The sequence below is a fragment of the Saimiri boliviensis genome, chromosome 2, assembly GCF_048565385.1.
Source record: "Saimiri boliviensis isolate mSaiBol1 chromosome 2, mSaiBol1.pri, whole genome shotgun sequence".
Taxonomy (NCBI): Eukaryota; Metazoa; Chordata; class Mammalia; order Primates; family Cebidae; genus Saimiri; species Saimiri boliviensis.
In genome coordinates, this window is record NC_133450.1 from 220,503,719 (window position 1) to 220,641,765 (window position 138,047).

Below are 138,047 nucleotides of genomic sequence, written 5' to 3' on the forward strand. Positions count from 1 at the left end.
GTGCCGCCGCGCCCCCTGGCGGCCGTCGGTTGCCACGTCAACGGCGGGTGGCGGGGACCGGGGGAGGCGGCGGCGGGGGCCGTTCTCTCCTCCCAGGGCCAGAGGACGCTCCCTCCGCACCTCCCGCCTTCGCCTCTCGGGGGCACTCCGAGCCGAGGAGGAAGGGGCTCTCCGCGGCTGCGGGCATGTAGGGGTAAACTGAGGCACGCGGCGGGGCGCCCGCAGCCAGGTGCCGAGCGCGGGGCCCCACCTCCGAAGGCGGAGGAGGGGCCGCGGGCGGTGACGCGCCTAGGGCGGCCGGCGGACAGCGAGCGGGCGGGCGGGCGGTGGCGGCGGCGGCAGGTGCGGCCGCGGAGGGTGGGAGGGAGGAGGGAGGGGGCGGGCGGAGGAGGAGAGGAGGGCGAGGCCGGGCACCTCCCCCTTTATAACGCGCCCCCTCCCGGGCTCTCGGGCCGCCTCCTAGTCGGCTCTTCCCGTCTCGCCCCCTCGCCCGGCTGCCCCGGGCCCGGGCCCGGCCAGGGAGCCCCCCAGGCTGCGGCTCGGGGGCCGCCCCCCCGCCCGCCGCCCCGCGCAGCCCGGCGGAGGCGGCGCCGTCGGAGGAGGAGGAGCAGGGCACTGCGGCTGGCCCCGGATCGGGCGCCAGAGCGGCAGCAGCTTCGGCAGCAGCGGCGGCCCGGGCCAATGCAGCGGGACGCGCCGCCCCGAGCCCCAGCCCCGGCGCCCCGGCTCCCCGCGCCCCCGATCGGGGCCGCCGCCAGTAGTGGCGGCGGCGGAGGCGGGGGCAGCGGCGGCGGCGGAGGCGCCTCTGCAGCTCCGGCTCCCCCTGGCCTCTCGGGAACTACAAGTCCCAGGGGGCCTGGCGGCGGGCGGCGGGCGGAAGAGGCGGGGTCGGCGCCGCGGGGCCGGAAGTGGCCGTGGAGGCGGAAGTGGCGCGGCCGCGGAGGGGCCTGGAGCGCGGCGGCGGGACCTGGAGCGGGAGCAGCAGCAGCAGCGGCGGCTGGGGGCGGCGGCGGCGGCGCGCTGGAGGTGGCCATGGCAAAGCAGTACGACTCGGTTGAGTGCCCCTTTTGTGATGAAGTTACCAAATACGAGAAGCTTGCCAAGATCGGCCAAGGCACCTTTGGGTAAGGCTGTGCCCCTCGGGGATGGGAGTCTTGGGCTTGCACCCTGTCGGGACGCCGGGGACCCGGCCCTAGGTGGTAGAAAAGCCGCCTGTCTCTGGGCTTGCCCACAAGTCTCTAGGCCGTGCCGCACCCCGCCCGGGCCTGACGGAGCCGGCTGGTGGGGAGGAGCCTGAGGCCCGTGGTGGGGGGCGGGGAGGGGCTGCAGAGAAGTCCCCGTGAGGGGAGCGGGACCTCTCCAAGAGACGGCCGAGTGAGGAGAAGTGACTGAGGGGAGGAAACAGAGGCTCCGAACGAGACCGGGTGCCGGGTGCCGCGTAGGGTAGCCGCGTGTTCTGGGTACTGGGCCCAGCCCCGCCCGGGAGTCTTTCGCTGCTGCCCCTCCTCCTGTGGTGGGGGAGGGGCGGGCCCTGCGGAAACGGCCTGATGAGCTCTCTTGGGTCTCCCTTTCCGCCTGCAGGGAGGTGTTTAAGGCCAAGCACCGCAAGACCGGCCAGAAGGTGGCTCTGAAGAAGGTCCTGATGGAAAATGAGAAGGAGGGGGTGAGTACGGATCGCGCGTGCGGGCGGGCCGGCTAACTGCCCAGGACCCCGGGTTGGCTTTCCACCCTGCTGCTTCTATGAGTCTCGGGTTGAGATTCATTTTCTTTGTAGCAGTTTAGAAATTTCCAAGGAATTTGGCCTCCACCCTAAAACCGAAATGCTTCATTCTTCGGCAGTTATAGTTGAGGCCAGGAGGGGGAGTTAATGTTTGCATTGTTTGCACGCGAAGTTAGGAAGCCTTTAAACACCTTTTTCTTAGTGTTGAATTTTGCTTAATGTTAAAGAGATACATATGCATCATTTTTGGAAGGTGACTAATAGTTATTTAATATATTTAAAAGGAGTGGTTCCTTCTCCACCGCGTCTTAGCTCTAGTATAGTTTCCCATAACCTTTCATTCTCCTGCTCTAGCAAGGACGTTTTTAAGTCATGGTGTTTGTTGTCAACAAAACAGCCGTAGAGCTCAAGCTAAAGGCTGAAACCGCGGAGCATTTAGTGGCTAGTAGCAAAGTACTGCTGTTTCAGTTTGTTGTCTGAAACCATCGTTTTGAGGGGTGTGTGCCCCTGCTATACCTGTTTTACAGATAAGGCTTCTGAGGCAGCTGGTTTCAGAGCACGTGTTCTTGCCTTGTCTCACAGCTTGTCTCTGAGTATAGAACCCAGGGCTGGGCTCTGTACTGCGCTCTCTCCTGACCACTTCCCCCTCTCCCACTCAGTTCCCCATTACAGCCTTGCGGGAGATCAAGATTCTTCAGCTTCTAAAACACGAGAATGTGGTCAACTTGATTGAGATTTGTCGAACCAAAGGTAAGTTGTTTGGCTCTTGTGAGAAGATGACGCTTATAGCCTAAGGTTTTGTTTGCAGAGTTGGAACTGGACACACCTAAACTGAGTCTTCTTAACCCAGATGGACCCATGGTGACTGCTTTCTCTGGTCCTCTTTCATCATAGCTGGTGCTTCCCAGGGCCTGCCACAGCACCTGGCCCAGAGGAGGCATTCAGAAAATATTTGGCCAGTGAAGGAAGGAACAGACGGATGCTCTGGAGGGCATGGGTGTCCGTGGGTTGGGGCAGGAAGAAAGAAGCTGGTTGTGGGAAAGTGAGTTGGGTGTGGTTTTCTTGACTTTTCCTTCTGCTCTTCCTGCCTCAGCTTCCCCCTATAACCGCTGCAAGGGCAGTATATACCTGGTGTTCGACTTCTGTGAGCATGACCTTGCTGGGCTGTTGAGCAATGTTTTGGTCAAGTTCACGCTGTCTGAGATCAAGAGGGTGATGCAGATGCTGCTTAACGGCCTCTACTACATCCATAGGAACAAGGTGGGGGCCAGACCTGGGAGAAGAACCCGGGCTGGGGCGGGCCTGGGTTCCCACTCCTGGGTGGATGTGACTGAAGAAGCTACTCTTGTCCTTCCTGCAGATCCTGCACAGGGACATGAAGGCTGCTAATGTGCTTATCACTCGTGATGGAGTCCTGAAGCTGGCAGACTTTGGGCTGGCCCGGGCCTTCAGCCTGGCCAAGAACAGCCAGCCCAACCGCTACACCAACCGTGTGGTGACACTCTGGTACCGGCCCCCGGAGCTGTTGCTCGGTGAGGACTCCCGAGCAGGCCGCGGGGGGTGAGGGCCAGGCATCCACCTGGCCCCCGCCCCCCACTGCCAGGGCTTCTTGAGCTGCCGGCCCTGGGGCATCGAGCCTCAGGAGGCCCTCGGGCTCAAGGGGCCCTCCTGGTGCGCTCTTCTTCCCAGGGGAGCGGGACTACGGCCCCCCCATTGACCTTTGGGGTGCTGGGTGCATCATGGCAGAGATGTGGACCCGCAGCCCCATCATGCAGGGCAACACGGAGCAGCACCAGCTCGCCCTCATCAGTCAGCTCTGCGGCTCCATCACTCCTGAGGTACGGGGTCCTGGTCTCCACGGGGTGCAGAGATCCAGGTCCCCCTGGCAGAGGGAGAGTGGGGAGTGGAATGGAAGGAGCGCTCCTTTCTGGAGGGGAGGCTGGTTTGGGGACAGGGCCTGCCCTTGAGAGCCACACAGGCTGTGTGCCAGTCTCGGTTCTCTCACCTGTTCTGTGGCCTTGGCAGAGCATCTGAGCCAGCGCTGCATTTCTCTTTTGTGAAACAGAAATGTAACATGTATCAGGGTTGGAGTCCATATTCCAGGTGATGTGGGTAAAAGGGCCTGGCACGTGGTATATGCCAGTCTGTGGTGGGCACTGATTCTCCTGGGAGGGGTCGAGTTCTCCCTCCAGTTGCAGTCTTGGAGCCTCCGAGTGGAGCAGGTATTTTAGTCCTTTTAGGCCTTGACCAAGGGACAAGCCACACACTCCTAACCAAACTCCACCTCTCTCAACACGCCTTCCAGGTGTGGCCAAACGTGGACAAGTATGAGCTATATGATAAGCTGGAGCTGGTCAAGGGCCAGAAGCGGAAGGTGAAGGACAGGCTGAAGGCCTACGTGCGCGACCCGTATGCACTGGACCTCATCGACAAGCTGCTGGTGCTGGACCCTGCCCAGCGCATCGACAGCGACGATGCCCTCAACCACGACTTCTTCTGGTCTGACCCCATGCCGTCCGACCTCAAGGGCATGCTCTCCACCCACCTGACGTCCATGTTTGAGTACCTGGCACCGCCGCGCCGGAAGGGCAGCCAGATCACTCAGCAGTCTACCAACCAGAGCCGCAATCCCGCCACCACCAACCAGACGGAGTTTGAGCGTGTCTTCTGAGGGCTGGTGCTTGCCACTAGGGTGGTTGTATTCTGCTATGTGACTTGCATCGTGGAGACGGTGGGGCATTTGAGTTTCTGTCTCTCATGCATAGTTTATTTAATCCCCACCCTGGGCTCTGGGAGCAGCCTGTTGAGTGGACTGGAGTGGAGCATTGGCTGAGAGGCCCGGAGGGCACCAGGGCTCTCCCATCTTGCTCCCTGGCTTTCTGGAAGGTGCCCAGAGGATCTCCATGGGGTGGGAGGAAGGGCTCACCCACCAGTGACTTAGTTTCTAAGAGCTCCCAGCATGATGGAAGAGGGGACAGGTCCTTCACCCATCCCCAGTCCTATTCTCGGGCTATGAACTGTGTGTGGGGGCAGGGCTGGCCTCAGGAGTGGGCTCTTTTTGGCCTTGCTCTCAGAAGCTGGGGCTGGCATAAACTCTTGGTTTCTTCAGCAGGAGAATTTATCATTTTTCTTTTGGTTCCGTTGTTCGGAGACATTCTTGGACACAGTTTGTTGAGTTAGAATTAAAAGTGAGGTTTTTTTTTCCCCAAGAGTTGCTGTGTGTTCTGTTTCTGTGCTCACGCCACCCGCTCTTCCCCTGTGGTCTGCAGGTTGGGCCTGACCATTGGGACATGATTGTCAAGTCACTGGAGGTCTTGACTCTTTGTCTCTCAGTTCATGTTCCTGTACACAATTGCAAAGGACCTTTGTCCGTTTTTCCTCTTGGGTGCCTTTCAGAACACATCTCAGGTCCCTGGTGAGGGAATTTTTGGCAAGGGCCCGCTGTGAGCTGTGACTCTGGTGGTGACCCAGGAGGGAAAATCACTAGAGTGACAATACGACCTGTCACCTGAGAAGGATGGTCCCTCGGACTGCTGGGTAGAGGGGACTGGGGAAGTGGGCAGAGGGTGGAGGGATTGCAAGTGTTTTGGGAAGGTGGGAGTAGTTTTGTACCAGGATGGAGTGGGTGGGAGAAACAGACTGAAGGTAGGATCCCTGGGACCCTTTGAGGAGCAGTACATTCTGGCGGGCACATTTTCTGTGAGCCTGAAGTTGGGGAGAGGCATTCTGGAGATGAATTTCCTATACTCTGTTACAGGTAGAGACCTTGAATAGGGGCCAAGAAGGAAGGTGGACAAAACCTTTGACCAGAACTGTCTTTAACTTACAGAAAATGACCCAGACCATAACAGAAAAGACCAATGAAAGTAAGAAAAATTCTTTTTTTGAGACAGAATCTTACTCTGTTGCCCAGGCTGGAATGCAATAGTGCAATCTTGGCTCACTGCATTCTCCGCCTGCAAGTGATTCTCCTGCCTCAGCCTCCTGAGTAGCTGGGATTACAGGCAACCGCCACCACAGCTGGCTAATTTTTGTATTTTTAGTAGAGACAGTTTCGCTGTCTTGGCCAGACTGGTCTCAAACTCCTGACCTCAGATGATCCACCTCAGTCCCCCAAAGTGCTGGGATTACATGTATGACCTACTGTGTCCAGCCAAGGGAAAAAGTTTTTGACTTGGTGTGTTTTCCTGAGACTTGTATAACAAACTGCTAGAAGTATGCTAATTTAAAGTAACACATGTATTCTTTTAAGTTCTCAGCGTCGGTGGTGTCAGGGTTGGTTCCTTCTGGAGGCTCTGAGGGAGACGGTATCCTTTCCGTGACTCCTGGCTGCGGGCAGTCCTCCCATCCCTTAGGCTTGTGGATGCGTCACTCCTGTCTCTGCCTGTGTTCACATGGCATTCTTCCATGTGTCTTTTTTTTTTTTTTTTTTTAAGATGGAGTTTTGCTCTTGTTGCCCAGGCTGGAGTACAATAGCATGATCTTGGCTCACTGCAGCCTCTGCCTCCTGGGTTCAGGTGATTCTCCTGCTTCAACCTCCTGAGTAACTGAGATTATAGGTACCTGCTACCACGCCCAGCTAATTTCTCTATTTTTAGTGGAGATGGGGTTTCACCATCTTTGCCAGGCTGGTCTCAAACTCTTGACCTCAGGTGATCCCTTGGCCTCCCAAAGTGCTGGGATTATGGGTGTTAGCCACCATGCCCAGCCTATGTGTCTGTTATGTGGACACCAGTCTGGATTTAGGGGCCACCCTGACCCAGTGTGACTTCATCTTAATTACCTCTGACCTTATTTGGAAAGATCCTCTTTCCAAATAAGGTCACATTCTGAGGTTTGGAGAGGACATGAATTCAAGGGGACACATTTCAACCCAGTATAACTAGTAGTTAAAGAAATCCAAATTGGCCAGGCGCAGTGGTTCACTCCTGCAATCCCAGTACTTTGTGAGGCCAAGGCAGACGGATCATGAGGTCAGGAGTTCAAGACCAGCCTGGGCAACATAGTGAAACCCCGTCTCTACTAAAAATACAAAAATTAGCCAGGTATGGTGGCGGGCACCTGTAGTCCCAGCTACATGGGAGGCTAAGGCAAGAGAATCGCTTGAACCCAGGAAGTGGAGGTTGCAGTGAGCTGAGATTGCGCCACTGCACTCCAGCCTGGGTGACACAGTGAGACTGTCAAAAAAAAAAAAAAAAAAAAATCCAAGTATGGGTCAAAGTGGGTGGATCACCTGAAGACAGAAGTTTGAGACCAGCCTGGCCAATACGGCGAAACCCCATCTCGACTAAAAAATACAAAAATTAACCAGGCATGGTGGTGAATGCCTGTAATTCCAGCTACTCAGGAGGCTGAGGTGGGAGAATTGCTTGAACCCAGGAGGCAGAGTTGCAGTGAGCTGAGATGGTACCACTGTATTTCAGCCTGGGCGACAGCAAGAGACTTTTTATTTAAAAAAAAAAAAAAATCCAAATTAAAGCTCTTGTGAGATGTCCAGACAGCAGTCAGTAGGATTTGAATGTGGGAAAACTCAGGGCTGGCCTAAATGTATTTTCTTTGAAGGATAAAAAACTCTGAAAGGTTTGTATCCTTTGACTCAGCAATTCCTTTTTTACCAGCAGTTATACAATAGTAATCTCATTGAACCCTCAGTGCAATTTTGATGGTCTCATTTGTTCATTGGGCATATTTGTTAGGTGTGTCTTCCAAGCGTCTGTTCGGGACTTAATATAGGTGGAAACTGGTGGCCCTGGTGGCCCACCCCCACCTCAGCGGAGCTCACCTTCCGGTAGATCCAAACTGGTTTGATTGAGTTCCATGGAAAACAACGAAGCGGAATAAAAGGGAAAAGTAGGGGGCAGCTGAGGGAGTCGGCATGTTACAGAAGCAGAAATCGAGAGAAACGGCTTTGTGGGGCGTGGGTATGTGCACACGTGCCAAGGGCTGGGCAGCCTTCGGGGAGCTAGAGTGTGTGGTTCTTTCCTTTATGTTTCTTGGTATTTCCTCATAGCTAATACATTTGCTCATGCAATTAAGCCAATCTTTACCTTTTTTTTTTTTTTTTTTTTTTTAATTAAAAATATAGCCGGGCATGGTGGCTCACTTTGGAAGGCTGAGGCAGGTGGATCACGGGGTTAGGAGTTTGAGACCAGCCTGACCAACATGGTAAAACCCCGTCTCTACTAAAAATACAAAAAAAAAAAAAATCAGCTGGGTGTGGTGGCACGTGCCTGTAGTCCCAGCTACTCAGGAGGCTGAGACAGGACAATTGCTTGAACCCAGGAGGCGGAGGTTGCAGTGAGCCTCGATTGTTTCACTGCACTCAAGGGATTCTTCCATGTTGGCCTCCCAAAGTGCTGGGATTACAGGTGTGAGCCGCTACACTCACCCAATTAAGCTGCATTTTAAAACAACCAAGACAGGCCCTAAACCCTGGAGCTGCTGACCCAAGCTCACCCCCACCTCCCTCTTCCCCAGAGTCTACTCCAGGGAGGAATGGGGACTTGCCAGTCAGGTGTGGGTTCTCTAGCTTTGGCCTCAAACTCTGGTGTGACATGGATGCTGTTTCCACCTGTAGAGGGAGGTATGTGGCCTGGAATAAAGGTTCCAAGAGGGCAGGGCCTTGTGGGGCTTTTACCATGTTCCCAGCACCTAGATAGTGCCTGGCACCTGTGAGTCTCAGATACAGGAGTGAGTACGGTGAACAGATGGCCGAGGAGGCTGTGCAGACGGGAAAGGAAAGGCCTTTGCCAGCTCATGGGTATGAGCTTAGGATGTCACCCTGCAGTCCAGGGACGGTTCTGTGTCCTGGCTTTTTTTTTTTTTTTTTTTTTTTAAAGCGCCTGGAGTTAGGCTGGGTGCGGGGGCTCACGCCTGTAATTTCAGCACTTTGGGAGGCCGAGGTGGGTGGATCACGAGGTCAGGAGTTGGAGACCAGCCTGGCCAAGATGATGAAACCCCATCTCTACTAAAAATATAAAAATTAGCCAGGCGCAGTAGTGGGTACCTGTAATCCCAGCTACTCGGGAGGCCGAGGCAGGAGAATCGCTTGAACCCAGACAGAGGTTACAGTGAGCCGAGATCATGCCACTGTACTCGAGCCTGGGCAACAAGAGTGAAACCCTGTCTCAAAAAAAGAACCTAGAGTCACATCCTGGTTTCCTTTTTTTCTCTCTCCCTCTCTCTTTTTTTTTTTTTTTTTTTTTGTTAAAATGGTTGTTTTATATTCACTTAAACCAGCCAAAGTAGTACTGATGTCATTATAATGCAGCCAGTACAAGACCTCTTTCCACAAATAGCATAACCATCAAAATATGGACTTTAGTAAAACAGACAAAAAGGGCTGAGGAAATCAATTAAATATGTTACAGATTAACCCTTCACTTCAATAGAGTTTTAATTTAATTAAATTTATTATTTTTTGAGACAGAGTCTGGCTGTCTCCCAGGGTGGGTTGCAGTGATGAGATCTTGGGTCACTGCAACCTCCACCTCGTGGGGTCAAGCAATTCTCCTGCCTCAGCCTCCAGAATAGCTGGGATTACAGACGCACGCTGCCACGCCCAGCTCCCTGGCTTTTTTTTTTTTTTTTTTTTTTTTTGAGACAGAGTTTCGCTCTTGTTACCCAGACTGGAGTGCAATGGCACGATCTCGGCTCACCGCAACCTCCGCCTCCTGGGTTCAGGCAATTCTCCTGCCTCAGCCTCCTGAGTAGCTGGGATTATAGGCACGCGCCACCATGCCCAGCTAATTTTTTGTATTTTTTAATAGAGACGGGGTTTCACCATGTTGACCAGGATGGTCTTGATCTCTTGACCTCATGATCCACCCGCCTCGGCCTCCCAAAGTGCTGGGATTACAGGCTTGAGCCACCGCGGCCGGCCCCTTGGCTTCTTTTTGACCAAGTGATTTGGTGAAACGCCTCTTCCTCCATAAGTCAAGGGTGTCCCATGTCCATGCTGTTCTTTGTGTACCCCTCTCCCAGCTAGGATCTCACCCTGGCAGGGCAAAGGCAAAATGGGCCCTAACTGTAAAGGGGGTGAGCTGGGATAAGGAGACCTGGAGGAGGCCAGATAAAGCCAGCCCCAAGGTCTGGAAGCTTCGCAAGCATAGCCCCCTCCCAAGCTTTAGTCCCCTCCCCTTCCACCTGCCTGCCCGCCTGCGCCTGCGTGCTTACCTTTCACCTGCACCCAGTTGTTATTTAACTCTCGGTGAAGTTCTGACCAGTCCCACGCTCCCCTCCAGAAACCTGCCACAGAGGCTGAGAAATCCCTGGGGTGATCCTAGCATGAAGGCAGGAACCTATCAGGTAAAACGTTTCTCCCTGCACACGGAGAGGCCAGAGCTGCTGCCCCCAGTCCCGTCAGGGGAGGGGAGGCCTTGGCGTCTCCACAAGTCACGTTCTCTGATTCAGCAAGCCTCACGGCTCCAGCTAAATCCTGGCCAGAGCTGGCTTGGCAGAGGTGACTTGTGCGTTACTTCACGTCCTACCCAGAAGGGGAGCGGGAAACCGAGGATGAAAGGTGCCAGGTTCCTGGCTGCCTCCCTGCCAATGGCTGAGAAGTTCTGGTGGGAAGGAACCATGGAGGGCCCATCCGGACATTCTTCCACAGCAAAAACTGCCTCCTTTCAGGTAGGAGAACCGGGTGACCTCGGGCAGGTGGCCTTGACTCTCTAAGCCTCAGTTTCTTGGGGGTAATGCTGCGAGCCCCTCCCTCACAGGGCTCAGCACCCAGTATGCTTGAAAGGTGAGAATAAATCGAAAAAACATTCCACATTTTTTTTTCTCTGAAAATTGCTAAGAAGGCCGGACCTGGTGGCTCGCACCTGTAATCCCAGCACTTTGGGAGGCTGAGGCGGGTGGATCAAAAGATCAGGAGTTTGAGAATAGCCTGCAAGATGGCAAAACCCCATCTCTACTAAAAATAAAAAATTAGCTGGGCTCGATGACGGACATCTGTAGTTGTTGAGAAACGTTAAGTTTACCCTGCCCTCGTGGCTCCTCAGTGGAGGATATCTTTTAGTTTGTAATTAGGGGTAGGCGGGTAACAGCTGTCTACTTGGTATATCCTTGAGTTATATGTAAATATAGCCCACCTGTGTATTAATAAGAATCACCTGTCTAAGTTAAGCAAATAAAAGAGTGGATGAGAATCTGCTCCGGGCCTTCAGCCTGGAGAGCTGTCAGCCCCAGGGGATTCCAGGCTGTTGTGCTATCTGGGTGTCTGCCTCTCAAATACCTTCGGCGCCGCCTCGGTGGGGGTCTCTCGACCGAGCTCATTCTTGATATGTAATCCCAGCTACTAGGGAGGCTGAGGCAGGAGAATTGCTTGAACTTGGGAGGCAAAAGTTGCAGAGCCGAGATTGCACCACTGCACTCCAGCATGGGTGACAAAGCAAGACTACGTCTCAAAAAAAGAAAAAAAAATTAGACAGGCCTGGTGGCACATGTCTATAATCCCAGCTACTCTGGAGGATGAGGAAGGAAAATCTCCTGAACCTGGGATGTGGAGGTTGCAGTGAACCAAGATCAGGCCCCTGCCCTCCAGCCTGGGCAACAGAGTGAGACTACATCTCAAAAAAAAAAAAAAAAAAAAAAAAAAAAAAAAAATCCTCCTCCTAAAGGGGAGACTGAGGGCCAGATAGGATCAGAGAGGGGAGGTGACTTACCCATGGTCACGCAGCACTTCGACAGTGGAGATGGCCAGACAAGTGGTGGTGAGGTGCAAGGACCAACATTAAAGTCAGTAATCGGGGTTTGAGTTGTCTGTGCCGCATCCACGTGCCGGCTGTATCACCCTGGGTGAGTTGAGCCTCTGTTTTTCCACCTGTAAAATAGAGATCATCTCTATTTCACAGAATTTCCATGAGATTTCAGGTGCCAAACACGGGGATAAGTGCTTAATAAATGTTTGTTTGTTTTTGAGACAGCATCTTAACTGTTGCTCTGTCACCCAGGCTGGAGTGCAGTGGTGCGATCTCAGCTAACTACAACCTCTGCCTCCCTGGTTCAAGGGATTCTCCTGCCTCAGTCTCCTACGTAGTGGGACCACAGGAGTGTGCCACCACACCTAGCTAATTGTTTCACCATGTTGGCCAGGCTGGTCTCAAACTCCTGGCCTCAAGCAATCCACCCACTTTGGATTCCCAAAGTGCTGGGATTACAGGCATGAGCCACTGCTCCCAGCCAAGTGCTTAATAAATGTTAACAAAAAACAACCCACCCAAAAAGAAGGAACAAGGACAAACAGAGGGCAAGGGTGTTTCAGCAGAGGCAAACATTGTGAGCAAAAGCTTGCAGGTGGGAGAGGCCAAGGCCAATTGCTGAAGTCCTTGCCAGCTGGCAGGGACTGTATCTTTGCGTGAGGGATGAGTCTGGAGGCAGGCAGGGACAGCCGAAGTGAACTTGTGGTCTTTTAATCCCAAATGCATGACGGGGCAGGAGTGTAGCAACCCAGGCAGATCTGAGTTTAGAAAGACCTGATCCGCTGTGAGGCCCCAGCTGTCTCTGCCCTCTCTGAACCTCAGCCTGCCATTCCACGGTGGGTTTCCTCTGTGACCTGACCAGGGTTTGTAAATTCGTATATGCCTTTTTGAATTTCTTTCTTTGCTGCCCTCTCACCCCTAGGACGGGTGAGCAGTACCTTGTCTTCTGTTCCCCACTGTAACCCCAGCATCTAGCCCAGAGTCTGGCAGAGATAATTTCTCCCCAGAGAATAAATGAATGAATGGCATCCTTTCCCTGTGGGAAGGTGGGGTTGTGGCAGAGTTCCTCAGCCAGCTCCTATCCCAGCCCCTCCTTCCCTCCACCGGCACCTGCAGATCTTCCTGCGTGAGTGGGCGCCGGCCCATTTACTGGTTCCCCTTCTCCTTTTGTTTTCTCTTCTCTCCGACAATGGCTGTGTTTCTCGTTCTTGGAGAAAGAGAACGCAACGCCATCTCGGACACCAAAAGGCCAGGCGCAGTTCCCTCTCCAGGTGCATGATGAAGATGCCTTGGACTTTTCCCTTTACACTTTCCTCTAGTTGCTTCTATAAATATTTGTGGCTTTTAAAATAAAAAGCCACAAAGGAGATGAGTGGGCTATAAAGGAAACACAACAGCTCTTTTTTGGAGACAGTCTTGCTCTGTTGCCCAGGCTGAAGTGCAGTGGCTCGATCTCGGCTCACTGCAAACTCCACCTTCCGGGTTCAAGTGATTCTCCTGCCTTGCCCTTCTGAGCAGCTGGGATTACTGTAGGGCTGAGTGCCCCACAGAGTCGTGGGGTGTGCTGAGGCACAGGATCCGAGAAATAAAGAGACAGGACACAGAAGTACAAAGAAAACGCAGCTGGGCTCAGGGGGCCATGCCACCTATAAGCGGAGTCAGGCAAGGCCCCAAATGTCCAGAAGCATGAGTATTTATTGTGTATAGGTTAGGGGGCAGGGCAGTGAGTGAAATCATCTTTAAGGATAGTGATAGGGTCGTGAGCAATAAAACATAGGGTTCACCCCCATTAGGTCACCTAGGCCAGGAGGTGGACAGTGCACAGCAAGGGACCTGTTCCCATGAAGGCAAGGGCCGTGTGCAGTAAGGGGTCCACCCCTATTAGGTCACCAAGGCTTGAAGGTGGGCCGTGCACAGTGAAGAGGGTGCAGTGTGCAATACTTCTATCTATGGGCAAACTACTTCTAAGAAGATTTATAGGAGGATGCTTTAAGTCACATAGCAGTGACAGAGCTGTCAAGGTTACTGCCACCTTCTGGCAGCTTCCAATGGATTCTATGGGAAGATGCTTTTCAAGCAGCACAGTAGCAAGAGCTGATAAAGTTCCCAATCACCAAGGTGGATTGCTATTCTGAGGGCAGCCTTCCACAAGAACTGGAGCAAGGTCCTACAACTCCTTTATCAGGAGGAGTGGTTCTCGCCCCAAGCCTGCTATACAGCGGGTATCTTTACGATACTGAACGCTGCTGCCTGGGCCATGGATTCTTGTCCTGGTATAACTTTTCCCTTAAATCATGCTCTGTACTGTGTCTGCTCTAGGCATTTCTCTGATTATAAGCTGCTTATCCCTTGATTCATGCTCTGTACTGTGTCCACTCTAGGCATTCCTCCGATTATAAACTAAGATATAAGTATATATGTAGGGAAATACTCTTTAGGCACTCATATTATCAACTATTAATGATTATATATAGAGGATTATATAAAGGAATTCTTCAAGCCCTATTTCTATAAACTAATAAATGATTATGTAAAGGATTATATATAAGGAAATAGCTGAGTAGTAACACTATAAAGTGAGATATTCTTCAAGCCCTAACTGTGCCAGGGTTCTGCTTAGTTCTCATTCCTCGGTGCCTATATGGGGGGGTTACCCACGGATTACAGGCATGGGCCACCATGCCCAGCTGATTTTTGTATTCTTAGTAGAGACGGGGGCTTCACCATGTTGGTCAGGCTGGTCTCGAACTCCTGACCTCGTGATCCGCCCACCTTGGCCTCCCAAAGAGCTGGGTTACAGGCATGAGCCACTCTGTCTGGCCACCTTTTTTTTTTTTTTTTTTTTTTTTTGAGATGGAGTCTTGCTCTGTCCCCCATGCTGGAGTGCAGTGGCATGATCTTGGCTCTCTGCAGCCTCCACCTCCCAGGTTCAAACAATTCTCGTGCCTCAGCTTCCCAAGTAACTGGAATTACAGGCAGGTGCCACCACACCCACACCCAGTTAACTTTTGTATTTTTAGTAGAGACAGGGTTTCACCACGTTGGCTGATCTTTAACATTTTCCACCCACCTTGGCCTCCCAAAGTGCTGAGATTACAGGCATGAGCCACCATGCCCAGCCACAAACAGCTGTTAAACACACAATAAAGTGCTCAGCCTCCTTAATAATAAAATAAATGCAAATGTAACTACTCAGAGAATCCACCATACTATTGGCAGAGATCAAAGCTGGCTGTGTTGCTGAAGATGTGAGGAAATGCTGGCTTGCTGGCTCATGCACTGCTGAAGTGGGGGAAACTGGTACCACCCCTCTGGGGGACAATGTGACCATATGTATAAAAATGTCAGCCAGGTGTGGTGGCTCACGCCTGTAATCCCAACATTTTGGGAGGCCGAGGTGGGTGGATCCTGAGGTCAGGAGTTTGAGACCAGCCTGGCCAACATAGTGAAACCCCATCTCTACTAAAAATACAAAAATTAGCTGGGCATGGTGGCGTGCACCTGTAATCTCAGCTACTTGAGAGGCTGAGGCAGGAGAATTGCTTGAGCCTGGAAGGCAGAGGTTGCAGTGAGCTGAGATCGTACCACTGGACTCTGCCTGGGCGACAGAATGAGACTCCGTCTTGGAAAAAAATGTCAAGTGCAGATCACCTTTGACCCAGCAATTGCATTTCTTGGAATTTATCCATGGGATGTGCCACACAAGGAGGAAATGATGAAGGTAAAATATTATCCACTGCTTGTGATAGCAAAATATTGGAAACCACCCAAATGTCCATCAGTAGGCAACTGGCCAAATACACAGTAATACTTCCACACCATGGAGTACTATGCAGCTTCAAAACAAGTTAGCCAATGGAGTGGCCCTTATATACTGACACAGCCCAGAATCGGCTCTGGATAAAAAGGGGCACAGAGAAAGTACGAGGCGGGCTTGCCTCACAGTCTGCTGCTATCTGTGGGTACAAAAGGGAAAGCAATGTATATTTGTATTTGCTTGTAAATGTATAACCTATCTCTGGAAAGATAAGAAACTGATAACATTGACTGCTTTGAGGAAGGAGGATTAGGGTACTGGAATCTGGGCTCCCGGGGAGGGAGACATTTTGCTGTATACTGTTTTGACCCGTTAACTGTTTGTTGGTTTTTGTTTGTTTCTTTGTTTGGAGATAATCTTGCTTTCAAGTGATTCTTGTGCCTCAGCCTCCCAAGTAGCTGGGATTACAGGCGCACATCACCAAGCTTGGCTAATTTTTGTATTTTTAGGAGACACAGGGTTTCACCATGTTGGCCAGGCTGGCCTTGAACTCCTTACCTCAAGTGATCCACCCACCTCAGCCTCCCAAAGTGCTGTGATTACAGGTGTGAGCCACTGTGCCCAGCCAATCTTTTAACCATTTTAATGATCTGATATCAAATAAAATGTCAGAATTTAAAATGAAAACATAAGAAAAAGTGTTCCCCCACTTTTTCTCCTTCTCCTTCTCCTTCTTCTTCCTTCCTTTTTTTTTTTTTTAAATGAGGTTTCACCATGATGGCCAGGCTGGTTTTGAACTCCTGACCTCAGGTGATCTACCTACCTTGGCCTCCCAAAGTGCTAGGATTACAGGCATGAGCCACCACGCCCGGCCTGATTGATTTATTTTAAAAAGGGGGTGGGGAGGGTCTCGCTGTGTCTCCCAGGCTGGAGCATAGTGGCGCTATTGTAGCTCACTTCAGCCTCAAACTCCTGGATTCAAATGATCCTCCTTGGCCAGGTGCAGTAGCTCACGCCTGTAATCCCAGCACTTTGGGAGGCCGAGGCAGGTGGATCACCTGAGGTCAGGAGTTCAAGACCAGCCTGCCCAAAATGGTGAAACCCTGTCTCTACTAAAAATATAAAAATTAGCTGGGCATGGTGGTGGGTGCCTGTAATCTCAGCTACTCCAGAGGCTGAGGCAGGAGAATTGCTTGAACCCAGGAGGTAGATGCTGCAGTGAGCCGAGATTGCACCACTGCACTTCGGCCTGGGCAACAGAGTGAGACCAAAAAAAAAAAGGTCCTCCTGCCTCACCTTCCTAGTAGCTGGGACTACAGATGTGCACCAGCATGCCCAGCAATTTTTGTTTTTTGTAGAGATGGGAATTTCATCATGTTGCCCAGACTGATCTAGAACTCCAGGCTTCAAGCGATCTTCCCGCTTCAGTCTCCCAACATGCTAGGATTACAGCGGTAAGCCACTGCACCCAGCCCACAAAGGGCTATTATAACTGACATGAAAAAGCTGATCAAACATTAGAAAAATGGTCCAAAGATGGGTGAGGCAGCTCACTGAAATAAGTGCATGGGAAGATGCCCAAGGTCACTGCAGCAGGGGAATGAAAGAAACACTGAGATGGCTCTCCACATCCGGTGGTCTGGGGGCATCCTGGGAAAGGGGTGCTTCATCACACAGAGCTGCTGGGATGCCAAGGTGACAGGAGCATTGGGGAAAAGGATTGCAAACATCCCTGGATCCAACCTGACCCCTCCATGCAATCCAACTCACAGAAATCAAGTCCTTTGATGTATACACATAACCGTAGCAGCAAAACACTGAAGGCAGAATGAATGCCATTCCACAGGCTAATGCAGGATGCTCCCGGGAAGGCCACACAGCCATTAAAGACGCTGAATTAGCAGTGTCCTTGGGGAGACAGGGAAGGAGGCGCAGAGGCTAGGAATAAGGACTCTGGCCAGGTGCGGCAGCTCACGCCTGTAATTCCAGCACTTTGGGAGGCTGAGGCAGGTGGATCACAAGGTCAGGAGTCCACAGGCTAATGCAGGATGCTCCCGGGAAGGCCACACAGCCATTAAAGACGCTGAATTAGCAGTGTCCTTGGGGAGACAGGGAAGGAGGCGCAGAGGCTAGGAATAAGGACTCTGGCCAGGTGCGGCAGCTCACGCCTGTAATTCCAGCACTTTGGGAGGCTGAGGCAGGTGGATCACAAGGTCAGGAGTCCACAGGTGAATGCAGGATGCTCCTGGGAAGGCCACACAGCCATTAAAGATGCTGAATTAGCAGTGTCCCTGGGGAGACAGGAAAGGAGGCGCAGAGGCTAGGAATAAGGACTCTGGCCGGGCGCAGTGGCTCATGCCTGTAATCCCAGCACTTTGGAAGGCAGAGGTAGGTGGATCACCTGAGGTCAGGACTTCAAGTCCAGCCTGCTCAACATGGCAAAACCCAATTTCTACTAAAAATACAAAAATTAGCCAAGGGTGGTGGCACGTACCTGTAGTCCCAGCTACTTGGGAGGTGGAGGTTGCAGTGAGCCAAGATGGCGCCACTGCACTCCAGCCTGAGCAACAGAGAGAGACCCCATCTCACACACACAAAAAAGTGTTTGCTAAGTAAATGTCTTAGAAAATAATAAGCTTGTTATTGAATAAGAAAGTTCAGTTGCAGCCAGGCTTGGTGACTCATGCCTGTGATCCCAGCACTCCAGTAGGCCCGAGTGCGAGCATTGCTTGAGGGCAAGAGTTTAAGGCTGCATGCAGTGAGCTCAGATTGTGCCACTGCACTCCAGTTTGAGTTATAGATTGGAACCCTGTCTCTAAAAACAAAAATTTTTGGCCAGGGCACAGATGGCTCACGCCTGTAATCCCAGCACTTTGGGAGGCGGAGGTGGGCGGATCAAAAGATCAGAAGTTGAGACCATCCTGGCCAACATGGTGAAACCCTGTTTCTACTAAAAATACAAAAATTAGCTGGGCGTGGTGGCAGGCCCCTGTAATCCCAACTAATCCGAAGGCTGAGGCAGGAGAATCTCTTAAATCCGTGAGGCAGAGGTTGCAGTGAGCCAAGATGGTGCCACTGTACTCCAGCCTGGGCGACAGAGAGATCCCATCTCAAAAAAAAAAAAAAAAAAAAAAAGAAAGTGTTTGCTAAGTAAATGTCTTAGAAAATAATAAGCTTGTTATTGAGTAAGAAAGTTAAGTTGCAGCCAGGCATGGTAACTCATGCCTGTGATCCCAGGACTTTAGCAGGCCCAGGTGAGAGGATTGCTTGAGGGCAGAAGTTTAAGGCTGCAGTAAGCTCTGATTGTGCCGCTGCACTCCAGCCTGAAAGACAGAGTGAGACTCTGTCTTAAAAAAAAAAATTGTTTTGAAAAGCCAAGATCCGAAAACTGTTGTCACCTGCATTGGCAAGACCCTATAGATGTCTACATGTGTCTGGTTTCATAAGCATAGAAACTATGGGACACATAGTTAGCTGTCAATAGGACTGCCAGAGGAGGAAGGGTTTGTGTATGGGGGGAGGGGGGAGGGAAGTAAGCAAAATAAAAATACTTAAAGCTTCATTATTATTTTTTTTCAAGACGGGTCTTGCTCTGTCACCTAGGCTGGAGTGCAGTTGAGTGATCTTAGCTCACTGCAACCTCCACCTCCTGGGTTCAAGTGATTCTCCTGCCTTAGCCTCCCAAGTAGTTGAGATTACAGGCTCCCGCCACCACACCTGCCTAATTTTTGTATCTTTAGTAGAGACGAGGTTTCATCATATTGGCCATCCTGGTCTCGAACTCCTGACCACGTGATCCGCCCGCCTTGGCCTCCCAAATTGCTGGGATTACAGGCGTGAGCCACTGTGCCTGGCTTCATGATTATTTTTATGCAGTCATTAAACTATATATATGCATATGCATAGAGAAAGTTTCCCTGACTAAAAAACAAGGAACCAAGAGAGGAAAGAACTTCTCTATCTCCCATGGGGTCAGGGGCGGGGCACCCCAGCAGTGTGTGAAGAGCAGAAGTCCAGCCAATGATGGACTCTTCCCAAAACATCACTTGCTTATTTCAAAATCAGACACTTTCTCATAAATATTTACTCCCAATGCTGGGAAGAGGAGAGGGGAAGGAGGTACTAAAACTCCATCAATCATCTGAAGGACTGCCTTTTATCAGAGTGATGTTCCCTAGTGAGTTGTTTGCAGTTTCCTCCTCCCCAGTTCTGGGCCTCAGCTGTCAAAAGGATTTCACATGCAACTTTTTCATGCTAGCAGTTGGGGCCAAGAAGATAATAGATGGGGAAAAGCTCTGAAAACTCCAGGACAACAAATAGGTACCCTCCTCACTCACAGAAAGGAAGGATTACTGCCCCACCATTCCCAGGTGGCCCTCAAATCCATTGTCTACACAGTACTAGCTGGTGGGAGTTTCCAAAGTGTAAATGGAATCATGTCATCTGTCCTTAAAACCATTTATTGTCAAGGCCAGTCGGTAGTTCACATCTCTAATCCCAGTACTTCGGCAGGTAGAGGCAGGAAGATTGCTTGAGCCCAGGAGTTCAAGACCAGCCTGGAAGCCATAGTGAGAACTTGTCTCTACAAAAAGTTTAAAAATTACCCGGTCAGCCGGGCGCGGTGGCTCAAGCCTGTAATCCCAGCACTTTGGGAGGCCGAGGTGGGTGGATCACGAGGTCAAGAGATCGAGACCATCCTGGTCAACATGGTGAAACCCCGTCTCTACTAAAAAATCCAAAAAAATTAGCTGGGCATGGTGGCACGTGCCTGCAATCCCAGCTGCTCAGTAGGCTGAGGCAGGAGAATTGCCTGAACCCAGGAGGCGGAGGTTGCGGTGAGCCGAGATCGTGCCATTGCACTCCAGCCTGGGTAACAAGAGCGAAACTCCGTCTCAAAAAAAAAAATTACCTGATGCATGCCTGTAGTCCTAGCTAACTGGGAGGCTGAAGACCCAGGAGATTGAGGTCGTGCTACTGCACTCTAGCCTGGGCGACAGAGCAAGATCTTGTCTCAAACAAAAACTAAACAAAACAAAAACCCATTTATTGTCATCCAAATTCCTTATCTGCTTACAAGACCGGGTGGATCTGGCCTCCTGCACTCTGGAAGCCACAGACGCCTCATTCTCTCTCCAATGTCTTGCTTTTCACACATGGTTCCCTCCATTGGCCTGGAAACCTCTCTCCCCACCCTGCCACCTCCCGGACTACCCCATCTCACAGGCCTCAGCCGGGATGTCGCTTTTCCAGGAAGCCTTCCCAGTCTCCTCAGGGCCGGTTAGGGGCCCCAGGAGTGTCGATGCCTGGGCTTTGGCTGTCAGATTCGTAAAGGCAGAGGCCAAATCCCCGCTGCCTGCCGTCTCCTGGGACTTTTTGGGGCCGGGATGCGATGGCCTCCACCAGGTGTCTGCACCTCTGTCATCCTATCCCTGCTCGGAGCAGAGACTGAGGGCTGCTAACTGGGACTGGCTAGTTTGGGACACGCTGTGGGGAGCCTTGGGAGGACGCTGACGAAAGGAGTGAGTGCCCACTAAGGGAGGGGACGTCCTGGAGCCTGCCACTCACAAACAGCGTCCTGCGCCTGCCCTTCACCAGGATGGTGCACATGAGGGGCGTGGCTTTTTATTGGTGCAAAGGGACGAGGAGGGAGGGAGCTTGGGGCGGCGCTGATTGGTGGCGGGCGGGGCGGGGCGGGGCGGGGCGGTGCTGATTGGCGGGCGGAGCGGGGTGAGGCAGCGCTGCGCTGATTGGCCGGGGGCGGGGCGGGGCGTCTCCAGGCTGGGCCTAGCGCGCTGCCAGGTGGGCCGCCGGGACTATGTCGCCGGCGCGGAGCCACCTGCGCGCTACTCTGCTTCTGACAGCGGCTTCTGCGCGCGGCGTAACGACCCAAGTCGCGGCGCGGCGGGGCTTGAGCGTGTGGCCGGTGCCACAGGAGCCTAGCATGGAGTACCAGGTATCAGGCAGGCCAGCGGGTCGGAGCGCGACAACACGTGGGCCTGCGCTGAGCCACAGAACATCCGGGCTCCGCTAACGGAGAGCGTACCGGGAGCCCCGGACTGGGGAACTCGGCGGGGCGGAACATCCTGGAGTCTGGGGGTGGGGACAGGGACCAGGAAGTTGGGCCCGGGCGCCTGATCTGGGAATTCGGAGACTGTAGCGTCCCCGCCCGGGGTTGGAGAGCGGGAAGGGGCACTGGAGCTAGGATCCAGAAGCCCAGAGGCTCAGCGGTGGTTCTGGAGTTCGGTGATCCCGGAGTCCGAACCTGCAGTGGGAGTGGGGAAAGAAGGGAGAGAAGAGACTCAGAAATTAAAGCTTGAAAGATCCAGGAGTATAGGTGGAGTGTGGGGTCTCAAGAATTCAGAAGATTGGGGATCTAATTGCCTGGAATTGGGGGACAGGCAGGAATCAGGGGTAGTGGAGGGCCCCAGAACCCGGGAAACAGAAAATTTCTGTGGGCGCTATGCCAAGAGCCAGTTGCCCTAGACCAGAATCTGATGCCACTCAGGGGTGGCACTGGTTTGATGATAGTGGGGCCTCCAACCAGCCGGGAGGTCTTGAGGGCAGGAGACACGGAATATGAGGCCTGAGGGGAAGGAAATAGCACCCCACCTCCCACCTCCGTTGTGAGCCCTCCTGAAGCTGTACCTACCTGCCTTCCTGGCGGAGTGACCCCTGGCACATCTCTCCTCCCTCTGAGCCCCCTCTTCCTCATCTGGTTGCTCTTCTGTGGGTTGGAATGTGGAACCTGAGTCCTGAGGGTTCGGTTGAAGCCTCAGGGAATTCCAGAATTTGAATACCCCAACCTTCTGTAGTTCTGGCCCTACCCTGGCAGAGAGCAATGGACCCCATTGGAGGGAATGAGGGCAAAAGCCTAGGAGTGAAGCCGAGGGAGTTTGGACAGGAATCAAAGCTAGCCCGTTAGTCATGCCACGTTCTTTGTGTGGCACTCCCTGGGTGGGGCTGAACTGCCCCAGGCTCCATCCCTTTTTGCCAGAGCTGGAATGTTGCCATGCTCTCTTTCTGTTGCTTAACCTATGGGCTAGGGTAACAGGGCTGGCAGGGCAGGCTTGGTACTGCCCCTGTTGCCCTGGCTCAGCCACTGGCCTGCTGGCTGTTTCTGTGTCTTTGGACCCTGAGTGAACCTTAACCTGCTACCTGGGCACTGTGGTTGCCAGGATGCCGTGCGCATGCTCAATACCCTGCAGACCAATGCCAGCTATCTGGAGCAGGCGAAGCGCCAGCGGGGTGACCCCCAGACACAGCTGGAAGCCATGGAACTGTATCTGGCACGAAGCGGGCTGCAGGTAAGGTAGAGAGGGCCCGTGACCACCTCCCACCCCCATCTGTGATTTCCATAGCTGAGGTGGGGACCTCATTTGTCTGTCCCAGGTGGAGGACCTGGATCGGCTGAACATCATCCACGTCACTGGGACGAAGGGGAAGGTGAGGGGCAGGACCCAGGGGTAGTGGGTCCACTTAGTGGGCTGGCAGGGTAGAGCCTGCCCAGACAATCCCTTTTCTTTCAAGGGCTCCACCTGTGCCTTCACTGAATGTATCCTCCGAAGCTATGGCCTGAAGACAGGATTCTTTAGGTACTGGGTTATGGAGGGATGTGGTGTCTCTGTCCCAATGGACCCTGGGGGGCTATCGAACCAGCCAGTGCTTCAGGACCAGAGTCACCCCCAGGAGGTCAGCTCAGCTACATGTCTCTCTGCCCAATGTTTATTCATTCAATAAACATTCAGTTAGCACTTACCACATTGGCCCACATTTATGGCAACCTTTAATTTTCTTTTTATTTTTTTCAAGATTGAGTCTTGCTGTATCACCCAGGCTGGAGTACAGTGGCACAATTTTGGCTCACTGCAACCTCTGCCTCCTGGGTTCAAGCGATTCTCATGCCTCAGCCTCCCGAGTAGCTGGGATTACAGGCGCCTGCCACCACACCTGGCTAATTTTTTAAATTTTAGTAGAGACGGGGTTTTACCATATGGGCCAGGCTGGTCTCAAACTCCTGACCTCAAGTGATCCGCCCACCTTGGCCTCCCAAAGTGCTGGTATTACAGGTGTGAGCCACTGTCCTTGGCCTTAATTTTCTTTTTTTTTTTTTTGAGACGGAGTTTCGCTCTTGTTGCCCAGGCTGGAGTGCAATGGCGCGATCTCGGCTCACCGCAACCTCCGCCTCCTGGGCTCAGGCAATTCTCCTGCCTCAGCCTCCTGAGTAGCTGGGATTACAGGCACGCGCCACCACGCCCAGCTAGTTTTTTGTATTTTTAGTAGAGACGGGGTTTCACCATGTTGACCAGAATGGTCTCGATCTCTCGACCTCGTGATCTACCCGCCTCGGCCTCCCAAAGTGCTGGGATTACAGGCTTGAGCCACCGCGCCCGGCCAGGCCTTAATTTTCATAATGAAAAACACTGGGGAAGGGGCAGCAACTTGAATGTATAAACTAAAAATGTAGCAGGAGGCCAGGTGTGGTGGCTCATGCCTATAATCCCAGCACTTTGGGTGGCTGACATGGGAGGATCACCTGAGCCGGGGAAGGTCAAGACTGCAGTTAGCCGTGATCACGCCATTGCACTTCAGCCTGGGCAACAGAGCAAATCACTGTCTCAAAAAACTAAACAAAAAGCAAAATTACATAGCTGGAATAGTCAGATGTGTCTTTAATAACTTAAAGTCCAGGTTGAGTGTGGTGGCTGACAACTGTAATCCTAGCACTTTGGGAAGCCGAGGTGGGAGGATCACTGGAGCTTAGGAGTTTGAAACCAGCCTGGGCAACGTCGTGAGACTTCATCTCTATAAAAAACATTAAATGAAAAAGAAAATTTTAAAGCCTATATATAAGTTTAAAGTCACATAGAGATATTTATCAGTTACTATGTCTCTGGGGTAAGGAGCAGAAAACTGCCTTGCAAGGGCTTAAACGATAAGGGCGGCTTGTGCCATCTGGGTTAGGGCCTCCCAGGTTGGTTGCAGATAGGAGCCCTTCTCTGCTGTGGTTTTGCTCTGGAGGCAGCACCCCATTTGATCTCACTTATCTAGACTCACACAAGAGGATGGCCTGGTAGAACCGGGATCACTCAGGCCGGGCACAGTGGCTCATGCCTGTAATCCCAGCACTTTGGGAAGCCAAGTTGGGCAGATCATGAGGTCAAGAGATTGAGACCATCCTGGCCAATATGGTGAAACCCCATCTCTACTAAAAATACAAAAAAAAAAAAAAAAAAAAAAATTAGCCAGGTGTGGTGGTGTGTGCCTGCAGTCCCAGCTACTCGGGAGGCAGCGGCAGAATTGCTTGAAACCGGAAAACAGAAGTTGCAGTGAGCCAAGATCTCATCACTGCACTCCAGCCTAGTGACAGAGTGAGACTCTGTCTCAAAAAAACAAAAACAAAAACTGGGATCACTCTTCCTGTGCCTCACATGTCTCTCTGAGGATTGAAACATCTGAGGATTGAAACATAAGGCACCAACCTGTCTTCTAAAATCATTTTTTGGGCCGGGCTCAGTGCTGTAATCCCAGCACTTTGGGAGGCTGAGTTGGGCAGATCACCTGAGGTCAGGAGTTCAAGACCAGCCTGCCTAGCATGGTATAACCCTGTCTCTACTACAAATACAAAAATAACCAGCCAGGCATGGTGGCTCACACCTGTAATCCCAGCTACTTGGAAGGCCAAGGCGCAAGAATTGCTTGAACCCAGGAGGCAGGGGTTGCAGTGAGCTGAGATCTCATGACTACAGTCCAGCCTGGGTGACAGAGCAAGACCCTGTCTCAAAAATAAATAAATGTGCTGGGCGCGGTGGCTCAAGCCTGTAATCCCAGCACTTTGGGAGGCCGAGGCGGGTGGATCACGAGGTCAAGAGATCGAGACCATCCTGGTCAACATGGTGAAACCCCGTCTCTACTAAAAATACAAAAAATTAGCTGGGCATGGTGGCGCGTGCCTGTAATCCCAGCTACTCAGGAGGCTGAGGCAGGAGAATTGCCTGAACCCAGGAGGCGGAGGTTGCAGTGAGCCGAGATCGTGCCATTGCACTCCAGCCTGGGTAACAAGAGCGAAACTCCGTCTCAAAAAAAAATAAAAATAAAAAAAATAAATAAATAAATAAATAAATGTTAGATGTTACTAGTGACTAGTGGTTACAAAAATAAAATAAAAATAAATAAAATTAAAAATACAATCATTTTTGGGGTGAAAACCCTAACCTTTATCTTGGGCCCATGTGGCCCTGAGGGCCAGCCCAGGGCTGCAGCTTGAACATTGCTGGCGGGCTTTGTCTCTGAGAGCTATAAGACGGATGGCATTGTGGGGCAGATGTCAGTAGAGTGACTGATTGGTATGGGACTGTTGAAGCCCATAGAATGTGCGAGACCAGCCTGGGTGATGAGGGGCTGTCTTAGTTGAGACCTGTGTGGTGAGCAGGGTGAGCCAGATGCAGAGGCCTGGAGATAGGAGAGGGCGAGGACTGGGGGGCTACAGATAGTCCAGGGGGGATGGGACACCAGGAACAGACCAAGGGACACAGAGGCCGGTGGCATCAGCTCCTGCAGGGTGGGGAAAGACAGGACACTCGGGAAGGGAGTCCTGACGACCCCAGCTGTCCCGGCAGCTCTCCCCACCTGGTGCAGGTTCGGGAGCGGATCCGCATCAATGGGCAGCCCATCAGTCCTGACCTCTTCACCAAGTACTTCTGGCGCCTCTACCACCAGCTGGAGAAGACCAAGGTGCCCCGTGCAGGAGGGCTGGCGGGTGGGCAGGGTTGGGGGTGCTACCTGTTCCAGCACCCCGTCTCCCCAGAGGAGGGGCTGCAGGGGCTCTGGGCTCTGACATGTCCCTGTGCCACAGGATGGCAGCTGTGTCTCCATGCCCCCCTACTTTCGCTTCCTGACACTCATGGCCTTCCACGTCTTCCTCCAAGAGAAGGTGTGTGCCCTCTCCCTAGAACCCTGCATCTGAGGTCTTGGGAACAGGAACCTCAGCAGGCCTGGGGGCTCCCTGCTTCCATTTGGCCTCTGATCTTTGGCAGGTGGACCTGGCAGTGGTGGAGGTGGGCATTGGTGGGGCTTATGACTGCACCAACATCATCAGGTGAGCGTAGTTGCTCGGGGCAAGGGGTGGCAGCCAGGACAGCCTCACCTGCCACCTGGTGGCTCAGGGCAGGGCCCTCATGGCTTTTTCCTCTTCCACAGGAAGCCTGTCGTGTGCGGAGTCTCCTCTCTTGGCATCGACCACACCAGCCTCCTGGGGGACACGGTGGAGAAGATTGCATGGCAGAAAGGGGGCATCTTTAAGGTGACCAGGCAGACTGAGGGAAGGAAGAGGCTTGGCAAGCTTGGGCCTCACTAAGCCCAAAGAGGCAAGGCTGGGGCACGGCCATTCAGGACAAGGTCCTGGGCGTCAGTGGGGTCTGCTTTCTCATACTGGCTTCGCTGTGTGACTGGAACGAGTTGAGCCTCCTCTCCAGCCTGTTTCCCCATTGAAACATGGGGGATAGCTGGGCATGGTGGCTTATGCTTGTAATCCCAGTACTTCGGGAGGCCGAGGCAGGAGGATCACATGAGGTCAGGAATTTGAGATCAGCCTGGCCAACACGGTGAAACTCCATCTCTACTAAAAATACAAAAATTAGCCAGAAGTAGTGGTGTGTGCCTGTAGTTTCAGCTACTGGGAAGACTGAGGCAGGAGAATTGCTTGAACCCAGGAGGCAGACGTTGCAGTGAGCCGAGATCGCGCCACTGCACTCTAGCCTGGTGACAGAGTGAGACTCTGTCTCAAAAAACAAAATAACAAAAAAAACCCCAGAAACATGAGGGATGAGAGGCAGTAGTAACCCAGACAGAGGGATGTGGGGCTGGATAGGAGTGTGAAAGATGCCCAGCAGCCCTTTCTCTCTCCTCGTTCCCTCCACAGCAAGGTGTCCCTGCCTTCACTGTGCTGCAGCCTGAAGGTCCCCTGGCAGTGCTGAGGGACCGAGCCCAGCAGATCTCAGTGAGTCTGATTGGAATGGGGCAGCGGCAGTGGCGGGGACGTGTGTCCCTCCTGTTTGAGGAGGCACTCCGTCCTTTGGGGCCTCAGTTTGCTCATCTGTGCAGTGAGGAAGCTGGGCCAGCTGGAACACATCTCAGTTCTGGGAGCAGGGCTGGGTGGCTGGGGGAGGGGAGGGCCTCTGCTGACCTGCTCCTGCCTGTCTCCCCCAGTGTCCTCTCTACCTGTGTCCGCCACTGGAGGCCCTGGAGGAAGGGGGGCTGCCGCTGACCTTGGGCCTGGAGGGGGAGCACCAGCGGTCCAATGCCGCCTTGGCCTTGCAGCTGGCCCACTGCTGGCTGCAGAGGCAGAACCACCATGGTGAGTGGGCAGGCAGGTGGGCGGGACCTGTGGAGCCTGCCTAGGAGAGTCCTGGACACACTCGGTCACACACACCCTGCAGATGCTGGGGAGCTGAAGGCATCCAGGCCAGGCCTCCTGTGGCAGCTGCCCCTGGCACCCGTGTTCCAGCCCACATCCCACATGCGGCTTGGTGAGTCGGCCCTTCCTGCCCAGCGCCCTTTCAGATTTTTGTTTGTTTTCTGTTTGGGAGATGGAGACGGTTTGAAGTGGTACCTAAGAGAAAGGACTCTGAAGTCAGCAAACCCCCCAGGCCTTGAGTTCATCATGATCTCTTTCTGAGCCTGTCTTCTCATCTGCCAAATGGGATGATGATGGGAGCCATTGCCAAGGGCTGTGGTGGGGATTTGTTGAGGTGACATCACTAATGTGCTAAGTCCAGAGCCTGGCCAATGTGGGATAAAGTGCTAGCCAGTGGTAGCTGCTGTCACTGTCACTGTCATCATCATCAGACCCTGAGGTCCTGGATGGAGGACGGTGATCCAGTCATCTCCCCCAAAGCTTTCAGCACCCAGCAGGTGCTCATGCTGTTAAACCCTACAGCAAATGGTGGACCCACTGTGTGCCGTGCCTGGTGCCAGGGGCAAGTGACAAGGTCCTGGAGACAGGCAGACCTCAGATCACGTCCTGGCTCCAGCTAAGGGCTCTCGGGCTGTCAAACGGGAATCATACATGATAGCAGTCCCTCTCAGGGTTGCCTGGAAGATTCCACCAGATGAGGCAGCCGAAAAGCCCAAGCCAGTGTGACTGGTGCTAATAAGAAGCTCCCGGGGTGCCGGGGTCCTCAGAGGGCGGGCGCAGAGTGTGTGCGGAGTTGAGGACTGGGGTGGGAGAGGGCCTGAAGGACTGCCTTGCTGCCCTCCCTCAGGGCTTCGAAACACGGAGTGGCTGGGCCGGACGCAGGTGCTGCGGCGCGGGCCCCTCACCTGGTACCTGGACGGCGCACACACCCCCAGCAGCGTGCAGGCCTGCGTCCGCTGGTTCCGCCAGGCGCTGCAGAGCCGCGAGAGGCTGAGCGGGTGAGGGGTGGGGCCGGAGGCGGGGCCTGGGCCGGCCCATGGGGAGGGGAGGGGTGAGCCCACGTGGAGGGGCGGGGTTGTGGGCGGGGATGGGGTGGGCCGGTGGGAGGACCGGGGCGGGGCAGTGGGGGGGGTGTTCCCTGACCCAGCTCCTCACCTCTGGCTCAGTGGGACCGAGGTTCGAGTCTTGCTCTTCAACACCACTGGGGACCGGGACTCGGCGGTCCTACTGAAGCTGCTGCAGGTAAGGAGCCGACTTGGGGGTTGGGCGGCAGGCAGTCCTGAAGCCCTGGGTCTGGCGTTGTGACCCTGGAGGGTGTCAACTCCTTTCTTTTCAGTTGTATTGAGGATTAGATGTGACAAGGTACATGTGCTGCTTCTGCCAGGCTCTGCAGGGCCACGGGGAGTCCAGTCCCAGGCCATTACTCATTCTCCCGTGTGTCCAGACTCAAGTCCAGGCTTAAGAGGAGGGCCACCTCGTGCTAAAGGTGCAGGCTCTGGGCTCACTTATCATTGCCCCTTTAGGCACTAGCATATCACCCTGGATGAGAGGTGGCATTTCCCTGAGCCTCGGTTTGCCTTTCCGTAAAATGAGGTGGCCGCTAAGAGGACCTGCTTCTCAAGTTTGGTTGAAGGAGTCACTGGGCCTTTCTCTGCTTGGGGAAACTGAGGCTGCCCCAAGCTATCAGGGCTGAAGTGGCCCCTAGGTATCATCTCCCATCTCACAGACCAGGAGGCTGAGGCTGTATCCAGAACCTCTCCTATGTACTCACAGCCTTTTCCCAGCCTGGATTTCGGGCCCCCTCACTATCTGAGTGACCTTAAGCAAGTCCCCTTGACCTGTGGCCTCTGTTCCTCCATCTGTATAGTAGGCTGGGGCTTCACTGCCCAGCCCACAGGCCAGGCTGGGTATGCTGAGGCAGATGGAGGCAGGGCACTGAAGTACCTTGGTTGGGTTTATACAAAATGATTCTAGTTGTGAGGGAGGCTGCATCTCCAGAGATGTGGGCTCAGGGGCCATGTGGAAGTCGGGAGACATCCTTCCAGGGGTCTGACACCAAGTCTTCCTCTCGGCCTTCTAGCCCTGCCAGTTCGACTATGCTGTCTTCTGCCCTAACCTGACAGAGGTGTCATCCACAGGCAACGCAGGTGAGAGGTGATAGGCATGGGCCCTGGGGAGGGGTTGGGGGCCCTGAGGTAGCTTCCAAACTGGAGTTTTGGGGTAGGAGATGAATTCGTTTGATTGTATAAGCATGCTTTAGTGTACTTATACACTTATACACCAAAGTATTCTTGGTTTAATTTTTTTTTTGAGACAGTCTCGCTTTATCGCCAGGCTGGAGTGCAGTAGTGCGATCCCAGCTCACTGCAACTTCCATTTTCTGGGTTCAAGCAATTCCTCCTGCCTCAGCCTCCCGAGCAGCTGGGACTACAGGCACACAGCACCACGCCTGGCTAATTTTTTTGTATTTTTATTAGAGACAGGGTTTCACCATGTTGGCCAGGATATTCTCGATCTCGTGATCTGCCTACCTTGGCCTCCCAAAGTACTGGGGTTACAGGTGTGAGCCACCGCGCCTGGCTACTTAATTTTTGAGACAGAGTCTTACTCTGTCACCTAGGCTGAAGTGTAATGGCATGATCTTGGCTCACTGCAACCCCTGCCTCCTGGGTTCAAATGATTCTCATGTCTCAGCCTCCCAAATAGCTGGGATTACAGGCATGTGCCAACATACTCAGCTAAATTTTATATTTTTAAGTAGAGACGGGGTTTTGCCATGTTGGCCAGGCTGGTGTGAAACTCCTGTGGCTCAGGTGATCCTCCTGCCTCAGCCTCCCAAAGTGCTGGGATTACAGATGTGAGCCACTGTGCCCAGCCAGCATTTTTTATTTTATATGAAATAGAGTAGAATAGAAAATACCAGTGTGCATTGCATGAAGTAAGGGTAGGTCCTGTTTGGTGAAGATTGTTCTGTTCCAGGCATATGTATAAGTGAGTGAGTACTGAGTTGCAGTGTAAAATGTGCTTTTTACTATGTATCGTGTTAAAAAAGTTTGAAATCGTGCAAAAAATGCAGATCCCAGGCTGGCCATGGTGCCTCATACCTGTAATCCCAGCACTTTGGCAGGAGGATTATTTGAGCCCAGGAGTTAAAAGCCAGACCTCATCTCTACAAAAAATAGAATTAGCCAGGTGTGGTTGTGCGTACCTGTGGTCCTAGCTACTCAGGAGGCTAAAGTGGAAGGACCACTTGATCCTGGAAGGTGAAGGCTGCAGTGGTGATTGCTCCACTGCACGCAGCCTGGGTGACAGAGCAAGACCCTGGACCCTGTCTTAAAAAAAAAAAAAAAAGATCTCCAGTCCCCACATCAGTCTAGCTGGGGAGACTTCTGGAATCTGCATTTTTTTTTTCCCATATATGTAATTTTTTAAAATTGTACTTTAGGTTCTGGGGTAGGAATCTGCATTTTTAACTAGCATCCCCAGAAATACCTGTGCCCACTTGGTGATGGGGTCCAGTTGGATGTCCATTTTATAGATGGAGACAGTGAGACCAGGGTGGGGAAATCGTGCCTAGTGGGCAAAAGCTCCGCCTCGTGACCTTGGGCAAATCACTGAACCTTTCTGAGCCTCTGTTTCTTCATTGTGTCCACAGAGAAGACCCCTAGCAGACCGCTGGCCTGACACATGTAAAGGGCCGGGCACTAAGCAGATGCTTATGGTGCACCCGCCCCTTCTCCAGCCCTGTCCCCTACTACTCCTCTTCAGTGACATGCCTGTCTCTGCCCCACAGACCAACAGAACTTCACAGTGACACTGGACCAGGTGTTGCTCCGCTGCCTGGAACACCAGCAGCACTGGAACTGCCTGGACGAGGAGCAGGCCAGCACGGCCCTCTGGAGCGCCCCCAGCCCGGAGCTTGCTGGGCCTGCACCCCTGCTGCTGGCGCCCCACCCACCCCACAGCAGCGCCAGCTCCCTTGTCTTCAGCTGCATTTCACATGCCTTGCAATGGATCAGCCAAGGTCGAGACCCCGTCTTCCAGACACCCAGTTCCCCAAAGAGCCTCCTCACCCACCCTGTGGCACGCAGTGGGGCTAGTGTACTCCATGAGGCTGCTGCCGTCCACGTGCTGGTCACTGGCAGCCTGCACCTGGTGGGTGGTGTCCTGAAGCTGCTAGAGCCTGCACTGTCCCAGTAGTCAAGGCCCAGGGTTGGAGGCGGGAGCCCCCCCCAGAGCTGCCTGCATTCTCCCCATGAACTCACATACTAGGTGCCTTTTGTTAACTGCTTTCCTGGTTCTGTCTAGACTGGCCTAGGGACCAGGGTTCTGGGATGGGAGGCCAGGAGAGGACGTCCTCCGTGTTGAAGCTCTGTGCCTTGGCCTCTCCTCCTTCCCCTTCCTCCCGGCTGAGATGGCGGATGGCTGAGTTGGGGGCTCCCCAGCTCTCTCACTGTTCTAGTGGCCTGGCCACTCAGCCTGTCTTCCCCCACACCCTTCTGGCTCAGGCCCAGCTTATTGTGTGTGCTGCTGGCCAGGCCCCGGGTCCTGCTGGGTGCTGGGTGGTAGATTTCCTCCTCCCAGTGCCTTCTGGGAAGGGAGAGGGCCTCTGCCTGGGACAGCCTGGGACAGAGAGTGGCTGGAGTGAATTAAAGCCTTTGTTTTTTTTAAAAATGGCAAAGCCTTCGACTGACCCTTGACCCCCTTCTCCCTCAGCAGAGGCAGGGAGGGAGGGGCTACAGGTAGGTAGGGACCTGCGCTGTGTAGAGGGAGCGTGGCTGGGTGGCCGGGAACAAGTCCCTCCCTCCCTGTGCACCTCAGGCGGCCCGTCTGTGACAGCAGAAGACTGGACTGATGCCTGTTGACTGCCAGGCAGTGCTTTCTGCAGACCCATCTTATGATGTGAATTATATCCACTTGACAGGCGAGGAATCTGTGACTGGCCTCAGGAAGCATGTGCCTACTGTCACAAGCCAACAAGTGGCAGGCTCAGGATTTGAACTCACAGCAGTCAAGGGCCTATGTTCAGAACCCCAGACTGAGTGTGGCTGGGGCTTCCTGGGGTTTGCTTTCTTGAAGCCTTAGTCCTGTGGTGTGCTGCCGAGGGGTGATAGGCCGAGGGCAACTGACTGAATCAAAACCTGCTGTGCCTTGGCTGCTGATACTGTTCAGGATGCCACCCCTGCCACCAGGCCAAGCCCAGTGGGGCCAAGGACAAGAGCAACCCTGTCCTCTGCCCTCAGCCCAGCCCTGTTTTGAATGTCACTGTCCTCCTCCCAGCTCAACCCAGCACTGGTTTCATGGTCTGATTTATTGATGGTGAATACATAGGGGCGGGCCCAGGACAAGCAGCGTGGATTCTCCCCCTCTGCTGGCTGCCTGCTCGGCAGAGGGGGGGCTCTGTGTAGCAGAGGAGCTAGGCTCCCAGTGCCCACTGTTCTTGCCACCCTCTGGGCTCCGCTGGGCTCCTGTCTCCCCTGCCAGTTAGGCAAGTCCAGGTGTGGAGGCTACAGAGATAGATCCAGGTGGCTCTGGGCTGGACCCGCTTCTGTTCCCAGCAGAGAGGCGCTGTCGGCCTGGCTGGGCTGGTCTGGATCTGTTTCGAGTTCTCCCCTCCTGCCCAGCTCGGTTCACCAGTGCCGGATCCAGGTTCAAAGGACAGGGACTTGGGTTTTTACAACTGTGTGGCAAGTGGTCTCCATGGTCCTGGGCAGCCGTATCCCAGGCTGGGTTAAAGGTTCTGTGGAGTGGGGTGGAGAGACCCCAAGATGTTCCAAGCCAGTGGCCCTGCTGGCAGCAGGCCTCTGAGAGGGAGGCAGGAAGGGCAGGCGCAGAGAGCAGGCTCCATCCTGGGTCCAGTGGAAGACTGGCTCCCAGGGTGAGTTCATGCCTGCGCTCCTGGCTGGCGGCTGCTCAGTCTCCTGCTGGGCGAGTGCGGGGGACCCGGGGCTATGCCATGCTGCTGGTGGAGCAGGGGGTGCTCTGGGTGCTCCCGATGCTGTGGTTGGTGCTGCTGCTCTCTGAGGAGGCCGGGGCAGCCACCGCCACCACGGGCTCCCGCTTGCGGGGGGGACCTGGGAGCAGGGGCAGGGGCGGAGGTCAGGGTCCTGGCCAGGGCTCCCCAATCTCTCAGAGGTTTCACTGGGCTCCCCCGGGTGGGTGGATGGGTCCGGCATGCTCACTGCGGGGGCCTGGGGTACTCACGCGTGTGCGAGTAGATGTACCAGAGCGCGGCGGTGAGCAGGGCCCCGATGAGGAAGGCACCAAAGGTGATGCCCAGCACAGCGGGCAGGAGGAGGCCTTTGCTTGTGCAACCTAGAGAGGGCCGCGCCATCAGCACTGCTGCCTCTGCCCCCGCCCCATCCCCTACCCTGTTATACTGGCCCGTGTGGGCTTTGGTGCCAGCCCTGCTCAGCCATGGACCCTCAACTTCTCTGAACCTCAGTCTCCTTTTGTGGCAAATGGGCTCATCACAGCCAGGCCTGGCATTGAGCCACGGTTGCTATGACCGTCCACCTAGAGGGTCCAGCCAGGCCTTGTGGGTCGTGCCTCTGCCCCTTTAGGCCGACAGAGATACGTTTTTGGGGCGAATGGATGCGGTAATGTGAAGAAACGGAGGCTCAGGAGCGCAGAGCCTTCCTCATCTGCTGTGTGACCTTAAGCCAGCCCTGCTCCTCTCTGAGGTCTTTAGGCAGAGCGAGGGCTAGAGTGGCTCCCAGCGCCCTACGGCTCTGCTGTTGGACTGTTCCAGACCTCATTCCCGCCACGTTCCTGACTCCCGTGTGACTGCAGGCCAGGTGGCCTTCCCTTCAGCCTCCGAGGTCCCATCTGTGTCATGGGGTTATTAGCCCTGCCTTCTTGGTCCTGGGCTGGGACTGGAGGCTCCATCCTGGCCTGGATGGGGTGGCAAACGGGTAGATGCCCCCATCCCTCACCCCTGCCTTTGCCACCGGTGTCAGGGACTCTTCTCCCTGGTGTGGGCCTGGGCCTGCGGGGAACTGATGGGGAAGCTAGAGCGGGCGTCCCGCAGGGAGGGGCCTCAAGGAAGGCAAGGCCGGCACCCCCACCCCAGAGGGCCTCTGTCCCACCCAGGAGGCTGCAATCTCCCAGCAAGGTCAGCCAGTAACCGTGGGGATGGAGTGGAGCCGTGAGTGGGGGCAGAAGCCTAGACTCCCACCCCACAGGGCGGTCCTGGGCAAGGGCTCTCCAGCTGTGAAGTGCAGCTCTGGCCCCTGCTCTAGGCTGCTAGGGTGCTGGGAAGCCCTCCTCCTTCCCCTCCTGGGCCGCTTTCTCTGGGGTCCCCCCTGCCATGTGCTATGTGCCCAGGCCGTTTCTCGGGGCTGCCCGCTGTGCCTTACTTTGACCTCAGCCGCTAGGACAAACTTGAGATACCCGGAGGAAGCTCACCAGACAAGTCAGGGCTGATGTTTAAGCGCGTGAAGACAGTGCTGCGGAATTCCTGGAGTCGGGAGAGAGCGGCATGGGGCACAGCCTTCGGGAGGCAGCTTCCAGCTTACTCCCTGGCTCTGCGCCCCCCGCCCACCCTAGAGCCTCAGCTTTGAATCCCATCTCCACCGCTTCCTAGCTGGATGCCTTGGGGCGAGTCCTGGAAGATCTGTGCTGTGAGAGGGGGCCTAGCGGATGATCCTTGGCTGCTGCCAGAATGTTTCCTGTGCGTCCCTGGAGGCCCTACGGGAGCACTACGAATCCCTCACCCTTGTGAATGCTTTGGAGCTACGAGCCAGGTCAGCCCAGGGAGGAGCCTCTCCCTCACTGTGGCTGGAGGGAGAGGCCCACTTGGAGGCTTGAAGGCCTCCCTAGCTTCCTGTGACCAGGTAAGTTTGTAATCCTGGAGGCCTGTCTGTGCAAGGGCCTGGGGGTGACTCGGGGGGCACCCAGGACAGACTGCCTGAGAGTGGGGCACAACAGATGGTGAAGTGTTGTGACTGGCAAATACAGAAAGCCAGGAGTGTGTGTCCTTTGTCCCGCTTCTCTTCCCTAAGGTCTCCTGTTCTCTGAAATGATGCTGGTGATCATAGCACATGGATGTGAGGGTGGCTGAATTCCTAGGTGGGATGGTGGGATGGTGGCAAGATGTGTGGATGCCCGGGTGGGATGGTGGCAAGATGCGTGGATCCATGGATAGGATGGCAGGTGGTTGGGAGGGTGGATGGATGGACAGATGGAAGAATAAGTGGAAGGATAGATGGACGGTTGCAGCTGCACAGCAATCCCACCAGAAAGCTCTAAGGTGGCAGAAAGTGCCACTGGCAGCCAGACTGCCAGGCCACGTGCCTGACTAAGGCTCTGCCCCTCACCAGCTGGCCCCACATCCCCATGGGCTGCCATGTCCCTGCCTGCAAACCACAGTCCTGGCAGCTCCCACTTGAAGCTGGGCCCAGCCCAGGCCCCACTCACCTGGGACCCAGTCTTGGGACGCAGGGCTACAGTGCAGTGGAGGGTGCCGGCTTTGGGTATGGGTGCTGTGTAGACGTGGAAGAGGAAGCTGAAGCGTGGGTCACCCTCAGGGCTTGGGGACAGCAGGTTTACACAGCTGCTCTTGGCCACCCGGCCCTGGATGAGTTCCATGGTTCCTCCCTCAGGCCCCAAGTCCAGGTGGCAGCTGTCTAGCTCGAGTAGGAGCTCAGGGATCGGTGGGGACATTTTCACCTGCACGGATAGGTAGGGCCATGTGCTATGGGCAGTTGCTCTTAACGCCACCCCACCTGCTGCCTTGAAATCTCGGCTAGAAGGAAGAGTTCCCACTCGAGTCCTCACAGCGGAAGGAAAGGCATGGGCCTTCCTGGACAGAGGAGGACAGGACGACGTCCTTGCTAGTGTCCCTTAGCAATACCTTCCCTGTCTCTCCCTTTCCCATGCACCCAGGATGTCTCCCTCCTGACTATGGGCTTCTCATCTCCTCTGGAATCATGGGGGAAGAAAGGCAGAGAGGAAGTACCAGAGCTGGGAGGCCTGAGGGGTGACAGGCTTGCCAGGTACCTGCACAAAGCCCTGCTGCCCCAGCTCGATGGTGCTGGAGGCCTGGAGGAAGCGTGAGCTGAGGTAGAGGCCCAACTGGAAAGAGAGGCTGTCCATGTCGAGGCAGTACACCTTTTTCTGGGGGACGACAGGAGGGAGATTCCATCAGTCCAGCAACACCAGCCAGGAGGGCGAGGGGTGTCAGGAGGAATGGAGGTCATGGCCCCGTGGAGTTGCCTGACTCTCTCCTCATATTTTTTTTTAAACAAAACAAAACTAATATTTAGCTGGGCATGCTGGCTCACACCTATAATCCCAGCACTTTTGGAGGCCGAGGTGGGCAGATCACAAGGTCAAGAGATCGAGACCATCCTGGCCAACATAGTGAAACCCCATCTCTACTAAAAATACGAAAATTAGCTGGACTTGGTGGCGCGTGCCTGTAGTCCCAGCTACTCAGGAGAATCAGTTGAACCGGGGAGGCGGAGATTACAGTGAGCCAAGATCATGCCACTGCACTCCAGCCTGGCGACAGAGCAAGACTCCACCTCAAAAACATTTTTTTAAAATCTAATATTTATCAAGGAGGCATCGGGTGCCAGGCTGTTTGAAGAGCTTCCACATGGCATCCCACTGGCTGCCCAGAAGCACCCTGTGGCGCAGAGTCCTTTGTTAGGCCACCTTTGGGCCCACAGAACTAAAGTGACTTGCCCAAGGCCACACAGCCAATATGTGCTAAGCCCTCTGACTTGAGAAGCTGAGAGCGTCACCCTCCACAGTCCTGCTCCCCTCATATAGAAGGGAAGACCCAGGCATGCCGGAGACATGGCTTGGGCCAGGAGTATCCCAAGGCCTGCTCCCTCCCAAGCCAGGAAAAGGCCCCCTGCCCAGCAGCAGCCCCAGGCGGATTAGCATGTGACCATCCATCTCACCCGCTGTGGTGATGAGCTCGACAGGATATTGACCACCACCTGTGAGGACAGAGCCAAGGAGCTGGTCAGAGCCAGAAGGGACCCCAGAGGGCATCCCACCCGACATGCCCATTTTGTGGATGGGGAGACTGAGCCAACCAATGGCCCAACTTGTCTTGCGTGCTGAGCCCCTGCACCCTGCTCTCCCAAACACCCCTCAGCCTGGGCAATCAAGGAGGCACCTGAGGCGGGCACCAACCAGCCTGGTCTTGATACCTTTCTGGCCCCAGCTCTTACCTCATTGCTGATCATATTTGCTGTCACTACCATGCCACAGCTGGAGTAAGCACTGCGCAGGACAAACTGGTCACCGCTGTCCTTGGCCTGACAGCTGGAGTCCCCTAAGGTCAGGCCCGTGATGGTGCATCTCAAAGCCTGGGTTGGGAGAGGGGGCACGATCAGAAGGCACTGGGGTCTCTGTGGCCTGTCCGCCACTCTCCAGCACCAAGGACTAACCGCAACCCAGGGGTCCCAGGCCACAGCCATTCCCCAGCCCTGCTCCCTCTTCACTTTTGTTAGATGTTATCATCCTACACCACTTAAGACTTTTTTTTTTTTTTTTTTTTTGAGATGGAGTCTGACTCTTGTTGCCCAGGCTGGAGTGCAGTGGCTCCATCTTGGCTCACTGCAACCTCTGCCTCAGCCTCCCAAATAGCTGGGATTACAGGCACCAGCCACCACGCCTGGCTAATTCTATTTTTAATAGAGATGGGGTTTCACCATGCTGGCTGGGCTGATCTCGAATTCCTGACCTCAGATGACCCATCTGCCTTGGCCTCCGAAAGTGCTAGGATTACAGGCATAAGCCACCATGCCCAGCCCACTTAAGACTTCTTGAACTTGCTCACTTTTGCACTAAGCCTTGTCCTAAGCAATAATAGCTGTGGGATCATGAATTTTCTTCTTATATCCAACAAAATAAACACAGAACTATTAAAATATTCCTTCAAGTTGCACATATAATCATCACTCACATTCCCAGGGGCATGAAAATCCTACAAGCATAATCCAGTCTCATGCCTGGGGTGGGCAAAGCGTTCCTATCAAGATTCAGATAGTAAATACTGTCCTGCACTGCAGAACAAGTTTTGGTCAGCAACAGACTGCATATACAATGGTGGTCTCTGGTTCCATAAAATTATAACACAGCTGAAAAATTTCTATTGCCTGGTGTTTGTAGTGATGCTGGTGTAAGCGAACTTTTTTTATTTTTTATTTTTTTTTTTGAGACGGAGTTTCGCTCTTGTTACCCAGGCTGGAGTGCAATGGCACGATCTCGGCTCACCGCAACCTCCGCCTCCCGGGTTCAGGCAATTCTCCTGCCTCAGCCTCCTGAGTAGCTGGGATTACAGGCACGTGCCACCATGCCCAGCTAATTTTTTGTATTTTTAGTAGAGACGGGGTTTCACCATGTTGACCAGGATGGTCTCGATCTATCAACCTCGTGATCCACCCGCCTCGGCCTCCCAAAGTGCTGGGATTACACGCTTGAGCCACCGCGCCCGGCCTGGTGTAAGCGAACTTATTGCACTGCTGGTCATGTAAAAGTCTAGCACAGGCTGGGCGCAGTGGCTCATGCCTGTAAACCCAGCACTTTGGGGGGCAAAGGCGGGTGGATCACATGAGGTCAGAAGTTCGAGACCTGCCTGGTCAACAAAGTGAAACCCCGATTCTACTAAAATTATAAAAATTAGCCAGTTGTGGTGGCACATACCTGTGTTCCCAGCTATTTGGGAGGCTGAGGCACAAGAATTGCTTGAACCCAGGAGGCGGAGGCTGCAGAGAGCTGAGATTGCATCACTGCACTCCAGCCTGGGTGACAGAGCGAGACTGTCTCTAAAAACGAAAAAGAAGGCCGGACACAGTGGCTTATGCTTGTAATCCCAGTACTTTGGGAGGCTGAGGTAGGCAGATCACCTGAGGTTAGGAGTTCGAGACCAGCCTGGCAAATATGGTGAAACCACCTTTCTACTAAAAATTCAAAAAAGTAGTTGGGCATGATGGTGACGCCTGTAGTCCCAACTACTCAGGAGGCTGAGGCAGGAGAATCACTTAAACCTGGGAGGTGGAGGTTGCAGTGAGCCAAGATTGTGCCACTGTACTCCAGCCTGGGTGATGACAGAGTGAGACTCCATCTCAAAAAAAAAAAAAAAAAAAGGAACCACTGTAGCCAAATTGAAAGAACTACAGCAAATTAGGGGACATGGCAGCCAAAGAACCAACCTTTTTTTATTAATACTTAAAAAATCATCAAGAAAAACACCAAGCCTCAATGGTAAAGAGACTGAGGTTCTCATTCACTCACATGGAGCCATGCCCACACTCACTACTACCCAGAGAATTATAACTAAAACAAGGATGGAACGCCATGTGCCACCTCCCACACTGGCAAAGGTTTTTCTTTTTTAAAATTCCGGAGAGAGAGAAGAGGTTGAGGTGCTCTCATAAATCAGCAGTGAAAATTCAAATCATCTTTGGAAAAGTGGGTTGGCAACACATATCGAAACTTCATTCATTCTGATCTAGTAATTCTGCTAATGTGGAAATCTATCCTAAGAAAATAATTCTATATAAAGAAATGTTTCATACACAATGACATTTTTTTGCATATTTATAATATCGAATTGGAAACAACCTAAATGTGTAATAAGGGAAGAGGAGTTAATTATAGCATGTCAATATGATGGAATAATACGTGCTCATTAAACATGATATTAGGTACAGGTGTCAAAGCTCTAAAAATACATTAAATGAAATAGCAAGAGACAAGTGAACAGGTCCCTTATGATTACATCAATAGAAGAAATACACAGATAAAACATTCCAGAAAAAAGTACACCAAAATGTTGGCATTGTCTTTGGGTTAAGCCATTGTCATTGTCTTTGGGAAGGTTAAGATTTTCTTTTCTAGCTGGGCGCGGTGGCTCAAGCCTATAATCCCAGCACTTTGGGAGGCGGAGGCGGGTGGATCACGAGGTCAAGAGATCGAGACCATCCTGGTCAACATGGTGAAACCCCGTCTCTACTAAAAATACAAAAAATCAGCTGGGCATGGTGGCTCGTGCCTGTAATCCCAGCTACTCAGGAGGCTGAGGCAGGAGAATTGCCTGAACCCAGGAGGCGGAGGTTGCGGTGAGCCGAGATCGCGCCATTGAACTCCAGCCTGGGTAACAAGAGCGAAACTCCGTCTCAAAAAAAAAAAAAAAGATTTTCTTTTCTAATTTTCACATATTTTAAAAAGCATATGGTTTTTGTTTGTTTGATTTGAGATGGAGTCTCGCTCTGTTACCCAGGTTGGAGTGCAGTGGCATGATCTCGGCCCACTGCAAACTCCCTCTTCCAGGTTCAGGGGATTCTCCTGCCTCAGCCTCCCAAGTAGCCAGGACTTTAGGCACGAACCATCATGCCCGGCTAATTTTTTCTGTTTTAGTAGAGACAGGGTTTTGCCATGTTGCCCAGGATGGTCTCGAACTCCTGAGCTCTGGCAATCTGCCTGCCTTGGCCTCCCAAAGTGCTGGGATTACAGGTGTGAGCCACCTTACCCAGCCAGCATGTGTTATTTTTATAACAAATACATTTGTTTGTTAATCAGCCATGATCACATTGTGTAGGTTTTTTTGGTTTGTTTGTTTGTTTTTTGAAACAGAGTCTCACTCTGTTGCTCAGACTGGAGTATGGTGGTGCAATCTCGGCTCACTGCAGCCTCTGCCTCTTGGGTTCAAGCGATTCTTGTGCCTCAGCCTCCCGAATAGCTACATACAGGCACGTTCCAGTACGCCCGGCAAATTTTTGTATTTTAGTAAAGATAGGGTTTCATCATGTTGGCCAAGCTGGTCTCGAACTCCTGACCTCGGGTGATCTGCCCATCTCAGCCTCCTAAAGTGCTGGGATTACATGCGTGAGCCACTACACCTGGCCTGTGTAGGTATTCTGCTAAGTGACTACCCAGCTCAGGGAGCATTTGGGATTAACAACGACTACCTAGTGCTGGTATTATTTACTGAGCACTTACTATGCACCTTATCTAACTGTGCCTCATGATCGGCCTGCCAGACCTCCTCTAATTCTTACCACGTGGTAGGTACCATCATCAATCCCATTATACAAGTTGGGAAACTAAGGCTTGCAGAGGGACGTGACTTGTCCCCCTACCTGGGTAAGGACCCCAAGAGTCCTGGGCCAGGGGAGGAACCAGATGTCCACATCATCCCAAGCCAGAGGGCCAGGAGTTCCCTTACCGCAACAAGCTGTTTCTTTAGTACCAGGGTCATGGTGTCATTGGCACATGTTGTCTGGATCAGGGTCATGAGCAGCTCCGGGCTGCAAGTGTCCATGGGAGGAGTGGTCTGGATTGGTGCGGGTGAGGTCTGCAGCCTACCACCTGTGGGGTAACAGAGGCAGGTCAGGCAGATGGTCACTATGTGTGCATGCTCACTGTGCGCTGGTACCAGGCGCTTCCTTTTCTCTTTTTTTTTTTTTGGAGATGGAATTTCGCTCTGTTACCCAGGCTGGAGTACAGTGGCATGATCTTGGCTCACTGCAACCTCCGCCTCCCAGTTTCAAGTGATTCTCAGGCTCTTCTAGGGTTAGCTACTCCCATTGTTGCCATGTGCAGATGAGAAAAATGAGGCTCAGAGAGGCTGATGTCCCTTGCCCAGGCTCACACAGAGGTGCTTCACCAACGGTGTGGCCACTAACCCAAAGGAAGGAAGGGAAGGGAAGGGAGGGGCCGGGGGAAGATGCTCACCGCAGCTGGGGGCCCGAAGTGAGACAACGCTGGCCAGCGGCAGCTCCACGAAGGATGCCACAACGCTGGCATTGAGCAGCCTGGCCTCCTCCAGCAGGCCTTGGGGTGTGTCTGGGAGGTCGAAGCCACGAATATTCTTCTCTGGAAAGATCTTGAAGGAGTATTCTCCAGTGGTCTAATGGTGGGGAGAGAGGCTGAGCAGGGGGCCATGGACACAGTCTATGCCACAGCAGGCCAGCCAGGGTTATGCCAGGCCTTGGTCCTACTGTGCCCCGACTCCTGCTGTGTCCTTTGCCTGACCCCTTCCCTCACCTACGGGCATGGGAGGTTTGCCCTTCAACTCAGCTCGGGGGTTCACCTCCCCAGGAAATTTCCCTGATCCAGAGGTTGGGAGTTTGGGTTTTGTATCCCGAGAGCTGCGCGAAACTCACCCAGATCTGCATGTTGTGGTTGGCGTCGATGAGCCAGGACACGTAGGGGGGACCCTGCAGGATGAGGATGGCGTCAGGGTCCCCAGACGCGCAGCTCAGTTCCACCTTCACCGTCACCGTCCGGGGCCTGTGGGGAGACAGACGTGGATGGAACGCTGACATGAACAGGCCAGGCGGGGAGTGAGGTCTGGCGTCGGGTGGGCGGGGGCTACACTCTCACCTGGTCAGATGTGGGTCCATGGGATGGGGATGGGAGTGGGGCCAGGCTTGCGCCGAAAGGGGAGGGGCCCGTAGGGGGCGGAGCCTAGAGTAGGAGAGGGCGGGGCAGGGGGTGGGGCCGGGGGCGGGGCTTCATAAGGGATGGGGCCTCTCAGTGGTAGGGCCTAGTGTCAGGGGCGGGGCGGGACGAGGCGAGACCCTTACCCAGAGGAGTGGCTCGGCAGGATCCTCAGGATGTACGCCTCCTTGTAGCCGGCCACGCCTTCCAAGCGGCAGCCCTGGACCAAGTGGGTGCGCGGCTGCCACTCGAGCCTGCGGCCCATGTCCTGGCTGGCTTCCGGTAGGCAGAAGGACAGGGACCTCTGGGCTGCGGAGACACAGGCACCTCAGTCCCTTCCCCGAGCAGCCCTGCACCTAACAGAGCCTCACTCTTACCCACAGCCAAAGGTTGTGGTGGCGGGCAGGCAGGAGGGTGCCCCAGTGGTGGAGAGGCATCGGCGGACCTAGGTTCTAACTTCTCTTCGACCACTTACCTGCCAAGTGATTCTGTGCAAGTCCCCGGGCCTCCGTTTCCTCATCTGTCAACACAGGGTTAATATAAGGGATGAGTCCATGACACGTGTTAGGGTGCAGTCCCAAAGCAACCCCGCACATCACCCCATTTTAGTATTTCTTCTAGCATTTAGCAAGACCTGAAAGTATAGATTTATCTGTGTACATGTTTATTGTCACCTCCCTCGTCACGGTATCGGCTCCGGGAGGGCAGGACCTGAGTCTGTCCCCACAGTGTCCCCAAGTGCCTAGCATAATAGGGCTTTGGCACGTAATAAATGCACAACAAATAATATGAAAATGCTGGTTTTTTAGGTCAAGAAACTGGTATTTCACGTTTCAGTCTGATATTTGCTGGAGGAGCCATCGCTGTCTTAAGGTAGCACTGTCTTGCTGTACGTGGCCTGCACCTTATCATGTCCCCTCTTGCACTCTTGATGCCCAAGTTTGAGGTGTGGGCCAGAGGAGCTCAGGTTCCTCCTGAGGAGTGTCATGAGCCCAGAGAGGTTGTTGGAGAAACTGACCTTGGCCCAGTCGGAGGAGGATGCTCTGGGGGTCATTCAGCTTGGCAGCAGAGGTGACGGGGCTCCTTGCAGCTGCCCAGTCGAGGATCTGGGTCATGGTCGGGAGGGATGGCAGCTCTGTGGTGTTGACTCCTGGGGGCCCTTGGAAGGTGACCAATTTGGGATTCTGGGGAGACATATGGGAGGCTCAGAATGCTGTTCCTGGCTCTGCATCCCCTCTATCCCATGTAGGAGATCAGAGAGTAATTTGTGGAGTCAGCCACTAGCTGAGAGAAAGAGGCCAGAGCTGAGAATGCTGTCTGATGGATCTGCGGTCAGCCCAGAGCCCCCTAGCGGTCAGGTTGGCCCCTTCTCCCTTCCACACTTTGGGGGACGGATGAACCCACAGCCTTGTTCATCCACCTGTCCAAACATCCCCCCGCTCAGGAGCTGTTCTCATTCAACCCACATCTATGCCATCACGTAGTTCTGGCTCTCCCTATGCTCTGAGGGTCTGTGGGGGACAAAGTCTACCTTGCCCATCCTCACAGTACTTGACACATAGGAGGCACTGAGAAATCCTTGTCCAATTTTGTGCTGGGCCCTGGGCCCATCACAGGATCCTGACATGCCAGCCTCACCCTGACACCTAGTATGTGGTGGGTGCTCCCTGCCTATGGGAAGAAAGGGAGAAAGGGAGGAAAGAAGAATGGGGTCGATGAATGAATAAATGAATTAAAGACAGACAGCAGTGGTCCCTGCCCTGGGGGATATTACCACTCAGAAACTAGACATGCATCAAGTCATTTGAAGAAATAGAAGACAAATTTTTATTTAATAAGAAACAAAGGAGCCAGACAAATCTACTGGTTGGATAGGGATGGGGAAACTGGGTGGCTCTGGCATCTCACTGCCTACCCTGCCAGTGCCTCAAAAGAGATGGGGGTCAGGGATGAGGAGGAAGGCAGACAGGGAAGACTTCCTGGAGGAGTCACTCTGGAGAGCTGAAGGAGCCAGAGGAAGCTGTTGGGGCCACTGACTGAGCTCCTTTGTGTACAGTCTCCAAAGCCAAGGGCCTTGAGCCGAATGAAGCAGCAGCAGCAGAAGGGCAGAGGGCTTCAGGCTGGATTTTTAAACTTTTTTTTTTTTTTTTTTTTTTTTTTTAGAAAAAGTCTTGCTCTGTCATCCAGGCTGGAGTACAATGGTGCAAACTTGGCTCACTGTAACCTCTGCCTCCTGGGTTCAAGCAACTCTCTGCCTCAGCTTCCCAAGTAGCTGGGATTACAGATACCCACCACCACATCTGGCTAAGTTTTGTATTTTTTATTTTATTTTTTGTTTGAGATGGAGTCTTGCTCTGTCACCCAGGCTGGAGTGCAGTGGCGTGATTTCAGCTCACTGCAACCTACACCTCCTGGGTTCAAATGATTCTCCTGCCTCGGCCTCTTGAGTAGCTGGGATTACAGGTGCACACCACCACGCCTGGCTAATTTTTGTATTTTTAGTAGAGATGGGGGGTTTCATCATCTTGGCCAGGCTGGTCTTGAACTCCTGACCTCGTGATCTGCCTGCCTCAGCCTCCCAAAGTTCTGGGATTACAGGCATGAGCTACTGCATCTGGCCTTTAAACTTTTTTTTTTTTTTTTTTTGAGACAGAGTTTTGCTCATTACCCAGGCTGGAGTGCAATGGCACATTCTCAGCTCACCACAACCTCCGCCTCCTGGGTTCGATGATTCTCCTGTCTCAGCCTCCCAAGTAGCTGGGATTACAGGCATGTGCCACCACGTCCGGCTAATTTTTTGTATTTTTAGTAGAGACGGGGTTCATGTTGGCCAGGATGGTCTCGATCTCTTGACCTCATGATCCACCCACCTTGGCCTCCCAAAGTGCTGGGATTATAGGCATGAGCCACTGCGACCCGCAAACATTTTTTATTGTTATTTTTTAGAGATGAGGGTTTCACTATGTTGCCCAGGCTGGTCTCTAACTCTTGGCTTTAAAGGAACCTCCTGGCCCGGAGTGGTAGCTCATGCCTGTAATCCTGGCACTTTGGGAGGCCGATTCGGGTGGATCCCCTGAGGTCAGAAGCTGCGTGGCCCGAAGAGGAAGGCGACACAGCCAGGCCAGAGCCCGCGGCTGCTGCCACGACCTTCCCACTGGCTAGCCGTTTCATCTTTCCACGCCACCCTGGGCTGCACAGGCTCAGATCCCGGCCCGGCGTGGAAAAGGGGTGGAGCTATGGTTAGGCCACGCCCCCTCTGGGGCCTCAATTTCCCCTTCTGGGCACTGAGAGATGGACCTCAAGGAGTCAAACCCTCTTGTCCCTGGTGGTTGGATTTGGCCCCCTCCCTCCTAGGACCTTCGTATGCTGTCTTGGTCGTGTCTGTCTCTGTGCTGTCCCTGTTGCCAGTCTGGAAGCCTCTCCCCTGTCCCCTACACCCAACTTCGCTCAAGCCTGCCTCCTTCCCCCAATGGGCACGTTTCTTTCTCTGCCTCTCTCCCCTTTGCTATCTTTGCTCTCTCCCAGGCTCTCCCCATCCTGCCCTTTGTTTTCTGCTGTAAACAACAGCTGCTCACATCTGGGGGCCACCTCCCAGACCTTCCTCGTGGAGGAGGCAGTGCTGGCAGGCCACCCTACCTCCTCCAGCCCTGAACCTCTGGCGGTGGGTCCCAGCTCACTGACCTCCTCTCTCTGGTAGATGTAGCTAACACTTTTAAAATTTGAGGGTTTTTTAGTTGTTGTTGTTTTTAAAATTTTTCCCAAATCCACAGCTAAACTGAAAACTTGAGTTTTTAAAAATTATTTTTCTCCAAAGTAAGCTAAGTCCGTTTAGAGCAACTCTTGCAAACTCAACAAAGTGTAAAGAGACAAATAAATCTGTCTCCTAATTCCACTTCCCAGCCCTAACGACTGTTAACACATTATTAGGTTTTCTCCTGACCTTTTTCCTCTGTCTTTAAAATATTTTCAAATCTATATCATGTAACTTTTTCAAAGACAATGAAAAGCTTATCACATGAAATATTGAGTTTAGTGGTCCCACTGGACAGAGAGGTAAACTGAGGCTATGCAGAAGATCAGAGTTGGCCAGGGCTGTACATCAGCCTGACCTCCACCTCTGGGTCCTGTCAGAGACCATTGGATTCACCAGGCAGGACCCTGGTGAATAATGTCAGGATGAAAGGGAGAAGCAGGGCCAGGCTGCTGGGGTGGGAGAACCCGGCCCACAGAGATGGACAGCAGGGACCTCTCATGGCCACAGCCTCAGGCCGGGGTTGGAGGGAATACTCACATAGGCCAAGTGCAGTGGGATTTCCGAGGCCTGGAGCTGCAGGAAGACATTGCTGTTTACACTGAGGACCAGAAACACCTCTCGAGGCTGGGTCCCATTTTGCTTGGATGCCTGGAGAGTCAGCTCCAGCTGTGACAGGTCCTGGGGACACAGAGGAGAGGCACACACAGACCATTCAGATTTGCATGGCTTGTGCCACCCGGATAGGCAGTGATGACTTTTGGGCTTCTATTCCACTCTCCTTGCCTGCTCTGTCCACCCTCGCCTCCCAGTGCCCAGGGGAGTGCCCAGCCCTCAGGCCATCCTCAGGGAATTGACACTAAATGAATGAAAGAGGTAAGCCCAGCAAATCTGAAGAGAGAAAAAAATTAGGCCAGGCATGTTGGCTCACGCCTATAATCCCAGCACACTGGGAGGCTGAGGCGGGCTGATCACTTGAGGTCAGGAGTTCCAGACCAGCCTGGACAGCATGATGAAACCTCATCTCTACTAAAAATACAAAAATTAGCCACGTGTGACAGCAGGCACCTGTAATCCCAGCTACTCAGGGGGCTAAGACACAAGAATTACTTGGACCCAGAGGGCAAATGTTGCACTCAGCTGCGATGGTGCCACTGCATTCTAGGCTGAGTGACAGAGTAAGACTCCATCTCAAAAAAAAAAAAAAAAAAAAAAAAAAATTGGGATGAGTCCAAAATTCAAGGATCAAGATTTATTATTATTATTTTTAATTTATTTTTTTTTTTTGAGATGGAGTCTCACTCTGTCACCCAGGCTAAAATGCAGTGGCATGATCTTGGCTCACTGCAACCTCTACCTCTAGGTTCAAATGATTCTCCTGCCTCAGCTTCCTGAGTAGCTAGGATTATAGGCACGTGCTACCATGCCCAGCCAATTTTTGTATTTTTAGTAGGCATGGGGTTTCACCATGTTGGTCAGGCTGGTCTTGAACTCCTGACATCGTGATCCACCTGCCTCAGCCTCCCAAAGTGCTGGGATTACAGGCATGAGCCACTATGCCTGGCCAAGGTTTATTTTTTATTTATTTATTTATTTATTTTTTTGAGACGGGGTTTCGCTCTTGTTACCCAGGCTGGAGTGCAATGGCACGATCTCGGCTCACCGCAACCTCCGCCCCCTGGGTTCAAGCAATTCTCCTGCCTCAGCCTCCCTAGTAGCTGGGACTACAGGCGTGCGCCACCATGCCCAGCTAATTTTTGTATTTTTAGTAGAGATGGGGTTTCACCATGTTGACCAGGATGGTCTCGATCTCTTGACCTCGTGATCCACCCGCCTCGGCCTCCCAAAGTGCTGGGATTACAGGCTTGAGCCACCGCGCCCGGCCTATTTTTTTTTACTGAGTACCTGCTGTGTACTGGGCCTTAGGGAATGTCCTATGGGTGGAGGCAGTGATCCCCACATTGTCCCCACCACCTTTCCTGCTGTCCCTGAGTGACAGCTCTGCTTCTAGGCTACATGAGACAGTCACAAGTGCTCTCCCAGTTTGCAGTATCCTGCTTGCCTTACCATTTGAAAGTATTAAAATGCTGGGGTGTTGTTTTTGGTATAATGCCATTATTTTGATAAAAGAATGTGAAGTTGAAATCATTTGTCTTGAGATGTACCCGTGCATTAATTTTTTTGTTTGTTTTTTTAAGACGGAGTCTCGCTGTGTTACCCAGGCTGGAGTGCAGTGGTACCATCTTGGCTCACGGCAACCTCTGCCTCCTGGGTTCAAACGATTCCCTTGTCTCAGCCTCCCAAGTAGCTGGGATTACAAGCATGTACCACCATGCCTAGCTACATTAAAATTTTTACTTGCTTAATGGTATATACATTTAGAATATTTTTATAACAATTCCTACCTACCATGTAAATAGGGCCTATTAAGTCCTGGACTGTTCTAAGTGCTTTACACATTAACTCATTTAATCCTTGTAAAAACCTGTAGGCCGGGCGCGGTGGCTCAAGCCTGTAATCCCAGCACTTTGGGAGGCCGAGGCGGGTGGATCACGAGGTCAAGAGATCGAGACCATCCTGGTCAACATGGTGAAACCCCGTCTCTACTAAAAATACAAAAAATTAGCTGGGCATGGTGGCGTGTGCCTGTAATCCCAGCTACTCAGGAGGCTGAGGCAGGAGAATTGCCTGAACCCAGGAGACGGAGGTTGCGGTGAGCCGAGATCGCACCATTGCACTCCAGCCTGGGTAACAAGAGCAAAAAACTCCGTCTCAAAAAAAAACAAAAACAAACAAAAAAAAAACCTTAAGAGGTAAATACTCTTTTTTTTTTTTTTTTTTTTTTGAGACAGAGTCTCACTCTGTGGCCAGGTTGGAGTGCAGTGGTGCCATCTTAGCTCACTGCAACCTCTGCCTCCCAGGTTTAAGCAATTCTCCTGCCTCACCCTCTCCAGTACCTGGGACTACAGGTGCCCGCTACCACACCCAGCTAATTTTTGTATTTTTAGTAGAGAAGAAGTTTCTCCGGAACCTCAGACCAGGCTGGTCTGCAGCTCCTGACCTTGTGATCTGCCTGCCTCGGCCTCCCAAAGTGCCGGGATTACAGGCATGAGCCACCACACCTAGCCCTTTTTTTTTTTTTTTTTTTTTTTTTTTGAGACAGGGTCTTGCTCTGTTGTCCAGGCTGGTGTACAGTGGTACAATCATGGCTCACTGCAGCCTCAACCTCCTGCGCTCAAGCAATCCTCCCACCTCAGCTTCCCAAAGTGCTGGAATTACAGGCATGAGCCATCATACCCAGCCACCATTCTCTTTTTGAGACAGAGTCTTGCTCTGTCTCCCAAGCTGGAGTGCAGTGGTGCAATCTCGGCTCACTGCAACCTCTGCGTCCCAGATTCAAGCAATTCTCCTGCCTCAGCCTCCCGAGAAGCTGGAACTACGGGCATCTGCTACCATGCCTGGTTAATTTTATATTTTAGTAGAGGTGGGGTTTCACCATATTGGCTAGGCTAGTCTCTAACTCCTGACCTGGTGACCTGCCCACCTTGGCCTCCCAAAGTGCTGAGATTACAGGTGTAAGCCACCACGCCCAGCCTTCTTTGCTGGAGTACAGTGGTGCAATCATGGCTCACTGCAGCCTCAACCTCCTTCCTCAGCTTCCCAAAGTGCTGGAATTACAGGCATGTGCCACCATGCCTGGCTGATTTTTGTATTTTTAGTAGAGATGGGGCTTCATCATATTGGCCACTCTGGTCTCGAACTCCTAACCTCAAATGATCTTCCCGTCTCTGCTTCCCAAAGTGCTGGAATTACAGGCATGAGCCACTGTGCCCAGCCATCCATTGTTCTTATTGTGACTTACAGATGAAGGAACCGAGGCCCTGAGGTGAAGTCATTTGCCCACGATGACACAGAAAGTCAGTCAGGGGCTGGGATTCCTATCCGGGCGGACCTGTGCTCTCACATTTTTCTGCACATTTTTGTGTAGCATATCCACCCCAAGCACATTTTTCTACACCTTTTTCCCAAGAAGAAAAAGAACACAGCAATCCAGCAATCCACAAGGCAGTGTCTATTCAAAGAGTGACCTCAAGGACCTTCTGAACTAGTGGTGTGTGAACAGGTGAGCGCTGAGAATAAGGCAAGGAAATGCCTCAGAAGCCCTGCCACCAACTCACGAGGACGAAGACAGAGTCTGCTGAAACACACTCTCACTGCTCTCATACAAAAGCTGCCAGTCTAAAAGATGACCCAAACATGCTCTTCAAAGCTATGAAGAAGGGGAAGGATATTTCAAGACGAAGACACCAGTGGAAAGTTTTGAGGGTTAACTTCTAATCATCTTGCCATTTCCTCAACTGACATAACAAAGCCAGGGACAGCGTTTCAACTGCTGGAAAAATCTGCCCAGAAATATTTCTATTACTCAGCAATGTTACCATAATCACTCTTTGCTTTTAAGTTTGCTCTTTAAAACACAAAACGAGTAACGGTTTTGTTTTTGTTTTTTCTTTTTGAGACAGAGATTTACTCTCGTTGCCCAGGCTGGAGTGCAGTGGCGGGATATCCGCTCACTGCAACCTCTGCCTCCCTGGTTCAAGCGATTCTCCTCCCTCAGGCTCCCTAGTAGCTGGGATTACAGGTGCCCACCACCACGCCTGGCTAATTTTTTGTATTTTTAGTAGAGGTAGGGTTTCAGCATGTTGGCCACGCTGGTCTCAAACTCCTGACCTCAGGTGATCCACCCACCTTGGCCTCCAAAAATGCTAGGATTACAGGGGTGAGCCACTGTGCCCAGCCAACAGTATTTCTTTTTTTTTTTTTTTTTTCCGAGACGGAGTTTCGCTCTTGTTACCCAGGCTGGAGTGCAATGGCGCCATCTCGGCTCACCGCAACCTCCGCCTCCTGGGTTCAAGCAATTCTCCTGCCTCAGCCTCCTGAGTAGCTGGGATTACAGGCACGCGCCACCATGCCCAGCTAATTTTTAGTATTTTTAGTAGAGACGGGGTTTCACCATGTTGACCAGGATGGTCTCGATCTCTCGACCTCGTGATCCACCCGCCTCGGCCTCCCAAAGTGCTGGGATTACAGGCTTGAGCCACCGCGCCCGGCCTTCAGTATTTCATTTTTAATGTGTCACAAATATTTTGGTTTTTTTTAGGCTAGTCAAGTGAAGCAGGAGAGTGAGAATGGGGACGGAACAAAGCAATCTGTAACTAGTTGGGATCAGTTACTTGTAAACACCCATAAGTTTTTTTCATTTTAGTGTGCTATTTAGGTTGGTTATTTTAAAATAATTATTTTATGCTAATTTATGAGATATGTTTCAAAAAAAGATTTTTTTTTTTTTTTTGAGATGGAGTCTCACTCTGTCACCCAGGTTAAAGTGCAGTGGTGCGATCTCAGTTCACTACGACTTCTGCCTCCCGGGTTCAAGCGAATCTCCTGCCTCAGCCTATCGAGTAGCTAGGACTACAGGAGCCTGCTACCAGGCCCAGCTAATTTTTCGTATTTTTAGTAGAGAACGGGTTTCACCATATTAGCCAGGATGGTCTCTATCTCCTGACCTCATGATGTCCCGCCTTGGCCTCCTAAAGTGCTGGGATTACAGGCATGAGCCACCGCACCTGGCCCAAGATATGTTTCCAATTTATATTAGTGTAAGTTCACATTTTGATTAATGTTTTCTAATGGGTTTATAACTTTTGGTTTTCCAACTGTATTGTTTCATTAGCTTTGCGTGTGTGTGTGTGTGTGTGTGTGTGTGTGTGTGTCTGTGTGTGTTTCTTTTGAGACAGGGTCTCCCTCTGTTGCCCAGGCTGGAGTGCAGTGGTGTGATTGCTCTCTGCAACCTCCACCTCCAAGGCTCAAGTGATCTTCCTGCCTCAGCCTCCCAAGTAGCTGGGACTACAGGCATGCACCAGCATGCCTGGCTAATTTTTGTATTTTTTGTAGAGACAGGGTTTCGCCATGTTGCCCAGGCTGGTGTTGAACTCCTGGACTCAGACGATCCACTCATCTTGGCCTTCCAAAGTGCTGGGATTACAGGCATGAACCACCATGCCTGGCAGTTTAAAAAAATATTATGCTTTCTAAAGACTTTAAAAGTTGAGCCGGGCGCGGTGGCTCAAGCCTGTAATCCCAGCACTTTGGGAGGCCCAGGCGGGTGGATCACGAGGTCGAGAGTTCGAGACCATCCTGGTCGACATGGTGAAACCCCGTCTCTACTAAAAATACAAAAAATCAGCTGGGCATGGTGGCGTGTGCCTGTAATCCCAGCTACTCAGGAGGCTGAGGCAGGAGAATTGCCTGAACCTAGGAGGCGGAGGTTGCGGTGAGCCAAGATTGCGCCATTGCACTCCAGCCTGGGTAACAAGAGCGAAACTCCGTCTCAAAAAAATAAAAAAATAAATAAAGTTGAATAGTGGATTTAATACCATATTTTAATAAAATATGACATACATATTCAGAAGTGACATTTTGTTACAGGATTGTGGTCACACACACACACACGAGAAGAGAAGAAATAAGAACCAAAGTCAGGCTAGGTGGCTCATGCAAGCAATCCCAGCACTTTGGGAGGCAGAAAGATCACTTGAAGCCATGAGTGCGAGACCAGCCTAGGCAACATCGTGAGACCTTATCTCTAAAAATAAAAATAGAAATAAAGTAGGATTGTGAGCATTCCTGGAAATTCATGGGAGTAACGCGATACCCACCTTTGTGGTGTTGGGATAGGGCCTGGCACAGTGGAGCTGCCAGTGTTGCTGAGAACAAACCCACTCTGGCCTCTTTACCCTGATGGGGTGTGTACTTGAACAATCGAATATGGTTGTACATGTGTATATATTAAAACAGCTCGCCGGGCGCGGTGGCTCAAGCCTGTAATCCCAGCACTTTGGGAGGCCGAGGCGGGTGGATCACGAGGTCAAGAGATCGAGACCATCCTGGTCAACATGGTGAAACCCCGTCTCTACTAAAAATACAAAAAAAATTAGCTGGGCATGGTGGCGCGTGTCTGTAATCCCAGCTACTCAGGAGGCTGAGGCAGGAGAATTGCCTGAACCCAGGAGGCGGAGGTTGCGGTGAGCCGAGATCGCGCCATTGCACTCCAGCCTGGGTAACAAGAGTGAAACTCTGTCTCAAAAAAAAAAAAAAAAAAAAAAAACAGCTCAGCTATACACTTTAAATGCCTGAATGTTATCTTAATAAAGCTGTTTTTTTATAAAAGCAGCTGCATATCATTGAATTATTGATACAGAATTCCTATAATTTCTCATGGTTCCAGCTCCAGGGTGCCCAGGCCTGTGCTGAGCACGGGCATGTGCTAGGAGAGAATTGGCATGGATAGTCTCCCATTTTAAAGATGCAGCATAGAAGCTGCTGAGGGCCGGACGTGGTGGCTCACACCTGTCATTCCAGCACTTTGGGAGGCTGAGGCAGGTGGATCACTTGAGGTCGGGAGATGGAGACCAGTCAGGCCAACATGGTGAAATCTCATCTCTACTAACAATACAAAAATTAGCCGGGTATGGCGGCACACACCTGCAGTCCCAGCTACTTAGGAGGCTGAGGCAGGAGAATCACTTGAACCCAGGAAGTGGAGGTTGCTGTGAGCCGAGATCATGCTACTGTGCTCTAGCCTGGGTGACAGAGCAAGACTCTGTTCCACCCCCACAAAAAAACAAACAAACAAACAAACAAAAAAAACAGAAAGAAGCTGCTGGGAGTGGCCAAGTTAGAAGCCCAGCACACATCATCCTGGTGCCAGAGCAGGGCCTGCAGTCCTTGGACTGTGTCCTTCCTCTCAACTGTACCCAGATTGCCCCACAGTCCATCACTGTCCAGCCCCATCTGCTTGTCCCCACTTGGAGGATACAACTTCGAGGCCCACACAACAAAGAGATGTGCCCCTGGACAGGCAGATCATAGCCAGAAGACAGCACAGCCTGCAGTGGATGAGGACATCCGCCCTCTGTCCCATGGTGACGCCCACAGGCCAAGTGTGCTGTCGGAGCCAGAGTACAGTCTGGTGGCCAACTCCTGAGTGGAAAGGAAGGAGCCCCGTGACCATCCTGTCCTGCTGTGCTGCTCTGCCACTGTCCCTGTTCCTCTATGCCTCAGTTTCTTCATCTGTGAAATGGGGGCAGGACAGGGTTGGGAACCAATACCAGGTAGGGCTCTGGATAAAGGAAGTGAAAACAAAGGGAAGGGCAGGTCACAGCCCGGTCACGCTGGGGGTGAGGGGTGACAGGGAGGCTGGAACTTTGGGATGTTTGTCGGGACATCCAGCTCTTGTCCCAGAGCTCACGAACCAAAACTACCACTCAGTTGTCACCAAGTCCTTCGCTGCAGGGTTGTGGGCTGGTAGGAGGTGCAGGGCTTGAGTCATATGGCAAGTGAGTAGTTTGGAAACTCAGGGGTGCGAGAAAGCTGGGTGCTCGGGTTCTCTGAGCTGCGAGGCCAAGCTGAAAGCCAGCTGGTTACCAGAAAAACCCGGTCAGGGTTTCCACAGCAAACATTTCCCTCCCCACGGCCCTGACTCACTGCCGTGGCCACTCACACGAACACCGACTTCCCCCTTCTCTCCTGCCGGGGGCCCCGGAGGCAAAGAACTACGGCGCCAGCCTGGCCCCCAACCCCAAACTCCCAGCCTTCCTCGTGAGACCCTGGGAATTCTGCAGTCTGGCCAGCCCCTCACCACCAGCCCAGCCAGCCTGCGCCTGCCTGGCCTCCTCCCTGAGCGGGTGGGCGGGAGACCGTGTTTCTATTTTTGTGCCAATGTCCCACAGATGCCATTGTTGCCCAGCAGTTGGTGGCGGGAAGGGGGGATTTCAGTGAGGAGGCCGTGAGTACTAGTAGCCACTTATAGAAAGTCGCTTCCAGCAATTATTCTAGGATTGGAGCCTCGGGGCTGCCTGCAGCCCCCACCCGCCCAGGGCCTGACCGGAGGCGGTCAGATCGGAACCAGCCGTCCCTCTGTCTACCCCAGAAAACTCAGATCGTCCTACAGGCAGGGTGGCAGGGGAAGGGATCAAAGCCAGACAGACCTGAATTCAGATGGGGGCTCAGTCATTAGCCTATGACCCCGGACAGTCGCATTGCCTTTCTGGGCCTTCCAAATCAGTTTCCTGATTTGGAAATGATATTCCCACTTCATAGACTTATGAGGATTCAGTGCAATTCTGCCTGCAAAGTGGGTTGTCCAGTGCCCAGCTAAACATGTGGGAGTAGCCTGGCTTTTTTTTTTTTTTTTTTTTTTTTTTTTTTTTTAAGACAGTCGGCCGGGCGTGGTGGCTCACGCCTGTAATCCAAGCACTTTGGAGGCCAAGGTGGGCGGATCACCTGAGGTTGGGAGTTCAAGACCAGCCTGACCAACATGGTGAAACCCCATCTTAAAAATATAAATAAAATATAAAAAAAGAAAAAAAGAAAAAAAAATAAATTAACATAAATTAAAAAAAAAAAAAAAAGACAGTCTTGCAGTGTCAACCAGGCTGGAGTGTAGTGACTGATCTTGGCTCACTGCAACCTCCACCTCCTGGGTTCAAATAATTCTCCTGCCTCAGCCTCCTGAGTAGCTGGGACTATAGGCACCTGCCACCACTCCTGGGTAATTTTTGTATTTTTAGTAGAGGTGAGGTTTCACCATGTCGGCCAGGCTGGTCTTGAACTCCTGGCCTCAAGTGATCCACCGCCTCAGACTCCCAAAGTGCTGGGATTACAGGCGTGAGCCACCACACTTGGCTCGCTTGGCTTTTAATCCCTCCGATTCTCCCCTTGCACGTCATCCAAGGAGAGCCATCCCTGGTTTAGGGGCTGGGAAACACGGGCCCAGTTAGAGGTGGGCTGTAGCTAGTGAGAACTATGAATCTCTCAGCCATGCCTGGCTGTGGCATCCTATCTCTGAGCCTCAGCCTCCCGCTCAGTGCAGGGAGGAGTTGAGCTCAGTGATGTTCTAGAATTGTGTGGTCCCTCAATCCCAGGCTGCCTCTCAGGGGTCCCAGCTCTAGGAGTCCTGGTTTCCAGCCAGATGGCCACAGAGTGGGTTTCCAGAATTCCCTGGAGAGATACGCTCCTTCCTCAGCTGAGGGGGCCCCTAGTCCCTCCAGCCCTTCTGGTGATCAGCCCAGGCATACTCACCTCTCAAACTCATGTGCCTTTCTGAAAGGTCGGCACCCGGCCCAGCATGGGGCTTCTGTGTTCTCAAAGCAGGACAGAAAAGGCGTAACTCTGTCCTCAGGAGCTTGGCAGAGAACAAGACAACACCTCCGAATGACCAGACATAAACAGCAACCGACACCATCAGCCCCCTCGTGAATAGCCAATCAGCAAATGCTTATAAGAATGTACGGGTTTTCCTTCCTTCCTTTCAATCTCTCTCCCTTCCTCCCTTCCTTCTCTTATCTATCCATCTATCCATCCATCCTGTCACTCATCCAACCATCTGTCTAGCCATCCTCCCATCCATGCATCCTCTCATCTATCCGTCCACCCAGCCACCCACCCACCCATCCATCCATTCATCAGATACTGATTCCCAGGCTGATTCTGAGCTGAACACCAATGATGCAGCAGTGAGAGGGCAGGCACAATCCCTTCTCAGCCCATCTGATGCCCCCAAACCCCAATCCTGCCCCTTCACCAAGCCTGCCTCTAATATTTGCAAAGCCTGAGACAAGAATACAAATGGCACCCACTGGCCCCAGCCCTTCCTCCTTCTCATCACTGTGGTTCTGACAGCTGAGCAAGGGTGCTCATGTGTCCACATGTGGACAGCTCAGCCCAGATGCCCAAACTCCACCATGACTGCCTCCCCAAGTAGCCAACTCGACCATCCTTCAGGTCTGGGGGAGCCCACATAGCCATGCAATGCTCCCCTGGAGGATGGCACAAGAAGGATCCCTGCATCCCTGAGAGGAGGCTCAGAGCCATTTGGGCAAGGGATTCTGGGGTTGTGGATGTCCAGACCATCATCCAGAAGGGAGGGGTGCAGGTTTCAGGGGGGTGTTCATCCCTTTGGCCCTGCAGATTCCCCACTCTGGCAGAGGGCTGGAGGGAGACCACTTCCCTCAAGGCCCAGGCAGGTGTCCCCTTTGCCCAAGCCTGAGGGCTGCACTGCCCTCCATGGTCTCCCACAGCCTCCCAGGACAGTCCGGGGGTGCTGGGGTCCCTCTGGCTCTCTCTCTCTCTGCCTGAGTGACCTTCCCTGACCCTCTGGCCAAGAATGAGTCAGTGCTAGGGCCTGACAGGCTCTGTCTGTTCAGGAGTGGGTGGGGTCTCAGCTGCCCCACGTTTGCCCAGGATGGGGTGAATCACTGCTGACCCAGCTCTGCCCTGGCCTGGCTGCCTGTGCGTTTGTTAGGAGGATAGCAGATCGGCCCAGTCAGCCTGACGGGAATCGCTGAGACACGAGGCTGGTTTCCTGTCTCTGAGGGTCAGGATGTGACCCTGGGCCCCCTCCCGGAATCCAGGCTCCGGCCTGCCCTTCAGGGACCCAGCGAGATCCAGCCTCTGCCCAGCGGGTCTGTCTGCAGACCTGCCCAGCACACGCATGGAGCTGCACTTCCCCAGGCTCTCGGCTGCCTCCGCCCATCTACCACCCACCCACAGGAAATCTAAGGATTCTGAGGGATGGACGGGAAAGCCGCTTCTCTGTGCCAGGGATCGAAGGAGCCGGCATAGGTCAGGAAGGATCGGGCCGACTGCTGAGAGCCACCACCCCCGCTACCGCGGCCAGCTCCTACGCCTCTAGGCCTTTGCTGTGCAGCAGCTTCTGGCTGGAATGCCCTCTACCCTGCTCCTGAGCTAGACACCAGGAGCCTTTTCCCTAACGTCCCTCCCTCCTCTACCTTCAGTGCTCATCCCCCTATGCCCTGCGGCCCCCTGAACCCCCACTTGCCGATCCCACTAAGGACCAGGGCTGCTGATGCCACCTCTGCCCTCCTGGCTCTACCTTCTCTCGGCATCATCAACATAGGCTGGGCACCTGGTGAGGGCTGTGTGAGGGGCACTGTGGGCTCTGGACCCCACTCTTAGGGACTGCCTGGGGACGAAGGTACCTCCCAGGGAAACCACAGGTTCCTCAGTGGTCACAGCAGTAGTGGCTGGAGGGATCATGGGCTCAACCCTCGGGCCAGGGAGACCAGGAGCACTGGGAGGAGGGAGGCCAGCTTGGTGAGGCTGGACCTCAGCCTGCCCTGCTGAAAATGAATTCACAGCCCTGCCCCATTGATCTTTTTTTTTTTTTTTTTTTTTTTTTTGAGAGAAGGTCTCATTCTGTTGCCCAGGCTGGAATGCAGTGGTGTGATCTCAGCTCACTTTAACCTCCGCTTCCCGGGTTCAAGTGAGTCTCCTACCTCAGTCTCCTGAGTAGCTGGGGTTACAGGCATGTGCCACGATGCCTGGCTAATTTTTGTATTTTTAATAGAGATGGGGTTTCACCATGTGGGCCAGGATGGTCTCGAACTTCCGACCTCAAGCGAACCACTGGCCTTGGCCTCAAAGTGTTGGGATTACAGGCATGAGTCACGACGCCTGGCCTCCCCCACTGATCTTGTAGCAATAATCGTTGAGATTCAAATTATTCAACTGATGTGAAGATGTTCTGTAAACAGTAACAACCCTGGCAAAATGAGGATGTTCACAGGTGAGGGATGGAATCCAGAGAGAAATAATAACAACAATAACCGTAGCCACCGTCCGTTGAGCAGCTGCTCTGGACGGGTCCTGCGCTTGGTGTTTTGCCTGCACCATTCCGCTGGATTCTTACAACAGCCCGTGAGGCAGGTGCTGGCAGTGGCTCTTTGTTTCCCATGGGAAAATCAAAGGTCAGAGGTGGCCCAAGGAGATGTGGCTGTCAGAGGTGGAGCCACAGTTCAATTGGAGGGCTGTCTGGCTCCAGAACCTTCGTTCTCCACCCCCGCATCAAGGTCAAACAGCGGTGCACACATTTGTGCACACATGCATGTATTCACTCATATGTTCAAGAGTTATTGGGGCCAGGCGCAGTGGCTCACACCTGTAATCCCAGCACTTTGGGAGGCTGAGGTGGGTGGATCATTTTAGGTCAGGAGTTCAAAACCAGCCTGCCCAGCATGGTGAAACCCTGTCTCCGCCGGGCGCGGTGGCTCAAGCCTGTAATCCCAGCACTTTGGGAGGCCGAGGCGGGTGGATCACGAGGTCGAGAGATCGAGACCAACCTGGTCAACATGGTGAAACCCCGTCTCTACTAAAAATACAAAAAATTAGCTGGGCATGGTGGCGTGTGCCTGTAATCCCAGCTACTCAGGAGGCTGAGGCAGGAGAATTGCCTGAACCCAGGAGGCAGAGGTTGCAGTGAGCCGAGATCGCGCCATTGCACTCCAGCCTGGGTAACAAGAGTGAAACTCCGTCTCAAAAAAAAAAAAAAAAAAGGAAAAAAAAAAAGAAACCCTGTCTCCACTAAAAATACAAAAATTCGGCTGGGTACAGTGGCTCACACCTGTAATCCCAGCACTTTGGGAGGCCGAGGCAGGCGGATCACCCGAAGACAAGAGTTCTAGACCAGCCTGGCCAATGTGATGAAACCCCGTCTCTACTAAAAATACAAAAATTAGCCGGGTGTGGTGGTACACACTTAACGATCCCAGCTACTCGGGAGGCTGAGGCAGGAGAAGCCCTCGAAAACGGAAGGCAGAAGTTGCAGTGAGCCAAAATTGCGCCACTATACTCCAGCCTGGGTGACAAGAATGAAACTCTGTCTCAAAAAAAATAAACAAAACAAAACAAAAACAACTCTACTTTAAAATCCAAAAACTAGCAGATTAGCTGGACATGGTGGCAAGCACCTGTCATCCCAGGTACTTGCGAGTCTGAGGCAAAAAACAAAAAACAAACAAAAAGAGTGATGTGGTGTAATCCAGGCCCTGGGTCAGCTTCTGCGACTCTGTGTGTTCAGTTGAGCTCCTGTGCCCAAGAAAGGTATGTCTACGGGGGAGTGGGGAGGACCACCCTCTGCCCTCCAGGGTGCTGTGCAAGCCAGGACTGAACCCTGGGTTTCCTGGACCCCAGATGTCTCCACCACATCCTCAAATGAACATCCTGGCAGGCCTGTCGCCTGGCTCTTTGAATTAAATGTTGGAAGCTCCATGGACTGAGTTCTCTAGAAGAGGCAGAGGCTGACAGGAATATTTTGTTGTCATGAACTCAAGGATTCTTGGAATATGACATGACTTACAGTGGCACTCTGCCATGCCCCTAAAATCCCTCCAAGAACAGTCATTGCCCACAGGATAATGATCAAACTTTTTTTTTTTTTTTTTTTTTTTGAGACGGAGTCTGCTCTGTGGCCCAGGCTGAAGTGCAGTGGCATGATCTCGGCTCACTGCAACCTCCACCTCCAGGGTTCAAGCAATTCTCCTGCCTCAACCTCCTGAGTAGCTGGGCTAATATTTTGTATTTTTAGTAGAGATGGGGTTTTACCATATTGGCTGGGCTGGTCTCAAACTCCTGACCTTGTGATTAGCCCACCTCAGCCTCCCAAAGTGCTGGGATTATAGGCGTGAGCCACCGTTTCCAGCTCAAACCTTTTTTTTTTTTTTTTTTTTTGAGATGGAGTCTCGCACTGTCGCCTAGAATGGCATGCAGTGGCGCCATCTCAGCTTACTACAACCTCTGCCTCCCAGGTTCAAGCGATTCTCCTGCCTCAGCCTCCCAAGTAGCTAGGACTACATGCTCGGCTAATTTTTTGTATTTTCAGTAGAGACAGGTTTCACTATGTGAGCCAGGCTGGTCTTGAACTCCTGACCTCATGATCCACTCACCTCGGCCTCCCAAAGTGTTGGGATTACAGGTGTGCGCCATCACACACAGCCTCAAACTTCTTAATATGGTGAAGTATGTTTTGCCATCTCCCCAGTCCTGCAGGGGAACCTCCAGCTCCTGCCACATGATGACCCCAGGCAGAGACTGCTGCCTCTGCCTCTGCATTCTCTATTCTGTGGTTTCCACACCACCTCCTTCCCTTGGTGAGCTCCTGGACATGCATGATGTACCTTCCTCCAAGCCTGTCTCCTTAGCTTCCAAGATCAGACGAGATCAGGTGTGTTCAGGATGGTGTGGCCATCACCACAAGCCCTGCCTAATCTGTAGCAGCTGGGGTGCCCTGGCCCTGTGCTCCCTGAGAATGTACCAGTCCCCTGGATCCTGGCTGTCTACACACCTGTCTCCTGTAGACCTGGACACCTGCCAAGAGCCCCTCCTCTCACCCTGGCCTGGTATTGAGCCGTTAGGGTTGGGGGATCGCAGGCACCCAGAGGAGACACCGGGACCTGAATACTGACACAAACAACGTGAACTTACAGCGGCAGTCGCATTTTGAGTATCATTCCCAAATGTGAAGAAAAATGACAATGCCTATGAAAACCACACAAAGTATGTTTGGGGCTATCTATGATTTGGAAATTATCAAAGCCCACAGTCCTCGTGGAAGGCAGGGCGGTGGGGAGCAGGGCCCCCTGATATTGATGGTCCGAGCACTCTCTTATCACTGCACAAACGCCGGGCAACTTAACAGTTTTGAGGGCAGATTGGCCATAAGTTTACCCAGAGCTGACACCACCAAGTCATTATCAGGCAGGTGTAACCTCCAGGCCAACCAGGCCAGAAGCCACCTGAATGCCGAGATCCACGTGGGGAACCAAGTGACAGGCTGGCTCTGGCATCCCCAGGGATCTGGTGTAAACATTGGCCCTGAGCATGTCACTCCATCACTCACGACCAGCTTCAGTTTCCTCCGCCAAGAAGTAGGGATAATAACAGACCCTAGCAGATAAGCCTCGGAGGCTTAATACATGTGAGATGCTTCATTTCTGGCATAGAGTCGGCCCTAGCACAGTCTCTAGCACACAGCACTTAACAAAGGTGTTATTATTTTTGAGACAAAATAATAACGCTCTGTTGTCCAGGCTGGAGTGCAGTGGCGTGATCTTGGCTCACTGTAACCTCCACCTCCTGGGTTCAAGCGATTCTCCTGCCTCAGCGTCCTGAGTAACCGGGATTATAGGCAAGTGCCACCATGCCTGACTCATTTTTGTACTTTTAGTAGAGACAGGGTTTCACCATGTTGGTCAGGCTGGTCTCGAACTCCTGACCTTGTGACCCTCCTGCCTCAGCCTCCCTAAGTGCTGGGATTATAGGCATGAGCCACTATGCCCAGCCTTGTTATTATTAAGAAGGACAAAAGGGCCAGGCGTGGTGGCTCACGCCTCTAATCCAAGCACTTTGGAGGCCAAGGCGGGTGGGTCACCTGAGGTCGGGAGTTCAAGACCAGCCTGACCAACATTGTGAAACCCTATCTTTTTTTTAAAAAAAAAAAAGAAGAAGAAGAAGAAGGACAAAAGTATCAGACAAACTGATGGTGGGCTGGGGTCTCCTGGGGAGAATCGTCTCCAGGCTGTCAGTAGCCTTTGGATCTCTGAGGGTCACAGATGTTCAGCAGGGGACATTCCAGAGAGAAAGATCTGGGCTCAACTGAGAAGCACGTTTTTCTTTTTTTGAGACAAGGTCTCACTCTGTTGCCCAGATTGGAGTCGAGTGGTGCAATGTTGGCTCACTGCAAACTCCCCCTCCTGGGTTCGAGTAATTCTCCTGCCTCAGCTTCCCAAGTAGCTGGGATTACAGGCACATGCCACATGCCCAGCTAATTTTTGTATTTTTAGTAGATTCAGGGTTTCACCTCGTTGGCCAGGCTGGTCTCGAACTCCTGACCTCAGAGATCCACCTGCCTAGGCCTCCCAAGTGCTGGTATTACAGGTGTGAGCCACCACGCCCGGCCCGAGAAGCACTTTTCAAAGTCCAAGCTGCCCAGAGTGGAGCTGCGTCCTCTGAGGTCTCATGAGGTCTCCACATTGGAAGTGTATAAGCAACACTCACCTGGTCCCCTGACCCGCCTGGCTCTTCTCTACTCAGCTCTTCCCACTTAAGTCTGGTGGTGGCACCCATGAGATTGCCCTGATCCAGACTCTGCCCCTTGAAATGCCACCTCTTACAGACCCTGTGATATGTCCACATCACCCTCTTGGCAGGGGATCTGATGACGACTCAGCCACTGACAGCCATGAGGAAGGCACCCCTCACCCCATATCTGCCCTGGAGCTTCCTCTGAGCCCCCACCTGACCCTCCCATGGGACACTCACCCTTGGGAACTCCAGGAAGAGGACGTGGACTTCGAGGATGGCGTTGGGGACCTGAGCCACACAGCCCTCCAGGACCTGGCTGGTGGTGTATGTCACCTCGCCCTTCTCAGGGTCCAGGGGCTGAAGGTCACAATGGACTGTTTCTTCAAGATCTGTTGGAGAAACATCCAGAAAGAGGCCAGGTGAGAATAAGGTGATGACACGGACTCTACTTTCCAAATGTCTCCTGGGGACTCGACACGCGCTAAGGGCTTTACTGCACTGTCACAGCCACCTTACGGCATGGATATCATTACAGCTATTCCATGGATAAATAAACCCAGGCCTGGAGAGGAAACATCTCCTACTCAGGGTCACAGTGCTACTAGGTATAGGACTGACGAATAAAAGGACACCCAGCTAAACTCAAATTTTAAATAAACAATGAGTATTTTTAAGTATTAGTATATTACAAATACTGCATAGAATATATTAATCCTAGATAAATTTTCACTGTTTATCTGAAATTCAGATTTCACTGGGCCTCCTAGATTATTTATTCTTTTAGATAGAGTTTTGCTCTTATTTCCCAGACTAGAGTGCAATGGCGTGATCTCAGCTCACCGCAACCTTCGCCTCCTGGGTTCAAGTAATTCTCCTGTCTCGGCCTCCCGAGTAGCTGGGATTACAGGCATGCGCCACCACGCTTGGCTAATTTTTTGTATTTTTAGTAGAGAGGGGGTTTCTCCATGTTGGTCAGGCCGGTCTTGAACTCCCGACCTCAGGTGATCTCCCCACCTTGGTTTCCCAAAGTGCTGGGATTACAGGTGTGAGCCACCATGCTGATCTTTTTTTTTTTTTCTTTTAAATTTAGTTAACTAATTAATTAAAATGGGATTTTACCGTGTTGCCAGGCTGGTCTCGAACCCGAGCTCAGGCAATCTGCCCACTTCGGCCTCCCAAAATGGTAGGATTACAGGCGTGAGCCACTGTGCCTGGCCCTATTTTTTATTTTATTATTTTTTTTTTAAGGCAGACTCTGCTCTGCTGCTCAGGCTGGAGTACAGTGGCAAAATCATAGCTCACTGCAGCCTCAACCTCCCAGGCTCAAGTGGTCCTCCCATCTCAGCCTCCTGAGTAGCTGAAACTACAGGCATGCACCACCACACCCTGTTAATTTTTGCATTTTTGTAGATATGGGGTTTCACCATGTTGCTCAGGCTGGTATTGAACTCCTGGACTAAAGGGGTCCTCCCACTTCGGGCTCCCAAAGTATGGTGATTACATGCATGAGCCACCATGCCTGGCCTATTTTTATTTGATGTATCTGGCAACCCTAACTTCACGGCAGGGCCCAGGTGTGAACTGACATCTCCTTCCAGTAAGGCAGGAGCTGAGATCAGGAGACAAAGCTTCGCCTCTCATACCGCAAGGCAGTGGGAGGAATGGTCTGAAGGGGTTGAGACTTCCCTGGCCCCAAGGGACAGGGTGAGCCGACCGGGCGGCCCAGGTTCGGAGGGAGGCTGCGGGAGCCCGCAGAGCCCAGAAACACAGGTCCTGAGGGAAAGGAATGGAATTTCACCCTGACCTAGCAGGAGAGGAAGAGGAAATGAGGCTCCACACCTCGTCCTGAGGAATGTGCCAGGGAGGAAGGGGGGCTCCGGAGGAGGGAAGGAGGACAGAGAAGGGGAGACTGTTTGGAAGTTTGTGTCTCCATCTTGTCGCGCTTACTTCCTGTTTTCTTGGAGATCAAAGATGGGCGCGGAGAGACTGGCCTCATGTCCAGCCAAGGCCAGCTCGGAGGAGGGGGCGGGGAGGCTTCCTCCGAATCCCGGGCTGTCGGGAGCCCCACCGGCCTCCTTCGGCATCTTTCCACTGCACGCTGGGCTCTGGGCCCCAGAAGTCAGCAAAGGACACGGGACAGCCGCCCCTTGCCATGGCAACGCCGTTCCCAGCTCTATCTTGTGAAGGAGAAGATCTGGAAGAGGACCCTTGGCTGCCGGGGGCCCAAGCCTTGTATGTCCTCTCTCTGGCCCTATCCGGCACGTCCCAGGGACTCTGGAGTGCCTGGGCATAGTGGCATTTTGGTTCAAAGCAAGCTCCCTAGAGCCAGGCCGACCTAGCTTGCCTCTCAGGCCCAATGCTTACAAGCTATGTGGCTTTGGTGAACGATTTCACCCCTCGAGTCTTCAATTTCCTGGTCTGTAAAATGACAGCAAATGAGCCCACATGATCCATAGAGGTGGTTGGGAGGACTCCATGAGACTGGGCACATGGCAATTCTTTCTTACATTTCCATTTATTTATTTTTCAGGTAAGGTCGCACTCTGTTTCCTAGACTGGCGTGCAGTGGTGTGATCATGGCTCACTGCAGCCTTGAGCTCCTGGGTTCAAGCGATCCTCCTGCCTCAGCCTCCTTAGTAGCTGGGACTATAGGTGTGTGCCACCACGCATGGCTAATTTCTTTTATTTTTAGTAGAGACTGGGTCTCGCTATGTTGCTCAGGCTGCTCTCAAACTCCTAAGCTCAAGCAATTCTCCCGCCAGACCCTCCCAAAGTACTGGGATTACAGGTGTGAGCCACCGTGCCTGGCTGGCAGTTTACTGCAGGCCAGTCACGTAGATGTCGGGAGATGTGGGTCCGAGGCCCGGCTGGGCAGTCCAGGTGATGGTTTTGAGAGGCCACGTGCCCCGGGGCCCCTCCAGGCCTGCCACCTCAGTCTCCCCATCTGAGTAGGAGAGGCTTCAACTAGATAACAGCCAAGGAACCTGTGCTCACTGATGAGGAAAGGAGAGGGTGGGGAGAACGCGGGCGCCCTTTCCTCATCAGTGAGCACAGGTTCCTTGGCTGTTATCTAGTTGAAGCCTCTCCTACTCAGATGGGGAGACTGAGGCCTGGAGGGGCGGGGCACGTCAAAGTTTCACAGCACATGGCTGACCAGGCCGGGCCTCGGACCCACATCTCCCGACATGACCTAGTGTCTGGCCTGCAGATTGTCACAGCACCTCCCTCTTTCCCTTTGGGGCTTTCCCTGCCCCCTCCCCAGACTTCCAGGAACCCCAGTTCCTCCCGATGGCTGAGGCCGCCTGGGGCCGCCTCCTCCATGCCGTCAGCTGGCGGGAGAGGCCACAGGCCTGGCCATTATGTAATGATCAGATAACGGGCCTGGCGGGGAGATCAGATAAGAGGTCCATTTATTTTGGGGACTTTTCGAATCCTGGCCACCCCCACCCCTCAGACGAGAATGGGGAGACAGGAGGGAGTGTGACGCCTGGGCCTGTCTCCCGGAGCCTGAGGCGGGCCCAGACCAAGCTGAAAACAATCCCCTGGCACCAAGGGAAACTCCAGGACCTCCGGGGACTGGGTCAGAGGAGGAGCCACTGGGGGCCTGGGTGACTGGAGCCCAAAGTGAGAGACTCAGGAGCCACCTCCCACCACTGTGCCCTCTCCAGCCACGTGCACACAGCACCTCCCAGACCTCCCAAATGGCTACCTCCAGGACCCTGGAGGACGATCAAGAAAAACAGCTCTGGAGCCAGATGGCCTAGGTCAAATCCCAGCTCTGCCTCTCAAAATGCTGGTCACCTTGAACAGAAGCCTGACCGCTCTGAGCCTCAGTTTCCCCATTTGCAGACCAGCAATAATTGCTGCAGCTGCTCCCATCATGCTTACTGGGAGCCTAGGTAACATTTCAAGGCTTTACACCAGTGCACTCATTTGATCCTCACAGCAGCCTCATGAGGCAGCTGCTATCACACCCATGCACACTCGAGGAAACTGAAGACCAGGGCGGTTAAGTAATGTGTCCAAGGTCACCTGACTACTCAGTGCCGGGGCCTGGATTTAACCCAGGTGTCAGGCTCCAGCAAGCTGTGGGCACTCGCTGGCTGACTGTCAGCTTGATGGGGCGACCCCTGCCAAGTGCCTGGTACGGAGTAGGTGCCCCAGACACGGAAGCTGTGAATATTATTTCATCATACCAGAGCACAGATACTTTTCTTCCCTGACCACCTTCTTCTTTTTTTCTTTGAGATAGAGTCTTGTTCTGTCACCCAGACCAGAGTACAGTGCCTCAAGCTCGGCTCACTACAACCTCCTCGTCCTGGGTTCAAGCGATTCTCATGCCCTCAGCCTCCTGAGGAGCTGGGACTACAGGTGCACCACCACACCCCACTAATTTTTGTATTTTTTGTAGACTGGGTTTCGCCCTATTGCCCAGGCTGGTCTCAAACACCTGGGCTCAAGCAATCTGTCCGTCTCAGCCTCCCAAGGCAGACACTTTTCAACAAGAGTCTTTTTTGCTGCCAAGCCTGCCCCGCCTTGTTCAGCACCACACACCTCCTAGCCACCTTTTACTCTTTTCAGGTTCAATTACAGCCTCACAGGTTTCCCAGCATCCAGCCCAGTCACTGTGCCCAGCCACAGCAAGGTCTCAGCGCACCTTGGCCCCGGGTGCCCCCATGGTTCTGCAATGCCTGCAGCGTCAAGTTCCCATGCTGCAGCCTGAAGTAGAGGTGAAAGGCACAGCGATCAGCCCGACGTGGTGGCTCATACCTGTAATCCCAGCATTTTAGGAGGCCAAGGCGGGTGAATCGCCTGAGCTCCGGAGTTCGAGACCAGCCTGGCCAACATGGCAAAACCCCATCTCTACCAAAAATACAAAAACTAGCCAGGTGTGATGGCGTGCGCCTGTAATCCCAGCTACTTGGGAGGCTGAGGCAAGAGAATTGCTTGAACCTGGGAGGTGGAGGTTGAAGTGAGCTAAGATTATGCCACTGCACTCTAGCCAGGATAACAGAGCAAGACTCTGTCTCAAAAGCAAAGCAAAGCAAAGCACAGCAATCGGACAGATATCAAAGATGCCGACGGTTCAGGTCCTGATTCTGCCACCCGCCAGCTGCCTTTCCATCCTCGGGGTTCCCATCTGTAACTGGGGATGAGGGTCATCACAGCTCCCTATGGAGGCGGTGAGCCAGCTGGTAAATGACACCAGCCACGGCACTAGGCCAGGTCCTGATAAGTTGGGCTTGCTCAGGAACCAGTGACTACTGTCACAATTACTTATGCCTCGTCAGTGGGGAGATGTGGGCTCTTCCCTCAAACACGCCTCGCTCATGCCCCTACCACGTCCTTTCCTAGACCAGCATTCATCCTTTGACCACCTGGTCTGTTTTTGAGAGTCGGGGTCTTGCTCTGTTGCCCAGGCTGGAGTGCAGTGGCGAAATCATAGCCCACTGTAGCCTCTACCTCCTGGCCTCAAGCAGTCCTCTGCCTCAGCCTCCCAAGCAGCCACAGGTGTGAGTCACTATGCCCGACTAATTTTTCATAATGTTTATGGAGAAAGGTCTCGCTATGTTGCCCAGGCTGGTCTTGAATGCCTGGCCTCAAGTAATCCTCCCGCCTCAGCCTCCCAAAATGTTGGGATTACAGGCATAAGCCACTGTGCCCAGCCCCTGGCCAACTTCTATTGATCCTTCAAAATCCTGTCCTGGAAATCTCATTGAAGTCAGTCCCTCCTTTCGCATCTGCACCCGTCCTTGGATGTCCTTGGAGAACCCCACATGCCCAGGTGTGCTGTTCTCTCAGTGTGTCTGCACTCCTAGCAGTGACTTTCTCCCCACACCCGTCCATGTCCCATCACTTAGCCCAGGGCTCAGAGCAAACATCCATTTGTGGAATTGGCGGCTCAGAGCTGCCTCTGATCTGCTGGATGACCCGCATCAAGTCCCTTCACCCTTCTGGGACTCTGTTTCCCCATGGCTAGTGGGTGGGGAAGAGGGAGGGATGGTTAGGACATATTCTAATTCTACTGGGGTTCTGATGGTCTGTTTCACCTAAGAATGAAGGCAAGAAGAGAGGGCAGGGCATAGATGGGGCTTCTGAAAGTAAAGGTGGGGTCCCAGGGGTTGTGCCCCAGATGGGAGGGCCATTATGGGGACTAGAGAAAAGGCTGAGTGCCTTCGGGGAGAAGAGCAGGCAACAGGAGGATCCTCATCCCCTCCCCTGCGGCAGCACGGTGCAGAGCTTGGGGCCAGGGCTCAAGCCCCAGTGGCCCATTTCAGGGCAGTGTTACTGGGCAAATCCCTTTATCTAACTGAGTTACACAAGTGCCTCAGTCTCCCCATCTGTCAAATGGGGGCAGCAGGAGTGTCTCCTCCGTAGGGCTTTTGTGAGCCTTAAATCTGACAGTACACATACCATGCCTAGAGCAGTGTCTAGCATGCAGTAAGTGCTGAATAAATGCCAGCTGTTATATCATCTTTTTATTCCACCACTACCCCTGCCACAGGGATTGAAGCCAGCTAAACCCTGGATGAGGGTCCCCTTCGGCCTCCAAGGCTGGTACCCCAAAGCCTGGGCTGAAACTAGGCACGGGGCCTCAGAGCCAGGATAAACAGCTGTCCAAGTCTCCAGCATCTGGGCCACAAAAGTCAGGGAGGGAAAATAAGCTGAATTTGGAAGCAGACAGCCTGGAGTGGAAATCTGGACCTGTCATTTGACCCAACCTTCCATTTTTTCATCTGTAAACTGGGGATAGAGGCAAGGAGGAGTTGGTGCTATGCCTGACATGCCGGGGACAGAGGACAGGAGGCTGCTTTGCTCTTGTCCAGATCCCTCTCCAGCACTGGGGCAAACAGATAGGTCTGTCGCCAGAGGACCCAGCACCAACCCATCTGTGACCATGAGCAAGTCCCTCTGTCCCTCTGGGTCACATCTGTCTGGATGAGGCGAGGGAGAATGCTAGTGGTCACATTCCCCGTGTCCCGGAGAACCCATGCTCTCCTGGCACATGGCCCCTGCTCCAGCCTCTTTGTCCTCCTGGCAAATGGGAACACAGCCTCTAAGAGGTGGGTGTTTGTGGTCTTCGTCCTGCACCACTGACCCTTCTCCTGCTAGTTCCAGACCCCCCGCCCCCACCCCCGCCCTGCGGGCGGCCAGCTGCATGGGGGCCTCAAGTCCTCCAGCAAAGGATCCTCCACACTCAGGAAACACTCTTCAACCCCAGCCGCCCAGCACGGGCAGAGAGCCCCCACAACCCTGCTGCCAGGATGAAATCCACATGAAATAATCCAAAATACAGGAAAAGGTGCATGTACCAGAACTGTGCATCATGGTGGTATTTATAACTAGAACAAAGGGATCTGCCAGGCAAACGGTGACAGGTTGACGGGACAGAATTTTCCAGAACTGCAAGAGGATGGTCATAGAGTCCACAGGACAGCACAGAGACCTGGTTCGAAAGAAGTAGACAAAAGACTCCTAAAATGTGGAGCCACCTGGATTAAAAGGAGCTTAAAAAGTCAAAAAAAAAAAAAAAAAAACCACAGTAAGCCACCTACCACCATGCTAACAGTACCTGTATCAATAAAGGAATTCTGAGGTGACTTTTTCTCCCTTTTTTTTTTGGATGGAGTCTCACTCTGTCCCCCAGGCTGGAGTGCGGTGGCACAATCTCGGCTCACTGCAACCTTCACCTCCCGGGTTCAAGCAATTCTGCCTCAGCCTCCCAAGTAGCTGGGACTACAGGTGTGTGCCACCACGCCCAGCTAATTTTTGTATTTTTAGTAGAGACGGGATTTCACCATGTCAGCTAGGATGGTCTCGATCTCTTGACCTCGTGATCTGCCCACCTCGGCCTCCCGAAGTGCTGGGATTACAGGCGTGAGCCACCGTGCCTGGCCTTGGTAATTTATTAACAGTCTTTGCTCATGGACATTTAGATCATTTCCAGTTAGTTATCGGGTTTTTGTTACACGTACCCATAGATCACACATCTTTACAGAGTTGGACAAGTCACTGTGGAAGGCTGACTTCTGAAGGTTGAGTTGTGAGGGTAGCAAGTTACATACATGAATTCCAGACCCATTTCTAGGATGTCAGGGTCACTCCTACCCCTACCCCCAGCAGGGACCTCTGGGTTCCAGGCCCTGGCCCCAGGTTCCCCTCTGCCCTCCATGGGCCTCAGCTTCCCAGACCACAAATGAGTTGGGTTGATGACCTATTGTACCTTGGAGCCTGTGACCCCTGGTGCACCAGTTCCAGCTCCTACCCACTCACGGGACCAGACTGATAGATTTCCAGGAGTTTTTCCAACTGGCTGTTACATGGCTATTACTATCTATTTATTAAAAAATCATGAATGTCCAAATTTTTTTTTTTTTTTTTTTTGAGACGGAGTTTCGCTCTTGTTACCCAGGCTGGAGTGCAATGGCGCGATCTTGGCTCACCGCAACCTCCGCCTCCTGGGTTCAGGCAATTCTCCTGCCTCAGCCTCCTGAGTAGCTGGGATTACAGGCACACGCCACCATGCCCAGCTAATTTTTTTTTGTATTTTTAGTAGAGACGGGGTTTCACCATGTTGACCAGGATGGTCTCGATTTCTTGACCTCATGATCCACCTGCCTCAGCCACCCAAAGCGCTGGGATTACAGGCTTGAGCCACCGCGCCCGGCGTGAATGTCCAAATTTATTTATTCTTGTTTTACGCCCCTGACTGTCACCTCTGCTCCCAATGTGATCTGCCCCTGCAGAGACCCTGTAGAACCAACCACCGGGTGCTACTGGGCATTGATTCCCAGCTCTGAGCTTGGGGAGATAGTGGCTTGAAGTCAGCCGAGTGGGAGTACATACGCTATGGAAATCCACAAACGCTATCCACAAACTGAGCCCTCCACCCTGTTGTTAATTATTTACCAGCACACCACTGCCTTTGATCCTTTAAAACCAGGCCCTAAACATCTGCAAGGACCTTTCTCTAGAGTCCAGGAGGAAGACAGTGTGACCACAGCGAGAAATGCGGGAGCGGGAGAGGGAAGCCTGGACAGCCAAGGAGGCAGATCCTAGAGCGGAGGCAGGGCTCTGTCTTAGCCGTGTGAACTTGGCAAGTCAGAACCTCCCTTTGCTCTTCTGTAAAATGGGGATGATGGCAGCAGCCATCTTGCAGGGTCCTTGTGAGCCGTATTAAGAGGGGTTGCCCTATCACACCTTGCTAGCAGCAAACATTTGGGGACCTGCGGGCCAGGAGTCAAATCCCTGCTAAGTCACTTACTGTGTCTGAAACTCAGGTTCCGATCAGTCAGGTGGTGGGAAGAGCTTCAGAGACCCAGGCTCAGGGACTCTAAAATGCTGTGGGGTGGGCAGGTGGGGAGAAGGTGGCTGCTCCACTGCCGTTTTCCTTCCCCGTTCTCCCCACACTGTTAGCTCACTTTTGCCCCTTTTCCCCCAGATCCCTCAGGAAGCCCCTGTATGCGCAGGTGGGTCAAGGGATGTCCACAGGACCGGCCAGCAGCTTGAGATGCCCGAGGGGTCGGGAGTGGGACATGGGGCTGGGGGGGTCCCTCATTCCTCGCCGCCCCTCCTCTGGTCAGTTTCAGAAAGTAGCAGAGGCCACGACCCCTTGGAAGAGTCCCCAGGCCGAGGAGTCCCACAGAACCCCTAACCTGGCCAGCAGCCCCTCCTGAACCCTTCCTGGGGATCAGGGAGCGGGGAGGGAGGAAGGGCAGGGCCCTGCAGCCTTGGCCTGTTCAAAGGGTTCTGGGAGCTGCTCAAAGGCCCTGCGAGGTAAGCTGGAGGAACTTAAAGTTAAAAATAACCCAGAAGTGACCAGCCTGCCAGAGCCCTCTCTGCAATGATCCTTTACCACCAGCCTTCTCAGCAGCTCGGAGAGGGAAGGAAGTCTGTTATCCCCACTTTGCTCAGAGGCCCGAAGGCAGTTCCCTCACACCACGAGGAAGACCCTGTGTGAGATTTGAACCCAGAGCCAGCACTCAGAGCCCAGGCTGTGGGCCCTCCTTCCCACCCATTCCTCCTTGGAAAACGCAAGGCCCAGAGAGGGCAGGAAACTCTCCGGGGGCTGCACAGCATTCTGGGACCTGGGCTTCCAGTAATGGAACACAGCTGGGAGAACAGACGCCAGAGGCGAGGGTTAAAGTGAATGAGTCAGCCTAGTTTGCCCAAGGCTTTCAACACCCAAAGTCCTGCATAACCATTTAGTTTCACCAAACTGGGAGGGTCGGTGACCCTCCAAAGCCCCAAGGGTGGCCCTGCTGGACAGGAGCTCAGCATATAGGAAGGAGGCAGGGTACACTTGGGGCCTGGTCTGGGCACCAGAGGCCGAGTCTCCCCACCCTGGGTCCCTGGACACCTACTTGCAAGGCTGAGGCTGCAGCTGGCCAGCAGCAGGACGACGGCCAGAGGGAGTGCGCCACGGTCCATGCTGTCCACGCGGGGGCCTGCGCGCTGGGCCTTATCCGGTGTCCAGGGGCAGGGCTGCAGGTGGGTGCCGGGGCCGGCGTGGGCTCGCACGGGGACCCGAGGGGAGCAGGCAGCTGGAGCGACGGCGTCCCTGCTCCAGCCTTCTGAGGTGGCGGCCAAGGGGTCAGGAGAAGTAGACACAGGGACGTGGGGCTGGGCCGGGGTCGCTGTCTGACGAATGGGCGGGGAGGGGGTGCCGGGCTCCAGTGGACGGCAGTGACGGCAGCAGTCCTGGCTGGGCGCAGATGGAAGCTGGGGTATGACCAGCAGCAGGGAGCTCCCAGCTCATCCAGCCCGGCCCAGGGAGGCAGGAAATGCGCTTCCTTAGAGAAGGGGCTGGGCCAGGCCGCCTGCCAGGCGGGTAGAGGAAGTGCCACGGGCTTTGTCGCTGGGTGGGGGGCCCTGGGATGGGGGGAGGCAGTTGGATGGGGGGGTAGGCAGTAGGGTGGGAGGGAGGGCCCAGGCTCTAGGCTTGTCTCCCTAAGCACCCCATGCTCCCATCCCCCCCTCTCCAAGGCGGGTGGGTGGGGATGCATCAGGCAGCCCCACAGAAGAAAACAATCACCCTAACAGCCCACCGAGGAGCCCTTTCCTGGGGCTGGGCTTGGCTAAAGTAGTTTCTGTGGAATTCATGACCCTATGTGCTCAGTGATCCCATTTTGCAGATGAGGAAACAAGAGACCCGACGTGTTGAGATCACTGGTCCAAGAAGATGGTAGTGCTGGGAACCTGCCTACCTCTACCACCTCACATCTCTTTGGGCGCCAAGCCCAGCCTGCTAAGTGCAATTGACACAGGGCTGCCCAGCAGGCAGGAAAACTGAGGCTCAGACTAGGGAGGGAAGTCCCAAAGTGGCATAGCAAGGTGGCTAGGGCCAGGGTCTCTGGACTCAGAGAAGCTGCCCAGGGCCACACACTTCATGTCTGATGCCTTCCTGGGTAGAAAGCCCTTCATGGACAAAAGACAGCTCCAGGCCGGGTGCAGTGGCTCATGCCTGTAATCCCAGCACTTTGGGAGGCCAAGGCAGACGGTTCACTTGAGGTCAGAAGTTCGAGACCAGCCTGGCCAACATGGTGAAAGCCTGTCTCTACTAAAAATAACAAAAATTAGTTGGGCATGCGGGCACGTGCCTGTAGTCCCAGCTACTTGGGAGGCTGAAGGTGGAGAATCACTTGAACCCAGGAGTCGGAGGTTGCAGTGAGCCGAGATCAGACCACTGCACTCCAGCCTGGGTGACAGAGAGAAACTGTCTCAAAAGAGGAAGAAAAAGACAGCTCCAAATGATGGGGACTTTAATGGCACTTCTGAAGTCAGATGGCTCATGGGTTCAAATCCTGCTCTGCTTACTCTGAGCCATGAGACCTTGGGCAAGGCCCCTCCATTCTCAGCTGCCCTGCTTGCAAAGTAGGGCACGATGGAGCCTTCCTGGCCAAGCTGTTGTGAGATTTCCAAGGGTCAGGACACTACGGCACTGAGCCCTGGGACATACAGCAGACACTTCCCCACCAGTGCTCCCTGAGCTGGGTGACAGTCCCCAAACTGTTCCATGTTCATTCTGCAAACAGTAAGCACCTACTGTGTGCCCACCATGTGACCTCACAGGTAGCAGTCAGGGCCAGGCCCACAGAAGCTCAGAGAAGGAAGCGCGAGCCACCTGGAGGAGCTGGCAGTAGGTCTGCCCTTGGAAAGACTGGGTGAGCTAGGAGTGGGAGAAGGGGTGAGGGGGGCATGCCAGGCAGCGGGGCCAGACGAAGCAAAGGCACAGAAGCAGGAAGCAGTCGAACCACCGTGGGACCAGCAGGGGTGTGGTGGGGACAGGAAGTTGGAGAGACAGAGTGTGGCCCTGCATTGGGAGGGCCTCAAATGTCAGGGCTGTCCTCAGGGCCACCGGAAGTCATGGGGGGTTCTCGAGCAGAAGGATGCTGGCAGAGCTGGGCTTTGAGAGGGCAAATCTTTATGTGTGCTGGCAGGACCCATGGTGAGATGGAGCCAGAAGTTTCTTCTCCCTGGATCAACCTGTCCTGGATACAGGTGGAGAAACTGAGGCTAAGGGAGGGAGAAGGCTGGAGCCCTGGGTGCCTCCAGAGGGAGGATATCAGTCCGGGGTCTGAGGCCTGGCCTCTCTGTGCTAGTCGGCCGGCCATGTGTTTGTCTCTGCAGGAGCGTCACAGGGGCTGGGAGGGTGGGTGTGGCTTCTTGGGTGGGGATTGGGGCTAGTTTTGCTCGCCCAGCCTGTGGCTGCCTGGCCAGTTTGCAGCCAAGCATGGCTGTGAGGTCAAGGGAGAGCGTCCTCTCCCAGGAGGCCACCCTGCGAGGGGCATCTCCTCTGCCTTTTTCTGCAACCTCGAAGATGAGGCCACGGGCACTGCGAGGCAAAGGGTGGCTCCGTGGGGGTTCAGGGGTGGCTGTGAGGTTTCTCCAGGCCGCAGACCAAGATGTGTGCCCCAGCGACAGTTAATCCAGCCCCAGGGGCTGAGCGCTGTCTGCACCAGGGCCCGCCCTAGGCGTTCACCTTATCAGCTCTGAATCCTCACAGGCGCTCCAGGAGGTGGGCACAGTTATAGCCCCACTCTACAGAGGAGGAACCCAACCCCAGGGCTGCCCGGCTCCAAGCTCACCTCCTCCCTCCCTGCCACCACCCGCTGAGTTTGGAGTGAGGGACAGATGTGGCAGGGGCTGTGGGTGTCACAGGGGGTTTGGGGCGTCTGAGGCAGGAACAGGGACCCCGCAGGAGGCTCTTCCCAAACCTCCTTCCCTCCCCTTCCCTCCACACTGCACAGTCTGTCCCCATCCACCTTGTAAACAAGACCCAGTGGATTCTCTAGAAAGCAGTAGAGACTCCAGGTAGACTCCAGGAAGAACTGGAGCCCCTAACCCAGACACCTCACAGAGGAGGGAAGAGATTGGGACCACAGAGAGTGGGGGGTGAAGCAGAGGTCACCTCTGGCTCCCACAGCACCATGACCTTTCCCGTCACACTCCCAGCCTGTGTGCAGCCATCTGCATGTGTCTCTCTACTCAACTAGAAGCCCCACGAGGGCAGAGACTTTGACGCCCTTTGATGCTGTGTCCCCCACACAGAGCCCGGGGCTTTTGGCTCTTGAGATAGATTTGTTGAAAGCATGAGGGACTGGCTGGACACGGTGGCTCACGCCTGTAATCCCAGCACTTTGGGAGGTCGATATGGGCGGATCACAAGGTCAGGATTTGGAGACCATCCTGGCCGATATGGTGAAATCCGTCTCTACTAAAAATGCAAAAATTAGCCGGGCGTGGTGGCACATGCCTGTAATCCCAGCTACTTAGGAGACTGAGGCAGGAGAATCGCTTGAACTGAGGAGGTGGAAGTTGCAGCCAGCCAAGATTGTGCCACTGCACTCCAGCCTGGGCAACAGAGCAAGACTCTGTCTCGCCAAAAAAAAAAAAAAAAAAAAAAAGAAAGCGAGCAAGCATGAGGGACCCTAGAAGGCAAGGCAGAGGTGGGGATCATGGAGGCCCAGAGAGGTGGGCTTGCCATTAGTTCCTAGGAGCAAAGGCCAGTCCTGGACTGGGTCTCCTGCCCCAGGAAGCTCAATGGCCACACAGCTTCACAGCTGGGCACAGGCCTCGGGTTAGCCCACATCCCCCAGCTGCACTCTCCCTCCTGTGAGACACATCTGCTTCCCCACCCCACCCCAGGAGAACAGAGGAGGCAGGAGGAGGAGGTTCCATCCTCCAGTCCCTTCCCTGCAGGGTCACTGCATACTGGTGGCCTCCCTCCACTGAAGGCCAGGGTCCTATTGGGGACCCCCTCCGCCCAGCCCTGTTTGGGCTGTGAACTCAGCTCCTCCCCTGGCCCCTTCAGGCTGAGGGTGGTCACAGCCCATGCCGCTGCCAGCCCTGGGGTTCTGCACTGTCCCCTGGGACTTCCCTATACCCTGACCACACCTGTGTAAACAGACCCTTCATCCAACTCTCCTCTAATGATCCTACTGGAACGTGCCATCTGTTTCCTGCCGGGGCTCTGACTGATACAGATGCATTCAGGTGCTGTCTGGGAACACTGGAGACACGCATGGCTGATGGCCAGGCCCCCGTGCCAGGACCCCACAGAGGGCAGATGCACTTATTCTGCTCCTTCTTCCTCCTGGCCGGCCAGGAAGGCCAGGGCTGCAGGAAAAGATGGAGCTTGTCCACCTTGGCCACTGGCCACTGAAGGAATTTCAGGCGGCCCCCAGGGACCCACCAGGCGGCTGACCGTCTCCACCACCAGCCCAGAGCCAGGAGCCGTTGATAACAGCAGGACCAGACCCACAGGACAAAGGAAAGAGAGAGAACTGGCCTGGGAGCGGGGTGCCCAGGCTCTGCCCCACGCTGGCCAGGTAGCCCCAGGCAAGATCTTTTTTTGTTTATTTGAGCTGGGGTCTCACTCTGTCACCCAGATCAGTGCAGTGGCAGTTTCAAGCGATTCTCCTGACTTAGCCTCCTGAGTTGCTGGGAGTGCATGCCACCACACCCAGCTAATGTTTGTACTTTTAGTAGAGACAGGGTTTCACCATGTTGCCCAGGCTGGTCTTGAACTCCTGACCTCGAGTGACCCACCTGCCTCAGCCTCCCAAAGTGCTTGGATTACAGGTGTGAGCCACCATGCCCAGCAAGATCTTTCTGCTTTCTAAGCCTCAGTTTCTTCATCTGCATGAGGGGAGGGCAACCTGCTGGTCTGGAGGAGCTCAAAGGCAAGACAAGAATTAGAATCACGCCACCATCCGCAAACGTGCCTGGCCCTGTGCCAAGTGCCACTTTGCAGTCACTCCAGTGGCTGAGGCTGTCATGTCAGCATTTCACAATGGAAGAAACTGAGGCTCAGGTTTGCAAGGCCACAGGGCTGGGAAGAGGCAGAGGATAATTCGGATTAAGGCTTTTTTTCCCTTGGCTTCCAAAACATTCTGTCCTGGCTTTCCTCCCACCTTCCTGGTCCTCTTATCTGTCTCCTCACTGGTCCCTCCTTGTTCCCCCAGGGTTGGCCTCTTCCGTCTCTGTTTACCCTCACTCCCAAGTCAGATTTTTCTCACAGACCCTGGGACTCAGGCTCAAATAATAGAAACAAGCATTTAGTAGTCCCGTAGGGAGATTTGCGGCTGTGATGCCCTCCCGTAAACCCCCAACCTGTCGCTTTTTATTTTTTCTTTTTAATTGAGACAGAGTTTCGTTCTTGTTACCCAGGCTGGAGTGCAATGGTACGATCTCGGCTCACCGCAACCTCCGCCTCCTGGGTTCAGGCAATTCTCCTGCCTCAGCCTCCTGAGTAGCTGGGATTACAGGCACGCGCCACCGTGCCCAGCTAATTTTTTGTATTTTTAGTAGAGACAGGGTTTCACCATGCTGACCAGGATGGTCTCGATCTCTTGACCTCGTGATCCACTCGCCTCACCCTCCCAAAGTGCTGGGATTACAGGCGTGAGCCACCGCGCCCGGCCTGCATTTTCTTTCACTACTCATCCAAGCTCATCTGTTGATTTCGTTACCACCAATGAGTCTTGGCCCTAAAATATAATGCCCTAGACTGTTGCTACTCAAAGTGTGTCTTAGTTTCTTCTGGAAGCTTCTTAGAAATGCAGATTTGAGGCCGGGCACGGTGGCTTAAGCCTGTAATCCCAGCACTTCGGGAGGCTGAGGCGGGTGGATCACGAGGTCAAGAGATCGAGACCATCCTGGTCAACATGGTGAAACCCCGTCTCTACTAAAAAATAAAAATTAGCTGGGCATGGTGGCACGTGCCTGTAATCCCAGCTACTCAGGAGGCTGAGGCAGGAGAATTGCTTGAACCCAGGAGGCGGAGGTTGCGGTGAGCCGAGATCGCGCCATTGCACTCCAGCCTGGGTAAGAAGAGCGAAACTCCGTCTCAAAAAAAAAAAAAAAAAAAAGAAATGCAGATTTGAGCCAAGCGCAGTGGCTCAAGCCTGCAGTTCCAGCTACTCAGGAGGCTGAGGCAGGACGATTGCTTAAGCCCAGGGGTTCGAGGCTACAGTGAGCTGTGAACATGTCGCCGCACTCCAGCCTGGGTGACAGAGCAAGACCCTGTCTCTAAAAAATAAAAAATGAAGGGCCGGGCACAGGGACTTATGCCTGTAATCCCAGCATTTTGGGAGGCCGAGGCGGGTAGATCACATGAGGTCAGGAGTTCGAGACCAGCCTGGCCAACATGGTGAAACCACATCTCTACTAAAAATATGACGATTAGCTGGGCATGGTGGTGGGTGCCTGTAATCCCAGCTACCTGGGAGGCTGAGGCAGGAGAATCTCTTTAACCCAGGAGGCAGAGGTTGCAGTGAGCTGAGATCGTGCCACTGCACTCCAGCCTGGGCAACAGAGAGAGACTCTGTCTCAAAAATAAATAAAAATTAAAATTGAGGCCGGGTGCGGTGGCTCAGGCCTGTAATCCCAGCACTTTGGGAGGCCGAGGTGGGTGGATCACGAGGTCAGGAGATCAAGACCATCCTGGTCAACATGGTGAAACCCCATCTCTACTAAAAATACAAAAAATTAGCTGGGCATGGTGGCCCGTGCCTGTAATCCCAGCCACTCAGGAGGCTGAGGCAGGAGAATTGCCTGAACCCAGGAGGCGGAGGTTGCGGTGAGCTGAGAACGCGCCATTGCATTCCAGCCTGGGTAAACGAGTGAAACTCCTTCTCAAAAAAAAAAAATAAATAAATAAAATAAAAATGGAAAACATTTTAATAAAAAGAAATGCACCGTAGGCACGGTGGCTTATACCTATAATCCCAGCCCTTTTGGAGTCTGAGGCAGGTGGATCATCTGAAGTCAGGAGTTCAAGACCAGCCTGGCCAAGGTGGTGAATCCCATCTCTACTAAAAATACAAAAATTAGGTGTGGTTGTGTGCGCCTGTAATCCCAGTTACTCGTGAGGCTGAGGCAAGAGAACCACTTGAACCTGGGAGGCAGAGGTTGATCTCAGTGAGCTGAGATCTCACCACTGCCCTCCAGCCTGGAAACGGAGTGAGACTCCGTCTCAGGAAAAAAAAAAAAAAAAAAAAAAATGCAGACTCTTAGGTCCTGTCCCAGACCTGCTGGATCTGAACCTGTGTTTTCACAAGATTCCCAGGGGAATCGTGTGTACGTCAACGTTTGAGGAGGCCTGTTCCAGACAACCTCGGCTAGACAGCAGCTTTAAATACCATCTAGATACGAAGGGCTCCCGACTGGATGTCTCCAGCCAGAACTTCCCACCCCGTCCCCAGGCCCCTGGATGTCTGATATCTCAGACTCCATACATTGAAAACTGGGCTCTGTTCTTTCTCTGCAAACTGCTCCTGCCTCAGTCTCTCCATCTCAGACCTTGATCTCCTCCCACTGCACACGCCTTGGGGTCCAACTTGTCTCTCTCTCTCATGCCCTCATCCAAGCCACAGCAAATCTGGCTGACCGTCCCTCAGATTCCCAGGGACTGTGGAATCTTGCTGCTTCTCATCACCCACAGCCGCCTGCCTCTTGGAATATCACAGTCCGCAGCCCCTGCACTGAGCCCACCTTGCTTCCACCTTGGCCCCAGCCCTGTCTCCGCTATCAAGGAAGCCTGAGTCTAATTCCATCCTGGCTGTGCTCAGCACCCGTCAATGGCCATCGTCTCCCTCAGAGTCAAAGCCAAAGCCCCTAAAAAGGCCAGTGAGGGTCTCCCTGCCCCCTCTTCAGCCTCCCCTTCTGCTCACCACCACCCCACTCCACTCTAGCTCCTTGCTATTTTGAAAACGTGCCAAGCACATGCCTACCCCAGGGCCTTTGCACTTGCTGCTTCTGCTCCCAGAAACACTCTTCCCCTAGGTAACCACAGGTCTTGCTCCCTCATCCCTGATCAAATGTCACACGGCCAGCAAGGTCTTCCCTCAGCAGCACATTTAAAACAGCCCTCTTCTCTCACTAGCAATGGGCCCACGTGGAACCATCTGACACAAGATACTGTTTTTTTGTTTTTGTGACAGTCTTGTTCTGTCACCCAGGCTGGAGTGCAGTGGCACGATCTCAGCTCACTGCAAACTCCATCTCCCAGCGGATTCTCGTGCCTTAGCCTCCTGAGTAGCTGGAGTTACAGGCATGTGCCACCACGCGCGGCTAATTTTGAATTTTTTAGTAGAGACGGGATTTCACCATATTGGCCAGGCTGGTCTCGAACACTTGAGCTCAAGTGCTGCACCAGCCTCAGTCTCCCAAAGTGTTGGGATTACAGGCGTGAGCCACCGTGACCGGCCCACACACTATACACTGTTGATTGATTTGTCTGTCTTCCTTTCCAGAACAGAAATTCTGTGAGGACCGGGGTTTTGCATTGTTTGCTGCTGAATCCCTGTCACTAGGAATGGTGCCTGGCCTGTAGGTATTGAAGAAGCTTGTGAATCAGTGAGTGGGTTTGACCACTGGATTACACGGCCCAAGGTCTCATAGGCGATGATTTGAGTCCCCAAGGTGTGGGTGTTGGGGGCATTCTGAGCTCAGGGACAGGGTCTCTGAAGATGGGGAATTAAGCCTCAAGAGTAGGGTCTGGTCATGTCCTGCCAGACCCTACTCTGTTCTAGAAGAGCAGTCCCTGAAAGCTACCCTCTCTTTCCCCAAGGAAGGGGCCCTGGGAGCTGCAGCCTCCAAATCCTGGGTGAAATTGGCCTTCCTGATGAAACACACCTGCCAAGAGCTGAAGAACCCATGAAAGCCGCTAGGAGGCAAAGGATTCCACTGGGCCAGGATTCTAGAGCCTCTGAGTTATAAGGACTCTGAGCTCATAGAAAGAGAAACAGACCCGAGAGGGAAAGGGACTCACCCAGCACCCCCGGTGTTGGGATTACAGGTGTGAGCCACAGAGCCTGGCTTATTGTTATTTCAGTGTATATTCCTACCATGGCAACCCAGGCAGGGGCCCACACACTAGAACCCCCGGGCACAGGGGTCTCACCCCATGCCCCTGCTGTTGTGCAACCTGGGGCCTACCACACAGCCTCCCTGGGCCCACTTCCCTAGTGAGGCAGCCCTGTGCGCACAGGCTGCACGTGTCCGGTGGGGCTCCCGGCCCCCACCCCTCTGAAGCCCCCGCTCTCGGAGCCGCCAGGCCTTCCTGTTTACGCGAGGCCCCTTGATCGGCTGGGAGGCGACAGCCTTGGCCTCCTCTGCTCCCCACTTCCTTCCTCTCCCACTTCAGCGCCTCCGGCCCAGGCCCTTAGGGCCCTCGAGGCCAAGACCTGGGGGTGCAGTCTAGGGGGGTACATCTGAGGCCACTACCCAGTGAGTCCCGCCCAGGAGCACTCGCCTCTCTGAAACCCCAGGTCATAGAGGCTCTAATCCCACTGGCTGGTTAGAATGTTCCAGCACCTTGGGACAAGCCACTGCCTGGAGTGTCCCTAGAGACAAGAAGAGTGTGACAGCATTGACATTATCCAACCCAACACCACACCCATCTCTCAGTTCACCAGTGGAGGTGAGCGCTCGCTGACCCCGGAGGGGCCCCTCCTCCTCCACACTCCTCCCTGAGCTCCTGCCTCCACGGCCCCTTGGCCCTCCCTCCCCAAGCAGGATCTCCCGAAGCTACTCACAGTGTCAACCGCAGACCAGCAGCCTGGGGGTCACCATCCAGCCTGGACCTGCTGAATCAGAATCAGCTTTTTCACAAGACACCCCCGAGGACACTCGTGCGGGCACCAAAGCCGGAAGCGCTGCAGATCTGACCTGCCTGTCGGGATTTTAAAACCTTCACGAGCCTCGCCTGTTAGTCTATTAGGTATTCGTGTCCCAAAGGCTTAACCTGAATCTACGAAGGCTTTGCAATTAACTTAACAGTTCACAGAAATGTTGAGGATAAACGAGCAAGTTGAAAACGGCTGCAAGGAGTTACAAGTGAATGTAGAAGGGTCAATTTTCTGCAGAACAGCTGCTTCCTTCACAGAAAGATGGGGCCAGTGGTCCTAGATTAAAGGAGATCTTGCCAGGTGCGGTGGCTCACACCTGTAATCTCAGCACTTTGGGAGGCTGAGGTGGGCAGATCACCTAAGGTCAGGAGTTCAAGACCAGCCTGGTCAACATGGTGAAACCCAGCCTCTACTAAAAATGCAAAAATTAGCCAGGCATGGTGGTGCACACCTGTGATCCCAGCTACTTGGGAGGCTGAGGCAGGAGGAGACGTCAACTCAAAAAAAAAAAAAAAAAAAGGGCCGGGCGCGGTGGCTCAAGCCTGTAATCCCAGCACTTTGGGAGGCCGAGGCGGGTGGATCACGAGGTCAAGAGATCAAGACCATCCTGGTCAACATGGTGAAACCCCGTCTCTACTAAAAATACAAAAAATTAGCTGGGTGTGGTGGCGCGTGCCTGTAATCCCAGCTACTCAGGAGGCTGAGACAGGAGAATTGCCTGAACCCAGGAGGCGGAGGTTGCGGTGAGCCGAGATTGAGCCATTGCACTCCAGCCTGGGTAAGAGCGAAACTCCGTCCCCCCACCCCCCCAAAAAAGTAAAAAGTAAAAGGGATCTTGGCGGCTGGGCACCATGGCTTAAACCTGTAATCTCAGCACTTTGGAAGGCTGAGACGGGCTGATCACCTGAGGTCGGAATTTCAAGACCAGCCTGACCAACATCCTGAAATCCCCCCCAAAAAATTAGCCAGGCGTGGTGGCACATGCCTGTAATCCCAGCTATAGGGAAGCTGAGGCAAGAGAATTGCTTGAAGCAGGGAAGACAGAGACAGAGGTTGCAGTGAGCCAAGATTGCGCCATTGCACTCCAGCCTGGGTGACAGAGTGAAACTCCATCTAAAAAAAAAAGAGAGAGATCTTAGCTGAGCTCAGCGACTAATACCTATAATCCCAGCACTTTGGGAGGCTGAGTCAGGCAGATCACCTGAGTGTTCGAAACATGGTGAAACCCATCTCTGCAAAAAATACCAAAATTAGCTAGGCATGGTTGCGCGCATCTGTAGTCCCAGGCACTTGAGATGCTGAGGCACCAGAATCGCTTGAGCCTGGTTGGTGGAGTTTCCAGTGAGCCAAGATTGTACCACTGTACTCCAGCCTGCGCACCCAGAGCGAGACTGTGTCAATAAAAATATAAATAAATAAAGAGATCTGGTGAACATCACAACCAAATGTGATGTGCAGCGCTGGATTGCATCCAAGTTTTAACAAACCGGCTGTAAGACACATTTTGGAGACACTAGGGAAAATTGCACACAGGCTGAGTATTAGCTGTTATGACAGTGTGTGTGAGAGTGGCAGGGGTGTGAATTTAGTGTTATTGAAACTCCGAGTTGTGGTTATTTAGGAAAATGTTCTTATTTTTTGTCATACTTTATTTTATTTTTATTTATTTATTTTTTGAAACAGGGTGTCACTCTCTCATCCAGGCTGGAGTGCAGTGGCACAATCTCGGCTCACCGCAACCTCTGCCTCCCAGGTTCAAGTGATTCTCTTGCCTCAGCCTGCCAAATAGCTGGGATTACAGTGCTGGGATTACAGGCATGAGCCACCACGCCTGGACTTTGGTCATATTTTAGGGGGCAAATTTTTCTCATATTTGGAATTTACTTTAAAATACTTTGGCAAGTCTGGGCGAGGTGGCTTATGTCTGTAGCCCCAGCACTTTAGAGGACCAAGGCGGGTAGATCCTCTGAGGTCAGGAGTTTGAGACCAGCCTGGCCAACATGATGAAACCCTGTCTCTAAGGAAAATACAAAAATTAGTTGGGTGTGGTGGCGGGCACCTGTTGTCCCAGCTACTCTGGAGGCTGAGACATGAGAATTGCTTGAACCCGGGAGGCAGAGGTGGCAGTAAGCTGAGTTCACACCACTCTGGGCAACAGAGTGAGACTCTGTCTCAAATAAATAAATAAATAAAAATAAAATACTTTGGCAAAAGTTAAGGAAGGAAGTATGGGAAAATATTAACAACTGCTGAATGTTGATGATGGGTATATGGGTGTTCATATATTTTTTTCTTCCAATTTTCGTTAAAAAAAAGAAAAACCAAACAAACAAAAAGCAAAAACTGGTCAGATGTGGTGGCTCACACCTGTAATCCCAGCATTTTGGAAGGCAGAGGCTGGAGGATTGCTTGAGGCCAGGAGTTCAAGACCAGCCTGGGCAATGTACTGAGACCCCGTCGACAATCAAAAATAAAAGTTAACGGCTGGGCACGGTGGCTCAAGCCTGTAATCCCAGCACTTTGGGAGGCCAAGGCGGGTGGCTCACGAGGTCAGGAGATCGAGACCATCCTGGTCAACATGGTGAAACCCCGTCTCTACTAAAAATACAAAAAAATTAGCTGGGCATGGTGGCGCGTGCCTGTAATCCCAGCTACTCAGGAGGCTGAGGCAGGAGAATTGCCTGAACCCAGGAGGCGGAGGTTGCGGTGAGCCGAGATCGCGCCATTGCACTTCAGCCTGGGTAACAATGAAACTCTGTCTCAATCAATCAATCAATCAAAGTTAAGCCAGGCGTGGTGGTTCACATTCGCAATTTCAGCACTTTGGGAGGCTGAGGTGGGCAGACCACTTGAGCTCAGGAGTCCAAGACCAGCCTGCGCAGCATGGTAAAACTCTGTCTCTACCAAAAATACAACAGCAAAAAGTTAGCTGGACATGGTGGTATGTGCCTGTGGTTCCAGCTACTCCAGAGGCTGAGGTGGAAGGATTACTCGAACCTGGGAGGTAGAGGTTGCAGTGAGCTGAGATCATGCCACTGCACTCCAGCCTGGGTGACAGAGTGAAACTCTATTTCAAAATTAATTAATTAATTAATTAATTTAAGGCCAGGCACTGTGGCTCACGCCTGCAATCCCACCAGCACTTTGAGAGGCCAAGGCGGGTGGATCACAATGTCAGGAGTTCAAGATCAGCCTGGCCAACCTGGAGAAACCCTATCTCTACTAAAAAATACAAAATTAGCCTGGAGTGGTGGTGCATGCCTGTAACCCCAGTTACTCAGGACGCTGAGGCAGGAGAATCGCTTGAACCTGGGAGGCAGAAGTTGCGGTGAGCCGAGATCACACCATTGCACTCCAGCCTGGGCAACAAGAAACTCCATCTCACCAAAAAATTAAAATAAAAATAATAAACAAATAAATAAAAAAATAAAAATTTTAAAAAATTAGCCGGGGGTGGTGGTGCACACCCGTAGTCCCAGCCACTGGGAGGCTGAAGTGGGAGGATTGCTGGAACTCAGGAGGCAGAAGTTGCAGTGAGCCGAGATCACACCATTGAACTGTAGCCTGGGTGATAGAGTGAGACTCTGTTGCAAAAAACAAAAACAAAAACAAGGCCGGGCGCCGTGGCTCACGCCTGTAATCCTAGCACTTTGGGAGGCCGAGGTGGGTGGATCACCTGAGGTCAGGAGTTCAAGACCAGCCTGGCCATCATGGAGAAACCCCATCTTAAATAAAAAACAACAACAAAAACAAACAAACAAACAAACAAAAACCAACCATGTGTCTTACCCTCTCATTGCCCTTATGAGAAAAGCCGGATACGTGGGTCGCCATTTGAAACGCTGTGAGTCTGGTTCGTACACCGCCAGCCTTGTCTCTTGCTACTGCGACCTCTCTAACCTGCATTACAGCCCCCTCTGCGGTCTCAGCTCTCCCCACACCCTCAGGCCCTTTCCACCTCTGTGGCTCTACAGAGCTGTTCCCTCTGCCCTGACATGCCCTCTCTCTTGTGGTGAACTCCCAGGTGTCTTCAGGGCCCTGCCCCAGAGCTCTTGCTCAAGGAGCCTCCCACCACTAGGTCCCCTCTGAGCTTGGTTGCACTCAGCTGCCCGGAACTGGTCTTGGTTGAGTAGATCTGACGGGATGTTGGGAACAGAGGTCCTCCCCTCGTGCCAGGAGCCAGATCGCAGCCCGTCGGGGCCTCCAAGCCTCTGTCTTGCTGGCACAGCAGGTGCTCTGACAATGTTCGCAGAATGAACAAACATGCTCGAAGGAAATTCCCGAAGGAAGGTTTACGGTGGCAAGGATGGGGTGGCGGTTCCCAGAGCTTTAAACTTTTTGTGTTTCCAAGTTTTCAGCAAAGAGGGTATCTGCATCTAGACAGACAGATGAGAGAGAGAGAGAGAGAGAGAGAGAGAGAGAGAGGGAGAGAAATGATAGATAGATAGATAGATAGATAGATAGATATTGTTTAAGTGGATAAAGTGATTCTTTGGTGAATAGTTTGACAATTTGAATCAGCTTAGGTTTCACAAACTGGGACTCACCCAGATGAATGAAGCTATACTACAAATAAGGATAAAGCAGATGATAAAGAATCAGGACCCACCCCGCCAAACCCCTCTTTATCTTTACTACTTTGTCTTCATCCTGAGACAGTGTGTGTGCGTGTAACTGTGAGTGGTTTGTGTGTACATGTGTGCTCGAGTGTGTGTAGTGTGTGCATGTGACTGTGACTGTGAGTGTGCAAATGTGTGTGAGAACATGAGTGGTTTGTGTGTGCACGTGTGTGCGAATGTGTGCATGTGTGAACGTGTGTGTGCAAGCGTGTGTGACTGTGTGAGTGGGAGTGCGGGTATGTGTGAGAGTGTGTGTGTGAGTGTGAGTGTGTGAATCAGGCTTGACAGATGCAGGACCCAGGACCTGGAGCTTGCCACATCCCTGCGCACCCCACCCTGCAGAGGCTTCCGCACAGCCCCTGCCCCCTACGGCCCCACCGGGACAGGATGGCTCCCCCTGCAGCATGCCTGTCTCCTGCTAGCTCCACTGACCTCCTGTTTATTTCTTTCATGTTCTTCCTTTCTCTCTCTTTTTTTTTTTTGAGACAGAGTCTCGGTTTGTTGCCAGGCACCAGGCTGAAGTGCAGTGGAGCGATCTCGACTCACTTCACCCTCTGCCTCCCGGGTTCAGGCAATTCTCCTGCCTCAGCCTCCTGAGTAGCTGGGATTACAGGCACGCGCCACCATGCCCAGCTAATTTTTGTATTTTTAGTAGAGACGGGGTTTCACCATGTTGGCCAGGATGGTCTCGATCTCTTGACCTCGTGATCCACCCACCCCGGCATCCCAGAGTGCTGGGATTACAGGCGTGAGCCACCGCGCCCGGCCTCTCTCCTTCCTTCCTTTCATCCTTCCATCCATCCATCCTTCCTTCCTTCCTTCCTTCCTCTCTTTCATTCTTTCTCTCTTAGACAGTTTCACTCTCATTGCCCAGGCTGGAGTTCAGTGGTGCAATCTCAGCTCACTACAACCTCTGCCTCCCGGGTTCAAGTGATTCTCCTGCCTCGGCCTCCCTAGTAGCTGGGATTACAGGCATGTACCACCACACCCAGCTAATTTTGTGTTTTCAGTATAGACAGGGTTTCACTACGTTAGTCAGGCTGGTCTCGAACTCCCAACCTCAGGTGATCTGCCCGCCTCAGCTTCCCAAAGTGCTGGGATTACAGATGTGAGCCACCAGGCCCAGCCTCACGTTCATTTTTCAATAGATTCACCTTTTATAACTTAAAATGGTTTATTGTAAAGAAAGCTTTAAATAACCAATGGAAACGAAAAGCCAGCCCCACGTGCCATGAACAGCCCCAACTGTTTGGATTTCATTCTGGCAGGCTTGGCTCTCAGAGGCTTTCTTGGCTCTAAAGGAAGCCCAGCTTGGGCCAGATCAGGTGTTAAGGCCACCTGAGCACCAAACTGAGCCTCAGTGATGAGATGAAAGAATGAAAGAGCTCAGGAAGAGAAGATGGTTCTCCCCAGGGGATTCTGGGGTGTTCCCAAGTCATCTGGGCCCAGCACTCTTCGGGCCAGGCTGCTCTGGTCCCCGGCCCCCATGGCCATGGCAATGGACAGCATACATCCCGCATTCAGTGGGTTCTCATCCTGACCATGAGGTGGGGGTCGGGGAGACACTGAGCCTGTTTTAGAAGTGGAAATGGCTCCGGTAGGGGGGCTGTATCCATCGCCACACAAGGGGAGGTCTTTCAGGTCTCATCCTGACCATGACTCCCTCCATTCAATTCTTTTCTTTCTTTTCTTTTCTTTTCTTTTTTTTTTTTTTTGAGACGGAATTTTCACTCTTGTTACCCAGGCTGGAGTGCAATGGCGCAATCTCAGCTCACCGCAACCTCTACCTCCTGGGTTCAGGCAATTCTCCTGCCTCAGCCTCCTGAGTAGCTGGGATTACAGGCACGCACCACCATGCCCAGCTAATTTTTTGTATTTTTAGTAGAGACGGGGTTTCACCATGTTGACCAGGATGGTCTCGATCTCTCAACCTCGTGATCCACCCACCTCGGCCTCCCAAAGTGCTGGGATTACAGGCGTGAGCCACGGCGCCCTGCTCTTTTCTTTCTTTCTTTCTTTCTTTCTTTTTTTTTTTTTTTTTTTTGAGACAGACCTTTCTCTGTCACCCAGGCTGGAGTGCAGTGGTGCAATCTTGGCTCACTGCAACCTCCACCTTTCAGGTTCAAGCAATTCTCCTGCCTTAGCCTCCCGAGTAGCTGGGAATACAGGTACATGCCACCATGCCAGCTAATTTTTGTATTTTTAGTAGAGAAGGGGTTTTGCCATGTTGGCCAGGCTGGTCTTGAACTCCTGACCTCAGGTGATCCTCCCACCTCAGCCTCCCAAAGTGCTGGGATTATAGGCGTGAGCCATCATCCGGCCTCCCCCATTCAATCTCAGTGACATGACTCCATACCCACCCATACCACTGAGATGCCCTTTCAGACCCTCAGAGCCTCTTGCACCAAGGAAGCCAATTCGCTGCCCACTGGGCTGACTGGCATGGGCCGCCCCCACTGCCCAGGAAGCCCTACTCAGCCCATGACTTCGCTGCCTGTGCAGTCCAGGCCCTGGCGAGGGCCAGGCATGGAACATGTGCTCAGAGAGATGCGGTCAGAGCCAAGGGCACAGAGCAAGATGCAGAAGAGCCCAGGCTAGAGCCGGCTCTGCCTGAACGTGAGCCTCTAGGAGCAGGGGCCCTGCCACTCGGTCAGCGCCAGGTCCTCAGGCCAGACATGCCCTGTTCGAGGAAGGGCCCTGGGCCTCCCAGCAGAGCTTGAGGAGGGTGGCTTGCAAAGTGGGGGCTGAGGGGCCTAGAAGGGACGGAGGGTGAGGGGCTGGGGACTCTTGGCCAGATGGGCACAAGCAGATGAATCAAGTCCAACTGGAAGCAAAGAAAAAGGAGCAAAACCAAATGTCCTTAGAAATTTCTTTAGTGCTCAGCTGTCCATGAAAACAGGATAAGCAGCTTCCTCCGCCTGTGCTCAGCCGGGCAGGGTGGAGGCGCTGCGCTCAGGCCAGGAGGACCCCGGATCAGGACGGGGTGGGGTGCGGCCCAGAGCCGGGAAGCAGCCCCAGGCGTTGCTACTTGAGTGTGTCCAGGTGGGTGCAGACCTGGGAGAAGACACTGTCCACGGAGCCCTCGGCGTTGACCTGTGGGGAGACGGGCCTCGAAGGCTGAGTCACCAGGCGGAGTGGGGTGGGCCTCGCCATGGCAGGCCCTAGAGGCCAGGCCTGCCTCCCCCAGCCCGACCTAATTGACAGCAGCCCCGCATTGAACCAGTGGGGAAACCCAGGCCCAGGACAGGGGCTGGCCTGAGGCCACACGGCGAGCTGAGGCTGAGCCATGCAGGAGCCCGTGTTTCCCGGAGCTCCCCCGGCCCAGCGGGCACACCTTGCGTACGATGCCACGTTTCTCGTAGAAGGCGATGACGGGTTCTGTGGCCTTGTAATAGGTCTCCAGCCGCTTTTTGATGGTCTCCTCATTATCGTCCACACGCCCACTGGTCTGTCCGCGCTTCAGGAGCCGCTGGGTCATGGTCTCAGGGCCTGCGTCCACATACAGCAGCAGTGTGGGCTGTCCAATCTGCAGGCGGGCACCATGTCACAGGGACCCCGTTCCTGCCCCTAGGGCCATCTCCTCCCCATCTTCCCACCTCTGAGGCCCCACGAGATACCCACTTGGACCTTCAATCCCTTCCCCAAGGCAGCCTGAAAGACCTTCCTAAAACCAATCTTCCCTACCACTCCCCTGCTCAAACCTCTACCATGGCTCCCCAGTGCCCTCAGGAGAAAGTCCATACTCTTTGCCAGACTTAGAGAGCCCGACTGTCTCTGTTCTAGGCTCTCATCACCCTCCTTCCATGCCAGGCCTGTGCTCATGCTGTCCCCCCACAGGAGCCCTCTCCCCCAGGCCTGATCCTAACTCACCTTCACCTCAATACCAAGTACTTTCCATCAGGTTTCAGCCCAGAGCTCGCTTCTTCAGGGCAGTCTTCCCAGTGCCACCCCCGCCCCACCCATTGCTCCTGGCCTCCTGGAACGGGCTCTTCCAGCCCTTTCTCTCTCCTTGGGCAGGTCTCTCAAGGGGCCCCTGAGGGCAGGGAGGCATCTGTCTCACAATTTGCCTTTGACAAAGGAACAAGGAATGAGGGAAGGGGTCAGTGGCTGCTGAGTTCTGGGGGGTTCTGAGCAATGTCACTATCACCGGGACATGTCATCTACGTCATCCACGTCATCTATGGGACACCTCAGAAAGGCAAGAGGAATAAGGCTCTGCAGCCCCTGCCTCGCTCAATCCAGCCACCAGAGCTGGGTAAGGAGTGGCCAACTGGGAGGGCAGAGCCACCCCAGAGCCACCCATGGCTGCCACAGCCTCAGGAATGGGGTGGGGACCTTCAAGCCCTGCCTCCTGCTTCCAACTGCCTAGGCCAGTCCCCTGGGGCTTCTGCAAAGCTTTGGCCCCTGAGCCCTGTCAAGGCCTCAGAGTGCTGTTTCTCAGGTCAGGCCGTTTCTCGCCTCTGTCCAGCTAAGAGATTTGTCCCAGGTCACACAGCTGGACAGAGGCAAGAAGCAGCCTGATCTCCAGCATTAGACTGACCTGGACCCAGGCTCACCCCTGCCTCTCTCTGTCCAGCTGTGTGACCAACAGACTTGTCCCAGGTCACACAGCTGGACAGAGGCGAGAAGCAGCCTGATCTCCAGTGTTAGACTGACCTGGACCCAGGCTCACCCCTGCCTCTCTCTGTCCAGCTGTGTGACCTGCGGCAAGCCCTTTGTCCTCACCTGTGATACCCATCCTAACACTCATCCCTAGCTCCTGGGTAGGAAAAGGTTCAGGGTGACAGCATCAGCTGCCTTCAGGGAGGACAGTTCCTGCTGTCTGATGACCCCGCACCATCCAGCAACTGCTCTTATCTTACAGATCACCGTGGGGGCAAAGACTGGGCCTGGACCCAGCAGTCTGACCTCAACTTCAAGGCCACCCGCCCCACCTGCTATCATCTATTAGCTGCTGAGCTCCTCCAGGGCACAGACTCACAGTCTCTGGTTCATCTGGGTGTCCAGAACCACACATAGGAGGCTCTTTATAGACCCCCTGGCAGAGGTGGTAAATCTAGGAGGGCCAGCTCAGCCTCTGGGATTGAGATTCTGGCTGGGAGGCCTCAGTTTCCAGTCAGGCCAATGAGCCTTTAGGCTGGGAGTCCACACCGGGCACTCCTAGTCCCCAGAAAAGCCCTGGGCCCTTGGCCTGGTTCAGCCGGCCACACTTCCAGGGTGACCCTTCCTCCTTTGGTGAAGCCCTGGCGCCTCCTGGTGTCCAAAGCTAAGAAGACCAGCTGCCTGGACCCGTGGAGGCCAGGGCAGGGCGGAGCCCCGCGCTGAGCCTGCAGTCCTCAGCAACACCCGCAACAGCCCTGGGAGTGGTGGGAGTGGGGGACTTTTTTTTTTCTTTCTTTCTTTTTGAGATGGAGTCTCACTCTGTCGCCCAGGCTTGAGTGCAGTGGCATGATCTTGGCTCACTGCAACCTCCATCCAGCCAGGTTCAAGTGATGTCTCAGCCTCCTGAGTAGCTGGGATTACAGGTGCCCGAAAGCACGCCTGGCTACATTTTGTATTTTTAGTACATGGGGTTTCACTATGTTGGCCAGACTGGTTCTGAACTCCTGACCTCAAGTGATGTGCCCTCCTTGGCCTCCCAAAGTGCTGGGATTTCAGGTGTGAGCCACCACTCCCGGCCGACTTTCATTAACTCTATTTTCTAGATGTGGCCCTGAGGGTCACAGGTGATACCACACAGCTGGTATGTGTGGGCCAGCCCAGGACATGCCTCTGAACTGTGGCACCTGACCACACCGTGGGGGTTCTGAGGTCTGAAGGAAGCCAACTAACCCCCATTTTGGATAGGGAAGGTGAGGTGCAGAGCGGGGTAGACACTTTCTTGAGCTCGCGCAGCCATTCAGAGGTCAAAAACTAGTCTCCTACCCCCAGCTGAGGCTGGAAGCTACGGAAGCCTGGAAGGTCCCATGGAGATGGGAAGTGGGATGGGAGTCTCATCCTGCCCCAGCCCACCGGGATGCCCATTAGGCTCCCCCAACCTTGCCGACCTCTCCCTCCCAGGCCCTTGCAGTCCCATCTGTTTCTCCCAAGGAGCCTTGTGACACCAGCGCTAAAGGTGCACGCGTGTGCTCATGTGCATGTGTGCGCGCGGGCGTGCACCCCTGCATATGTGTGCTGCGTCCATGTCACGCATGTGCAGGAGTGCACAGGGTCCACTGCTGTGAGTGTGTATGTGTGCACATGCCTCTGGCCCTGTGTGTATAAACTTGCGGGCCCTGTGCACACGTGTGCATGTGTGAGGTGCCCTGTCGTGGGAAAGGTGTAACTGCAGGGCACCCGTGCTAGGAAGCGCAGGGCCAAAATTCTCCAGGCCTGCTCTTTGCAGCCAGGCTCCTGATGACCCCTGGAAGGAGACTGATGCCCCTCCATGGCCTTTGCAGCCTCCAACCAGACTGGAACTTCCCTCTCCCATGTCACCCCTTGTTGCCCTGCCTACATATTCTGTTCCCACACTGGCCTTGCCCTTCCATCCCTGCCAGTGCTGTTTCCTGCCCCTCTGTGTGGTTATGGAGGGCCAAGCCCCACACCTGAAGGGCACATCTCCAGTCCCCACACTGCCCCTTAAGGCAGCTGTGACCTGGTCCCCCACAACCCCCTGCATTTTGCAGATGGGGAAACTGAGGTTCCGGAGGCAGAATGACTGGCCCAAGGACTCAAGCTGTTGAGCTGGAATCTGAGTCCAGGTCTGGGAACTCCCCTGCCTGGTACTTCCCCTTCTTCTAGACTTCCAGAAAGTCTTCCTGGTTTTCCTCCTCACCCACACTCTGCTCAGAGCTCTGCCCTGCACCGCAGCCCCCACAGGCCCACCCACTTGGGTCAGTGCCTTACCCGCCGCTCAAACTCTTCTCCCTGCTGCACCTCCCGCGGGTAGCCGTCGATCAGGAAGCCTTTGGAAGTGTCCACTTTGGCCACCATGGCATCCCGGAGCATGTCCAGCACTGTCTCCTGGGGCACAGCAAGGGAGGAAGGGGCCATGAGCCTCTCCTCCCCACCCCCATCCCTCCTCCCAGCCTTTGCTCATACTGCTCCTGCCACCTGAAATGCCCCTTCCCCCATACAAATGTCCCAAACAAGCCTCCCCCTCTTGGAAGCCTCCTCGGAATTGTGGAGACCTCGACAGTGAATGAATGATGTGTTCACTCAACAGCATTCACTGAGCCCCTCCTTCCATCCCGGTGCTGTCCTGGGTCCCGAGGACACCGCCATGGGCCAATCAGACCTTCCCTGCCCTGGAAAGCTCAGGGGCTGGTGAGGGCACAGACAGTTCCACAGTTGATTTCTCCATTTCCAAGTGTGGCTTGGAAAGGGGGGCTTCTGAAGTGAAAGTTGGGGAGTTGTAGGCCAAATCTGGGGAGTCAGGGAGGTCTGAAAGCTGAAGAGGAAATATTCCAGGCAGGAAGGAGAGTGGCCAGTTTGAGGGGACAGAGGCCAGGGTGGCTGAAGGATAGAGGGGCAAGGGGATAGTGGGGGGCAGGGCAGAGTCCTGCAGGGTCTTGGGAGCTTCTGAAAGGAACTTTCTGTCCAGGGCAATGGAGAACCACAGAAGGGTTCAGAGCTGCGGGTGGTCACAGTCAGCTTTGCCTGTGTATCATGGGCTTTGCTGCTGGTGGGACACCCACTCAGGGTTACTGTCACCTCCTCCTCCTCACCCCACCAGGGCCCACTCACCAGCGGCACCAGCTGTCCCTTCTCCATGATTTCCGACAGCTTCTTGCCCCTGGCCGAGCCCGAACTGACCTCGGCGCGCAGGAGGTCCCCGGTGGACAGGTGGGTGTAGCCATACTTCTGCACAATCTTCTCGCACTGGGTGCCCTTCCCTGAGCCAGGCCCGCCTGCAAGCGCCCGCCCATTCATAAACCCCGAGACACAGGGCTCCAGGAGGGACAGGGGCTGCCAGGGTCCCCCAGCGAGGGAGGGCCTGGACTCTATCTAGTGTCTGTGAAGACCCTTGCTGCGCCACCCGCCTGCCCGCAACTCACCCACCACAAAGATGATCTTGGTTTTCTTCAGCTTCTCTGCGGGAGAGAAAAGGGAAGCAGGGCTCAGTCACTCCCTGGACCCACAGCCAGAGGCACCTCTGCAGTCCCCGGCCTGTGCCGGGCCTCGGGTGGAGGGACAGACACCACTGGTGCTCCTGTCAGGGGGCAGGCAAGTCACAGCCCAGAGCGAGCAGGGATGTGACAGAACGCTCAGAGCCTGGGAGAAATCAGAGAAGGGAGGGCACTCCCGGCAGCCAGATGGGCAGGGGCAAAGGCCTGGAGGCTAAGAACTCTCAGCACAGCCAGCGGGCTGGGCCACCAACCCTCATGGCACCTCCCTGTGGGTGGCTGGACCCCCGGGGCTGGTCACCTCTGGCTCTCAGGTCGTCTTCTTTGCGGGGGTCACCGGAGGAACAGCAGCCCATGGTCCCGTGCTGCTGTGTCTCCCGTGTCCCCTGCCCTTCCTCTCCCAGGCCCTGGGTCGGCCCATCACCCGCCTCCCCTGGCAGTGCCAATGTGGGCTTGGCAACCACAACATAGGTTGCCATGGAGATGGTTGCCAGGGTGAAGGGCTGTGGTGGGCACGTGGAACTCTTGCCCAGAGAGGGCGGCGAGCTTGGCTCCAGCCTCTGCCTCGTCCTGCCTGCAGTTAAATCCCAGCAAGGCCACAGCCCAACTAGGCAGAGGGAAGCTGAGCCCAAGAGAGGCAGGGCCTGCTCTAGGGATGTCAGAACCAAAACCGGAACCCGAGTCTCTCCCTGGGCTTTCAGGCTTCCCTGCTTCCCAGGCAAATAGAGACCAGGCTGTACCCCACCCACTCGCTGTGTGACTTAGGAAAGGCCTGCCGCTCTCTGGTTCTCTGACCCTTCCCCAGGGAGGAGGTGGGCTGGGGGCTCCCAGGGGCCCTCCCAGCCATGAGGCTAGAAGCCTAAAGGAGCTGTTAGAAGAACAGCTCCTCCTGCGGGCTCCTGTCCTGGGGGTGGGGGAGGCCACACCCCTGCGGCGGTTGATGTTTAGAGCTCAGGAGTGGATGTGTGACGGCTGACTTCAGGCAGCAGCAGCAGCAGGCCCGCCAGGCGCCTTTCAGAGCTGCCCAGGCCGAGGCGCGGTGCCAGGGACTGGAAGGACGGTGCTGCCCGCAGCCGAGGGCGGGCCGTTTCTGCACTCTCTGCCCACCTGTCTCAGGTGGCCTCTGGGTCCCAGCCTGTAGGAGCCAGGAGGGCCCAAGACCTCCTCAAGGCCTACCCCCACTGGATGACAGGGAAACTGAGTCCCAGAGAGGTACAGGAACTTGCCTTGTCCTCACTGGTGTTTTGAGTATCTGTGGCCTTCCCATGGGGCAGGGTCTCAGCCCTATAAATCCAGCATAGTGGGTGAGGACTGGGGCCCCCAGAAGCCTGCGGGAGGCCTTATCACTTCTAAAATTAATCCTGGAAATGGCACATTCTGTGAGAGGCCAGAGGAAGATACTGGAGGCTCCCAGCCAGGCCCCCTCTGGCAGCCCCAGAGCCTCCTCCAGCGCCCCCAGAATGTCTACCCCACAGTACACCCCCTTAACAGACAGGCACGCTGAGGCCAGGCAACAGGCAAGAGGAGACGAGGCTCATACCTTCCATCCTGCCGAGGTCCCGGGAGCTGTGTCAGTGCTCTGCAAGACAGAGGCGCAGGTTGGGGGATTTTCCTCCTCACCCTGACTCACCTTCCACTAACCCACACCCAAGGCAGCCGGTGTGTGCCAGGCCCGACACAGTCTGAGGGCAGAGGGGGCCGCTGTGGGCAGGGAAGGCCCAGGACCTTCCCTGAGAAAGTTACCTTGGAAAGTCACCTCGGGAAAGTCACCTTTCCTCTCTGGCCGCCATGGCCTCACCTGTCACAGGACGGCAGTAGCCCCCTCCCATCCACCTGGGTTCCCGCTGGAGGGCCTGGGACAGTGAGGATGGCACCAAGGGACATGAACAGCGGCCACAGCAACTGCAGAGCCGCTCCCCTCAAAACTCCCAGAAAACAGGGCGCGGGGCCAGCGTCTGCCCGGGCGCCTTGACAACGCTCCCCAGGGCCGGAGGGAAGCTGCCAGGAGGCGGGAGGTGGCCAGGAACTGTGTGCGTGTCTGGGACGCGGTTTGGCCGGGGAAGCTCTAAGGGACACAGAGGCCTGGGGTGGAGGAATGTCTGGGAGCCGCTCGCATGAACACAGCCCTTTACAGTTGTCAAAGTGAGGCAGTCCAGGCCCTCCTCTCTACACGTCCAGCACCCAGCCCCATGCGTGGCCCTGCCCCCCACCCTTTGAAGACCTGGCTTTACTGCCCCCACCTTGCCTGCCCAAGCATCCAACCACGCCTGGGACGCCCCCCCCTGTGCTGCCACAGCCCCCAGGACCCCCAACCTTGCCTGCCCAAGAGCCCAACCACGAGTGGGACCCCCCCATGCTGCCACAGCCCCCAGGACCCCCACCTTGACCCCATCTCAGAACCACCCTCTGGACACCTGTGGCCTCTACCTCTTCACTCCTGCCCACCCCAAGGCCACTCGCGACCACCACAGCCACACTCCCCTCCAGCCTTGACCCCCAGCCAGTATCCCCACCCACACCAGGATCTCACCCCAGGCACCCATGCCACCCTCTTTTCGGATCCCCCATCCCTGTGCAGGCAGCCCAGGCCTCTCTCCCCAGCCACAGACATCCATGCAACCCAGATAGGCCCCAGAAGCCTCAGAGGCTTCTCAGACTCTGCCTTCCCCAAGTCCCCAGCTCCAGGCCCCAATGGCTAAGCCACAGGCTGAGTCAGTGTGAAGGCTCCCCTCTCCTCTCCACAGCCCTACATACCCACTACCCAACCCTCCGTTCCCCACCCTCTCTCCGTCTGTCTCACCACCATGTCCTGTGCTAAGCAAGGGGCCTAGGCCACTGCCCCCACCTCCACATGGGCCTCAAAGCCTCCACACCCTGCCAGGCAATTTGCAGGATTTTCTCCGGCAAGCATCACACCACATCACACACCCGCTTACAGCCTTGCATGTGTGGCCCCCTCGGCTCCCTGACAAAGCCTGCACCCCTTGACAGAGCGGACAGGGCCTGGTGAGCTGACCCCTGCCGCCCTCTGCAACCCTATCAGCTGCCACTGGCAGATGTTGTACCCAATGCCTGGATGCCTTTCCCCACCTTGCTACTGTGTGGGACTCAGCTCAGGTGCCAGCTCCTTCAGGAAGCCTTCCTAGACTCTGCCCTTCACTCCCACAGTGGCAGGTGCCTCCTGGGAACCTGCCCCCACACCACGCTGTACTGGGCCTCTCTTCTGTGCTGTGGGTCTGGGGTCCCACTGACTGGGCCTGGCATGGGCTGAGCGTAGGGCTGGGGAGCCTCATTCCCTCCTCACTGCCGTCTTGGGGCAAAACTGAGACATGCGGAGGAGGACAGACTGGCTCGGGGGCTGGCTAGGGTCCAACTCGGCCCAGGGTTTCTGCTGCTCTGGGCTTGGCACCCACTAGGAGCTGAAGCGACTTTGCTGACGGCCCTGCTGCCCCAGGCAGGAGTGGCAGCCACTTTTCCGCTGAGTGTGCTTCGGCGGGGTCAGGCAATGCCAGGCACCCCTCAGCAGTTGCCCACGGGAAGGGGAGCGTCCTGGGCCAGGGACAACCACAGTGAAGACCTGAGAAGTGGCCTGGACCCCGCCCTGCCCCGCCCCCTCCTGGTAATCTAAGCCCCTCTGTCCTGCTGGCACCTGCCACCTTCTTGCTCCAAAATAACTTGGGTTGTGAGGAGGCCTCACAGAGACCAGGAGGCAAAGATGGAGTTGGGTTACGGGCTAAGCACCCAGGCCTTATAAGGCCTCTGGGTCAAGGCCCCAGCGACTCCTAATATGACAGGGTGGTCTGCTAAGGGACCCGTGGGACCGAGGCTCACCCAGAAGGAAAGTGACTTAACCTCAATCACAAGGCAAGGTCGAGGCAAGCCCTGGTCTCCAGCCCCTGACCCAGCCTAGTTGGTTCCCAGTGGTTGGCAACTGACTAGGGTTTGAATCTCAGCTCCATCACTCAGCGGTGTGACCTTGGGCAGTTGATGTTTCCTCTCTGGGCCTGTCCTGCTGCTGCTGAAGAGTACTGGGTGGCCGCTGAGCAGTGCTGTGGGAAGGCCCCAAGCACTGGCCCAGGGGCTCCGGTCAGGAGGCGAGGGTGAGCCCTGAGCTTCTCGGGGGTGTCCTCCAATGTACCCAGCACTAGAAGTGGCATGACAGGATAGCCTCCCGAGCACAGAGGCTGCCCCTGTCCAGGTCCTCTGGGGCAGGGAGCCAGGCCACAGCTTCTCCTCCCTGGGCCCCAGCTGGGACATGCCAAGGGCAGTGACCTGGAGCCCCAGGAGTGCCAGTCGAAACAAAGGGGTGACTATCTGGGAGGCTGTGGGTGGGTGGGGGGCTGCAACACACACACATGCACACACACACACACACACACACGCACACACACACACACGCAAGGATCCACAAAGGCACAGGCAGCGAGGCACCGATCCCCAGCGCCCGGGGAACACAGCCAAGCAAAACACACACGGATCACAACCACGGAGACACAGCCGCACAGACCCCGGGGAGCCCGGCACCAGCACGCCCCCACCCTCCCCCGGTGCCGCTGCCCCTCCCCGCGGAGGCGCCCCCCAACCCCGACACGCGCGGGCACGCACTGACCTGGGGAGGGGTACGGGTGGGCGCCGGGGCCAGTGCGTACCCTACCCGTCCTCGCGGCCGCCGGCAAAGGCGACTATTTATAAGGCTGTCAGCGCGCGGCATGCCGGGAGCCGGCGCTCCCGAAGGCAGGGAGGGCGGGAAGGAGGGAGGGAGAGCGGACCGGGGACCGGGAAGCGGGGCGGGACCGAGCCCCAGCCCGGGTGCGCAGCGAGACAGCGCCCGGCACCGTGCGCCCCGCACCGTGCACCCTCAGGTGGCTGTGCCCACACACGCGCACTACGCTTTACAGTTGGCCAAGAGTTTTCCATTGCAGTACCCCCACTGTGCCCAGGGTACACTCCAGGGTACAAGGCCAGGCTTTCCCTATAACTGGAGAAACTGAGGCTCGGAGAGGAGCGGCTCTTTGCACAGAATCCCATAGTGCATTGGTGGCAGAAAGGCCAGAGCAGGGAGCCAGGGGACTGAGGCATGCACTCAGGGGCTTTGCTGACCATGGTCCCTACGCTGGTCCTCAGAGCCTGGCCAGGAGCCCTGGCCAAGACCCGTCTGGGACTCCTCCTCCCCTGTTGGGAGGCATCCTTCGAGCTCCTCTGGAACTTGAACCCCTCAGGACCCAAAAGACCACCCAGTAAGGTAGATGATTTAAAAAAACCATCCCTGCTCCCATGGAACTGCTGGGCAGCTCCCAATGAATGAGCGCTAGGATGTGGGACATTCCGAAGGCTGTGGAGAGGCAGAGAGGGCTTGACGGTCCTGATGAAAGAATAGCTCCCATTAACGAGCACTCACTGGCTAAGCAGTGGATTCAAACCGCACCTGTGAATCCTGAGACATAGCACAACAGGAGGCAAGCAAGTCAAATACTCTGCGCGAGGCTCCCTGGTAGAAAGCCGTGTGTTTATCCAGCGTTTTGCAGGGGGACTGGCACATAGCAGTAGGTGCTCAGTGATGTAGCAGGGCAGGGATGGGAGCCCAGGACTATCCAGCTTCGGAACTCACATACTTGACCACCAAACCACATTACAACCTTGAAGACAGCAGCCCCGAATGGTGAGGTGGGTGGAATTTGGAATTTGTCTTATACGCCCTAGGGAGCCATAGAAGGTATTTGAGCAAGAGAGTGAGACTACCAGGAGATTGAGATTGCCTTCAGTGCTGGTGCCTTAGCAACCACAGCAACCAGGAGACCAGGAGGCGTGAGTCTCTGCCACCTGTGATGTCAGACAAGTCCTTACTTCTTGGGACCTTAGTTTCCCCATCTGTGGGGGGGGGGCAGGTACAGTGGGGTGAGAGGTTCTGTATTAGAAGCTGTTTGAAAGACCCTCTCAACGGTATGTGCATTGGCACCTTTGGGGAAAGCAACTGATAAAGTAAATCAAAATTTCAAATGCACTGGGCATGATGGGTCACTCCTATAACCCCAGAACTTTGGGAGGCCAAGGTGGGAGGATCACTTGAGCTCACTTGAGCCCAGGAATTCCAAGACCAGTCTGGGAAACATAGTGAGACCCTGTATCTAAATATAAAACATACACACACACCTTCAAATGTGCCCTTCTACTTTAAGAACTTCATTTCAAAGAAACGTGGGCACAAATTTACACAGGAAGGTTTTAGAGTGCCAGCGGGGACTGACTGGGATGATCGCACAGCCAAGGTGGGTGAGGAGTTGGCAACGTTGGCATAGGGTATGAGTGAGAAAAGAAGCCCAAGTTCTTTGTGGTTAATGGGACCAGAGGCTTCAGACACACATAGCAGTGGTGAGAACTAGGCAAATGGCCCCACTGTACTCCTCTGATCCCACCTGCATAAAAAGGACTTGAGGCTGGGAGCGTTGGCTCATGCCTGTAATCCCGGCACTTTGGGAGGTGGACACAGGAAAATCACTTGAGGCCAGGAGTTCAAGACCAGCCTGAGCAACATAGTGAGACAGTCTCCATTCTTTAAATAAAAATAACAAATTTTAAAAATACTCTAAATATGCAAATGTGTATTTGTGTGTGTATATGTAAAATCTATTCTCAGACTTTTTTTTTTTTTGCGCCTTAACTCTACAAAGTTAAAATCATATTGTCTTACAATCAAACTGACAACATCTTAGAGTGGGTGAAATGAAATAGACAGAGAGGGCCGGTGTGTGCATATGACCACCTAGCCGGACTGGCTGGAGATGAGATTTCTGCTTCCTACTTAAAGGTGTCCCCAGGCTTTTTTTTTTTTTTTTTTTTTTGAGATGGAGTCTCACTCTTGTTACCCAGGCCAGACTGCAATGGCAAGATCTTGGCTCACTGCCACCTCCGCCTCCTGGGTTCAGGCAATTCTTCTGCCTCAGCTTCCTGAGCAGCTGGGATTACAGGCACGCGCCACCATGCCCAGCTAATTTTTTGTATTTTTAGTAGAGACGGGGTTTCACCATGTTGACCAGGATGGTCTTGATCTCTTGACCTCGTGATCCACCTGCCTCCGCCTCCCAAAGTGTTGGGATTACAGGAGTGAGCCACCGCACCCGGCCCCCCAGGCTTTCTTTTTAATTTTTTTTTTTTTTTTTTTTTTTTTTTTTTTTACTTTGAGATGGAATCTCACTCTGTTGTCCAGGCTGGAGTGTGGTGGCGCAGTCTTGGCTTACTGCAACCTCCACTTCCCGGGTTCAAGCGATTCTCCTGCCTCAGCATCCTGAATAGCTGGGATTACATGTGTATGCCACCAAACCCGGACATTTTTTTTATTTTTATTTTTAGTAGAGACAGGGTTTCACCATGTTGGTCAGGATGGTCTCAAACTCCTGACCTCCTGATCCACCTTGCTTGGCCTCCCAAAGTGCTGGGATTACAGGTGTAAGCCACTTTTTCTTTTTTTCTTTTCTTTTTTCTTTCTTTTTTTTTTTAGACGGAGCTTTGCTCTGTTGCCCAGGCTGGAGTGCAGTGGCACAATCTTGGCTCACTGCAACCTCTACCTCCCGAGCTCAAGCAATTCTCCTACCTCAGCACCCCAAGTAGCTAGGACTACAGGCATGCGCCACCATGTCTGGCTAATTTTTGTATTTTGAGTAGAGAGAGGGTTTCACCATATTGGCCAGGCTGGTCTCGAACTCCTGACCTCAAGTGTTCCACCTGTCTTGGTATCCCAAAGTTTTGGGATTACAGGCATGAGCCACTGTGCCCAACCCCCCCCAGGCTTTTTTTTTTTAAGAGTCAGGGTCTCACTTTGTTGCCCAGGCTGGAGTTCTATGTCAAAATTATAGCTCACCACAGTTTCAAATTCCTAGGCTCTAGCAATACTCCTGCCTTGATCTCCCAAAGTGCTGAGATTACAGGTGAGTGTCACCGTGCCCAGCCGCCCAAAAATTTGTTTTTCCACACAGCAAGCATCTATTACTTTATATATAAAACAATTTTAACATGGATAAATCTTAGGGACATTATGTAAGTGAAATAAGCCTGTCACAAAAAGGCAAATACTGTATAATTCCTTTACTTTTAAATATCTAAAGGAGCCAAACTCACAGAAAAAAAAGTAGAATGATGGTTGCTAGGAGCAGGGAGAATGGGGAAGGGGAGTTGCTGTTTAATGGGTACAGAGTCTCAGATCTGCAAAATGACAGAATTTTGGAGCTCTGTTATCCAGTAGTGTGAAAATCGTTAAGATGGTTAATTTTATGTTATGTGTTTCTTACCGCAATTTTTTTTTTTTTTTTTTTTTTTTTTTTTTTTTTTTTTTTTTGAGATGGAGCCTTGCTCTGTCACCCAGGCTGGAGTGCAGTGGTGCAATCTTGGCTCACTGCAACCTCCGCCTCCAGGATTCAAGCGATTATCCTGCCTCAGCCTCCCCAGCAGCTGGGACCACAGGTGCCCACCACCACACTGGCTGATTTTTTTGTGTGTATTTTTAGGGGTTTCACTGTGTTAGCTAGGATGGTCTCAATCTGCTGACCTTGTGATCCACCCACCTTGGCCTCCCAAAGTGCTGGGATTATAGGTGTAAGCCACCATGCCTGGCCTACCACAATTTTTAAAATAAAATAATTTTTTTAAATAAAAAAATCAATTTTAAGTATCTGTCTTATTTTATTTGCATGTAAACTATGGATTTTCTACCAATTCTCGAATATTAAAGTTTTGGAATTTTAATTCCCAGGTATAACCCAATGAAAGAAAAAAAAGAGAGGGAGAGAAAAATTGGAAGAGGGAAAGAAAAAAAAATTGCATGAGCCTGGGCACCAGGGCTCACATCTGTAATCCCAGCACTTTGGGAGGCTGAGGCAGGAGGATCGCTTGAGCCCAGGAGTCTGAGACCAGCCTGGGCAACATAGCAAGACCTTGTCCCTACCAAAAAAAAAATTTTTTTTTTAATTATCCAAGCGTGGTGGTGCCTGCCCGTAGTTCTGGCTACTCTGGAGGCTGAGGTGGGAGGACTGTTTTTGGAGTCCAGGAGATCAAGGCTACAGTAAACCATGATGACACCAGTGAACTCCAGCCTGAGACACAGAGCATGAACTTGTCTCAGAAAAAGAAAAAACTTCATGGAGGAAAGATCTGGAAGATTATACCCTAGACTGTTACAGGGAATAGGACCCAGTGATACCCTCCTTTTCTATCTTATATCATCTGTATTAAGTTGTTATGATCAAAAAATCTAAAAACAAACATAAAATGCAACCAATTTTTAAAACATTTAAAAATATTTTCTAGTTTGTGACATTTAGGAACATAATTAAAATGACAATATTTTGGTTACGGCCAAGTGTGGTGGCTCACGCCTGTAATCCCAGCACTTTGGGAGGCCGAGGCGGGCAGATCACCTGAGATGGAGTTTATTAGCCTGACCAACATGAAGAAACCCTGTCTCTACTAAAAATACAAAAAATTAGCTGGGTGTGGTGGCACATGCCTGTAATCCCAGCTAGTCAGGAGGCTGAGGCAGGAGAAGAGCTTGAACCCTGGAGGCAGAGGTTGTGGTGAGCGAGATCACACCATTGCACTTCAGTCTGGCAATAACTCCATCTCAAAAAAAAAAAAAAAAAAAAAGAGAGAGAGAGAAAAGAAAATATTTTGGTTAAAGAAAAAATTCTGGCCAGGCATGTGCTCACGCCTGTAATCCCAGCACCTTGGGAGGCAGAGGCAGGCAGACCACTTGAGGTCAGGAGTGTGAGACCAGCCTGATCAACATGGTGAAACCTCACCTCTATTGAAAATACAAAAATTAGCCAGGCATGGTGGTGCACGCCCGTAATCTTAGTTGCTTGAACCAGGGGGACAGAGGTTACAGTCAGCTGAGATCGTGCCACTGCACTCCAGCCTGGGTGACAGAGCAAGACTCTGTCTAAAAAAGAAAAGGAAATAAAAAATTCCAAGACTTGAAAACAAGCCGGCATGGGGGGTTGCAGGGGATGTACCGGGACCTCCTGACTCTGAAGTTCACATGTGGACTTCAGCACGTAGAGGGATTGGGGACTGCTCCAGGAGGGCTAGCTGGTAGGGCTGAGCTCAGTTGAAACCACTGAGCATCCGCAGGAAACACGTGGTTGCTGGAAACAGCTGGACCGGAAACCCAGAGAGGAGCGGCTGCCGCTCATTAGGTTTGCATCTGGTGAGAGGCGCCCCCTCCCAAGGAGAGGTGTGTAGGGCCCTCTGCACAAAGGCAAGGAAGCACTGACCTCACTGAGGTACCTGGGATAGGGGTGCAGATGCAGATGGAGGTGCAGGAAGGCCTCAAATGCCAGATGAGGCAGTAGGTTTGGAGCTGGCCAGTGCATGGGGAGCCAGTGAAGGTTTCAGGGCAAAGAGGGCCGTAATGAGGTGGGCTTCAGGAAGCTCACTTTGGCAATGAGTGGGCCAGTCTTCAGTGGGTCACCTGAGGGAGTAAGAGTTTGAGGAGCTGGGGACTAGGCCCACCAAAGTCCCACCTCCTGATGCTCCACTGAACTTCCCACTGGGGAAGTGATCCCCTCTTGACACCCCTCCTACTGACCTCCCCCTCATGCCCACCCATGGACAGACAGAAGAGCCACAGCATTCTGGGAGAAATTCTACCTCAAAACCTCTGCCTGGGCCAGGCGCAGTGGCTCACGCCTTTAATCCCAGCACTTTGGGAGGCCCAAGCGGGCAGATCGCTTGAGGCCAGGAGTTCGAGACCAGCCTGGGCAACATGTGGAACCCCGTCTCTACTAACAATACAAAAATTAGCCAGGCATGGTGGCAAGCGCCTGTAGTCCCAGCTACTCGGGAGGCTGGGGCATGAGAATCACTTGAACCCAGGAGGCAGGGGTTGCAATGAGCCAAGCTTGCACCACCGTACTCCAGCCTGGGTGACAGAGTAAGACTCCATGTCAGAAAAAAGAGCCACCAACATGGTGGCTCACAGCTGTAATCCCAGCTCTTTGGCAGGCCAAGGCTGGTGTGTCAGAGGTCAAGAGATCGAGACCATCCTGACCAACATGGTGAAACCCCGTCTCTACTAAAATACAAAAAACTAGCCCAGCGTGATGGCATGTACCTGTAGTCCCAGCTACTCAGGAGGGTGTGGCAGGAAAACTGCTTGAACCTGGGAGGCGGAGGTTGCAGTGAGCCAAGATAGCATGACTGCACTCCAACCTGTTGACAGAGTGAGACTCCATCTCAAAAAAAAAAAAAAAAAAGAGGAAGAAACCCATGCCTGGACCCAGATTCCCAGAAGCCTTTGCATGGGGTTGGATGGGTGCCACATTCCCACATTCCCATGCCCTGCCCACACACGGCTTTCTGCTCCCCATGTAGACTTAATATGAAGTCTCAGTCTCTCCAGTCACCCTGGCCCCACTGCCACCAGTGGTCTGGTTGGCTCCTGGGCCCTGAGCCATGCCACCTGTCAGCCTCCTGCCCATCCTGTGGTGGTCCCATTTGACTTCTCTAAGCAAGAAGAATGGAGGCTCTGTCCCCCTGAGGCTGACATTTAGGGCCTTGTGCTATCTGGCCCCAGGAAGTCTCATCTGTCCCTGCTCCCTCCTACTGTAGCCTCACTGCCTACTGGGTGAAGCTGGGGGTCCCACCATGAGACTTCTCTGTGGGCCACTCCTCCCACCTGACACTCCCACCCTCATCAACCATGTCTAATACAGTGCACGGCATGCAGCTGCTTATTGGCTATGCAAGTTGACAGGCAGATGCAAGGTGCCATTCATGCCTTCCAGCCCCAGTCGCCACCATCCTGGGTGGCCCGGTGCCCAGAGGGCTCTTTTTCCTGCCCCCAGCAGGTCGGGGCCCCTGGGAGATCCCAGCAGGCTGCCTGCCCATGTCTCACACAGTCACTCTTTGTTAGGCCTCGCTCCCGAGGACATCTTATCTGCCGAAACAGGTTGTAATCTCTGGAGTCACAGACCCCCTGCCTCCTGCCAACCTGGAGTACACAGCCCTTTTGCAGAAGCAGGCGGCAACTCAGAGACCACCCACTCACCACAGCCCTGCCAGGGTTGCAGCCCTGCCAGGCTCCTTCCTGCAGGGTTTGGCAGGAAATCCCAGCTCCCAGACCCTTACAGAGCTGGGAGATCTCTAGCTCTGTGGCCTGGGATGTCTTTCCCCGACCCCTTCTGCACTACCTGCTCCAACTCTTCTCCCAGCTTCTGTGGGAATTCTTCCTAGTGCACCACTATGGGGCTCCTCCCTCCCTGGAACCTGAGCTCCTTAAGGGCAGTGTCTGGTCTCCTTTTGCCCTTGAAGGAATTGGGGCTCTCAGAGGTGAAGTGACTTGCCCAAGGTCACACAAGCAGGGTGAGGTGGGGACAGGAAAAGCCAAGTGGGCCTGGCTCCACACCCCCACATCCCTAGAGCCCCCAGGTCTCCACCCAAGCTGCACAATATACAACTCACTGGCCACTGGCTGCTGAAAACCCTGAGGATGGCTTTACTGAGAGCCCCCGACCGGAGGACATGGTTGGTTCTGAGGCCTCAAGCAGCGCTGGTCCAGAGGGCTGCGCTCGACCCAGGAGACACAGCGCATGAAGCCATAGGTGTGTTTATTCCTGTACAAATCATTACAAAACCAAGTCTGGGGCAGTCGCCGCCCCCACTCATCACCCCGTGTGCAATGGCTAGCTGCTGGCCTCCTCCGTCTGATCCCTCTGGCCTCACAGCCTCCTCCTGAAGCCTTTCCCTTTCAGGCTCCAGAAGAGCAGGAGACAAACACATTCCACTGAAGCCCAGCTTTAATAAAGTGCCTGATACACAGCCAGAGGACAGAACCCAGGCGACACAGCTCACATCAGCCATCCCAGGACGACAAGGCGTCAGGGGAGACCCTTGGAAGCCCCCAGTGGCTCCTGACAAAGGGACAGCCCCAAAGGCACCTCCAACAGTTGGAAAACTTCCCTGCTGGAGGGCAGAAAAGGAGACCTGACCCTTTTAAGACCAAGCTAATAGCAGCTGGCTGAGGGGCTAAGAAAACAGCTTAAGGTTTGTCCTGTTCCCTTCGGAGTCCCCCAACCCTGGAGGAGTTTGCGCAAAAATACCCTAAAGTTTTCCAGGAGGTGGGGAAGGTCACCCCAGACACTCCGAAGAGCTGAGCCTCCCAGCAAGGGATAATGGCTGGGGGTGGGGGCCCACAGGGGAAGGACAGACCCGGGGGCGCTTGCAGGGGAGGTGGAAAGGGTTTGTCCAAGCTCACTCAGAGCAAAGCCAAGACCTGGACACCAGCCTCCCACTTCTGGGACCTCCCTACCGCCCCCACAACCTCCACAACTCCACAAATTCTCTGGCCCGGCCTTCGAACAGCTTCTACACCCACACAATCTCTCTCTCTGGCACTAGGACTTGAGGGGGCAACACCAAGTTCTCAGCTCCTTGGGACAGGACCCCATTGTCCCAGCCGAGTGGGGAGTGATTGGGGGGTCCATTCCTGGGGCTCTGAACTAAGGCCTCATGGGAAAGGACATGTCCTTAGCCTCAGATTGACTCAGAAATACCCCTCTACCCTGATTGACTGTGCTCAGACCCTGACTGCACAAGAAAGACACCCCTGATTAATCACATAGACTCCCAAATCCCTGATTGGCCAACGGATTCCCCAGGCCCTGATTGGCTGGAGAATACATCCTCCTCAAGGCCCTGATTGGCCGAAGAATACATCCTGCTCAAGGCCCTGATTGGCTGGGAGACACTCCAGTGAGCCTTGATTGGCCAGAAAATGATCTCTGGCCCAGCGGCTGGGTGGAGCCCTCATCTCCTCTGACCCTCATGAGGTCCCACAGGCTGGGTTGGCCTAGGTCCAGGAGGGGTGGGAGAAGGTGATGCCGTACAGCTGGGCCCACGACGAGAAGACCTTCTTCTCGGTGATGAAGCGGTGGTGGTTGCCCTTGCGGCTGTGCTCATTCTGGATGTAGGTGACACACTCATCCGGCCCCTTGGGCTCGTAGTAGTGGTAGGGCATGCGCTGGAGGCGGGGCCGCTGGCTGGGACAGAGCAGATGGGTGTCATCAGGCCAGGGTAGGCGCTGGCAGGGTCCTTGCCCTGTCAGCCCCTCACCTGCCGTAGGACCTCAATGGGAGAAATCCTCATGCCTCCTGAGGCCTCGGTTTCCCCATCAGTAAAATAAGTGCAGGATACATTAGGTTTGTAACCATCAAACTTTTTTTTTTTAATGCAGTGGCACTTTTTCCTTTCTCCAAGAGGGTGGCGGTGTACAGCAGTGGTGAGGGCTGTGGGCACTGGAGCCTGGCCCCTCTTCCTGCTGTTTGGGGACCTCCGGCTACTCATAAACGTCCTTCTCAGTTTTTCTCATTTAATGAATGGAAAGAATAACAGTTCTTATCCCTTAAGGTTGCTGTGAAGAGTAAGTGAGATAATACACGTAGCCATGCTTTGTACCTGGTCAGTATTCAGTAAAGTATAGCTCTCCCCTAGTGGGCTTTTCATGTAATGCTACTACTAATAGTTATTATTAATAAATCAACTTTGGCTGAGCTTGGAGTGGAGGCCCCTGAGGAAGCAGAAGAAGCCTAGATTCCTGCAGAACAGTTTAAAAACAATGAAGCAGAGTCCCTCAAAGGCACCTCCGGCCAAGGTTTCCAGGCCCCCACCAGCTCTATCCTGTGGCCAGTGCCTGGGTGTTGTCCTGGGAGGGCGCCGGCAAGGAGGGCTCACCTGCAGTAGTTGGGGGGGACCATGCCATAGACGTGCACGTGGTCACACAACTCCACCGCAATCACCATGGTAAACCAGCCTGTGCTCAACCACGAATGAGACTTCTCCCTGGGGACGGAGAGAGGTCACGATGAGGGCACATGCCAGCAGAGATGGGGGCAGGTGACCCAGGGTCACCCACACGGAGTTCCCTGGAACTTCTCCCATCCACCCATCGGGGCCCCATCCCCACCTCGGTTACCCCAAGTCCAGCCTCACTGTGGGAGCATGGCATGTGGCAGAGGGCTGTCCGGGCAGAGGTAAGGGGTGTGGAGGGAGCTCCTTTGAGGGGAAGAATGGAAACAGGGCATGCTGGGAATGAATTGTCTCCTGGGGAGCCAGGTCACAGTTGGGCAGGCTGAGTGGCTACGACCACAGAGTATGCTAAAAACAGCTGTGCTCATGCTAGAAGCAAACTCCTAAGGGGAGATGACTAATCAGATGAGTTCCTGCTGGAGGGACTGCAGTTCACAGCAAGGCCTGAGGAGTAGTAGTCCAGAACCAAGAGCTGTGCTCACACTACAGTGGCCACCAGCCATGTGTGATTGAGATGGGCCGTACGTGTAAATATACACTGCACTTTCTTAGGTAGTGTGGAAAAATGAATGGAGGCGAGGTGTAGCAGCTCATGCCTGTAATCCCAGGACTTCAGGACCAGCCTGGGAAACATAGTGAGTACAAAAAATTAAAAATTAGCCAGGTGTGGCAGCATGTGCCTGTGGCCTCAGCTATCTGGGAGGCTGAGGTGAGAGGATTGCTTAAGTCCAGAAGGTTGAGGCTGCAGTGATCTGTGATCATGTCATTGCACTTTAACCTGGGTGACAGAGCAAGACTTTATCTCAAAACCGAAACATCCTCTGGCAAATCTGACAAAGAAAAAAGAGAGAAGACATAAATCATAAATATCAGGAATAAAAGAGAAACAATCACCACCAAAGACCCTATAGACATTAAAAGGATAATAAGAAAATTCCACAAACAACCACATACAGACATTTGACAACTTAGATAGAATGGGCCAATTCCCTAAAACCCATAAATGACCATAACTTACTCAAGATGAAATAGATAACCTGAATGCCCTGTCACTAGTAAAGAAATGGAATTCACAGCTTAAAATCTTCTGAAAAAGAACTCTCTGGGCCCAGATACCATCACTGGCAAATTCTACCAAATACTTCAAGAGAAATAAGCACGATTCTATACAGTCTCTTCCAGAAAATAGAAGAGGGAACATTTCCCAACTCATTTTCTGAGACCAGCATGTCCCTGAGACCGAAACCAAGCAAAGACAGTACCAAAAAAACCTCTCATGAACACGAACACAAAACTCCAGCCTGGGCCAGGAGCAAGACTTTGTCTCAAAAAAAAAAAAAAAAAATAAGTAAATAAAATAGAAAATAAATACATACATTCCAAACAAGTGAGTTTGGAACAGGGTGTGTTCCAAATAAAAATAAATAAACAGGCCAGGCGTGGTGGCTCATGCCTGTAATTTAAGCACTTTGGAGGCCAAGGCGGGCGGATCACCTGAGGTCGGGAGTTCAAGACCAGCCTGACCAACATGGTGAAACCCCGTCTTTAAAAAAATAATAAATAAATAAAACTTTATGTTTTATTCCAGAAGTACAGAGCTGATTCAATATTCAAAAATCTTAGCCTGGGCAACACAGCAAAACCCAGTCACTACTAAAAATACAAAAATTAGCCAGGCATAGTGTTGCATGCCTGTACTCCCAGCTACTAGAGAGGCTGACATGAGAGGATCACTTGCTCCTGAGAGGTGGAGGCCGCAGTGAGCCATAATCATGCCACTGCATTCCAGCCTGGGTCTCAGAGCAAGACCCTGTCTCAAACCAAACAAAACAAAAACAAGCAGTCAATATAATCCACCACATTTATAGTCTTAAGAAAAACCACATGATCATATAAATTGCTACAGAAAACCATCTCATCAAATTCAATATCCTGTAACAATAACAATTCTCAGCAAACTAGTAAGAGAACTTCCTCAACCTGATAAAAGGTAGCTACAAAACACCTGTAACTAAAATCATATACCATGATGAAAGACTGAATACTTTCTCCCTAAGACTAGGATCAAGGCAACGAAGTCCATTCTCACCATTTCCAACACAATTCAACATTGTACTGAAAATCCCAGGCAAAGCAATAAAGCAAAAAGAAGAAACCGGCATACGAATCAGAAAGGAAGAAAGAAAAGTGCCTTTATTTGCATGCCACATGATTATTTGCATGGAAAATCCGAAAGAACCTACAAAAATCCCCGAGAACAGGCTGGGCACATTGGCTCATGCTGTAATCCCAGCACTTTGGGAGGCAGAGGCAGGTGGATCACCTGAGGTCAGGAATTTAAGACCAGCCCGGCAAACATGGTGAAACCCCATCTCTACCAAAAATACAAAAATCAGCCGGGCGTGGTGGCGCACGCCTGTGGTCCCAGCTACTTGGGAGGCTGAGGCAGGAGAATCGCTTGAACCCAGAAGGCAGAAGTGCAACGAGCCGAGATCTTGTCACTGCACTCCAGTCTGGGAAACAGAGCAAGACTCTGTCTCAAAAACAAAGCAAACAAACAAACAAAAAATCTCCTAGAACCAATAAATGAGTTTAACAAAGTTACAGGATACAAGGTCAACACACAAAAATCTTTTTTTTTTGAGGCGGAGTCTCTCTGTGTCACCTAGGCTGGAGTGCAATGGTGCAATCTCTGCTTACTGCAACCTCTGCTTCCCGGGTTCAAGCAATTCTCCTGCCTCAGCCTCCTGAAGAGCTGGGATTACATGTGCATGTCACCATGCCCAGCTAATTTTTTGTATCTTTAGTAGAGACAGGGTTTCACCCTGTTGGCCAGGCTGATCTTGAACTCCCGACTTCATGATCCATCTGCCTCGGCCTCCCAAAGTGCTGGGATTAAGGCATAACTACTGCACCTGGCCACAAAAACCAATTTCTGTATGCCATTTCTATATAATAGCAATTAACAATTGGGAACAAAAAAATATTAATACCATTTATAATAGCTTCAAAAAGTTTTAAATATTTAGGTAGAAATCTAACAAAATATGTATAAGAGCTATATGTTGAACATATTAGGTCAAAAAAAATTAAAGTTGCTTTCACTACTTTTTTTCTTAAAGTGATGTAAGATGGGCCGGGCGCGGTGGCTCAAGCCTGTAATCCCAGCACTTTGGGAGGCCGAGGTGGGTGGATCATGAGGTCAAGAGATCGAGACCATCCTGGTCAACATGGTGAAACTCCGTCTCTACTAAAAATACAAAAAATTTAGCTGGGCATGGTGGCGTGTGCCTATAATCCCAGCTACTCAGGAGGCTGAGGCAGGAGAATTGCCTGAACTCAGGAGGCGGAGGTTGCGGTGAGCCGAGATCGTGCCATTGTACTCGAGCCTGGGTAACAAGAGTGAAACTCCGTCTCAAAAAAAAAAAAAAAAAAGTGATGTAAGATGTAGTCTCGCTCTGTCACCCAGGCTGGAGTGCAGTGGCACCATCGTGGCTCACTGCAGCTCCAACCTCCTGGGCTCAAGTGATCCTCCTGCCTCAGCCTCTTGAGTAGCTAGGACTACAGGTGCAAGCCACCGCATGCAGCTATTTACTGATTTTTAAACGTGATTACTATGAAAATAAATTACATATGTGGCTCACATAGATTTCTATTGGGCAGCACTGGCCTAGCTTTCCTAAGGAGATGAGTCAGAGCAGGGCATGCTGGGAGTGATGTATCCCTGGAACAGAGCATGCCAGGAGCGACTATGTGCTTAAGGCCAGACGTGCTGGGAACAGACAAGACTTTACATTGGGTACACTATGGGGAACTTCTCTCAGAAAGATGCTAGGAGTGACTGTGCAACCTCAGAGCAGAGCAGGCTGGATGGAAGCCCTTGTGCCCTCAGAGCAAGGTATGGCAGGAGGAAGCTCTCTTGGGCAAACCAGGTCATGCAGAGCATGTTGGAAAGGATCCATATGAACAGCTGGACGTGAAGAGAACTCTCCTAGGAGGTCCAATCAGAGGACAGCAGGACCTGATCATCCCCTCAGAGCAGTGCATGCTGGGAGCAACAGGCCCTCAGGACGGAGCATGCTGAGAGGGAGCACAGGGCTGGCCACAGGGGTAGGCCGGAGGCTGGTACCTGTCCTTGCCCGTCTCACCCCGGAAGAGGTCGTCAAATTGGCGCATGCGGCCGGGAGAGACGGCATATGCTTCCATGTTGGGGAATGCCAGGCCCGCCCGCTGGATCACACGCACGAGGCTGCCCTGGGGCTTCTGCATCTTGCTCGGAGGCCCCCAGAAGATGAACACGGTTTCAGGGGTCCTGTTGACGAACTCCTGGGGCCTTCGCAGCACGCGGAACACACTGGAATGGGCCACTACGCGGTACGTGGTCTTGTTGCCCACATCGGCTGAGTAGCCCGTGGTGGGCGCGTCATTCATGCGGATTGTACACTCAGCCCTCTCAATCTCAGGGCCCAGCTTGGTGCCCAGCAAGTGGCTGGAGCTGCTGACAATCACACATTGGTGGCACCGAGAGGGCAGCGTCTGGGGGACAAGGAAAGTCAACATTATTATGGCCATTCCACGCTAGGGCCTGTGCGCCATACATCCAGGCCTCCAGGACCCAGGAATTGTTATGCCCATTTTAAAGACACGGAAACTCGAGGCCCATTCACTGAACATTCAACACACATTGATAGCAAGCTGGCTAATGGCCAAGTCATGGGGCAGAGCAAGGAGCAGAACAGACCAGGCTACTGCCTTCAAGAACCATGTGGGGAGACAGACCAGAATGCACATGATACATGCCAGGAAAAAAAGGGAAATAGGGCCAAATGGCTGGGTGCAGTGACTCACACCTATAATCCCAGCACTTTGGGAGGCTGAAGCAGGCAGATCACTTGAGTTCAGGAGTTCGAGACCAGCCTGGCCAATATGGTGAAACCCTGTCGCTACCAAAAAATACAAAAATTAGCCTGGTGTGGTGGTGTGTGCATGTAATCACAGCTACTTGGGAGGCTGAGGCACAAGAATCGCTTGAACAGGGAGGCAGAGTTTGCAGTGAGCCTAGATCATGCCACTGCATTCAAGCCTGGACAACAGAGCAAGACTGTGTCGAAAGAAAGAAAGGAAAGAAGAAACAAAGAAAAGAAAAAAGAAAAGGAAAGGAAAGAGGAAAAAGCAAAGGACAGGTTTAAAAAGGAGAGGAAAGAAGAGAAAGGTGGGGGGAGGGAAAGTGGGAGGGAGACCAATTCAAGGGGCGGGGAGGAGAAATAGGGGCAAGTGACCCAACAGTGACTGCAGCTGGGGCTACTTTAGAAAGGTGACCTGGAATTGAAACCACTTTTGCCGAAAAATTGTAACAGTGAGAGGAATCTAACATAACTGACTCCATCTTGTTTCTGACTTCACAGTCTAACCACCCTTGCTCATTCCTGAGCACAGGCCAAGCTAACTACAAGAGGAATTTACTTTATAGTTTAACTCTGGAGCAAAGATGGTAAGAGCCCCTTCCCAAAATGAAACTCCACTTTGCTTGGGGACTAAAACTGCTTTTGTAAATTTAATAAAAGGCCACAAGGTAACAATTGAGATAAAGGCCTGGACTCTGCTAGGATACAGGTATAGTAAAATCATTTGTTTTACTTATTTTCCTTTTCCTTTGTCCTGCTCTTCCTGGATGCATGATTGCCTGCATATAGTCAGTTTGATAGAAGGTGGTCACTAATAATTGATTATCTCACCCCCTGTACACCTGTCTGTCAAGCTGTAGGCATAAACTATAACCAGTCATTATCTCTTAGCTTGCTTTTCTGCTAAGATGTAGCTATAGTTGAATTATAGACAGTCACTATTTCTTAGTTTGCTTTTTAAAATATAGATAACGTCATTATTGTTTTTAACATAGATAACATCATTATTGTAAAACCTGAGTGTTTGAGATATTTTTCAGACCTTGCAATCTGGTGGACCAATGGATGCCAACCAGACCAGTGACCCATGGCCCCCACCCAGGAGCTAACTTGGTGGGTGAAGACAGTTTCAACACTCCTATGATTTCATCCCCAACCATTCTCTAGTCTTCCTGCCTGCCAAGCTATTCTTAAAAAACCCTAGCTTCCAAATTCTGGAGGAGGCAGATTTGAGAACTATCCCTCATCTCCTTACTTGACTGGCCCTGCAATTATTAAAATCTTTCTCTGCTGCAACACCCACAGTCTCAGTGTATTGGCTTTTTCTGGGCAGCAGGCAAGAAGAAGCTGTCAGGCTATAACAGAGAGGCCTCTCTGAGCTGAGATGTGAAGGATGAAGAACCACCTAGGGAAACATATTCAAGGCAGGAGAAACAGCCAGCACAAAAGCTCCAATGTGGAAATAAAGGTGGTACATTGAAAACCAAAAGAAGGCCATTCAGTTGAGGCAGAGTCAACAAGTGGGAGAACAGAAGGTCATAAAGTGGAGAAGCACAATGCCAGGATTTGAACCCAAGTCTAAGTGACCACAGATTCCCAGCTCTCCAAAGAGGACATCTTCCAAAGGTACCCATGACATTTCCACATCACGCAGAAACAAGAACCATCTTGTTATCAAGGAAAGTATGAAAGCCACTCTAGGCCTATTTCTCCATGGCTGAAATGAATGGGTTGGAACCACATGCTCTCTGGGGTCTATTTTTTGCCCGTGGAATTCCCATTCACCCTTTAAGGCTAAGCTCAAATGCCACCTCCTCCAAGTCAGCCTTCCCTGAGCCCTTACTCCAAGATCCAGCAACACATCCCACGTACCTTGACTGGCGCTCCTACTTTTTCTGAGCGCTAGTTTTTCTGGCTTCCTCTATGATGCTGCAAGCACTGCAAGCCAGGCTCTGCCTCTTCTTTCCACATCACCCACACTCAAGCTGTCCCACTTTTATTCCTCTTTCAAGGGTTCTTAGGGTAAAGAAAGACTCACTTAAGTGCTAATCTGTCTCCCAACACTTGCTAATGTGCCCTTTCCTAGTGAGGATGTGGCCAGAGCCCAGGCTCTACATTTTGCATGCAAAGGCCCTGAAGAAAATATAGGAGGGTCAGCGAGGAAGAAGAAAGAGATACTACAGGATGAACCCCAGAAATACAACCTGAATTTCATGGCTACCCAAGGCAAATGGAACTCCCCAGGAGTGACTTTTGGCCTCTTTGCAGCTGCAACTTAGCAGGGGGTAGGAAAATGCCATCTCCTTCCTTCCCTCACTGTGTGGTCTTAGACAAGTGACTTCACCTCTCTGAGCCTTGGTTACTCAGTCTCATCAAGGGAGATAATAATGCTGCCCTCATACGGCTTGTATGGGGATTACTGGTGATCAAAGTGCCTGGCATGGCGGAAGATCCAAGATGGCCGATTAGGAGCAGCTCAGAATTGCAGCTCCCAGGGAAAGCGCAGAGAGTGAGTGGAGGCCACATTTCCAGATGGATTTTTATTGCCCACAGACCAGGAGTTTCCCAGGCGGAGGAGTCCCACGGGTCGCCAGCACAGCTGTTTTGGCTGGTGCAGTGGTTCTCCATACAAAATACACAGGCCTGGGAGCCCTTTTAGCTGGTGATTGGAGCTCCGGGAAGGCAGAGTCGCCCATTCATCTGATTAAAAAGGGGACTGAAACAGGGAGCCTGGCCAGGAGATTCCCGGGCAAAAAAGCACCACAAATCTCAGCACCGCTGCATGGGAAATCACACAGATCCTGGTGCCTTTTCAAAAGGCAACTGGAACACCTGGGAGAGAGTCGACTGCTCAACTAAAAAAAAAAATGGCTCTGAGGCAAGGAGTCAGGTGATCAGGCTCCGCTGGTCCCACCCCCGCACAAAAAAACAGCAATTGGAAACCCACAGCTGAACCCGAGAAGGCCCAGCTCTGCGGGGGAGGGGCGTCCGCCATTACCGAGGCACTCCACCACTACGCCATTGCTGAGGCAGCCTGCCGTTGCCGAGGCAACCCGCCATTACAGAGAGAGTCCACCATTACGGAGGTGGGCCACCATTGCTGAGGCAATTCTAACTACACCCATATAAACAGGACTGCAGGGAAGTTCACACGGCAGCTGGGCGGAGCCCACAGCAGCTCAGCAAAGCCTCTGCAGGCAGACAGTGACTAGGCTGCCTCCTTGCTGGGCAGGACAGCCTTGAAAAAAAGGCAGCAGCCCAAGGGAAACTCATAAATAAAGCCCTAACTCCCTGGGACAGAGCACCTGGGAAAAAAAAGGAGTTTATGAGTTCCGCTGCAGCAGACTTCAATGTACCTGCCCAGCAGCTCTGAATGAACAACAGAGCTCACAGCTCAGCACTTGAGCACCTATAAAGAACAGACTGTCTCCTCAAGCAGCTCCCTGACCCCCGTATATCCAAAGAGTCACCTTATAAAGGAGAGATCAGACTGACATTTGGCAGGTATCCTTCTGGGACAATGATAGCAGAAGAAGAAACTGGTAGCAACCCTTACTGTTCCGCAGCTGCTGCAGGTGATCCCCAGGCAAGCAGGGCCTGGAGTGGACCTCAGCAGTCCTACAGCAGAGGGGCCAGACTGTTAGAAGGAAAACTAAGAAACAGAAATAACTTCATCATCAACAAACTGGACGTCCACTCAGAGACCCAATCTGAAAGTCAGCAACTACAAGGACAACAGGTGGATAAAACCACAAAAAACTAACTCAGAAGAAACCAGTGCAAAAAGGATGAAAACACCTGAAACCAGAATGCCTCTCCTCCTACAAAGGATCACAACTCCTCACCAGCAAGGGAACAAGGCTGGATGGAGGATGAGTGTGATGAATTGACAGAATCAGTCTTCAGAAGGTGGGTAAAAAGAAACTTCTGTTAGCTAAAAGAACATGTTCTAACCCAATGCAAAGAAACTAAGAACCTTGAAAAAGGATTGACAAAATGCTAACGAGAATAGACAACTTAGAGAGAAATATAAGTGAATTGATGGAGCTGAAAAACACAACAGGAGAACTTCACAAAGCGTGCACAAATTTCAACAGCCGAACTGACCAAGAGAAGAAAGGATATCAGAGGTCGAAGATCGACTCAATGAAATAAAACAAGAAGGCAAGATTATAGAAAAAAGGGTAAAAACGAATGAATAAAGTCTCCAAGAAATATGGGACTATGTGAAAAGACCTAATCTACATTTGATAGGTATACCTGAATGTGACGAAGAGAATGAATCCAAGCTAGAAAACACTCTTCAGGATATTATCCAGGAAAACTTCCCCAACCTAGCAAGGCAGGCCAATATTCAAGTCCAGGAAATACAGAGAACACCACAAAGATATTCCTCAAGAAGAACAACCCCAAGGCACATAATCTTCAGATTTACCAGGGTTGAAATGAAGGAGAAAATGCTAAGGACAGCCAGAGAGAAAAGTCAGGTTACCCACAAAGGGAAGCCCATCAGACTCACAACAGATGTCTCAGCAGAAACCCTACAAGCCAGAAGAGAGTGGGGGCCAATATTCAACATCCTTAAAGAAAAGAACTTTCAGCCCAGAATTTCATATCCAGCCAAACTAAGCTTCATAAGTGAAGGAAAAATAAAATCCTTTGCGAACAAGCAAGTACTCAGAGATTTCATCACTGCCAGGCCTGCTTTACAAGAGCTCCTAAAAGTTGCACTACACATAGAAAGGAACAACCAGTACCAGCCACTCCAAAACAAACCAAATGGTAAAGAGCATCAACACAATGAAGAATCTGCATCAACTAATGAGCAAAACAGCCAACTAGCATCAAAATGGCAGCATCAAATTAACACATAACAATATTAGCCCTAAATGTAAATGGACTAAATGCCCCAATCAAAAGACACAGACTGGCAAATTGGATAAAAAGCCAAAACCCATCGATGTGCTGTATCCAGGAAACCCACCTCACACGCAAGGATACACAAAGGCTCAAAATAAAGGGATGGAGGAAGATTTACCAAGCAAATGGAGAGCAAAAAAAACCAGGAGTGCAATTCTCATCTCTGATAAAATAGACTTTAAAGCAACAAAGATCAAAAGAGACAAAGAAGGACATTACATAATGGTAAAAGGATCGATGCAACAAGAAGAGCTAATGATCCTAAATATATACGCACCCAATACAGGAGCACCCAGATACATAAGGCAAGTTCTTAATGATTTACAGACTTAGACTCCCACACAATAATAGTGGGAGACTTTAACACCCCACTGTCAATATTAGATCAACAAGACAGAAAATTAACAAGGATATCCAGGACTTGAGCTCTGACCTGGACCAAGCAAACCTAATAGACATTTACAGGACTCTCCACCCCAAATCCACAGAATATACATTCTTCTCAGCACCACATCACACCTACTCTAAAATTGACCACATAATTGGAAGTAAATCACTCCTCAGCAAATGCAAAAGAACGGAAATCATTACAAACAGTCTCTCAGACCACAGTGCAATCAAGTTAGAACTCAGAATTCAGAAACTAACTCAGAACCACGCAGCTTCATGAAAACCGAACAACTGGCTCTTGAATGTTGACTGGATAAACAATGAAATGAATGCAGAAATAAAAACGTTCTTTGAAACCAAAGAGAATGAAGACACAACATATCAGAATCTCTGGGACACATTTAAAGTAGTCTCTAGAGGAAAATATATAGCAATAAATGCCCACACGAGAAGCAAGGAGAGATCTAAAATCAACACCCTATCATCAAAATTGAAAGAACTAGAGGAGCAAGATCAAAAAAATTCAAAACCTAGCAAAAGACAAGAAATAACTAAGATCAGAGCAGAACTGAAGGAGATAAAGACACAAAAAAAACCTTCAAAAAATCAACAAATCCAGGAGCTGGTTTTTCAAAAAGATCAACAAAATAGACAGACCACTAGCCAGATTAATAAAAAACAAAAGAGAGAATAACCAAATAGATACAATAAAAAATGATAAAGGGGATATCACCACAGATTCCACAGAAATTCAAACCATCATCAGAGATTATTGCAAACAACTCTATGCACATAAACTAGTAAACCTGGAAGAAATGGATAAATTCCTGGACACTTGCATCCTCCCAAGCCAAAACCAGGAAGAAGTCAAAACCCTAAATAGACCAATAACAAGGTCTGAAGTTGAGGCAGCAATTAAGAGCCTACCACCCAAAAAAAGCCCGGGTCCAGAAGGGTTCACAGCCGAATTCTACCAGACATACAAAGAGGAGCTGGTACCATTCCTTCTGAAACTATTCCAAATAATCCAAAAAGAGGGAATCCTTCCCAAATCATTTTATGAGACCAACATCATCCTGATACCAAAACCCGGCAGAGACTCAACAAGAAAAGAAAACTTCAGGCCAATATCCATGATGAACATAGATGCAAAAACCTTCAATAAAATACTAGCAAGCCGATTGCAACAGCACATCAAAAAGCTTATCCACCTTGATCAAGTAGGATTCATCCCAGGGATGCAAGGCTGGTTCAACATAGGCAAGTCTATAAACATAATTCACCACATAAACAGAACCAAAGACAAAAACCATATGATCATCTCAACTGATGCAGGGAAGGCCTTTGACAAAATTCAACAGCCCTTTATGCTAAAAACCCTCAATAAACTAGGTATTGACGGAACGTATCTCAAAACAATAAAAGCTATTTATGACAAACCAACAGCCAATATCATACTGAATGGGCAAAACCTGGAAGCATTCCCTTTCAAATCTGGCACTAGACAAGGATGCCCTCTATCACCACTCCTATTCAATATAGTACTAGAAGTTCTAGCCAGAGCAATCAGGCAAGAAAAAGAAATAAAAGGTATTCAGTTAGGAAAGGAGGAAGTCAAATTGTCTCTATTTGCAGACGACATAATTGTATATCTAGAAGACCCCATTGTCTCAGCCCAAAATCTCCTGAAACTGATAAGCAACTTCGGCAAAGTCTCAGGGTACAAAATCAACGTGCAAAAATCACAAGCATTCCTATACACCAATAACAGACTTAAAGAGAGCCAAATCAAGAATGAACTGCCATTCACAATTGCTACAAAGAGAATAAAATACCTGGGAATACAACTAACAAGGAACATAAAGCACCTCTTCAAGGAGAACTACAAGCCACTGCTCAATGAAATAAGAGAGGACACAAACGGATGGAGAAACATTCCATGTTCATGGTTAGGAAGAATCAATATCATGAAAACGGCCATACTGCCCAAAGTAATTTACAGATTCAACGCTATTCCCATCAAGCTACCAATGACCTTCTTCACAGAACTGGAAAAAAACACCTTAAACTTCATATGGAACCAAAAGAGAGCCCGCATAGCCAAGTCAATTCTAAGCAAAAAGAACAAAGCGGGAGGCATCACACTACCGGACTTCAAACTATACTACAAGGCTACAGTATTCAAAACAGCATGGTACTGGTACCAAACAGAGATATAGACCAATGGAACAGAACAGAGGCCTCGGGGGCAACACAACATATCAACAACCATCCGATCTTTGACAAACCTGACAAAAACAAGCAAGAGGGAAAGGATTCCCTGTTTAATAAATAGTGTTGGGAAAACTGGCTAGCCATGTGCAGAAAGCAGAAACTGGACCCCTTCCTGACACCTTTCACTAAAATTAACTCCAGATGGATAACTTAAACATAAGACCTAACACCATAAAAACCCTAGAAGAAAATCTAGGCAAAACCATTCAGGACATAGGCATAGGCAAGGACTTCATGACCAAAACACCAAAAGCATTGGCAACGAAAGCCAAAATAGACAAATGGGACCTAATCAAACTCCACAGCCTCTGCACAGCAAAAGAAATAATCATTAGAGTGAATCGGCAACCAACAGAATGGGAAAAAATTTTTGCAGTTTACTCATCTGACAAAGGGGTGATATCCAGAATTTACAAAGAACTAAAACAGATTTACAAGAGAAAAACAAACAAGCCCATTCAAAAGTGGGCAAAGGATATGAACAGACACTTTACAAAAGAAGACATACATGAGGCCAACAAACATATGAAAAAATGCTCATCATCACTGGTCATTAGAGAAATGCAAATCAAAACTACATTGAGATACCATCTTACGCCAGTTAGAATGGCGATCATTAAAAAATCTGGAGATAACAGATGCTGGAGAGGATGTGGAGAAACAGGAATACTTTTACACTGTTGGTGGGAGTGTAAATTAGTTCAACCATTGTGGAAGACAGTGTGGCGATTCCTCAAGGACCCAGAAACAGAAATTCCATTTGACCCAGCAATCCCATTACTGGGTACATATCCAAAGGATTATAAATCGTTCTACTATAAGGACAAATGCACATGAATGTTCACTGCAGCACAGTTTACAATAGCAAAGACCTGGAACCAATCCAAATGCCCATCGATGATAGACTGGACAGTGAAAATGTGGCACATATACACCTGGAATATTATGCAGCCATCAAAAACGATGGGTTCATGTCCTTTGTAGGGACATGGATGAACCTGGAAACCATCATTCTCAGCAAACTGACACGAGAACAGAAAATCAAACACCACATGTTCTCACTCATAGGCGAGTGTTGAACAATGAGAACACATGGACACAGGGAGGGGAGAATCACACACTGAGGTCTGTCGGGGGAAAGAGGGGAGGGACAGTGGGGGGTGGGAAGCTAGGGAGAGATAGCATGGGGAGAAATGCCAGATATAGGTGAAGGGGAGGAAGACAGCCAATCACACTGCCACATGTGTACCTATGCAACAATCTTGCATGTTCTTCACATGTACCCCAAAACCTAAAATGCAATAAAATAAAAAAGGGCCTGGCATACACAGGCACTTGATAAAGGGCACACACACAAAAGCCGGTATTATTACTACTTTTGTGCTGTCAAATGTCCCACTGTTCTGCTCTCAACCCTGTGTGGGCTCCCCAGCAGAGACAGAAAGCAGTGAAAACAATAATACATTTCCAAAAGGATTCTGATTCAGGAGATGGTAGGATATTCGCAATAAGGGTGGAGACTTGGAAAGAACTGAGGCCCAGAGAGGGGCAGGGCACTTATCCAAGGTCACACAGCAAGCAAGGAGCCGAAATCACCGGAGGCAGGGCCTTGACTCCCAGAGTCCACCTTTCTTTAGGAGAGAAGAAGTGGGGGAAGCGGTGACGCTGAGCAGTGAGGAGAAGCTGCCACCAGCCAGCTCCCAGGGAGCTCCCCAAAGTGGCTGCACTACCTTGTTGCCGAGAATGGGGACATAGCCGTCAGTGATGCTCCACTTCTTGAGGTTGACAGGCCGGCGGCTGCGGCCCCGCAGGGAGCCGTAATGGAAGACCTCATTGGCACTGTTTGAGCTGTAGAGGATGAGGATGGTGATGAGAGCAAACAGGATCACGAACACTGCTGACCGCTGTTCCTGGAGAGGGGAGAGGCCAGTGAGGGCCCAGCTGCCAGGAAGGCTCAGCACTCCAGCTCCTTTGCCACCTACCATGCCTGGCTAACTCCTGCTTTTTGTTGCAGACCAGTCCGGGCACTACTTCCTCCAGGAAGGCCTCCTTCAGCTGCCTCAGTACCCCCATCACAACACTGATCACACAGCATTCAAACTGCCATCCCTCCGATTACACCGTAAGCTCTGGGACTAGGTCAGCCTTGCTCCCCACTTTATCCCAGATCCCAGGGCAGGGCCTGGAACACAGAAGGTTCTCAGGGAGGGTTTGCTGGGCTGGACTGAATGTGTCAGGATTCCCTACAGCTGCTGCTAAGAGGATGTCTAGAGACAGGTGGGACACCTGAGTGAGAGGGTCCAGGTCTCCCGCCAACAGTAACTCTCCAATGTGTTGCCTCTAGCTCCACGTTTATCCTTTTTGTCTGTTCTATGGAAGTGGATCTGGGCCCTTTAAATATTTGCCCTTGTCAGTTAGCTGCATATTAAGCTTTGTGACTAGAAGGTGCTGGACAGACACTGCAGGAGGAAAAGCATTTGCTTCTTGGTTCTGGTAGGCTTGCTAGGGAGACTCCCTCAGTGGACACAGCCTGTCCAGTAAGGGCATCTTAGCCACTGATCAGAGGCCAGGAGTGCCAGCAACTCAGGCACATTGCCTCTGGCTCATGCTGTGATCACAGCTTCTCTCAAGTCCAGCTCCCACAGCGCACTCAACCACCTGTAGCACCTGGAGGCTGGTGGCTTCCCTCCCTAGGCCGGTTTCGTACTAGAGCCATCCAGTGGACCACGGCTGGGCCTTCTTCAGCAAGGCCTGGAACTCAGCCTTTGTGGGGGCAGGGGTTCTCCTTAGATTAACATCTGCTATTCCTGTATGCCTCAGAATTCCAATCCCTTGTTACTCCAGTGTCCTATGACAGTCAAAAATTTTTTGCATTAAACTTTTCCTGTGTAATCACTGTGTAGTTTCTTTGTCCTGATTAGACTCAAATTAATATGACCACTCCATCCCATTTCCAAACCTCAGGCTCCAGCAAGGCTGCAGTGTATCCTAGGGAAGGGGCATGCTGGGCCAGTCATGTAGTAGGTGCTCATGTAGTAGGAACACATGAATGAATGAAAGAATGACGGGGAATCCTGACATTCTCAGGGTCACATTCAGGCTGCATCACCTTTGACTCTGACCGGTGCACCCTCCCCCCATTTCCTGCTCACCTCCACCTGCCCACCCCTCTTTCCTGCAGAGCACTCCACAGGCACCTCAGCTAGTCCCTGACCACCACAGACAGACCAGTCAGGCTTGAGACGGCAGAACGAACCCTGGGCCGAAGCACAGGCAGGAGCTTGCCCTAAGCCACTCAGATCAGTGGCCAAACCGGGCTTAAACCTGGGCCTCCCAAGCACTGGTGGCTTCTTGAGGGGAGGGAGAGACTGGTGGTGGCCGGGATCTGAGACAGGTCCAAAGGAACCCATTCCATAGAGGGAAGTAAGAGGTTCAGTGGGGATAAGAAATGAAGGAGACTTACTTTGTTGCTACTCATTTCTCTCCTGCGTCTGCTGAGGGGTAGGTGTCGGCGTCCTGCAGGTGGCCCTGGGGGCAGGGATGTGGGTTCACACCTGCAAGCCACCAGAAAGGGTTATTATGGCCTGGGGGTCCTCCTTTGGGTCCAGCAAGCCAAAGGCTACACCTTCTCTGCTCCCAACTAGCTCTTCTATGCACCCAGAACTTTAAGGATGAGGACTGGACCCATTTTGCAGATGGAGATACTGAGGGCCAGAAAGGACAGGAATCCGACTGCAATCCTACAGCCTGGTGGCTGCAGAGCTCTGCCCATTCTCCTCCCTGAGCAGGCGCCTTCCCACACCCAGGCAGCTGGCAGGGCCGAAGCTGGCTCCCCTGCTGGAAGACCTGACCTCCACGCAGCAGGAGCCCCATTCACACCCTGCTCTAAACCCTGCCTTGGGTCTCTGTGGTGTCAGAATAAAGCAACACCCTCGTAGCCCCCAGACTCCTCTGCTCTGACTCCCTCTCAGGTTGGCTTGGCACGCCCTCCCTCCTACGGCCTCCTGACTCCCACTCATCCTCCAAGCCTCTCAGGGACCAGGAACTCCCTTAGGACCTTCCATCCCCCCAGGCTAAGAGCTGCCTGCAGAGTACAGCCCACCCAGGTCCTGACTCAGTTTCCCCTGTGCCTCCAATAGCCATGGAGATGCAGGAATATCGCTGAATGAACGAATGCATTAACAAGTAGGATCTCGCCGGGCGCGGTGGCTCAAGCCTGTAATCCCAGCACTTTGGGAGGCCGAGGCGGGTGGATCACGAGGTCGCGAGATCGAGACCATCCTGGTCAACATGGTGAAACCCCGTCTCTACTAAAAATACAAAAAACTAGCTGGGCATGGTGGTGCGTGCCTGTAATCCCAGCTACTTAGGAAGCTGAGGCAGGAGAATTGCCTGAACCCAGGAGGCGGAGGTTGCGGTGAGCCGAGATCGCGCCATTGCACTCCAGCCTGGGTAACAAGAGCGACACTCCGTCTCAAAAAAAAAAAAAAAAAAAAAAAAAACAAGTAGGATCTCTCGAAGGGCACAGACTCAAGTCTCAGAGGCTCGGTTCTAGTCCAGGCCCTGCAGTCTCTGCTAGGGCTGACTCCACATCTGTCAAATGGCTGTAATCACAGTCTCGGAGGTGGCGGGGGGGGGGGGCCTCTGGAGACCTGGCAGTGAGGAGGCCAGCCCAGCTCTGCTCCACACACCCCACTGCTCCCTCTCCCACCACCCAGGACCCAGCTCCTTTCCAGACTTCCACTTCCCCACCTGTGAAAGGGAAAAAGTACTGTGTGCAGCCCACCTCCAGCAGACAGGCAAGGGGGGCAGGGCAAGCGGGTGTGCAGAGGGAGGAAACTGGGGCTTAGGGGCCCTCCTCAGCTCTGTCCCCTCCTCCAGGGCCCTCTCAGTTCCTGCCACTCTCTCCACCCGCTGACCTAGCCGCTGTTTACTCCTACAGGGCCATCAGGAATAGCCAGAGAATCTCGGGCCGGAGGAGGCTTGGCACACACACCTAGCTCCTGGTTGGTTAGGTCCTGGCCCCGCCCCTCTCCGGCCCCACCCCCTCCCCGTGGGAGCCCCCCCTCATCCTGAGCCTGGCTTCAAGTTTCTCCAGGGCCGGCCCCTCACAGCCAGTCAGGGAGGCCCGGACTCCCATCTAGTCCAGGCCTCGCGCTATACAGCGGAAGGGGCCTCATAAGAAGCGAGAAGAGGCTTGTTCTTGCCCTCAAGGACCGTGAGAGCAAAAAACAGGAGTCCAGAATCCTGAGGTGGCCCCATGAACCCTGAGACCTCAACATTCAAGGCAACCACGGTTCCAGCTGCCTCTAGCTTATAACACGTGGCCACCCTTTCCTGAGGATGCCCCATGTCCGCCCCCCACTTTCCCACCTTTGCCCGAGCTGTGCCCTCAGCCAGGACCACCGTCCCCCTGGTCCGCCCCGTCACAATCCTGCTCTGAGAAGGCCATGTCAGTGCAGCATGTCAGGTGCCACTGCGAATCCCGGTTTCACCACTTACTGGCTGGGGGGCCTCGAGCAAGCCATGTGACCTCTCTGAGCCTCAGTTTCCTCATCTGTGAAATGGGAACAATAAGAGTCGGTAACTCGGGGTTGTTGGAAGGATTCAAGCAGATGTGGCATGGGGCACGCGGGGCTTGAAAGTAATCCCACATTGGTCGGACGCAGTGGCTCGTAATCCCAGCACTTTGGGAGGCCGAGGCGGGCGTATCACGAAGTCAAGAGATGGAGACCATCCTGGCCAACATGGTAAAACCCCGTCTCTCTAAAAATACAAAACTTAGCTGGGCGTGGTGGCGCGCGCCTGTAGTCCCAGCTACTCAGGAGGCTGAGGCAGGAAAATCAATCACTTGAACCCGGAAGTCGGAAGTTGCAGTGAGCCGAGATCGTGCCATTGCACTGCAGCCTGGCGACAGAACGAGACTCCACGTCAAAAAAAAAAAAAAGAGTGCTCCCACAATGCCAGCAGCTGTTAGTCTTGTGGTTACTCACTGTTTCACTGTTCAAGGCCCGCCTCTCCAGTGTGTCAGTAAAACACTCCTACTCCCCTGACCCCAAACCAGCGACTTTCCCGGAATATCAAGGAATACGTGTGGGAATACGCTCTAAGCATCACCCACACACTGAATCCCGGCAATGCATGGTAGGCTTTCTTGTTGCCCATTTCACAGATAAGGAGACTGAGTGTCAGAGAGGCAAAGCGCCTTGCGGGGCCGCCCAGAGCCAGCTTGGCAGCCTTGTTTACAGGCTCCTTACAGGGAGCAGCCCAGGGCTGAGCCTGACTTCGTCTCCCTGGAGGATCCCCCTCGGCTGGAACGGGTGTGCCCCCAGGTCGTGGCCCGACACCGGCACCAGGGCGGGGGTCTGGGGGTGCTGGCCTGTTGGGGAGCGGCTTGTTCAGGCTGGGGAGGTAGCAGACCCGCGCGCTGGCCCCGGAGCATGGACTCAGCCCCTAAGGCTGGACGCGCAGGCGAGCTGAGCAGGAGCCGAGGGTGGGGGCCACACCCTGCCCTCTGTTTGGGGGCTTTCCTTCTTCCAGCCCGGGAGTCGTCCCGCAGGTCGGGAGGCACCCACGAGCCCGCGTGGGAGGAGGGCTCCAGGGAGAAGGGGGAGGGGGACTCCTAATTCCGAGACGAGGCGGGACGCCAAGCCCTTGGGTCCACCTGGTAGGGGGGCTCACCCTGCGCGCCCCTGGCACCAACCCCCTCCCCAACTCCTGCACTCCGGGGGTCCGGAACCCTAACCCCAGCTGGGAAGAAAAGAGGCAGGACGGCTGACGGGGTAATGGGCGGCAGGAGGCCCAGCGGACCCCGCGACAGCCCCTGGGCTCGAGGACCGAGACCTCGGGGCGCGGCTACCGAGGGAAGAGGGGTCGAGAGCCCCCGGGGGCCCCACATCCATCCCCATCCCCGGCGATTCGCAATCTCCCCTCCCCGCCGTCCACCGCCCCCGCCCCCGCCCCCGCGCGGCGCCAGCTCACCTCCGGCGGGGAGCGCCCGGCCCCCCGCGGCCCCCGAGCCCCCTCACATGGTGCCGGGAGCCGAGCGCCGGGGTCCGCGCTCCTCAGGCCGCCCAGGCCCCGCCGCACCCGCGGCCCGCCGGGTCCTAGCGCCGCCGCCCCGTGCCGGCCCCGGCCTGGGAGGTGGGCGGAGCCTCGGGTGGCTCCGCCCCCGGGAAGCGCGGGCGGGGAAGGGAAAGGGGTGGCGGCCCAGTTCCCGCCGCCGCGAGAGCGCCTCAGTCACCCCACTGGGCAGCCCGGGTTGACCATCAAAATACAACAGCCTTTCGGCTCCCTGTAGTGTGGATCCGGCCCACTTCTAGCTTTCTTTATTGCCACCAAGACCCCGGATGGGGAAACTGAGTTCCGGAGCACGCTGTGCTTGGACTCCGTTGGGTTTCTCCCTGGGCTCCCCACCGAGGGCCTCCAGCTCCCTGCCCTGAGCCTTGCACCCTGCAGTCACCCTGAGCGAACTCAGGGTTCACCCTCAGATTCAAGTCCAGCCCTGCCATCCGCCAGCTGTGCCGCCTTGGCGCAGCATAACTTCCCTTCTCATTGCCTCTGGAAAATAGGGAGAAGAACAACTTCACAGAGCTGGGAAAATTTAAGATGTTCCTTCTCGGAACAGGGCGTTCATGACATCACTCTATGTCTTCAGGGAAAATAACCTAAGTAGCCATTGCTAGGGAACTGTCTAAGTTAAGGCACAGCCTGCCGAAGTGCACGAGGAAGCTGTTAAAATAAAGGATGCAGGTCCCTATGCCTTGGTAGGAAAGGATGACCAGGATATTTATGTGAAAAAAGCAAATCATATCAGCTCTCAGGATAATTTAAAAAAAAAAAAAAAAAAAAAAAAAGCAAGGTAAAGAACTGCCACCCCGGCGCGGTGCCTCAGGCCTGTAATCCCAGAATTTTGGGAGGCCGAGAAGTGTGGATCACCTGCGGTCAAGAGTTCAAGACCAGCTTGGCCCACACGGTGAATCACCCACCCTGTCTCTACTAAAAATACATAAATTAGCTGGGTGTGGTCTCAGGCGCCTGTAATCCCAGCTACTCAGGAGGTGGAGGCAGAATCGCTTGAGGCCGAGAATGCAGTGAGCCGAGATCAGTCCATTGCTGCACTCCGGCCAGGGCAACAAGAGTGAAACAACGTCTAAAAAAAAAAACTACCGCCGGGCGCGGTGGCTCAAGCCTGTAATCCCAGCACTTTGGGAGGCCGAGGCGGGTGGATCACGAGGTCAAGAGGAGAATTGCCTGAACCCAGGAGGCGGAGGTTGCGGTGAGCCAAGATGGCGCCATTGCACTCCAGCCTGGGTAACAAGAGCGAAACTCCGTCTCAAAAAAAAAAAAAAAAAAAAAACTACCTTGGAAACAAAGTTGTAAACATTTGCATTCCACGGCTGAGTAAACATGCCCTAGAGAAATTCTTGCAGATGTGCCCAAGGAGGTTCATAGCAGCATTGCTTGAAATAATACAAATAACAGGGAAAAGCCCACATGTCCATCAACAGGTGAATGGAATTGTTTTACACCATGGAAGGTCCTCACTGTGCAAATAATACATAGTAGGGTAAAATGAACGAGCTACAATTACATAGATGAATCTTAGAGACACAAGGAGTGAAAAAGACACATCTGGGAAGATGAGTAAAAACTACACAATATATTGTTTAAGCATACAGTAGGCAGCAGCCCACCTCACAGCCAGGGACAAGAGACAGCTTTTGTCTCTTTTAGTGATTATAGTTTTAAAAGCAAAAGTCAGCCGGGTGCAGAGGCTCATGCCTGTAATCCCAGCACTTTGGGAGGGGAGGTGCGCGGATCACTTGAGATCAGGAATTCAAGACCAGCCTGGCCAACATGGTGAAACTCCGTCTCTACTAAAAATACAAATAAATTAGCCGGGTGTGGTGGCGCGTGCCTGTAATCTCAGCTACTGTACTTGGAAGGCCAAGGCAGGAGAATCCCTTGAACCTGGGAGGCGGGAGGCAGAGGTTGCAATGAGCCAAGATCCTGCCACTGCACTCCAGCCTGGGCGACAGAGAGAGACTCTATCTCAAAAAATTAAAATAAAATAAATAAAAGCAAAAGTCAAGAACAACGGGGGAGGAATTAAAGTGGTATACAAATTATAGTAACTGGTCTTTAAGTGGGGACTGAGTTCAAGAGGTTCATAATATTTTGATGCTTTATAACTTTGTTTTCTTTCTTTCTTTCTTTTTTTAAATTAGATGGATTTTTACTCTTGTTGCCTAGGCTGCAGTGCAATGGCATGATCCTGACTCACCCAAGCCTTCCGCCTCCTGGGTTCAAGAGATTCTCCTGTCTCCCAAGTACCTGGGATTATAGACATGTGCCACCATGCCCGGCTAATTTTGTATTTTTAGTAGAGACAGGGTTTCTCCATGTTGGTCAGGTTGGTCTCGAACTCTCGACCTCAGGTGATCCGCCTGCCTCAGCTTCCCAAAGTGCTGGGATTACAGGTGTGAGCCACTGTGCCCAATCTATAACTTTCAAATATGACACCGTATCACAGTATTTTAAAAGACGCAAAAAAGAAATAAAACAAAATAAGGAAATGTCTTTTGCCTATCACAGTGATTAGTGGTTTCGGGTTTTTTGTTTGTTTTTTATTGAGATGGAGTCTCGATCTGTTGCCTAGGTTGGAGTGCAGTGGTGTGATCTCGGCTCACTGCAACCTCCACCACACAGGTTCAAGTGATTCTTCTGCCTTAGACTCCTGAGTAGCTAGGACTACAGGCATGTGTCACCACACCCGGCTAATTTTTTTGTATTTTTGGTAGAGACAGGGTTTCACCACGTTGGCCAGGCTGGTCTCAAACTCTTGACCTCAGGTGATCCGCCTGCCTCAGCCTCCCAAAAGAGCATGATCAACTGCGCCTGGCCAGTGATTAGTGTTAATAGTGGTTATTTCTGGGGCCGGGCGCGGTGGCTCAAGCCTGTAATCCCAGCACTTTGGGAGGCTGAGGCGGGTGGATCACAAGGTCGAGAGATCGAGACCAACCTGGTCGACATGGTGAAACCCCGTCTCTACTAAAAATATACAAAAAATTAGCTGGGCATGGTGGCACGTGCCTGTAATCCCAGCTACTCAGGAGGCTGAGGCAGGAGAATTGCCTGAACCCGGGAGGCGGAGGTTGCGGTGAGCCGAGATCGTGCCATTGCACTCCAGCCTGGGTAACAAGAGCAAAACTCCGTCTCAAAAAAAAAAAAAAAAAAAAAAATAGTGGTTATTTCTGGAATGATGAGATCTGGGCTGCTTTTTTTTCTTTTACTTAACTGTAAATTTCCAAAAATTTTAAGATAATGGTCACACAATTTTTTTTTTTTTTTTTTTTTTTTTTTTTGAGACAGAGTTTTGCTCTTGTTGCCTGGCCTGGAGTGCAATGGCGCTATCTCAGCTCACCACAACCTCTGCCTCCCAGGTTCAAGGGATTCTCCTGCCTCAGCCTCCTGAGTAGCTGGGACTACAGGCGTGTGCCACTACGTCTGGCTAATTTTGCATTTTTAGTAGAGATGGGGTTTCACCATGTTGGTCAGGCTGGCCTCAAACTCCTGACCTCAAATGATCCACTCCCTTGGCCTCTCAAAGTGCTGGGATTACAGGCGTGAGCCACCGCACCAAGCCCACACAGTATTTTTAAATATTTTAAAATGCATTTTTTAATTTCTAAAACAAACTGCAACATATAGCATAAGTTTTTTGCTTGCTTTTTAAAAGCCATAACTATCCACGTATGTGTAAATGTACACGAAGTGTCTGGAAGAATCCACGAGGCCTACCCGCAGCTGATTCCCTATTAAAGTGAAGGTGGGGCGGGCAGCATGGGTGCTACCTTCACTTTTCCCTCTATAAACTTCTAGGTTGTTTGCATTGTACTTATATGGGAAGTTAATAACACTTTGTTTCTAATTAAAACAAAGGTTAGCAGTCCCCCAGGGACCAGCCTCCAGGCGGTAAAGGCACTGCCCACCAGGCTGGGAGCTGGAAAGGCTGGGTTTGATGCTTTCTGAGCCTCCAACCAAGCCCCAGGTCGCTGACCCCGCCCCACAGGCAACAGAATGGAAAACCACAGAGTGGGGGCAGGGTGGTCAGGCGGGAGGCCTGATGAACTTGACTTCTGAGGACTCAGAGGAGCGTCTCTAGCCCAAGGCCACCCAGAGGGTTGGGGGTGGTATCAGGGAAGGAAACATCCTGTCCCCAGCCCTTCTCACTAACCCAGGCCAGCGACCCGAACCAAACACCCAGAAGTGAGAAGGTGCTTCAGCCCCACTCCTGGACGGGACGGGCCTGCCATGTCTCTGGGCCCAGGCTCCCTCCAGCAGGCTTTGCTTCAGAGCTGGCTTCCCTTCTTGGGCCCCAAGAACGACAATAACCATCTCAGTAACAGTGATAACAAGGATGAGAAACAGAGCAGCTTGCTCTGTGCCAGGCACTTTGCAAACACACCTCATTGAACCCTTAAGGTGGCCTATGAGTTGGGTACTGCGGTTAACCCACTTTCCAGATGAAGGAACAGACTCAGAGAACACGCAGGTGGCATGGCTGTTTCCACCAGGCCTTTCTGTTTAATAACCACAGACTTGTTCTACACGAAGTCTTAGGCCTGTGAGAGCCAGGCCAGGCCACACCAGGACATTCCTGCATGGTGGCTGTGGCCAGTCCTGGTGGTCCTCCCCCGAGCCCTTCCCCATGGTCTGGGAGAGCTGGCCTCTGCTTCAGCCCTTCCGGCCCCAGGGGTAGGAGACCCCCATGTACTTCCCTGCTTCCTGACCCTTAGCAAACTCCTTTGAGCTGTTAGGATTTTTCCCTGCCATGGTATTCTGGAAAGAGCCCTAAGAGATCCCCTCACCTGCCCCAGCTCCCAATTCACAGAAACCAAGATCACGGGTCAGAGAGAGAATAGAGCTTGCTCAAGACTCTGCAGCAGTCCTGGGCAGAGTCAGGCTGAGAGCCAGGCCTGGGGACTCCGGCCTCTTTCCGTCTGGGCTTTTGCCTAGGGGAGAGGCTTCTGGAGAGGAGAGGCCTGTGAGAGTGGCGGGCAGGTGGGGGCCTGCACAGGGCGGGTGCCCCACAGCCCAAGACCTGGGCTCCCGGCAGAGACACAGTGGGTATGGAACGAGGAAGTACTGCCTCTTGCCCGACAGAGGCTGGAGAGGGCAGAGGGGTCTAGATGACCCTAGATGCTGGGGCCCACCAGTCCCCTGAGGCCAGATGTTCCTGTCCTCACCTGGGTGTGAGGTTGTTTCACTTTGTTCCTCAGAAGATGAAGTTATGTGAGCTGTGAGTGTGAGCTCGGAGCCCGGCCCCATGGCCCTTCTAAGGAAACGACACCTCCGGGCTGTGAGGCTTACCTGGCTTCCCCTCTGGGCTTGGAGGAGGTAGGGAAGGTCTCCAGGCAGTCTGTTGAGGGGGGCAAAGGAACCAGGGTATGAAGAGGAAAACAGAGGCCCAAAGAGTGGCTGCAGGTCCAGGTGATCCCCGGGGCTGTGGGAGGTTCCTGCCCTGGGCTCACCGCAAGGCAGCTACAGGAACTGCTGTGGCAAAAGCGGAGAGTCTTCAGTTTCCTGGGCAAGACAGGCTTCAGCAGACCCCGATCCACCACCAGACCTGTCAACGTTCATCTCCGACTGCCTGGAGGAAGTGGCTGATGCTTCGCTCCTGCCAGGTCACCACCCCCAGGAAGACTCACAGTTTGGGCCAACCCAGCAGTAAACACCCCACCCCCGAGGGCAGGGCCAGGTCAGAGGAGCCTCTTCGTCCTGGGCCCAAGGGTTGGGTCAGCATTCTCTGAGGGGATGGAGGAGTAAGAGTAGGCAGCCTCCCCAGAGAGGGCGGAGTTCAGAAGCAGCGGCCCCTGGGCCTTGGACACCCAGGATGAGGCAGGGAGCACAGAGACAACGGATGGGCAGGGGCTTCCCGCCATGTGTGGCCAACAAGGAAGGGCAGGGCCAGCCGAGGGCAGACAACGCCACAGAAAATGCTGGCTCCAAACCTCAAGTACCTGCTATGTCCTCAGCCTCGGGGACAGTCCACTGTCTCTGAATCTGTGAGGTGGGGACTATTTTAACCTTTTAACAGATGACAAACCTGACACCCAGAGAGGGGCACTAATCTGCCAGGTCTCCAACAGCAGGAAGTGGGGCCAGAAAGAAGCCAGGCCTTGACTGCAGGGCCCTCCCTCTGAACCCAGAAACCCCCTTACCTATGCCTGACACCTGCTCAGAGCCCCTCGCTCTGTGCTGTGGTCCGCTGCCAGCCTGCTCCCTGCTTCGGCAGCTCAGGGCTCTCCTCCCCCATCCCATGCCTACAGAACCTTCTGGGCCCGCCTGGCACTGGGCAGTGGGGTGGGGGGGGCAGCGCACAAAGGCAGTGCTGTGAACCAAGTGCCAGGTCTCCAGCCCCTTCTGTGAAAGCCAGGCGTGGGAGGGAGAGTGCGCCAGGTCACCCAAAGCCCCTAGCACCACTGGTTACATAATTTCTGGGATCCAGTGCAAAATGAAATGCAAGTCCTCTTGCAAAAAAAAAGAAAAAAAGACTAAATATTTCAAGTTGGTGACAGCAGAGCATTTGCATAGGGCCCTGATCCCTGGAGCTGGCAGCTAGAACCCCAGGGCTACATCCCAGCTGACAGCCCCAGGCCCTGGCCCCATCCTCCCTGAGTCTCCCAGAGGAAGCAGCGATGCCTGGAGGGGTGATGCTTGTGGGCTCTCTCCAGCCCCGAGGTGCAGGGCTAAGGTCCTTGGGCTCAGCTCTCAGACCCAGGATTGCACCCTGGCCAAGCTGCTCCACAGTTGTCTGGCTTCAGCTGAGTGGCCTCAGCTTATCTGTAAAACGGGTTAGCACCAGCCCTCCTCTGAGGATGGCAAGAGTTCGCTGCTGGGTCTTTTTTTTCTCACTTTAACAGGTGAGGAGTAAGGGCTGAGCCAGGGCTAGACTCCCTCACAGCACCCGTCCCAGGCTGCTCTCTGCCTTCCTGTTTTGCAGGGAGACCAAACCCACTTTCTTTTTTTTTTTTTTTTTTTTTTTTTTGTGACAGAATCGCTCTGCCATCCAGGCTGGAGTGCAGTCGTGCAATCTCAGCTCACTGCAACCTCCGCCTCCCGGGTTCAAACGATTCTCCTGCCTCAGCCTCCTGAATAGCTGGGATTACAGGCCTGCGCCACCACCTCCTGCTAATTTTTTGTATTTTT

The 138,047-nt window shown here is 52.9% G+C and overlaps 7 protein-coding genes across 19 annotated transcripts in view; 3 read left to right on the forward strand and 4 right to left on the reverse strand.

Moving 5' to 3' along the window:
* The first annotated feature begins 365 nt into the window (after positions 1-365).
* On the forward strand, positions 366-4,924 carry CDK9 (cyclin dependent kinase 9). Its single transcript, XM_003940600.4, has 7 exons — positions 366-1,124; positions 1,582-1,663; positions 2,380-2,470; positions 2,814-2,980; positions 3,081-3,252; positions 3,410-3,558; positions 4,026-4,924. Exons 1-7 carry the CDS (start codon positions 682-684, stop codon positions 4,389-4,391), a joined length of 1,470 nt encoding a protein of 489 aa, XP_003940649.3. The 5' UTR covers positions 366-681; the 3' UTR covers positions 4,392-4,924.
* Positions 4,925-9,920: 4,996 nt separating this feature from the next.
* FPGS (folylpolyglutamate synthase) lies at positions 9,921-32,274 on the forward strand. 5 transcript variants are annotated; one of them, XM_074395379.1, is made up of 17 exons: positions 9,922-10,027; positions 10,133-10,351; positions 16,540-16,635; positions 22,357-22,485; positions 22,571-22,624; positions 22,709-22,773; positions 25,798-25,912; positions 26,034-26,111; positions 26,215-26,276; positions 26,378-26,480; positions 27,099-27,176; positions 27,386-27,533; positions 27,616-27,705; positions 28,441-28,591; positions 28,760-28,835; positions 29,674-29,740; positions 31,387-32,274. In XM_074395379.1, exons 1-17 carry the CDS (start codon positions 10,007-10,009, stop codon positions 31,791-31,793), a joined length of 1,959 nt encoding a protein of 652 aa, XP_074251480.1. In that variant the 5' UTR covers positions 9,922-10,006; the 3' UTR covers positions 31,794-32,274. The 5 variants fall into 5 exon arrangements, with proteins under 5 accessions (XP_039330934.1, XP_074251480.1, XP_074251481.1 ...); XM_074395380.1 differs by having other exon boundaries at positions 10,214-10,351; XM_039474997.2 differs by lacking the exon at positions 16,540-16,635.
* Positions 32,275-32,886: 612 nt separating this feature from the next.
* ENG (endoglin) lies at positions 32,887-74,482 on the reverse strand. 2 transcript variants are annotated; one of them, XM_010351325.3, is made up of 16 exons: positions 74,055-74,482; positions 63,928-64,079; positions 47,290-47,430; positions 44,017-44,182; positions 43,474-43,518; positions 43,145-43,307; positions 42,722-42,848; positions 42,291-42,465; positions 41,782-41,924; positions 37,781-37,918; positions 37,505-37,543; positions 36,594-36,710; positions 36,012-36,263; positions 35,001-35,052; positions 33,798-33,908; positions 33,543-33,667 (listed from the first exon to the last, which is right to left on the reverse strand). In XM_010351325.3, the coding sequence occupies exons 1-16, from the start codon at positions 74,119-74,121 to the stop codon at positions 33,543-33,545; spliced, it is 2,013 nt and encodes a 670-aa protein (XP_010349627.3). In that variant the 5' UTR covers positions 74,122-74,482. The 2 variants fall into 2 exon arrangements, with proteins under 2 accessions (XP_010349626.3, XP_010349627.3); XM_010351324.3 differs by lacking the exon at positions 35,001-35,052 and having other exon boundaries at positions 32,887-33,667.
* LOC104653311 (uncharacterized) lies at positions 33,904-35,018 on the forward strand. Its single transcript, XM_010351323.3, is given in 3 exon segments — positions 33,904-34,551; positions 34,553-34,654; positions 34,656-35,018. Coding segments are annotated over 3 exon segments (588 nt in total). The 5' UTR covers positions 33,904-34,428.
* Positions 74,483-91,299: 16,817 nt separating the features above from the next.
* Positions 91,300-101,268, reverse strand: AK1 (adenylate kinase 1). Of its 3 annotated transcripts, none has more exons than XM_003940593.3 (7): positions 101,162-101,268; positions 98,093-98,131; positions 96,484-96,519; positions 96,173-96,336; positions 95,333-95,449; positions 91,779-91,970; positions 91,300-91,537 (listed from the first exon to the last, which is right to left on the reverse strand). In XM_003940593.3, exons 2-7 carry the CDS (start codon positions 98,097-98,099, stop codon positions 91,469-91,471), a joined length of 585 nt encoding a protein of 194 aa, XP_003940642.1. In that variant the 5' UTR covers positions 98,100-98,131; positions 101,162-101,268; the 3' UTR covers positions 91,300-91,468. The 3 variants fall into 3 exon arrangements, with proteins under 3 accessions (XP_003940642.1, XP_039330704.1, XP_003940643.1); XM_039474770.2 differs by lacking the exon at positions 101,162-101,268 and adding an exon at positions 98,296-98,479; XM_003940594.4 differs by lacking the exons at positions 98,093-98,131; positions 101,162-101,268 and adding an exon at positions 96,854-96,989.
* A 9,034-nt stretch (positions 101,269-110,302) lies between these two features.
* On the reverse strand, positions 110,303-130,970 carry ST6GALNAC6 (ST6 N-acetylgalactosaminide alpha-2,6-sialyltransferase 6). Of its 3 annotated transcripts, XM_074395382.1 has the most exons (7): positions 130,815-130,963; positions 129,336-129,740; positions 127,297-127,387; positions 125,564-125,743; positions 115,475-115,881; positions 111,271-111,378; positions 110,303-110,579 (listed from the first exon to the last, which is right to left on the reverse strand). In XM_074395382.1, exons 2-7 carry the CDS (start codon positions 129,455-129,457, stop codon positions 110,390-110,392), a joined length of 1,098 nt encoding a protein of 365 aa, XP_074251483.1. In that variant the 5' UTR covers positions 129,458-129,740; positions 130,815-130,963; the 3' UTR covers positions 110,303-110,389. The 3 variants fall into 3 exon arrangements, with proteins under 3 accessions (XP_074251483.1, XP_074251485.1, XP_074251484.1); XM_074395384.1 differs by lacking the exon at positions 115,475-115,881 and having other exon boundaries at positions 110,488-110,575; positions 130,815-130,970; XM_074395383.1 differs by lacking the exon at positions 115,475-115,881 and having other exon boundaries at positions 110,492-110,579; positions 130,815-130,967.
* ST6GALNAC4 (ST6 N-acetylgalactosaminide alpha-2,6-sialyltransferase 4) overlaps positions 127,297-138,047 on the reverse strand; it is a 20,427-nt gene continuing 9,676 nt past the window's right edge. For all 4 annotated transcript variants that reach the window (XM_010351316.3, XM_010351317.3, XM_003940591.4 and 1 more), the window contains 2 exons: positions 136,209-138,047; positions 127,297-127,387 (listed from right to left, as the gene is read on the reverse strand). The exon at positions 136,209-138,047 is cut by the window's right edge and continues 1,340 nt beyond it. The gene's annotated coding sequence lies outside the window, so the exon portion shown is untranslated. The remainder of the gene's footprint in view (positions 127,388-136,208) is intronic.

Excerpts from the sequence above, each read along its gene's own strand:
- AK1 (XM_003940594.4), bottom strand. The coding sequence starts at position 96,908 with ATGGGCTGCTGTTCCTCCGGTGACCCCCGCAAAGAAGACGACCTGAGA. Across the intron at positions 95,450-96,172 it reads AGGGACAGCTGGTGCCGCTG|GAGACAGTGCTGGACATGCT; the intron begins GTGAGTGGGCCC and ends GCTGTGCCCCAG. Across the intron at positions 91,538-91,778 it reads AACGTGGCATCGTACGCAAG|GTCAACGCCGAGGGCTCCGT; the intron begins GTGTGCCCGCTG and ends GTCTCCCCACAG.
- ENG (XM_010351324.3), bottom strand. The coding sequence starts at position 74,121 with ATGGACCGTGGCGCACTCCCTCTGGCCGTCGTCCTGCTGCTGGCCAGC. Across the intron at positions 37,919-41,781 it reads TAAAGAAACAGCTTGTTGCG|GCTTTGAGATGCACCATCAC; the intron begins GTAAGGGAACTC and ends CTCCCAACCCAG. Across the intron at positions 36,711-37,504 it reads CGAGCTCATCACCACAGCGG|AAAAAGGTGTACTGCCTCGA; the intron begins GTGAGATGGATG and ends GTCGTCCCCCAG.
- FPGS (XM_074395379.1), top strand. The coding sequence starts at position 10,007 with ATGAAGGCAGGAACCTATCAG. Across the intron at positions 10,352-16,539 it reads CAAAAACTGCCTCCTTTCAG|AGATGGGAATTTCATCATGT; the intron begins GTAGGAGAACCG and ends TGTTTTTTGTAG. Across the intron at positions 26,277-26,377 it reads GACTGCACCAACATCATCAG|GAAGCCTGTCGTGTGCGGAG; the intron begins GTGAGCGTAGTT and ends CCTCTTCCACAG.
- ST6GALNAC6 (XM_074395382.1), bottom strand. The coding sequence starts at position 129,457 with ATGCCACATCTGCTTGAATCCTTCCAACAACCCCGAGTTACCGACTCT. Across the intron at positions 115,882-125,563 it reads TCCCCATTCTCGGCAACAAG|ACGCTGCCCTCTCGGTGCCA; the intron begins GTAGTGCAGCCA and ends CTTGTCCCCCAG. Across the intron at positions 111,379-115,474 it reads GGTGAGACGGGCAAGGACAG|GGAGAAGTCTCATTCGTGGT; the intron begins GTACCAGCCTCC and ends CTCCGTCCCCAG.
- CDK9 (XM_003940600.4), top strand. The coding sequence starts at position 682 with ATGCAGCGGGACGCGCCGCCCCGAGCCCCAGCCCCGGCGCCCCGGCTC. Across the intron at positions 1,664-2,379 it reads TGGAAAATGAGAAGGAGGGG|TTCCCCATTACAGCCTTGCG; the intron begins GTGAGTACGGAT and ends TCTCCCACTCAG. Across the intron at positions 2,471-2,813 it reads TGAGATTTGTCGAACCAAAG|CTTCCCCCTATAACCGCTGC; the intron begins GTAAGTTGTTTG and ends TTCCTGCCTCAG.